Genomic DNA, 144,179 nt, shown 5'->3' on the forward strand with positions numbered 1-144,179 from the left:
TAAAACCTGAAAAGTATATAAAATATGTATAAATAAAAAAGTTCACCGATATGATAAAAAAGGTCATTTGTTGTAATTCATCCATATACTAAATTTCATGAAAGCCGATTCCGAGATTCCAATTATATATTTATATAAGTATATACAAGAATTGCTCGTTTAAAGATATAAGATTACTATCATGAAGCACATACGGTTCGAATTGATAATCTCCTTTTTTGAAGTCGGTTAAAAAATCATACAAAACGGTGAATCCCGAGAAGAATTGTACTTAGTTAAAATATTTGAACGAGAGACAATGCTGAGTTTTGCATAATTTAGTAGAAATTCTACTAAATTATTCTACTGTTACTGAGGAAGTATGAATCATGTAGTAGAAATCGCATTCGCCGCCCCGCATCCTGAACATTATTATCCTTTTATTTGAATTCATGGCCTCAATCCACGTTAATATTAAATGCATATTTCACAGCGTCATGTTATCCCGCACCCTGCATAATATCTTATATGTGTTTTGTTGTATCCGTAGTCCATACTAATACTAGCTATAACAAAAAAAAAATACATAAGTTATGAAGCTGAAATTTTGGAAATACTTATATTTTATCGCTGTCTTCATTTTATTTAAAAAGTCAGCTAATCTTTGACCTTGTCGTCATCCCTATTGCACGTGATCACGCGGCTTAGCCCTCAAACTGCACTTTATAAATGCAGCCTACGAAGTACGGTGTGGATATGCTTATAAGCCACAAAGGACGACAGTTGTATGGAACGTTAAATGTCGCGTCATGTCGTGTCGCGTAGTGCGGTCTCACCTTTATGATAAACTAGATGACGCCCGCATCTCCGTGGCGCCAAAATTCGTTTATCGCGCGGGAACCGTACATTTTTCCGGGATAAAAAGCATCCGGGACCCAAAGTATCTCCATACCAAATTTCCGCAAAATTGGTTCAGTGATTTGGGCGTGAAGAGGTAACAGACAGACAGACAGACTTTCACATTTATAATCTTAGTATGGATAACTTTGTTACAAGTAAATTATAAGATACTTACTCTAAGTGGAATAGTTTATATCCCAAAAAGCCTTATAGTACGGAAGCCCTAGAACCTTTTTTTTTATTAATATCAAGCAATTTTTAGTGAGTAGCTTTATTAATAATATTTTGATAAGACGAACAACATTTTTATTTGCGAAAAATCTCGAAAGTGTTAGCTAACAGAGATAGAAAGGATTTAATACTTCGAATTGATGGTCCTAAGATATGGACTGTTTTATGTGTAGGACAATGTTACTCTTAAATTATAGGGTTTCCGTTTTAGGGTTCAGTAGTCAACCAAGTTTTGTTGATTACAGAACCCTATAACGGAACCCTAACGAGCTGATTTTTTGTATATTGATAGGTTCATAGTCATATAATTTAAGAGTAACATTGTCCTACAAATAGAACAATCCATATTTTAGGACCATCAAGTCAAAGTATGAAATCCTTTCTATTTCTGTTAGCTACCACTTTCAAGATTTTGCGCAAATAAAAATGTTGTGCGTCAAATCAAAATGTAGCTACTCACAAAAATTTAGCTTGATAGTAATAAAAAAAATTGTTCTAGGGCTCCCGTACTATTAGTTTCTTCGCTTTCTCACTAAATTGTTTTTTCTTATACTTTTTAGCTATATTTGAAACTACAATAGCACTACGGAATTTAATATACCATACAGTTTTTCCAAGATATCGCCTCGCTAAAAGCCTCGCCTTTATTTTTCCCGAACAAATATTATGTACCTTTGAAAATACAAAACATTTGTCTAGAATTTCTTATACGCCTTTCGATTTTTTGTTTTCGCAGAAAATGATCAAGTTGACAAAAGAGAAAACTCTTGAAGGTAGGTATGTGGATTGTGGACTGCTTTTCACTTTATAGTGGATTAACATAATAGGCTACCTGACCTACTTTTTTTCTTGATGCTAAACGCTTGTTAATCTTTGATTTTCACCAAAAAAACTATTTTAATATTATAGAAAGTAAAAATAAAAATGATGATTGAAAAATACGCTCTTTAAATGGCGCCGAAAACACTGTCCGCCATTATAGTGTGACGTCATATTTCTTGTATTTTTAACCGACTTCCAAAAAGGAGGAGGTTATATGTTCGGCTGTGGATATATATATTTTTTTATTTGTGTATGTTCAACGATTACTCCGCCGTTTGTGAGCCGATTTTCGAAATTTTTGTTTTGTTGTATGAGGTTTCACTCCAATTTGGTCCCATTTTCACAAAAGTGGTGACCTGATGATGGGTATCATGAGTAATCGAGGGACCTCCTCGAAATTTATATGGTACAATATGGTGATTTTTGGTTTTATGAGAAGCATCCTAATCATATGCTACCGAAACGCAAGATTTTACACCGAGGTATACTATGGTTCCGAAGATACTAAGAGAACTCTGGATTCCTTATAGATACAAGTTTGGGGGTTTAGGCACTGTTTTAAGAACTGAAAGCTACTATGCAAATTACATTCATCATCATCATCATCATTACCACGACAGGGTCACCAATGTCACCAAAATTGAACATAACAAATTCAACCTTAACTCCAGAGCGTAAGGCACACATTTGACATTACTTCTGAGAAGTAAGTTGCTTCGATAATATTTTTAAATGTAAGTATTGTTTAAAATTATCTGCAGCTGATATTATAATATTTTGTATGTGTGACTGTTAACAAATTGTAATAACTAATAAGATACGTAGAATAATATGCAGGTGTGTTATTCTACGTGAGTATAGTACGCGATGGTTTACTAGGTGAGTAACTAAAAAGAGTGAAATTATTATTTTTAACAAAAAATTAAAACCGACTTCCAAGGTAAAAACAATAATAAGATCCATATTATATGAACTAAAAAGTATTAAATAATTTTTCCTATCTAATAGTGCCTTTTTCCGAATTCGGCTAAAATCAACTACTTATTTCTATACTTACTCAATCTTCATAATTTTGAAGTCGGTGCCAGTTCAAAAAGTTTCAAATATTCTGGCAGACTGAAGATTCAGCTATATCTGGTACCGACTTCAAAATGATGAAGATTGAGTACAGAAATATTTCGGGTTTAGCCGAATTCGGAAAAAGGCACTATTTTAAAGGAAAAATTATTTAATACTTTTTAGTTCATATAATATGGATCTTATTATTGTTTTTACCTTGGAAGTCGGTTTTAATTTTTTGTTAAAAATAATAATATACTCTGTGCTAAAAGTGATGTCAAATGTCGCTGTCAATTGTCAAGTTTATATTCAAAGAGTATGTATTCGACAAGATATGGATATAGGGTACATCCCGGAAAAGGTATGGTTCCCGTGCGATAAACAATTTTAGTGTAACGGAGATGCGGGCGTCATCTAGCATAAAATAAAAGTAATCGGGACAAAACATACATTTTGTAGCTCATTTTCTGAAGAGCAAGAAAAATAGAAACGCGAGACCTAGGTCTTTATTAAAACAATATTTCTGGATAAACTGCAGCCGGGCTTTAGTTTTTCCTGTTTGTTATAATAAATTGTAGGATTTGTATTGTTTTGCGACTGATAATAATTTATTATTAAGACTCAATTCAGACCGCAAAGCGACGCGTAGAATATGCATTTCTAAAATTGTATTGAATTGACTTGCATGACATCTAACGCAAATAAAGTCTGTCAATTAAATTCAATAAATTTAGAACTAATTCGATCTCAACGGCTTTTCCCACTCCTGACAGCTATGCTAGCGCACGATCGTGCTGCGGCTCAATTTGGAACTAATTCGATCTCAACGGCTTTTCCCACTTCTGACAGCTATACTAGCGCACGATCGTGCTGCGGCTCAATTTGGAACTAATTCGATCTCAACGGCTTTTCCCACTCCTGCCAGCTATGCTAGCGCACGATCGTGCTGCGGCTCAATTTGGAACGAATCAGACTCCTAAATTCAAATCGTATCAGTTTCGGGGGCAAGACTGCTGTTTGGAATTTGGCATTTGCATGCATTTTTGACGTGGGAGAGCCTTGCATCGGCACGAATGGGCCGGCTCGACCGGAGAAATACCACGTCCTCACAGAAAACCAGCGTGAAACAGCGCTTCCGCTGTGTTTCGCCGAGTAAGTGAGTTTACCGGAGGCCCAATCCCCTACCCTTTTCCTTTCCCTACCCTCCCCTATTTCCTTCCGTACCCTCCCCTATTCCCTTCCCTACCCTCCCCTATTACCCTTTAGAAGGCCGGCAACGCACCTGCAGCTCTTCTGATGCTGCGAGTGTCCATGGGCGACGGAAGTTGCTTTCCATCAGGTGACCCGTTTGCTCGTTTGCCCCCTTATTTCATAAAAAAAAAACAGCAGTGACGTCATCATTTATTCAACGCTTCAACACTTCAATGTATGAATGGAAGCTGAATACTTTGTAAATGTCTTGGGTCTGAAAGACATTAAAAGGTCAAGTGTCTAGGTCATATTAAGGCGAGATCGCACCAAGGGTCAATTCAGACCGCAACGCGACGCGTAGATGCATTTCTACATTTGTACTGAATTGACAGATTTCCATTGCGTGTGAGGTCTTGCAAATCTGTCAAATCTATAAAAATTTAGAAATGCTTCTACGCGTCGCGTTGCGGTCCGAATTAACCCTTAGTGCGACGCAACACTTTACTTCCATAGAACTGACGTTAGTAAAACATCAGATTCACGTTTGTAAAATGTCAGTTGTACGAAACATGAAGTGTCGCGTCGTGTCGTTAAGAGGACGACTAACCCCAAAAATCAAACATCATCCTTCTCTCTTCACACTCACGCCCGTCTTTCATAATATGCCAGGTGAAAAAGAACGACGCGGATTCATCGCCAAATTAGTTTTTTCTCAATAACTCGATAAATATACAACATCTTCAAAATCCGCTAGGTCGATCTCTCAAAGATAGAATTTTATACAATGTGTTAAAATATTAACTTAGTTCAATGCACGGTTATGGCAATAATTGAAAAATTCGTGAAAATTAGATGCATCTTTGTGATTTTTTTCTATCGAGAAAATTTTAAGTTATCGTGTTTTTGCTCAGATCGAATTCTCGGTAATATAATGTAGTATCTAATTTTAGAAAATGAAACAATTCGGGACTTTTTTTCAAGAATAAAAATGAATTATAAAATCGACACTTTAGGGTTAGTAGCCCCCTTAAGAGCCAGTCCAGACGGCGAGTTGCGTCATCGTTGCGTTGACGCAGCGCTGCCGTTGCGTTGTTTTACATACAAATAAACAAGGTGCTCATACAGAGCTAGAGCTCTGTATGCTGTCACGACGTAGACGTCGTGACAGCAGCGCGCAACGCACACATGACGGACAGCAGCCCCCGAGACGAAGCGGGAGGGGGTGGTGACGTTAAGACTGCTTCGTAATAACGTTGCGATGACGCAGCGCCCGTGTGGCCGGCGATGCGTCAAACGGTAGCGCTTCGTCAACACAACGCTGATGCAACGCTGATGCAACGCCCGTGTGGACAGGCTCTTAGGGTCAATTGAGACCGCAATGCGACTCGTAGATGCATTTCAAAATTTGTAGGGATTTGACAAATTTGCAACACGTCTCCAATAGGCTCCAAAACTACTACTGTGATTTTGATGAAATTTGGCATAGGTGTACGACCACGGCGAATGAAACCTTTTATCACTTAAAATTGTACCATCGAGAAAATTGATTCCTAGGCAATTGACAGACCAACGTCATTTTGTCGGATCGTGTCAATTCAATGTTAATGCTGGGTTTGACGTAATGCGACCAAATTACGTAGGTCGCCCATCTGCCTAGGAATCAACTTCTCTGATAGTAAAACTGTCACGGGATACTGTTTACACTCGGGCGAAGCCACGCATATTATACTTTTTACCTGCTACGTTAAGAGGGCGACTGGCCCAAAAAATCAAACATCGTCCTTCTCTCTTCACACTCACGCCCGTCTTTCATATGCCAGGTGAAATAGGACGACGTGGATTAATCGCCAAATTAGTTTTTTCTTAATAACTCGATAAATATACAATATTTTAAAAATCCGCTAGGTTGGTTTCTCAATGATAGAATTTTATACAATGTGTTAAAATATTAACTTAGTTCAATGCACGGTTATGGCAATAAATGAAAAATTATTGAAAATTAGATGCATCTTTGTGTTTTTTTTCTATCGAGAATATTTTAAGATATCGTGTTTTTGTTCAGATCCGATTCTTGGAAACATAATGTAGTATCTAATTTCAGAAAATGAAATTCGGGGCTTATTTTCAAGTATAAAAATTAATTATAAAATCGTAAATTTTGGGTTAGCGCCCCCTTAAGAAAAGTCCGAAATAAAGCAATACTTGTAACTTGAGTCATATACTTTTATTTTTACAAGGTATCTGTATACATAAAATAGTATTAGACCATAGTAAATAGATTGATCATAATATTACCGTGACCCCTCAACAATGTTTTTACAAAAATATTTTTGAAAAATTTCATTCAAAATAATTATTTATTAAATCTACATTGCTTTGGTTGCTTACTTACAATCATATTTATTATCGTAATATATCATATTAATAGCTAATAGGTATTTTAAGTATTTAAATGAAAACATAATTAAAATAATAATTTAAACTTTTAAAGGGGTATGAAGATTTTTATTTGGAGCCTGGCCGACCTACTGTCCGCCATTGTGTTTTTGCAGCTCCTATCTTCGAAATGTGTCACTTTACGCGGTTTTGTCCAAGATTATTGTTTGTTTGTATTGATGTTAGCTATCCATTTTTGAAAAAAATATTTGTAAACGCGAAAAAACACAATAGCGGACAGTAGGTGGGCCAAAATCTTCATACCCCTTTAATAGTTACGGTCACTCGCCGCGAGGATCGGAAAGTCACCTTTAGTTATTATAAAATTCCAGATAGAATTTGATAATTCTGAGTTCTGAATGTTACGGTGTTGGGATCACACTACATAATGTTTGAAAACTGCGAATAAAAGCATTAGCCAATATTTCAATAAATTTGAGTATAATCTTAAATTATAATACTTTTCATAATAGTATCTTCTTAATAATTAAGTTTGTCTTATAAGTAAATAATATTACTATTCTAACTGGCGTATTATATTATACATCAATTATTATCATTATGTTGATAAAAGCTATCGTGACGTACTGGCATAATTTGCAGGTTGAAACGTCAACTTAATTTCTTTTGAATAGAAATTTATTTTTAAAAATTGTCTCCGCGCACGGCATGAGGCTTCGGCCACATTGTGATGAGTCGCAGCGGGCTGCATTTTTCATAAAGCCTATGGCACAGTCATAAATTTTATTTAAAACAAGCAGCCCGCGACCAGTCACAATGTGTATAAATCTTTTCTTGATAGAATTCATAATACTACCTAAATTAAAATTAATTTACAACTAAACAGCAGGTCATAATCTTAAACTTAAATATTCATACATTCATAAATAACAATAAATTTTAATCTAAATTCATAATAAATTCGTTTCTATCACAAGCATTCACTCTGTTTCTTAATCTATGATCTTAGGCCTAATACACACTGCACCGCGCAAGCGATAGATTAATGTATGTAAAAACGCATTTCTGTACAGATTCAGTGCTGGTATACATTGTTATAGAAAAAGTCACGAATAACACTGGAAGTTTTGGCTGGCATTGTATAAAAATAAGAATTTTGGAAGATACAGCCTTCAGAGCAAAATAACCACTCTTTAAATTTTAATGTAACATATTTTAAAATAAAAATCTGATTACAATATAAAAATATGTGCGTTTCGGTTTATTTTAACAGTCGCCTGCTACAGTATTTAAGGTCAGTATTTACGGAAAAATAAATAAAAGCAAGTTTTACCCCTACTACATTCTGCTACCTAATTTCAAAATCTGCGCTTCAAAGTTTGCGGTGCAGTATGAATATTGTCTTACTAGTTTGTATATTTTTCTAAATTGGTATTCGTCTTTCCCAATAGCCATAATGACTATTTTAAAACAAATTAGGAACTTTATGTTCATAACTGAATTTTTTTTATTTCCATATTAAAAAATAGTAATTACCAACTACAATAATGCGACTTATGGATAATTTTCCAACATTATGTAACTTGGACGTTGAAAGTCCGCAGTGCGTTGTAAAAACGCAGCAACACAATTGCATAGTATGACAACACCTTTATGCTAAATTCTATTTTATAATCTAGTTCGACTAGGCGACGGAGATATATTGGGTTCGTAGGCATCAAATAGTCTACTACCTCTACTAGATAGGGTAGGTTTCACTTCATCCACTACTGTTGTAGTAGTATTATCAGTTTTCTCCGAAGAAGACTCCTTCTCTTCTGGAATCTTCTTTTCTTCCACGATATAAGTTCTCTTCTTACCTGGACATCGTCTAGATAGATCTGCGATGAGTGGATGCAGAAGTTTCTCGTCGAAAGCGTCTTTTTCGCTTCCAGTCAAATATCCTATGACTATGCCGACTAAAATACAAGTCAACGTACCTATAACTGCATACCACATGTACGATAGCGAATACATCTTCATGAGAGCGTCGAATCTGGAAATGAGAAATTAGAATAAAATATAAGTTCACCGCCAAGAGTATTGGTAATTTCAACTCGGAAGAGATTTAACCAATTAGCCAATTGCTATTTCCATATTTGCTTTAAGTTTTAACATATTATTATGAAGACAGTATTTATGAGGGGAATAATGGCAAAGAAATACAACGAAAATCGCGTAAACGAAAGGATGATGTCCGCAAATCCATTCAACCAAATTTCGTTAAAAAGCCAAAGGGAGCTGTACATTTACAACAAAAAATATATATGTCTACTCTATGTTATCAAAGTACTTCCGTAGCCAATTTATACGTATTGGATTCAGCATTCATAGAAGAGGCAAAAATTGATCAGACTGACAGACACACTTTCGCATTCATAATAGGTATAAGTAAGGATTCTAGAGTCACTGTAATATTATTAACAAATAAAGAACTTACAGCGTATACTCCTTCTGTCGTGGCGTATGCCCCTCATCATGTTTCTGCAGCAGCGACGCCAGGGCCGCCAGCGTCTGGTTCACCGTCGTCGTCAACACCGGCACTGGTCGCGTTGATAGCGTTGGGGTGGAATTGCGACAACCCTGAAAATGATGAGTGCAACGTGTAGAGATTTTAAATAAAGAAGATAAAGATTTTGAAAACTAGATGGTGTAGAAATGGTTTTATTGTGTACTAGAGGTAGATGACACTAATTGCAACTCTGAACCGTATATTTTCCGGGATAAAAAGTATCCTATGTGCTTTCCCGGGACTCCAAGTATTCCTATACCAAATTTCAGCAAAATCGGTTCAGGGGTGTCGGCGTGAAGAGGTAACAGACAGACAGATAGACACAGTTTCGCATCTATAATATTAGTTATATGGATTTTACTAACCGATAAATTGTAGAAACAAATAATGAAGAATCGAATTATTTTAACACTGGGGTTGTTGATGATGATGATAATTATAATTCGTACATGTACTTACAAATATTTTACAAATAATCATATATTGTGTAATCAGGTAAAACCATGAAGCAATTGGCCTGTATCATGTACGGGGGAACTATTAAAAAAAAAGTGATACAAATAATACAGCAAGTCCCACCAACCTCAACGGACAAATCCAACATAGCGACGGTGTCATTGACGTACAGGATCCTGCCAGTGGCCATCCAAATCGTGATCACGTGAGACATGATCATACCCCACAATGCTCCTTTACCGTTGGCCATAGGGAAGAGGGCTGCTAATAGAAACACTCCTAATAACGCCCCAGAAGTTGCTGATGTCACTAACATGGATCCCTCTACCACACCTCCTACTAAGCCAACGCAGAGCGATAGGCACATGATGGTAACAGCTGGAAAAAAAGGAAGCAAAACTTATACTAATTTTTAAAAATGAGGGGTCAAACGAGCAAACGGGTCACCTGATGGAAAACAACTGCCGTCATCCATGTACAATATTAATTGCATATTATCAATAAATTCAAATGAATCAGTGTCAGAAATCACAATGCAAAATATTTAACTGATAAAATCCCTGGAAGCTGCTTACAATCTTTTATAAAGTAGATGAACTCTTTACCAGCACTGAGCGGTCAGATGATAATAATTTACTATAACTAAGAATATTCTCGATCACGTCACCTTTAACAAAACTAGACTAAAATTGGTCCATCCGTTTGGATTGCCATAGCCATAGCATCCAAACGGAGTGAGTGAGTACCATAGTACGACGGATAAACACACACTCATACACACAGACAAACAGACAGACAGATAGACATCCGTCAGAAACCGTCTTTATTATAAAAATTAAAAAAATAGAAATATCTCAAGATAAGAAAAAAGTATAAACAATTAATGGTAACTAAAAATAAACAAAATATAATGGTCTTATCGCTAGTTGGAATTTCCTCTAATCAATCTCATGAATGGAGGAAATTATGCGTAAGTACATTCTTATCGTACTGTATAGTTTAAATACGTTAGTCACAGTACAACATTGAGTCATTACTCATTATGCACTAGATTTATGTTTCAAAATAATGTAATAAATGGATTGAGAAATTTTAAGAGAACCTTATCAAACCTTTTTGAAGAATGAAGAAAAGATTTAATAATTTGTATTAATGTGGATTTGATACTAGATAATTATGTAACTCATGGCTTGATTTAATTGAAACTTTGCTGTCGAAAAATTATCAAATGCAACTTTGATGACTTACACATAAATATATATACGTGGGAGAGCCATGCTTCCGCACGAATGGGCCGGCTCGACCGGAGAAATACCACGTTCTCACAGAAAACCGGCGTGAAACAGTGCTTGCGCTGTGTTTCGCCGAGTGAGTGAGTTTACCGGAGGCCCAATCCCCTACCCTAATCCCTTCCCTACCCTCCCTTATTCTTTTCCCTTCCCTACCCTCCCCTATTACCCTATTCCCTCTCAAAAGGCCGGCAACGCACCTGCAGCTCTTATGATGCTGCGAGTGTCCATGGGTGACGGAAGTTGCTTTCCATCGGGTGACCCGTTTACTCGTTTGCCCACTTATTTCATAAAAAAAAAGACCAATAAAATCATGCCATCGGTTTCACCCGCTGGATTAATTTCGGCGAACCAGCTTCTATATTGCAGATCCAAGGGACAGGTAGCAAGCAATATATTTGAAGACTAGAGAAATACAGTGGTTGAAAGGTCTTACCAAATATAATTCCAATGATCTTGATAATGGTCAACTGCTGCTTGTCGCTAATGCCTTTGAACGCCGGCGCAGCTGACACGAAGTCCTCCCACGTCACAGTGGACAGAGAGTTGACGTTAGATACCAGGAAACTGAAAATTATAGTCATAGGAGTTAGTGGCGTCGCATTCCAGGAATCTGAGAATATCATTAGGATATGCGATTCAAGGAATCCTGCTGATAATGCCTATTTAATAGACTAACAGTGAGATGTTATAAACACTAAAAATAAAGTTTATTACTGTAACAAAACTGCCATTGTCATTATTGTTGTTGACATTATTTTATGAACGTGAGAAAATACAATTTAGACGTGGGAGAGTCATGCTTTGGCACGAATGGGCCGGCTCGACCGGAGAAATACCACGTTTCACACAGAAAACCGGCGTGAAACAGCGCTTGCGCTTGTTTCGTCGAGTGAGTGAGTTTACCGGAGGCCCAATCCCCTACCCTACCCTTCCCTACCGTCCCCTATTCCCTTCCCTTCCCATCCCTACCCTCCCCTATTACCCTATTCCCTTTTAAAAGGCTGCAGCTCTTCTGATGCTGCGAGTGTCCATGGGCGACAGAAGTTGCTTTCCATCAGGTGACCCGTTCGCTCGTTTGCCCCCTTATTTCATAAAAAAACCACTTGAATTGAAAACTACGGTAGTATTGTTGCAGGCATATCTTGTTAATTATTATCAGCCATGACGTGTATACACGCATTCTTTAGACCTTTTACCTTTTAAGGTATTGATGAAAAGTAGCTCACCTTAACGCACCATTGAAAAGACTGCCCAGAAACAGTCCAAGCATTCCAGGCAGAAATCCAAACTGGTCCCGAACATAAAACGGCAAGACTTCATCTGGGGCACTGATTTTATCGGACATCAACGGATCGCAGTACTTGTACAACGCGTATAGCGCCATTCCGACGACCCAGGAGAGTGAGAAAAGGATGGAAACAGCGGGGATATTGGCAAGGAGGGTTCTCTTCACTTTGCCCTCGCTTGACATGGAGCAGTATCTTTGGACGAAGGTCTGTTGGCAGCCGTAGATGGAGACAGACATGAAGAGCTGGCCGATGAGAGCGGACAGCGTATCGACTCGCACGGTTGGATCCCATGTGAAACTGGAATGACAATATGATATCATTAGGATTGCTGTTATTAGGTAAACAGTTAATTATAGCTGTTACTTCGAAAGCTAGTTAAAATTCTGTTAAAAATTGTTCAAGCATTTTTTCCTATGTCTCAAGTACCACAACCGCTAGTCAAGAATTTTTTTTGGGAGAAAGACAATAGCCCGGTTCCAAAAAGGCTATAAAGAACTTACTGGAAGAAATCCAGTCTACCACCAGCGAGGTTCTCTTCAAAGACCTTCTGTGGCCCTCCAGCCACCACTGTTGCTTGGATGATGAAGGCCACGCTCACTATCACCATCGTCAGCGTCTGGATCACGTCTGCTCTGAAATGTTAGTTCAGTTCTTTTAGTGTCGTTTCTTACAAACCAATAACTAATTTGCTTCAATAAGAGTATAAACCTGGACTGGGATTCTTTTCTAATAGGCAATGTGCACTTTATTTGTTTTATTTAATAAGCCTACTCAATTTCTTTTTATCCGAAAGTAGGTCTTTAAAGCCTTTACGTCACTGAAACTCAAATAGATCTGTTGTCACCACCAACTGATGTAACAGCAACGTCTACCTATCAGTCACTTGTTCCTGGTTAGCCTATTATGTTACCTGATAGCAGCAGCCAATCCCCCAAGGAGGTTGAACACTATCGCCACCAGAGTCAGCACCGCTGCAGACGCCCAATGCGGCAGCCCTAATACGGCATGTAGTGCCACTGTAGGAGTGTACACTGTGACAGCCAGGTTGAGGGTCTGACGGAGGAGAAAGGTGGCTGCAGCAACCCGCCTGACTGAAGTAGATCCGAAACGCATCTGGAATGTGTTAATAAAAATGGTTATATAGATAAATAACAATTATTATTTTGCCGGTTATATTTTAAAGAATGGAAATTGATGGCTACTTTAAATGATGAAAATCAAATCATCAAAATCTTCATTATTATCAGGTAAAGCATAATTGAAATTGTGAGATTTGATATGATATAATATGATTTCAGTCTTCAAAAATTACGAGACAAGATTATATTTCGAGTTGTACAAAGCTTTGGGCCCAAAGACTTCTATTTAAAATAGAATTCTTTGTTTGGGCCACCTTTAATAACTCTTCTGCACTTATTTTAAATGCTTTTGAGAATTTCTTTTCTAATAAAAAGCATAGAATTTAAGTTTGAGTGTGATTGTAATTTCTTTTGTTCTTGATGAATACCCTTTTGGTCATTTGAAGAAGGTTACACGTTCAATTTTAATTGATGACTGATTGATGGCTAAAAAGTACATAATGGAGAAATGATCAGTCAACTGGTTATGTAATCCATACACGATACGGTCTACCGGAGTCGTCACCTGTGCAGTTATGAAAGAAAATTTGTTTTTCGATTTTGCGCCGGTCGCCTGCACGGGTCTAAAAAACTGCACAGGTAGCTAATACCACACATATTCCGGTCTACATGCGCAGGCATACCTACACAAGTGGACCTCTCCGATCAACCATAGCGTGTATGGCAGCTATTAAACGTTCAGTTTCGCATCAATCTTATCAGATTTATGGACTGAACTGATGAGAAACAGAGCGTGTAACCTACTTCTTTCAACTAACCTGTAAATACTCATACACAGAGTTAGTCTGGAGCCTGTAGTAGACAGGTATGAAGATCCAGCAGACAAGGGGGAAGGCCAGCGCCATGCCGTACAGCGTCTCCCACATCGCCGAACCGTAGTAGACCAGCTCTGATGGGAAACCTGGAAACAGAGGACTAACTAGAGATCGCCCAATGGTCGAAATTTGACCTTAGTTCCAACGACATTAGGACTACCTACTACCTATATTTTGTAAAAAATATTGACTATCATATTTTTTCAATTATTATTCTTGTCTCTGGGGCTCAGCTGATCTCAGACTGGCCGTGTAAGCATTGTCTAATCTAATAGTATCTCAGACTCAATAAAAAAAACTATAATCCATTTTCAATTTGTCACCTTCATGTCATCAAACTTCAACCATAAATAAAAAAGTATAATTCGTATGTATAGGCTTGTCACTGAAAAATCTGTCATTTTTCCTAGTGTGTGTGTTGTAGTGTGTGTAATGTTTTATTTGTTAAAAAAATGTATGTTAAAAGCATAATTTCAAAATAATATTAGCTCGATGCACTTCCTCAATATATAAACTATAACTGTGCAAAATGTCATTCACCTACGTTTTCCCATTTTTCGTCGAAAGGGTTACAAAGTTTTTGGCTCACGTATCTCATAATATATAGATTTTATAAAAGCGATAGTTTGTGAGTGTGTGGGTATGTTTGTTACTTCTTCAGGCTTAAAAGGCTGCAAAATCATCGCGGACAAACAACGTGACACCGTATTCTTAAATTCTATACATGATGGTAGCTTGATAGTCTATCATAGAACTCAATACCACTATGCTTAGTACCTACTATATTGTGCTATTATCATATTATTATCATCTTCCCACGTTGCTCATTTGATAAACATTTGGTTTTGACAAAATAAAATATGAATAACTATTAACTTGTAAGGAATTTAAGTGTCACGTTACACCGAAACGAGAAGCGACGATGAATTATCTTTACAAAATTAAAACGCCAAGCGGACTTGTTTTTAAGCCATATTTATATACGAGCTTTTTCCCGCAGCTTCGCTCGCGTTAAGAAGTATTATTTTATACAAACTTTCATCCCCTATTTGAACCGCTTGGGGTTGGAATTTATCAAAATCCTTTCTTAGCGGATGCCTACGTCATAACATCTACCTGCATGCCAAATTTCAGCCCGATCCGTCCAGTGGTTTGGGCTGTGCGTTGATAGATCACTATGTCAATCAGTCAGTCACCCTTGAGTTTTATATATATAGATTAAAATTTTGTAACTTTGTGTATAGTCAAATCACTCCTCTTCGTTTCGATTTGTGGGACCCGACCCTTATGAATAAATGAATGAGTGAATGAGTGAATGAATGAATGAATGATGAGGCCTTTATATTAGGTATTTACGGATTCAGTCGAAATTTGAAAAATGTTTTCAAATATTAAAGTAAGGAGTTCTTCTCAAAATTCAATTTAAAACATCCCAGAAAATTGCAGCTAATCAAAATCAGCAAAGGGCTCTAGCCTAGAGCCCTTTGCTGCCTCTGGGGTAAAAAAGTTTTGCATAATAAATTCCCTTCCCTACCCTCCCATATTCCCTTCCCTTTCCATCCCTACCCTCCCCTATTACCCTATTAGCTCTTAAAAGGACGGTAACGCACCTGCAGCTCTTCTGATGCTGCGGGTGTCCATGGGCGACGGAAGTTGCCCCCTTATTTCATTAAAAAAAATGTTTTTGTTTAATTTTGGGCTGCGACGTGGAGTTCCACTTCTTTGGCTTCATCACGCTCCCGTGTGTTATTTTAACTAATGGGATTATCAAAACGTGCTTAGCGACGTTATTTCCGTTGGAGACATTAATCTTTTTAAGTTAAGGCCCAGTAGTCCCTAAAATAAGCAGGTCGATGTCTGTCAGTACGAATATCGACGTTAAGTACATTAAAATAACATTCATATCAGCGCACCTTATACAGTGGCTGTTATGCGCTCGCCGCGTGCCTTGATAATAGAAAATCGGTGTAAAAACCTTTTGTTTTTAGCATTACACAAATCAAATATATCAAATCGTTTACGTTAGGTTACGACACATATACTACATTTTTTGTTTTTTCTAGAAAGTGTGTAATTTAGCCATAAAATGATTTAATTATGAAAAACAGCGTTATAAGAGTCATCTTTGAGATTTTTTTCTATCGAGCAGAATTTTTCAAATTGTGTACTGATATACCTTTGCGTATAGGAAATTTTCTCAATTTTAAAACGGTACTTATTTTATACTTAAATAATGACATTTCCTTTACTAAAAACGTGTTTTAAAAAACCCATTTTACGTAGTTGCAAACAACCACAGCGCCTTAATACTTGGGCTCCTTATAGGAGAGTCATATTAATATAGTAATCTTGAACATTATAAAAGTGTAAATAACCTTCAAACTGCTTAAATAATTCAGCTATTATGTTTAAACATCTTTTATGAAGTATTAATTGATTAAAGGCCGACAAAAATACAGATGATAGTATTTGCGTAATGCAAAAAGTTAAATAATCATTTAAATATGTCTTTAAATGCGTTAGTTTTTGTTTACCTATCGGCTTTTTCATTTATCTGATGTTTTATAAAGTCCCGTTTCTAAGATCTTGTTGATTGCTGGGACCAGCGTCAATTGGTATTAATGGGACATGCAACTGAGTAAATTAATGTAAGCCGCTTTTTGCCGTTTTTATTTTTCAGTGTGAATCTTTAAAATAGTTATTTATGTCTCTGAAACTACAGTTAATGTTCCCTGTAATCCGCAAGGGATGAAGGGAGGGAGAGCAGAGGCCATGGGCGTACCCAGGTTCTGGGCCAGGGGGGGGGCAAATTACACAGGTTCTGGGCTATGGGGCAAATTACGCAGATTCTCGGCCAGGGGGGGCAAATCAGATTTTTTATAAGCTAGGTGTTTATAAAGAATAAAAAAATTATAATTTTTAGTTGTAAAAATATTGTATTGCAAACAAATGACAAAAATTCGTTTTATTATTTTTCGATTAAAACGCTTAAAATGCCTCCTATTTTTTTTTTTGTAAAATAATATTCTCGAGTGAAAATTTTTGGACAACCCGTTATCAATATTATGGCTGGTTTACATGGCTGCAGCAGCTACCATAATATGTGCAATGTGTGCAGTGCACACGGGCGCCATCCTGTAGGGGCGCCAAATTGGCAGCTTTAGGGGCGCCAAAACCAACGTCCCAAAATATTTGCCTAAAGGGGCGACAAAATCCTTTTTTTACACACAGGCGCCAGTAGCCCTTACGGGGGCCCTGGCTGCAGGTTTGGTTGGTTCATTGGTTGGCGGCTGGTTTAAATGCACTGGAATGCAGTTCAGCATATTCCAGTCCATTCCAGTGCCCGTTTATATTATTACAGTAGCAATCCAGTGCTAGATTGGATTACTCACTTTACTGGATGTAAACCCGCTCTTCTGGTCCAAGAGCCAGCGGCAGCCGGACCTTCGTATTTTTTAGCAATTCGCCAATGACTTGCTCTCTGACCGGACTTACGGTAGAGTTAGCAGTGTCCTTGAAGTCATAGTCACTCAACACTCAACAGTCACCATACAGACAATTTTTACGCGTGACTTAACAGTTGACACCGCTGAAGATGGTTTACCGTATATTGTGCAGATTGTAGGATGTATAATAAAATAATAGCTCCCACACCGGTTTCGGTGACGGTGGCCGGTTTCATTGAAACCAGGCCAGCTACGCAGGAGTAATTTCTGTAGTGCCCAAGTGTGTGCGCAGTACACAAGAACACTCTCTATTCCTTTACTCTCATAACCCAGTGGGACGGAAGACCGACACGACCGGTGAGAGATCAGGCGCAGGACCGACTTTTTACATGCCCATCCGACGCATGGATCATCTTAGTTGTCATACAATCAGGTGATGAGCCTGCATTGTCCTAACCAAACTTGGAAATAACATGTTTCCAACGCGGGAATCGAACCCACGACCTCCGAGTCAAGAGCCGCGCTCTATACCACTAGACCACGGAGGCATTATAAGGAAGTAACATAAAAAAATTATAATAGTGTACTATAGTATCTGTATCTATCCCTAGTAGGTGTAGAGTATAGAGTTCTCTGTGGAAGTTGCAGCGCTGTAAAGGTGCTCCCTCACCGCGAGCATTCAAGTGTAATGTAACATTATAGCTGATTAGTTTTTGAGCATTACATTACAAAAACACCTCCCTGACTGACGAGCATTCACGTGTGTAAGTAACATTAAAGATTCGACTTTGAGCATTACATTACAATACTACCTCCCTGACTGACGAGCATTCGCGTGAAATGTGACATTCTACTTTGAGTATTCCATAGCTAGTTGATGTTACAAGTTGTATCAAGATATTACATTTACACACTGTGTAATTACAAGGTGTGCATTATAATGCTCGGTTTTGTATAATTTTGTATAATGCATTGTTACTAAATGTTCGGCTCTCCTCCCTCACTGATGTAATGCTGGACTCTGTAACGTTACATTACAAGCGAATGCTCCCGGTAAGGGAGCAACATAAGATGATTTTTACAATTCTTGTAGATATGGGTAAAATGACGATGGGACTTGGGAATGTTGGGACATTTTTCTAGTAACTCTTTGAACACTGCTGCATGCTGCATTCATAGAACTCTAATCATGGTCTACTATGAATTACAACTTTACCCACTTACCCAAAAAGGACCTCACTCCCAGCGTCCCTCTCGCCACCGACAGTATCATGGTGAGGGTACCCACCCCTCCCCCCGCGAATATGTACGCCCTCTTCGCGCTCCCCCCCGCCTTGGCGTCCCTCTTCCTCTGCCATAGAGGGAGGACGGACGAGGCACACACGAACGCGGCGAAGACTATGCACTCCCAGGCTAAGACGCCGGTGTTCATTTTGAAGCTGAAAAGAGAAAATTAGGTTAGGTTATTTTACTTACGATTCTGTGACATCTCTCTCCGTAGGGCTGCTGTAAGAAATTTCTTTAGAAATAAGCAGTCCTTTGTGTCGTCTTTCTATGTTAATTTCTATGTAAATAGTGTCTTGTGTGCAATAAATGTTTATATAAACATTTATTGCACACAAATAGAAATTTCTTACAGCAGCCCTACGGAGAGAGATGTCACAGAATCGCCGATCATAATGTATGGAATTGACATAAGGGTTAATTTAGGGCTGATTCAGACCGCAACGTGATGCGTAGATGCATTAATAAATTTATATGGATTTGACAGATTCGCAAGACGTCTCACGCAATTGAAATCTGTCAAATCCATACAAATTTATGTCTGGCCGCGCCTCGCCTCACCTCATCGCGTTGCGATCTGATTTGACCCTAAGAACGCAACGCGACGCGTAGATGCATTTCTAAATCTGTATGGATTTGACAGATTCGCAAGACGTCTCACGCAATTGAAATCTGTCAAATCGATACAAATGTATGCGGCATAACGGTTAATTCAGACCGCAACACGACGAGACGAGTCGGGGCGCGGCGCGGCAATTTGTATGGATTTGACAGATTTCAATTGCGCGAGACTACATGCCAATCTGTCAATTCAGTACAAATTAGAAATGCATCTACGCGTCGCGTTGCAGTCTGAATCAACCCTAAGAACGCATTGAGGCGCGTAGATGCATTTCTAAATTTGTATGGATTTGACAGATTTGCAAGACGTCTGACGCAATTGAAATCTGTCAAATCCATACAAATTTAGAAATGTAGAGTAGAGTAGTGAGACAGTGCTCTCGGCCGAGCACATACATACCGAGTGCTTGGCCAAGAGCACTCTATTCGTTAGGTTTAATCAGAGCATAAGAATTGACTGCAGTGTGACTATCCGTGGCATCGTAGCATCAAGCGATTTACACTATATTATGCTGTTATAGAAACATCTGGTAATTATTTCTTCTAACATTTTATTAAGACAGTACTTAATTAAAAACAAGAGAATTTTTACATGGCACGCACATAATATTTCGAAACTCAGATGATAATATTTATCAAGATCACTCCTTATCAAATTAACTAATATTGTTATACATTAACCCAAATAATTACGTGACTAGGTCATTGCTAATTTGTTATTGTTACTAAATACTAAAACACCATCTAGAATTTTTCCCATATTCGAGCATATAACTACAGGCTGTAACAAAACTAACCGATAATATTTTAGGGTGTGTATGTGCTTATATTAGTAATATGTTGCTTATATTGTGTTCACTGTAAAAGTAGCAGCGCTGAAAGAGCAAAATTTTTTGTGATCAGCCCGAGCGTCAGAAAATTTTCCATACAAAAGTTACAAAAGTTACTCCTTCAGCGCCGCTTCTTTCACAGCGTCCTCTACATAGGGGACACATACACACCCTTAAGTATTATTACTTACTTTAGTCACACCTGTATACGCAATGGAAAAATTTATGACGCTCGGGCGCATACCGATACAAATCATAAAAAAATGCTCTTTCAGCGCTGCTACTTTCACAGTAAACATACAGGGGACTCATACATAATATACTTTTATAAGCGATAAGCGAATTTTGGTCCAACAGAATTTCAGGGGTCATCTATATACGTATTATAAAACAAAGTCGCTAGGCTTTATTTTATCTCGCTAAGATTAATAGGAGCGAAGAAATAGAGGAAAATGTGGAAAAACGGAGAATAGTATTTGAAAGGGCTAACTTGAACACGCTAATCTCAGGAACTACTGGTCCGATTTAAAAAAATATTTCAGTGTTAGATAGCCCATTTACGGAGGAAGGCTATAGGCTATATTTTATCACGCTAAGACTAATAGGAGAATGTGGAAAAACGGGGGAAATTATTTGAAAGGGCTTATCTCGCGAACTACTGAAGCAATTTTTATGTAATTTGGCACAGATAAGTAGACCACGTGAAGGATCATAGGCTATCGATTTTAATCATTTTATCAGTGGATACTTACTTTATACCCGTGCGCGGTGCGACGCCGGGGCGGGTCGCTAGTTTAGTAAGAAATAATTGTATAATAACAGTTACAAAGCCATGAAAAAAGTTTTTACACCCCTTTGGGTTTTCAAAAAGGGAAGGCTGAACATAGAAAAAACACACATATATACAGCCTAATTAGGGTTGATTCAGACCGCAACGCGACGCGTGGATGCATTTCTGTATGGATTTGACAGATTCGCAAGACGTCTCACGCAATTGAAATCTGTCAAATCCATACAAATTCCGCGCCGCGCCTCGCCTCGCCTCGTCGCGATGCGGTCTTAATTGGCCCTCATACGTTCAGCTGTATGTGTGTATTTTGTTCCTCCTACTTTTTGGAAGTCGGTTAAAAAACATGGCTTTTACTGATCCATATTATGTGACAAATCATACAAGTTATAATTACATTATTGTATCCATGTTCGCACAAATGGTGTCGAGTCGTGTAGCGGAAAATCGCCGATTGTATATGTATATAATATGTTTGTATGTAATTATATGTCACGGGGCTTGTGCAGATCATAATAATGCAATCATATAAATAGCATTTACCACAATATAATACAACGTACAGTAGTTCAACTAGTGCAGTTTAACTACTCCCTCTCTCCCCAGAACACAATATTATAATAGTGTGGGATATTCTAGAATCTAGGGAGATCATAAATGTGTAGCTTGTCAAAAAAGAATAGGTACGTCGAACGTAATAATTTGTGATCACGAAAATTTTTTGTACATTTTAAAATATATGAGCACCCTAATACATTTATTTTAATACGTCGTCTGCGAAAATACGGAGCCAAAGCACCAAAATTAAGTTGAGACAGACTCTAACATAACCCACAGACAGACTGTCTAGATACTTAGCTAAAAAATTATCTCGATTCTCGTAACTTACATCATAATAATATGAGTGCCTACAGGTGCCTACCCACTGAACGCAAACTAGACCATAATATTATTATAATATGTAATGAAAATACGATTAGGCAAAAAATCTTCTTATAATATTATTATTTTCAGAAGATTTTTTAGAAGATTATTATAAGAAGATTATTTGCCCTAAGTCTTTTCAGGGCCAGTGAAAAGTTACATTACTGTATAATGTGATTAATGTGTATTTACTTTACTGCACTTTATACCTATGTTAAATTATAATATTAAAGACGAGGTTACATACTATTATAGTGCTAGCATTTGTTATGGTTATGACAGTAGAGAGAAACATATTAAATCATTTCATTTCATAATATTTGACAGAGAAATAATACGTTCGCTTTGTTTCTTTTTTATCCCCTTTTTTTCGTTATTTACAAAATATTATACAAAAATCTGATTTAGGATCTCTGTAGACAAAATTTTATCGATATTTCTTTATTATTTTACATAACAGGCTGAATAGTATATCTAAATAGTAAATACTTTATACAGTGTGTAACAAAACATAGCAATAACACTTAAGGGTGTGTATGTGTCCCTTATATGTATAGAATTCACTGTAAAAGTAGCAGCGCAGATAGAGCATTTTTTTGTGCTTTTGTATGGGCGAGCGCCCGAACGTCGTTTGCCCAAACAAACGTTTTAAACAAGTTACTCTTTAAGCGCTGATACTTTTACAGTAAACTCTATACAAGGGTCTGTTACACGCTATAAAGTTTACAGTAAACTCTATACAAGGGTCTCTTACACTCTATAAAGTGTTATCATGGTTTTATCGCTACGTTAGACGTGGGAGAGTCATGCTTCGGCACGAATGGGCAGGCTCGACCGAAGAAATACTACGTTCTCACAGAAAACCGGCGTGAAACAGCGCTTGCGCTGTGTTTCGCCGAGTGAGTGAGTTTACCGGAGGCCCAATCCCCTGCCCTATTCCCTTCCCTACCCTCTCCTATTCCCTTCCCTTCCCATCCCTACCCTCCCCTATAACTCTATCTATATATTATTATTATTATTATTCTCAAGAGATGCCGTTTCGGAGAAGTTCAGTTACGCACACCGTAACACGAGAATTTTATAATTATAATAGATATTGCTAATATAAAAATAAAAGAAGTCATTATGTATGTCGTCCTAGAATTACAATTAACACATAAAACGCTAAGTACTTATGTCATGTATGTTTGTCCCATTGTTAAATGTTGACTATTATTTCAATATAACTATGTTGTTTAACTATTGTAGTAAAACTAGTAATTGTTAAGGAGAAAATACGATCATGATTTTCTGTTATTGTCTCCTTAGCTCATTTGCACTAGTACAGTAGCTCGCTCCAGCTTGTACAATACTCAAAAATTAATAATGGAAATCTTCGCTAACTGTCGTAATCACGAAAACACCCGAATCTATAAAACGTAAGAGCCCCAAACTATGTGTATTTTGCACCTTGTTCAAAGGAAATAGAAGTAAATATCCTAAAGCCGGTGGCTGGTCCGTCATAAGTGCTCTCAGCTCACCTGCGTAGTGCGTAGCTAGCACGGGGTTTCCCAGTCGATTCTTCGGAAGAAAGTAATGGCAGTTTCTTTCCCATGTCTACATATCTTATTCCCGAGCATGGCACCACCCATCGACTTGAGTTTCAGTGGACAAAGACAAGAAACTCTTTCCATAGCAACCATTAAAGCAACGGCAATTTTTTTTTTTTGACATTTAGTTTCTTGGTTCTTTTTTTTTAATTATGGCACCTCGGCTATAAAACCATGGCCAGTGTCGAGTAAATGGCGGCAAATTAAAAAAATCGACGTGTAGCAACCTTGTCTATAGCCGGAATTATAGTTTTGATCTACGAAATACGAATAATAAAAACTAAGGAACTTTATTATTCGTAGTTTGTAGATCAAAACTATAATTCCGGCTATAGACAGGGTTGCTATACATCGATTTTTTGAATTTGCCGCCATTTACTCGACACTGGCCACGGTTTTATAGCCAAGTGCCATAATAAAAATAAAAACAGAATCAAGAAACTAAATGTCAAAAGCGGATCGTCATGCTTGACATATAGATTTTCAAAAGCCAAAGATATCGAGATACGAAAGAAACTTTTACTCCAATGTTTTTTCGGTAAAACTGTCAAAATTTAGTTTCTTTCGTTTGTCTACGTGCTTGTGCTAGCTATGCTGGAAGCCATCGCAGCATTACCATGGTAACGTATATAAGCAACGTCAGACGGGTCTAATTTATTTTCACAAAAATATCACAACACGCACGCATAACGCGACATAGAACCACGTGTCATTTCAAATCTGACATAAGGAGATAGCCTTATATAAAGTACTGTGGAGCGAGAGAGAGCAGTACACTTAAATTATTCAGCATTCGCTCTATCATATTTGGCTGGGTGTAAAAATAATGAATGAACATGACATAAGCCCGGGCTAGTTGACTCTGGGATAAATTCTTCTGGTGCAATATGTAGTATGAGTTAAAAATTAAAAACGTTAACACTGAGTTATTAAGCCCCGGGTTATTTATTTAACTCAAAGTTTTGGCGCAAGTGGGCCTACGTATATTTACAACTACACCTCACAGATTTCATTGCACAGTCTTTTGGCATCGTTTCCTCATATCTTTAGGTACTGCAGACTGATGTAAACATGTGATGACTCATTGTTTTTCCTAATATTATAACAAATAAGAACAGGCAAGTGTGACGGGACGTAAGTAACCACTGATAAAAAAAAATCTTTTGAGACTCAAACAATCGAACTAGAATGCTGCGTCCTGCTCTAACAACGTCATTTCACGTTTGTTAGAGTAGGTTATGTTAGGGGCCGTAGCCCCTGACTCTACCTCCCGAATATTCCCTTCCTTAAGATACGTGCACATTGTGACGGGACGCAGGGTGTAGGTCGCATTTTTCATACAAGTTTGACATATCGCGCACTTGGTAATAATTCATAAAACCTTTACACTTAGGCTCTATTTCTTTAACGACAGTTAAAGTTAATGCTCGAATTAGTTTTTCATTTAGATGAATGAGACATGACATTTTAATAACCCATACCTAACACTAAAAGACGTTGGTAAAATTTGGCACTAGTGCGGTAAATACTTTAGAAAAGTTGTCACAGCTTTTTAGGTGCAGTTATCAAGCATTTACGACAATGTGATGAGGGGAACTGCTGCAGTCATATTATGGCTAATATTCCCACTATTGATCTATCTGTAATACTGGATGAGCGCCAAACCAGGCGCCTGTGACTCTAGACACGTCTACATTTAGATGTTACGTAGTTATTTATGTGTATTATTATACTATGTTTTACTCAACTGCCAAAAAGAGCTAAAATTTTCAAACTATTATTATTATTATAAGAACAGTTCATTTTGACGCAAGCTACGTAACGTTATTCCCTAAAATTTTCGAGCAGTAACAAAGGAGAACGGTCAAAAATGTATGGGAAGTGTACCCATTATCAATAACTGTCAGGTTAGCCTTCGGGGTTAGGTTAGGTCAGCCTGCCGCTTAGGTTAGGGTTAGGCTGCATTTCCAACAGAAATGTGTTTTTAAGATCCAATAGCATCGCCGCGCTGAGCGATGTTATGGCAAGGTCACGTCAATAAAGCGATTCTATTGGTTCTCAAAAAGACAATCCTCGAAACACATCTCTGGTGCAAATGCAGCATTAGGTTAGGTTAGGTTTGCCTCCTAACCTAACCTAACTCAGGAGTGGTCTGTGCGCCGTGCCGCTGCTGAGTACGGAACGGCAACAGTGCGCGTACCTACGCATTTACATCATGGTTTTAGCAATTTTAAATGACAATGAAATAGATATTGCTCTTTTTTATATCTGGAATAAACGATTTTTCATTGATTTATTTTTGCTATAACTTTTTTCCCACAGCGTTAAGAGGCTGGCCGCCATAATAACAAAAGCAAGTCACAAAAAGAGCTTTCTAGTTTATATTTCTCTACCTTATTGGTCATGGGTACATTTTGACCGTCCTCCTTTAGAAACCGTACATTTTGGTGCTACTTTTAAATAATTTTAAGTTTTAAATATTTTGGGATTTCTATTATTTTCAGTAGGATTCCGTAGTCAACGAGGACTTTTTAATGACAGAACCTTAAAACGGAACCCTAAAACCCTAACCAGCAGATTTTTTGCATATCGATAGGTTAATAGTTATATAATTTAAGAGAAACATTGTCCTACAAATAGAACAATCCATATTTTTAGAACCGTCAAATCGAAATATTAAATCCTTTATATCTCTGTTAGCTACCACTTTCGAGAATTTTCGTAGAGGAAATTGTGGTTCGTCTTATGAAAATGAAGCTTAAATTAGCTATTGATAGTAATAAAAAAAATGTTCTAGGGAACCTGGAACCTGTACTATACAATGGACGCTGTTAAGCATTCGTGTACTAACCCACACAAAAATTACGTATTAATTTATGAATGCAGTTATGTTCTGTAGATGATTAAGAACAAGACTGCATTCAAAATTTAACAACAAAAAAATCACGGGTTAGGACACTAATGCTTAACAGCGACCACATATTATAATACGTCAATTTCGATATATATTATTTTTGAAGAGATTGGCAAGCATAATAGCCGGTTTAATGAATAAAGGTCGGCAACGCACCTGCAACTCTTTTTAATGTTGCGAGTGTCCATGGGCGACGGTAGTTTCTTTCCATCAGGTGACCCGTGTGCTCATTTGCCCTCTAATTTTATAAAAAAAGAAAATATCTTAACTCGAATCGGCAGTATTCCGTAATCCACATGACAAAAACATAATTTAATTCTTTAAAATACGAGATGCAGTTTTTGTAACTTATCTTTCAGATGCTCTTTCGCGCAAAAAATCAACCCATAGTGTCTAAACACACTAGGCTGAATTACGCCGGCCTAAATTCCGCCGCGTTTACGCCGCGTTTTAAACTCATACAAAATACGGGCGGAACGCGAGAGACGACACCATAGTAAAAGGAGGGGAAGTAGGATAACTCCGGCCCAATCCGCGATATAATTACCTACTGTCTTAGGGTTGTCAATTTTAGGCGGCACGGAGGCGCGGCGCGGCGGGTTGGTGTGGGAGCGGCTGTCCGCGCTTCGTTCGCGTAACCGCATGAACAGCGGCAACGTCGCGGTCTCCCGACTTTTAATAAAAAGTTAATCTTTATTGTGCATATTTTGGGCATATTTCGGCCATTTTTCGTGCATATTTGCATGCATATTTCGGTACTTTGATCGTGCATATAATCCGATAACTAAATAAAATTATAAAAATACCCTGTTAAACAACATTAAAAACTAACGCCTGTCTCTTATACTATGAACAAATCTGTTGTTATGATTCGAACTTTGCTTTATGTGTATTGTGATTTACAATTAGTCAATTACTTATTTTTAATAACGATTTAAAATAAGTAATTGACTGTAAGTAGTTAGTTAATTTAATATACGGTCTACAACACAGAGAAATCGGCAAATTACTATTACGTAAACAAAGCAATAGCGGCAAATTAGTTGACGGATCAAAAGTACATAAAACATTATCTTATTTATACTATGTTCTAGTGGGAAAGTAGATCTACCTACCTACCTACTTCCTTTGTGTGATAGAAAACTAATACAATAAAAAAGAAGTAAGTAGGTATCTGATCATCAAGTAAAAATTATTATTTTATGCTAGAATAAGTGAGTAGTACTGACTTTTCCTGTTCAACAGGTAATTTAAACAAAGACAATTCTGGAATTGTTGCATTACTCTCAAAATACCCAAACACACAGCAATATCTATTACTCCTGCGATTATCAACGGACATTTTTGATTTGTTTAGTCGTGGCGCGGCGCGGCGCGAGCGTGCAGCGTAAAGTGTTAGCCCCGACTGGTAATGCCGAAATATTGTCCGAGATTTTGTTGTGTGCCGTGTGGCGACGCATTGATACTATGGCGCACACATACAAGCCGCGAGCGGTGCCTTTGTGTGAAGATAACTTACTTCCCCTCCTTTTACTATGACGACACACTATGCCGTCCGTATTTTGTATGCGTTTGACGTTTGCGGCGGAATTTACGCCGGCGTAATTCAGCCTAGTGTGTTTAGAGCCAAACATCGGACTCCGCTAATATTTTACCGTTGAAAAACGTACGGCACCCTTTTACGTACAGTTGCACTATACTAACTTTATATTTAGTTACAAATTAAATATAATGTAAAAATTAATTGCGTTTATAATTTTAATTTAACGCTATTCGCTACATATTAATCCCATGCACTATATTTAACCATATAATATAATAAATAGCTCCCACAGCGGTTTCGGTGACGGTGGCCGGTTTTATTGAAACCAGGCCAGCTACGCAGGAGTAATTGTTTAGTGCCCAAGTGTGTGAACAGTACACAAGAGCACTCTCTATTCCTTTACTCTTATAACCCAGGAAGACCGACACGACTGGGGAGAGATCAGGCGCAGGACCGACTTTTTACATGCGCATCCGACGCACGGATCATCTTACTTGTCAGACAATCAGGTGATCGGCCTGCATTGTCCTAACCAAACTTGGAAATGTTTCCAACGTGGGAATCGAACCCACGACCTCCGAGTCAAGAGCCGCGCTCTATACCACTAGACTACGGAGGCGTTAAAACCTTATAATATTATGTATTTATGTAGGTATATATCATAAAAACATGAAACATTAAGATCAGATGCCTTTTTAGTTTTTATGTACTAACACACTTCCTCATTCGTTAAATAAACGAAGTACCAAATTGTTTATGTTATGTTTAATTTGTTCTCATTTACCTTAATTATAATTAAAAATAAAAATCTATTTCAATACATAAACAAAAATTTTGTTGGGTCTTAGGGTTGGTATTTTAATTCTTGTTTTCTTTTTTGTGAGTACTCTGAAATCTTCATTCAATTATACTAGTAATGTTTATCATTTCATCTTGTTTAAAATTTGTGTACCTGAAACCTTTAAAATATTCAACTAAGGGCCAATCTTTTGTTGCTTAGGAATTTATTTTTAATTAATTTTGTCACTCATTATTATCTATCACTTTTTTTTTCATGAAATTTACATGCACGTTAACTTTTCAAACGCTCATCCCTAACTACAAACCTTTATGCATAAAAAAATAAAATTCAAAATTCGAACACCGAAAAAACATGGCCGCCAGGTGCGTTGCACTTGCACTTACTTTTCCGGAGTCCGCAAATAGATTTTTGGCTCTTTTCCAACACACGCGACCGTCCCTTACGAAGCGTAGCGGAAAACTAGACACGCGTCCGCACTCCGCGCCTTAATTGTGTTTTGTTCCATTTTCGAACGTAAACAATGCCAAGATTTTCGCGGCTCCTTCTTCCTCTTTTATAATTGTTGCGCTAGGAGTTTTTTGCCGGGAAGTTCTTGGGGTGTTTTGAGTTTTAATTTATTTGCTACGGACGCTTGAATGATTTTGTCAGAGTACCTAATTATTGTTTGTAAAAAGAGATCAGTGAGAAAAAAATATAGTAGCCGTATACCATCAGTGGAGGAAAACCTTTACAAGAATATATTTTCAATCCTCGGCCCTTGATACGCGGTACAAAGTAAAAACTAATCGTCAAATTAAAATAATCGGCCAAGTGCGAGTCGGACTCTTAATATTATTATTAAGTATTTATTAAAGCACAAATATAATTAAGGATTTTACGACAAGTGCCTAACTGTTACCATTATTGATTACGAGAAAAAAAGGCAAGAAAAAACACGTTTATTGTATGGGAGCCTCCCTATATTAACTTTATTTTATTTTTAGTATTTGTTGTTCTAGCGGAAACAGATATACACAATCTATGAAAATTTCAGAAGCCTAGCTATAGCGATTCTTGAGTTACAGCCTGGAGACAGACAGACAGACGGACGGACAGACAACGAAGTCTTAGTAATAGGGTCCCGTTTTTACCCTTTGGGTACGGAACCCTAAAAAACATTGTTTTAAAGAAATTTTAACTCGCGAGGCAATTTCACGTTGCCTTGCGAGTTAAAAAGTTGCATTAAAAATAAAAATTCGAGAGATACCTAACTTCAATTTAAAAGCCTTTTTAAAAATGTTATTACAATATCAAAAATCATAATAAAAAAATCTTTTATTTAACGGAAATCCAGTCTAAAATTATATTGTATGACCTAGATTAGATAAAGTAGTTATTTACTAATTAAATCACTAAGCTCCACATGTTTGTAGATGCACTAGACTGCTTGTCAGTTATATTGTCATAAACAGTTAACTACATAGTAGAAAATACGGGTATCTGATGCACGTGAAATATCTCTGGTATAATAATAACTCCCACGCCGGTTTCGGTGACGGTTACGCAGGATTCAGGAGTAATTTTATAGTGCCAAAGTGTGTGCGCAGTACATAAGAGTACTCTCTATTCCTTCACTCTCATAACGCAGTGGGACGGAAGACCGTCACGACCGGCGAGAGATCAGGCGCAGGATCGACTTTTTACATACTCATCCGACGCATGGATCATCTTACTTGTCAGACAATCAGGTGATCAGCCTGCATTGTCCTAACCAAAAACAAAATAAGTCATCCACAACGGATGCAAAGGCCTAGTTTATAGAACACGTTTTCACGACATGTTTCTCTAAGCCCATAATCTTGTAACTATGTATGTATGTTTGTCAAACACAAACAGTCTACTAGGTAATATTATCTGAAACATCTGCAGTCACATGTCCGTGAATCATTCTATCATTCATATGAAGTCATATAAACGACCTCTGTGGCTCAGTAGTTAAGCGCGTAGCTCCAGTGACGTAAATAGTGCCACCGGTGCCCAGGCACAGGGCGTAGACTCTGGGGGGGGCGCAAAAATGGCCCCTAGTGCTGCACAGTGTGGGTGGTATAATCATAACAGGCGAAAGGCCTACTTGATATCAGGCGGCTCGCTTGCTTGTTTTCCTATAACAGTTCATTAAAAAAAAGTTTGTTTTCCAAAATTTTAGTACCTATTACCAACAGTTAACACCATGTTTTATTTTATCACCCCGAATAAAATAAAATAGGCATATGCATAGAATTACCCCTATAACTTCTAAAAAAAAACAAGGGCGCACTCGCACAGGGCGCAAAAAAAGCTATTTACGGCACTGCGTAGCTCAAGCCGGGGGTTGCTGGTTCTAATTACTAGTCCACACTAGGCCGAAAATACGCGGCCGAAATTCTTCATGATTACGTCAGCAATGCGCTACGCATACAATATAACGCGACGTAATTTCGGCATGGTGTGTCATTGGTAATTTAAAATACATTGCAGGCGTAATCATGCCGAACTTCGGCCGCGTATTTTCGGCCTGTGTTTAGACACATAAGACCGTGGACGATGGAATAAAAAGTGTTCAATATTCCTGGGTCATGGATTTGTTTTAAAATACCTACATGTGTATTATTTAGGGTGCACGGCAGGGTGTAAAAAAAGAGTTCGCTGTGAAAGTAGCAGCTCTGAAAGAGTAACTTTTTTTTAAACTTTTGTATAGACAAACGCATTACGTAAGGACTTAGGGCGCTTGGCCATACAAATCACAAAAAATGCTCTTTTAGCGTTGCTACTTTCACAGTACACTCTATGCAGGGGACTCATACACTTCCTAAAGTATTATCACTTAGTTCTGTTACACGTGTTGTATATTATTAAAAACAAAATAACATACATACAGGGCCCGACTAAAGGGGGGGGGGGAGCCGGGCATTTGCCCAGAGCGGCAAAAATCAGGGGCGGCGAAATTGACTTATTCCTATCTTCCAACCTAGCCATCCACCACTTAAGTTTGAGAATTTTACCAGCTAACCTACCTTAAGTTGGCTAGTGGAAATATTTGAGTATGTTACTTAAATATTCCTCCCATTTTCCCCCAACAAATATGTTTCCTGTATATGTAAAGGGCGGCGAAAATGATCTTTGCCTGGAGCGGCTAAATGGCTAGATCGGGTCCTGCATACATAATATTACTAAATCTTATAAAGTTATTATAATCTTTATTAAATTTGCAAGTATTTGAAGAATCGAGTTGCTAGTAGGAGGGGGCGATGTAAAATATAATAATATATGTATAAGTATAATATATATACAGCCTCCATATTATAACCTCCATAATATAACCTCCTCGTTTTTGGAAGTCAGTTAAAACTTTTTTTTTAATGAAATAAGGGGGCAAACGAGCAAACGGGTCACCTGATGAAAAGAAACTTCCGTCGCCCATGGACACTCGCAGCATCAGAAGAGCTGCAGGTGCGTTGCCGGCCTTTTAAGGGGTAATAGGGGAGGGTAGGGAAGGGAACAGTGGAGGATACGGAAGGGAATAGGGGAGGGTACGGAAGGAAATAGGGGAAGGTAGGGAAGGGAAAAGAGTAGAGGATTGGGCCTCCGGTAAACTCACTCACTCGGCGAAACAGGGCGGAAGCGCTGTTTCACGCCGGTTTTCTGTGAGGACGTGGTATTTCTCCGGTCGAGACGGTCCATTTGTGCGGAAGCAAGGCTCTCCCACGTCAGAAACTGGATTACGCGCGTAACTCCGTTGAGTAAAAATTAGTGGAACCGTACTTTTTTGCGATAAGTGCTCTATGTCCTTTCTCGGGAGTCCTGGGAAAGGTCGGAGACTCAAATTATCTTCATATCTTTATGCAAAATCTGTTCTACTTGGGCGTGAAGAGGTAACGGACAGACACACTTTCGCATTCATAATATTATGGATCTTATTAGTTTTATGATACTAGATGAGACCCGCAACTCCGTTGCGCCAAAACTTGTTTATCACGCGGTAACCGTACATTTTCCCGGGATAAAAATTATCCTATGTCCTTTCCCGGGACTCAAAGTATCTCCATGCCAAATTTCAGCAAAATCGGTTCAGCAGTTTGGGCGTGAAGAGGCAACAGACAGACAGACTTTCGCATTTATAATATTAATAGTATGGATTTAGTAATATTTATCCCGAAAAAATGTACGGTTGCCGCGCAATAAACGAAAGGCGCAATGGTGTTGCAACTTGCAAACCTCATCTTTTTTTAAATTAAATAAGGGGGCAAACGAGCAAACGGGTCACCTGATAGTAAGCAACTACCGTCGCCCATGGACACTCGCAACATCAGAAGAGCTGAGAAGAGAGAGGGAATACGCTCTTTTCTTGAAGGTTTGCAGGTCGTATAGGTCCGGAAATACTGCTGGTGACAGTTCGTTTCAGAGTTTTACAGTGCGCGGCAGAAAGTTACGCGAAAAACGCACTGTGGAAGACCGCCACTCATCAAGGTGATGAGGATGGTATGTTTTTCGCGTGGGACGATGGCGAAAAGTTGCAGGTGGTATGATTCCGAACAATTCCTCAGAACAGTTCCCCGTGATACAACCGATAGAGGATGCAGAGTGAAGCTGTATCTCGGCGTAATTCCAAGGGGTCCAAGCTGTTAGAAACACAGTCAACAATTCGAGCGGCCCATCTAGTTAATATTATAAAATACCTAATAATAATAATAGCTCCCACACCGGTTTCGGTGACGGTGGCCGGTTTCATTGAAACCAGACCAGGTACGCAAGAATAATTTTATGGTGCTCAAGTGTGTGCGCAGTACACAAGAGCACTCTCTATTCATTCACTCTCATAACCCAGTGGGACGGAAGACCGACATGACTGGCGAAACATCAGCTGCGCAGGACCAACATTTTACATGCTCATCCGACGCATGGATCATCTTGTCAGACAATCAGGTGATCAGCCTGCATTGTCCTAACCAAACATGAAAATAACATGTTTCCAACGTGGGAATCGAACCCACGACCTCCGAGTCAAGAGCCACGCTCTTAACCACTGGACCACGGAGGCGTAACATTAACTATAACATATTTTGCGGAATAAAATTGTTACCTTTTGGTCATGTGACTATCATTAAAGTTATCAAGCAAATGCAGTGCGACTCATTTAAAATTAGTAACGGCTAATCTCACTTTGATGCATTCAACAAATGCCACTTATTAGTGCATCCATCATGGGAATAAAAAAAGAGACGAACCGTCAGCGTCCATCCCTACTAATCACATTATAAATACGAAAGTGTGTCTGTCTGTCTGTCTGTAACCCCTCCACGCCCAAACCGCTGAACCGATTTTGCTGGGTATGTAGATTATTGATACTTTGAGTCCCGGGAAAAGACAATAGGATACATTTATCCCGGAAAAATGGTTTCCATGTGATAAATGAATTTTGGCGCCACGGTTTGGGGGGGGGGGGGGGGGGGTCAACGGGTAATTAAAGACGTGAGTGGAAGAACCAGATAAGTAACATTTTATAAAACAAGGACAATAATTACTCATTTGTAGGGTTCCGTACCCAAAGGGTAAAAACGGGACACTATTACTAAGACTTCGTTGTCTGTCCGTCTGTCTGTCTGTCTGTCTGTCTCCAACGGCTATAGCTAGATTTCTGAAATTTTCACAGATTATGTATATCTGTTGCCGCTATAGTAACAAATACTAAAAATAAAATAAAGTTAATATTTAAGGGGGCTTCCATACAAGACGTGATTTTTTTGGCCTTTTTATCTCGTAATAAATAACGATAACAGCTAGGCACTTGGAATTTTCACAAAAAACTTATTTATAGTTACTTTAATAATTAATAATAAAATTAAATAAAAGTAAATATTTAAGGGGGGTTCTCATACAAAAAAACACAATTTTTTATCTACTTTCGCTCTATACCGGTACTGAACCCTTCGTGCGCGTGTCCGACTCGCACTTGGCCGATTATTCCCCTTATAATTTGAACAAACCTTGCAACTACTTCATCATCTAGATAATATATCTGGCTACACATAAAATCCACAGTTTCCATCTTCCGGCCTAGAGCCTCCATGCAAAAAAGGGCAAATTTTCAACTGTTACTCAACTGGTTCTTCCAATCACGTCTTTTCTTAGCAAGGGTAAGTCCCCACCTAATTTAGGATTGTACAAAATCTAGATAAGCCTAATACCTAGAAATCTAGTTTAGAGGGATTACCTTATATGTAGGACTGACGTAAGCATACGTATCTTTATGTATGTTATGATCTATATAAACATACTAATATCTATACATATAAATAAAATTGGAGTGTCTGTTTGTAATACTGAAAGAACCGTTTTTTACTACATGCATATGAATGTATGTAGGTACATACACCAAAACAACATTTTTTACAATTTTTGTCTGTATGTCTGTTTGTTCCGGCTAATCTCTGAAACGGCTGGAGCTATTTTGCCAGGACTTTTTTTGGTAGATAGCTGATGTAGTAAGGTGTAACTTAGGCTACTTTTTAACCGACTTCCAAAAAGGAGGAGGTTATATTTTACTTTTTTCATATTTGTTAGCGGACTATCCATCTTTGTTATTATACTATGTTGACGCGGACGAAGTCGCGGGCAACAGCTAGTATTATAATATAACCTATGACGTCTTGTTATGACATAATATTATAGTGTAGGAATTTCATATAGCATGTATGTTCGTAATACGAATATATATGACGTGCGCAACTCCGTCGCGCTAAAATTCATTTATTACACTGAAACTGTACATTCTCCGGAATAAAAAGTATCCTATGTCCTTTCCCAGGACTAAAAGTATCTTCATACCAAATTTCAGCCAAATCAGTTCAGCGGTTTGGGCGTGGAGAGGTAGCATAAGGACATAGGATACTTTTACTCCGGAAAATCGTACATTTTCCGGAGTAAAAGTATCCTATGTCCTTTCCCGGGACTCAGAGTAGCTCCATACCAAATTTCAGCAAAATCGATTCAGCGGTTTGGGCGTGAAGAGGTAACAAACAGATACACTTTAGATTTTATGATTTTAAGGGCCTGTTTCACCACTGCCTGATAAGTGCTGGATAGGCTGTCTACCACTTAACTTGACGGAGTATGGAGAATCTGTCAAAAAAGTTGCGGATAGCATATCCGGCACTTTATCAGGAAGCGGTGAAACAGGCCCTTAGTATAGGTATGAATCAATAAGAATTATTACTCGTATTATGATAATAATAATTCCTATGCGAACTCGCCGGTTTTCTTAGTATTTATTCTTAGCTCTCCTAGATAAGTAGATTCGCGGAAGAGCTAGCTACTCCCACTCGATCCTCGATTCGAACCCATTATTCATCATGATTTGTGACGTAAATAGTAGAACCGTGGTGTACTTCATGCCAAGTGCGAGTCGGGAACGAACAAAGGCTCAAAAATGTTCGCCTGCTACTGCAGTTTCGTTTTCATTCAGTCACGAGTCAAGACGTTGAACGTAACAGTCAACTTGGCGAGTTGTCCTGTAGTCATTTAATTAAATAGCTTAATTTAATGAACGCGCTAGTCATTCAATAAAATATCGGATTGATCATTGAACCAGCGGGGCTAAAATGGTCGCTTTGAAGAATCATGATATGAATCATAATATGATTCATTTTTCTAAAATCGCAAAATGCAACTCTGCTTGCAATTAATTTCTGTATTTGTGTACTGATTTGACATTTGTCAGTTTGACAGTTTTGACAATTCATTTGCTGAATTGATTGAGAGGAATTGCTAAATGTGACCATTTTAGCCCCGCTGATGATTGTGGCATAATGTACATTAGATTGACACATGCATAATATTATCTTATACGATAATATATCTAGCGGATCGGCATCGGCTCCAATCGACTTCGAAACGATTTTCATGAAATTTTGTATATAGGGAGTTTCGGGGGCGATAAATCGATCTAGCTAGGAATCATTTTTAGAAAATGACATTTTATTCGTGTTTTATCGAATACCGAGCTAAGCTCGGTCAAATAGCTAGTTATTATTAAGTATACAGGGTGTAACAAAAATAAGTGATAATACTTTAGGGTGTGTACATGTTCCTTGTAGAGAGTTCACTGTGAAAGTAGCAGCGCTGAAAGACCAAATTTTTTTTCACGTTTGTATGGGGAAACTCGTGACGCTCGGGCCCTTGCCCATACAAAAGTGAAAAAAATGTTTCGTCTTACAGAGCTGCTACTTTCACAGTGAACTCTCTACAAGGAACATGTACACACCCTAAAGTATTATCACTTATTTTTGTTACACTCTGTATAATATATTTTTATACAAAAATTACGTGTCGCGTTGTTCGTCCGCGATGGACTCCTGTTTGAATATTAGTTTGAGTGTGAAATAATTAGTTTCAACTTGAATTATAGAGTACCTTATTAGTCAAGCTATAAGTATCTTATTAGCAATATTATTATGAAGTTATTTACCAGATATATTTGATAGTAACGCCTCCGTGGTCTCGCGGTATAGAGCGCAGCTCTTGACTCGGAGGTCGTGGGTTCGATTCCCGCGTCGGAAACATGTTATTTCCAAGTTTGGTTAGGACAATGCAGGCTGATCACCTGATTGTCTGACAAGTAAGATGATCCATGCGTCGGATGGGCATGTAAAAAGTCGGTCCTGCGCCTGATCTCTCGCCGTGTCGGTGTCGGTGTGACGTGTCGGTCTTCCGTCCCACTGGGTTATGGAGTAAAGGAATAGAGAGATCTATAGAAAAAAATCAGAAAAAAGAGAAAAGCAGGAAAACGGGGAAAATCATTTTATGGCAAAACAACATTTGCCGGGATAGCTAGTGTATAATAATATTGTATTGTGTACACAGTACAACAACTTACTTATTTATTCTCTGTGCGCATTACTGCAGTCGAGACGGTATGTAATCACAAGATAATATTAATCTTGTTCTAGTAACCTGCTACTAAATCTCATTACCTTGATAGTATTAATTAGAATTCTGACCGATAGATACTGTGCGACCCGACATATTCATCTACACAAATTACATACAGGATGTGAACAGAATAAAATCGGATTAAAAAATATATTAAATTATAAATTACCCCATAATACGAGTATAACCTCCTTTTGTTTGGAAGTCTGTTAAAAATATAATATGCGGAACCATACATTGGAAGTTTTAAAATAAATAGCGTGGTAATTCATAATTACAGTTACATTACATTACCGTTACAGACGGACGGAAGGACGGACGGACGGACAGACGGACAGACGGACAGACGGACAGACGGACAGACGGACAGACGGACAGACGGACAGACGGACAGACGGACAGGCGGACAGACGGACAGACGGACAGACGGACAGACGGACAGACGGACGGACGGACGGACGGACGGACGGACGGACGGACGGACGGACGGACGGACGGACGGACGGACGAACGGACGGACGGACGGACGGACGGACGGACGGACGGACGGACAGACAACGAAGTCTTAGTAATAGGGTTCCGTTTCTATTCCCTTTTATCGAAAATCAAAATGGTACATAATACTTTGTACAACTAATATAATATTATATTCTGTGATAATACATTCAAACAAAAACACACCATGTGTATTGTATAATAAGCCATGTCTGCAGTCTGCACTAAATTTTAAAATGCGGTTAGAGATATTATTTCATTAGCCGTTCTATTTTTAGTTTAAATCTTCGATAAACATCACATTGTTATTTCATGATTACCACTTTTAACTGGTTTATAAACAGAAATTGTTTCACAAAGCAACACCTGTAATAAGCAAACAGTGTCACATGAAGATAAGTAATAATAATAATAATAATAGCTCCCACACCGGTTTCGGTGACGGTGGCCAGTTTCATTGAAACCAAGCCAGCTACGCAGGAGTAATTTTATAGTGCCCAAGTATGTGCGCAATACACAAGAGCACTCTCTATTCCTTTACTCTCATAACCCAGTGGGACGGAAGACCGACACGACCGGCGAGAGATCAGGCGCAGGACCCACTTTTTACATGCACATCCGACGCATGGATCATCTTACTTGTCAGACAATCAGGTGATCAGCCTGCATTGTCCTAACCAAACTTGGAAATAACATGCTTCCAACGCGGGAATCGAACCCACGACCTCCGAGTCAAGAGCCGCTCTCTATACCACTAGACCACGGAGACGTTAAGCGGGGAAGATAAGTAATATTATGTTGGCTGTTCACTGCGCGGGCCCAATTCACACCGGAATGGCAGAGGCGAGGCGAGCAGTTTCAGTGTCATATTATGATTTTAAACTTTATCTTCATTATTATAATACGTAGTATCGCTTGAGAAATCTACGGCCGCCGCCCGTAGATGCTCGTGGCCGCTCGTGGCGTCTGCCGGCCGCTGGCGGCGGCGATTTCTCAAGCGAAGTATGTATTACAATAATGAAGATAAAGTTTTAAATCATATGACACTGAAAATGCTCGCCTCGCCTCTGCCATTCCGGTGTGAATTGAACCATATCACGAGCCGCGCCGCGCCATCTCGAGGCACGCGCCGTCTGAAAGGGGGTGGCTCGAGCAGTGAGCACGCGCATCCAATTCGATTGACTTCTGATGACTGAGTCAGGGATGGCCATAGAGATATGATGGCGGATCCGTATTTTCGTCGTGATCGACAGCAGGAAGATCAGGATTCATTTTTGAAAATAAACTCCAACACTTGTTTCAACACTGATTTATTATTTAGTGCACAAATCACTTTAATTTAATTTAAACTATGCGAACAGATAGTTTCGGAGCAAAGTAGTGTTCACTTCTCGACGGTTACGATCTCCTTGTGAGTATAGTATTCGTTGGTTACGATCACAGAATATAAATTACTCAGGTTACGATAAGGCTGCGTTTCCACTGAAGCGGAGCGGAGCTTAGCGGTGCCCGAATTGACCAATCACCATGCTTGAAATCTCCGCTCCGCTTCAATGGAAACAGCAAGAGCGGGGTGGAGCGGAGCTGAGCGAATATTCATAGAAACGCAGCCGAGCGAGGCGAAGCGGTGCGGAGGACAACGGGGTGCAGAGCGGAGGACAGCGGAGCGGGGCGGTGCGAAGCTGGGCGGTGCGGAGCGGTACGGTGCGTACTCGTGCTCAGGCGGTCACTGGCGACCGCGACATCGTTACGTCACAATAGACATAACTCCGCTCCGCTCCTCTCCACTCCGCTCCGCTTCAGTGGAAACGCAGACTAATTCTGCTCAACCAAACGAGAAGTCCCACCACTCCCACTTCGACTCTGTCCACATGCCGCCACCACCACAAGATGTGACGTCACGGTGCTCGCTTAAACTAACTTCCTTCCGGTGAATATTAAAAATTTAAAATTGATTTAATTAACATCCGGAACTCAAATCAAATAAGAATTAACATCCGCTAAAATTAATTTAAAATTACTTCCGATTCTTAAATTAAGTAAATCTAAGGACTACATAAAACAAATTATCTACGACATAATATTAAGTATATTTTAATTTTAGTATTAAACATACCTGATAAAAATATGGGGCCAAGTTCCTATCGACTAATTTTTGGCCTAAAAAAAGAGTTGAAACCCAATCCAATGCCAAATTCAATGAACTCATCAACCGTAATCATCTTCATCATCAGCCTGATCCATAAAACTTCTAAATTTTAGCTTGGCAGGTTTTCGGGCTATACGTTACACTTATTAATTGTATAATAATTAATAAGCTTTTATTTATATAATTAAATTAACCTGCTAAGTTCAAATTAGAAGTAGGGGAGAGGGGGGCTAGTTCTAACAGATTTTAAATATTGTCATTTATCTTCTGAATTTGAAAACTTTATGTTTTTTATTTTTATACCCGAGTAACGGAAATTTATATGACTTGCTAACTAAGTTAAAAATTCATCTAAATTACTTGGATTCGAAGGGAGACGCATCTTTTTAAAAAAAGTCAGCGGTTAAAACTTGCCCCGTTTCGGGGGCAAATATTAACAGTGATGGGGTAAGTATTAAGACTAGTAAACTTGTTAGAATTTCATTAAACCATGGATGTAAAAAACAAAACAATATTAAAATGGTAATTTATTTATTTTTTGACATACAAATGTTAAAGAACAATAAAAGTTTCTCTCAAATAACATAAATTTATTTTTCTGTTATCCACCCTGAGCTGTTTTCAGCCCCAATGGATTCTGGTGAACCGCTTGCAACAAAAAGGTAATTTAATCAGATCCTCGGAGATATAAACATCGGTGGTATGGTGTTGCCGATAGCGTTTACCGCTGCCGATGCCGCCAGAATGATCGACGTACCTACCTCTTTCGGCAGATGTGGCAGCTCCAACTTGCTTAAGATATTTTTGTACAACCTTCTAATACCGATAAGTATATTAAACCAAATATTAACATTTAACGTGTTAATACTTACCCCGTTCCTTTTGTTAAAACTAGCCCCCGAGGACCTTTTTGCATATAACAACTTATTAAAAAAAACTATATGTATATTTAATAAAATAACACGGAACTGTAATAAACAACTATATAACTAGTCATTATATAAAAATCTGCACTCACAAAACCAAATAATTAAAGCATGAATCAAAAAATTCGAGACGTAAAAAAGTCCGTTTACCTGTATTTTTGCACCGACATACGATAACTTCAAAACGCGTCGGCCGGCGGACAACTCACTTGTCGCAAATCGTTCGCTGACGTCGCCCGAACTGATAGCTACTAGAGAGGAATAGCTCACATTAGATATTAGAGATATATATTTTATGTCAATTGTGAGCTATTTCTATCTCTAGTAGGGCAAAACCAGAGATAGATCAAATATTGGGAACGGCCGTTACCGAATCGCCATTTAATTTAGTAGTTATAGACTTGTTAATACTTACCCCTGTTAAATCTAGCCCCCCTCTCCCCTATTATGGATCAGGCTGTTGATGAAGATGATTACGGTCGATGAAATGCATCTGAATTTAGTATTGGATTGGATTTGAACTCTTTTTGTAGGCCAAAAATTAGTGGGAACCCCATAATATTACTTATAATATTATAAATTACAATACTATGGAATATGGAATAATAATATTAATAATTAATATTAGGCTTGTCGAATAAATATCGATACATCGATATATCGATATTTTCAATTATAATATATCGATATCAAATATCCAATATCGAAATTGTATCAAAAACGATATTTTCTGCTGCAATTTTGGCCAGACGTCTTCTTAATGGGTCCAGTTCTGTCAAAGCAGCCAAAAATTGGTCTTCTCATAGGCTTAGCTGTTGGCTCAATGAAAATAAAAATAAATAAAAGGCGAAAAAGATGGTTGAAAGAATTTTTGCTCCACGAAAAATTATGAATTATAAACGAATGGATTCCAGATCGTATAACATATTTATATATTGACTTTAATACAGATTTAGCAGTTCCCACTACAGATAAAAGGTTGAAACCATCTGGCAACACTGATTTAGTCAGTCAGAACTGTCAGAAGCCACACTTTTTCCGATTTAGTATATTAATAATAATTAGGATCCTAGCTTTCTAAATGTTATTCCACTTGACTAAATTTAGTTAACAAATCATTTATCTAAGTAGACGTCTAAATTTAGTCAAATGGAATAACAACTTTAGAAAAAAGGGATGGCAGTTGACACTACGATGTTGCCACTTTTAAATTTCTTCACTTTTTTTGACGAAATATAAATGAATTAAAAAAAAGCAAATTGGTCGAAAAATTTGACCGATATATTTTTTTCGCGATATATCGAGACCGATATTGATATTTTTTTAAATATCGATGTATCGATATATCGATATTTTCTTTCATTTTCGATATCCCTAATTAATAATAATAATTTTAATATATTAATACTACGATATTTTAATTATTTTAATATTTTAATTATTAATTTTAATAATAATCATATACTTACTTAATTTATGTTACAAGTGGGGCGAATGCCTAGAACAGACATTCGCTTTAAAAATTTTTGTTTAGTCAGTTGAAAATCTTCGTGATTGACCTCTCTAGTCATTACAACTACCTACTTATGATTGAGGTCCGTGCCAATGATAGCGCGAGGCAGCAAGCGCTCAGCGACATCTATGTTCCTCAAAGACTAACTAGGTGATAAATTTAGCAGCTTCATCCTTTTTATATAACGCGCTTTTTTAGTTTGGGCTATATCATGTATGGATGTAACGAAATCTTTGAGCGCGATGTTTACCTATCTCTAGAAGTCAAATTAATTCAAAACTTTGGAAACGTAGCACAATCAGGAGCCAATGACAAGTAAAGTAATCATCAAAATATATTGTTAAAGTAAAAAAAAAATTAATTCGATTTAATATTGTTAAAGTAAAAAAATAATTCGATTTACGTGTTTTTAAACTGTTATTTATTTCGTATTTAAAATAACGACAAAACAGTTTATGTACCATCGAGGAAGTTGATTCCTATGCAATTGAGAGACCAACGTTATTTGGTCGAATAATATGTCAATTCAATGTTAATTGTGATCAGACAACTTCTCTGATAGTACCTATTTTATGTTTACCTAGTCTGCTTAGCTTAGCTCTCGTCCATGCTTAATCCAAGCAGCGCCACCTAGTTTCACCTAAAGAGAGCACAGAGATCATAGTTTTACATCGTAGCTTTTGTGACTTGCGGTAGATGGCGCATATTAATTGCTCATTGTAAAAAATAATAATAATTATTATAATCTATATTATGTTACTCTCAAAGACCGAAATCCAGTGTTGCCAACTATGGGGATTTCCCACTAAATTTAGTGGGAAAAAATAAATTTAGTGTGTTTTTTATTTTGGGGTTAAAATATTTTGGGGATATTTTTGGGGATAAAAATTTTGAAGAATGGAATATTTTTTTAATAACAGCCTTAAAGTGGCTCGGAACTTTGCCGCGAGCGACCGCGACGGACGAAAATTTAAACGAAATACCACTTTATGACATAGGCTATAGGTTTCATTTTACTCAACCACTAGGTTTTACGCCGCCGCCGCGCCGGCGGCAGCATGGGTCGCCACGTAAATGTCAGTAGATAATGATACCTACATTCTATGTCATAAAGTAGCATTTTATTTGATTTTTTACCGGTCGCGGTCGCTCGTGGCATAAATCCGAAAGCCACCTTAAGATGGAACTGCCGCACAAAGCACATGTCGCTATAGTCTTTTGAGTCGTACCAGCTGACAGTAGGCTGACAGATTATTATATTTGTTGTCATTGTATGTAATGAAAAAAAGAAAGATTGAAGTATTTAAAAACTGCCGGCCTGTTTGTTTGTTTGGCCTGTTGAAGGTGTATTTCAGCGTTTTGAGCGCTTAGTAGAACATACCGCAAGAAATTTTAAATATTCTGATTTTTTGGGGAGTTTTTGTTGAAATTTAGTGGGTTTCGAAGTTGCTTTAGGGGGAAAACGTTTTGAATAGTTTGCAACACTGCCGAAATCGCACAATGAGCGGAAAAATAGCTCATGACCAAAAAATCACCGTCAGCCGTATTGCAGTGGAGGGATTCAACGTTAGTCGCCTTACTGAATATGTAAAAATCTTATGGCGGCTCTCGACATAGGCGAACGCGTTGGCCAACGCGTCTGCGGACGCGTTGGCCCAATGTGTAGAACGGGCGTTCGCGCGTTGGCCGTAGGTTATTTAGACGTTGGCCGACGCATCTGCGAGCTTGCCGCGCGGGTCGGAAATGTCGGCAAAAGATCAAAGGACATTTGTCGCAAGCTTCGCGCTCCATCCACACATAGGCCGCGCGATCAGTTTGCCCGGAGTTATAATTATGATAATTATTATAATATGTAATAATTTTTGTATGTAATAATTTAATAAATAATAAGTAGGTAATAAAATAATTACTTATATTATTTTAATATTATAAAATATTATGTAAAAGTGAGTTTATTTCTTTGTTTGTTACGTTTTCTCGCCTTTTATTTATTTATTTCGAGAATACTCTTTAAAAACTTTTTCTTCTCCACATTTACAAAGTAATTATAAGCTGTGAATAAATAAACAGCTGCAGCTGTTAGCGACTAAACATCCATTTTGAATCCGTCCGCACATTGGCGCGATCCAAAGCTTATGCCGGCTCTTGATATAGGCGAACGCGTTGGCCAACGCGTCTGCAGACGCGTTGGCCCAATGTGTAGAACGGGCGTTCGCGCGTTGGCCGTAGGTATTTAGACGTTGGCCGACGCGTCTGCGAGCTTGCCGCGCGGGTCGGAAATGTCGGCAAAAGATCAAAGGACATTTGTCGCAAGCTTCGCGCTCCATCCACACATAGGCCGCGCGATCAGTTTGCCCGGAGTTATAATTATGATGATTATTATAATATGTAATAATTTTTGTATGTAATAATTTAATAAATAATAAGTAGGTAATAAAATAATTACTTATATTATTTTAATATTATAAAATATTATGTAAAAGTGAGTTTATTTCTTTGTTTGTTACGTTTTCTCGCCTTTTATTTATTTATTTCGAGAAATTCTTTAAAAACTTTTTCTTGTCCACATTTACAAAGTAATTATAAGCTGTGAATAAATAAACAGCTGCAGCTGTTAGCGACTAAACATCCATTTTGAATCCGTCCGCACATTGGCGCGATCCAAAGCATACTGAACGACCTTCCTATGTGTGGATTACTCACAAACGCCGTTGCAAGCGCACTGCCAACGCGTCTGCAGACGCGTTGGCCAACGCGTTCGCCTATGTCGAGAGCCGCCACGACCTTCCTATGTGTGGATTATCACAAACGCCGTTGCAAGCGCACTGCCAACGCGTCTGCAGACGCGTTGGCCAACGCGTTCGCCTATGTCGAGAGCCGCCATATGATGAATGATTGGTCTCGCGCTCGCGCTACGACTAGATACCGTCGGAGTACTTGAAAAATGCGGCAGCAAATAATACGCCTCATCGGGCGTAACCGCGCCAGTCGCTCCGCAAGCTTCGGGTGAGGTAGATGTGTCGATAATTTTCGAAATTTTAAGCTACGTCCGTAGCAAAATACCAATTTGCGTAGTAAGCGAGATGTTAAATCTTTGGTCATCATTTTACATTAAAATAGTGGTCTGTATTTTGGTGATCGTTTACTATTTTTGTATGTGAAATGTTAATATTTCTGGTGATAAGCCATTTTTAGGGTTCCGTAGCCAAATGGCAAAAAACGGAACCTTTATAGATTCGTCATGTCTGTCTGTCTGTCTGTCCGTCCGTATGTCACAGCCACTTTTCTCCGAAACTACAAGAGCTATACTATTGAAAATTGGTAAGTAGATGTAGTCTGTGGACTGTGAACCGCATTAAGATTTTGATACAAAAATGGAAAAATTATTAAAAATTTTAGGGGTCCCCATAGGTACAACTGAAACAATTTGTTAAAAATCACATTGAAGTTTCTAATAATCATGATAATTAAATATATATCATGATAATTAAATAAATGAAAAAAAATATTTTTTTTTCATCTAACCTATACATGTGGGGTATCTATGGATAGGTATTCAAAAATCATATTGAGGTTTCTAATATCATTTTTCTAACCTGAATAGTTTGCGAGAGAGACTCTTTCAAAGTGGTAAAATGTCGCCCCCCCCCCCTCTAACTTCTAAAGTAGTTCAAAAGGGCATGATAAGTCAAAAAAAATATATGATGTACATTACTATAAAAAGTACCAACGAAAATTGGTTTCAACGAAATCCATCAAGAATTTTTTAAATACGTCATATATGGTTACAAACCTTAAATAAACTTCCATTAAATCAACTGAAACGTACTGAAACATAAAAATAAATCAAAACCCTTTTAATTTCATAAAAAAGACTTATTGCTGCTGCGGAACCCTTCATGGGCGTGTCCAACTAGCACTTGGCCGGTTTTATTATCTTTAGTTATCAAACGGTCACATAGATGTCGTTAAGCGTCGCCTAGATCGCGCTATCGCTTGCACGTACCTTACAAATAAGAGAAAATTCCGCGTTTTCGCATGTAACACACACTAAAACCACACATATATCACAAGTGACAAGGTGATATGAAAGGATTTTTGTAGCGCTCGCTTATTAAAGCAGCCGCCATTGTGTAACTCTTTTACTATTGAATTATGTAAGTATTTGCTGCGGTTAAACTTGCGAATAATATCAAAACTAAGTGAAGAGAGGCTGCATAGTATTACCACAATAGACATAACTACCAGTAGTTCGACTGCAAAGAAACGGACAGGTTTTAATATCTGTCGAATTCGTGGGGTTTCACTAGGATTATGAACGGATTGTGCCTCGCGCTGGCTGATATAATTTATTTTTAAATAGGTATTTAAAATAAAGATTTCAAAATTGGATTCTGACAATTTTAATCGCATGTACCAAAACACAAACAACAATACGACCAAAGAGGAACACGTCCATCGAATAAGCCATATTTTTAAATTCGTAGGTTCGTCATAATACGTCAAATTTAAAAATTTCAACATCAGTTCTAAGTCGGCATACTCTATCATTCTGTCTACTCTGGTATTACTATGGAGACTGTGTCTAAAAATTTGTCCGCGGGGCGCGACTACATATTATACCGTGTGACAAGACATAATATTATATTGTAATAAGGTAAATGACTAGTAGATTGGACAGTGCCAGTCATTGGAAAAAGCACAAAAACACAATATTTATTAATGTTGCTTTAAAAATTTCCTGTTTTTAATGTAAAAGAACGCCTGTTCTTAAATAAAAACTGTCAGTTTTTAAAGCAACATTAATAAATATGGTGTTTATGTGCTTTTTTCCAATGACTAGTACTGTCCAATCTACTAGTCATTTACCCTACATGAATTTCAATTATACCATTATAATATTATGTTTTAATCTACACAGTACACATAATATCATGACTCACAGATCAGAGTCTTTAGATTTATATACAAATTCAATTTAATTCCGATGTGTACCTAATTAATCATGTACACATTATTCGTAAATCGTATTTCTAGCCCTCTAATTGCAAATGTAAGAATAACATAATACTATAATACATGGCAAGAAATACTCATGCCAACAACTATCGCGGAAATGAATACACATTACACAATAATACATAAGGTTGAAGGTGTCCCATATTATAACAAACGATAGCATAATATACACTTTATTTATTTGTAGTTTACACAATATAATATTCAGAAACACATACTTAATCAAAATAAATAAATCTATCGTATTACGGAGGGTTGCCATCACCTTTATTGCACGACAAAAATCCCGGACATTTGGCCGAAATATGGCTATTTCCCCGTACACCCATTAAAAACTATTTACTATTACGTTCTAATTTTTTTAACAAAAATTTGAAAAAATTTATGAACCTTGAAATCGTACTTGATTTTGATCAAAGAAGAAAAAAGTGTGTATGCTTAGCGACGTTTTATCTTTCGTTTATGGCTGCCTGGGCTGGCTAAAAAGTTGGATTTCTCTCAACAAAAGTCTCCGAATTTCATCCGGACACTTTTCAAAAACCCGTCCGGACGGTCCCCGGTCGCCCTTCAAACTAGGACAAATCCGGGGAAATCCGGACGGATGGCAACCCTATTTATATACCAAGCATGAGAAGCATCTAATCATCATCAAGCAGAAGGTTGATTTTTCATGAGTTCCTACTTCCTCTCAAACTCTTGATTGCTTTTGAGTCTTGATTGAACTTGCTTGCATGATGATGCAACCTTCCGCATTTCACCACATTTCAATGCTGGATTACAAAATGTTTTGACGTCATAAGGACCAGCTTAAGAGGGCGACTAACCCAAAAAATCAAACATTGTACTTCTCTCTTCACACTCACGCCCGTCTTTCATATGCCAGGTGAAAAAGGACGACGCGGATTCATCGCCAAATTAGTTTTTTCTCAATAACTCGATAAATATACAACATTTTAAAAATCCGCTAGGTCGATCTCTCAATGATAGAATTTTATACAATGTGTTAAAATATTAACTTAGTTCAATGCACGGTTATGGCAATAAATTAATGAAAAATTCGTGAAAATTAGATGCATCTTTGTGATTTTTTTCTATCGAGAAAATTTTAAGATATCGTGTTTTTGCTCAGATCGAATTCTCGGAAATATAATGTTGTATCTAATTTTAGAAAATGAAACAATTCGGGACTTATTTTCAAGTATAAAAATGAATTATAAAATCGACACTTTAGAGACTGGTTGCTCTCTTGAGCCTTTTTACTAGTTGCATTGACTTAATATTGGGTTGATTTGATTATTCTGGTTTTGGTCTCGTCTCTAGGGTTTTCTGACATAAAATCTATCTGATGTGACTAGAATATGAAATGTATTATTCAATGTTATGCTGGCTTCTCACGACGCGTAATATCACGAGCCGCGCCGTGCCAGCACGAGCCACAGCCACGCGTCGTAAGAAGAAGGTGGCTCGAGGTGGTGCGGGCTGGCTCGAGCACGCGCGTCCGATCCGATTGAAGTCGCAGCCGCGGCTCGGGCGGCTCGTGATATTACGCTACGCGCCATGAGAACGGTTAGCGCGGCCTGGCCTGTAGGGCTAAAATGGTCGCTTTGGAGAATCATATTATGAATAATAATATTAAACATATAAAAAAAATCGCAAAATTGACACTCTGTTTGCAATTCAGATGTCTAAATTCATACTAATTTGACATTCACGAGTTTGTCAGTTTTGACAATTCATTGCTAAATGTGACCATTTTAGCCCCGCAGCTGTTGGCTCGTGCTCGCTCGTATGAGTCGTACTGTACAAAGCGGCTCGGCGCGGCGCGGCTCATGATATTACGCGCCGTGAGAAGCGAGCATAAGAATCACCAAAGGTGATCGCACATTCATCAGCAAGCACGCGAAAGCGTCGGATTTCAAAATTCGTTGTATGAAATGATGTGAAACCTCGCACAGTCGTCCGCACCGTACGCGCCGCATTTCGTGTAGGTACTATGCGGTGCGTTTGACGCGTACGGCGCGTACGGTGCTGACTGCAAAATATTATAATATTGTACGATCAGATTTAGGCCGTTTGTTCTTTGATACAAAAATGAAATGCCAAATAGTGTAACTTTAAATTTAGAATCTCTGTGATATATGTAATTTCACCGCATCGCGTTTCGTCGCGTTTCGATGTGACCTGACGAATTGGTTAAACTATAAAGTAGTTTAACCAATTCGTAATTACATAAGTAAAGAAAAATATTTGAAAAATTCTTTTACTTTTTAAGGATACTTAAATAGTAATATCTAATATGTAATAACGATAAAAAGTAAGTACTTACTCCATGCTTTTGTTTCTTCAAGGTTCAGGGCTCAGGCACACACATTATTACAAAAATACTATTAACTTTTTTACTAGGTATTCAATAAAAAATTACTTTATTTGAATGATTGTAGTAAGTATTCCGGGAGAAGTGTAATTAAAGGCAATTTTTTGTCAATACAAATCTATCCTTCTACTTATAATAATTAATAACAGAAATGATTTCTACAGTAACTTTAATACGAAAGAAATGAGTATAACTTTACTAATACTTTATATCGTCTTTGAAATAAGAAAATCTAGATATTTTCGTTCTAATTAGGTAGGTACTAATAAATTACTAATTAGTGTAGCTTATTGTTAATTACAGCCAGAACTATCTTCAAGGCTAAATATAATTAAACATAATAGTTTGTAGTTAATCTATACATAATATTATAAAACAAAGTCGCTTTTTTTCCTCATGTCCCTTTGTTCCCTTTAATCTTTAAAACTACGCAACGGATTTCGATGATTCTTTTACTGTTAGATAGCCCATTTATCGAGGAAGGCTTTAGGCTATATTTTATCACGCTAAGACTAATAGGAGAATGTGGTAAAAACGGGGGAAATTATTTGAAAGGGCTTATCTCGCGAACTACTGGAGCAATTTTTATGTTATTTGGCACAGATAAGAAGTAGACCACGTGAAGGATCATAGGCTATCGATTCTAATAATTTTTTCAGCGGCTATATTATAATACTTTATACCCGTGCGACGCCGGATCGGATCGCTAGTCTAGAATATATTTTAATCTTTATGTAAACAAAGATACAATAAATAAAAAAAAAAATCAAAAATAAATGCTAGTATGCATTCTACGGTTGTGATGCGGCAACACAACGCATCCGCATCAGCCAACATGTCGACTATTTCCGATATGGCTAAAATTGAAGGGAAAATGAAAAAAATATAATTTAACTATTATTTATTTTCAGGGTGGTAAGTATGTTGAAAATTACAGATCGGTTAAAAATGAAAAAAATATAATAATTAGAATGGAACTTAAAATTTTCCATAAAAAATTGTTGCCATGCTAAATGCTTAATGAGTATTTTGTGTCAAACTTGTGTCATACTAAGAAAGTAGCATCCTCATTTTTCGTTTACTCTTTTTGGCCTACATATTACATAATATTATGTCTTGTGGCTGCAGCGACGACACATCGCATCCGCAGCAGCAACATAATAATTTATTATCATATTATATTGTATTAAGAGGTAAGTACTATAATTCTTCTTCCTTCTATTCTAAGGGTAGATACTAGATTCAGACCGCAATGCGACCGGCGACGCGTAGAATCATTTCTTTTTTTTTTTTAATGAAATAAGGGGGCAAACGAGCAAACGGGTCACCTGATGGAAAGCAACTTCCGTCGCCCATGGACACTCGCAGCATCAGAAGGGCTGCAAGTGCGTAGCCGGCCTTTTAAGAGGGAATAGGGTAATAGGGGAGGGTAGGGAAGGGAAGGGAAGGGAATAGTTGAGGGTAGGGAAGGGAATAGGGTAGGGGTTAGGGGATTGGGCCTCCGGTAAACTCACTCACTCGGCGAAACACAGCGCAAGCGCTGTTTCACGTCGGTTTTCTGTGAGAACGTGGTATTTATCCGGTCGAGCCGGCCCATTCGTGCCGAAGCATGGCTCTCCCACGTAAAAAAATTCGAAATTTGTATGGATTTGACAGGTTTGCAAGACGCCTCACACAATTGAAATCCGTCAAATCCATACTTCGCCGCGCCTCTCCTCGTCGCGTTGCGGTCTGAATTGACTGCGGCTTCAGCGGCGACACAACGCATCCGCAGCGGTAACATATTATCATATTCTATTCAATTGTATTCAGGGGTATTCTTATACAAAAAAAAATCAATATGATATAAGTACTATTCTTCTTCCTTCTATTCCTAAACGTCATCTAGTAGACATTCCGATGATAAGTTTCTCTCTCTCGAGTGCCGGCGCGCGGTCCGCAGCGCTGCGGTTTTGAGGCTGCAGCGGCGACACATCAACGCGTCCGCATCAGCCAACATGTCGTCTATATCTGACATGGCCGCTGGAATTTGAGAATCAGATTAATCCTTCGATCGTGGATTCTTGGAAATCTATTGTGTCTCGCTCACCGGTGAGCAGGGGCTTGATGGGTTAATTTCATGAAGCTATTATAGAGAGGAGATGGCCTAAGCAACTGTGCACTGTGATTTTCAACTAGGTCTTTCAGCGTTTGTCAGGTGCACACGTAACGAGACTCCCAATAAATTAGTGTTTTTTGCATTTTTAACAAGGAAAGGATGAAGTATTGTGTTTTATAATGTCGAAAACACTCAGACAGACGTTCTTATAATATAAATACCATCATATATCATTTGTAAATAATTTTAAATGTAATTTACATATAAAAGTTCTAGAACATTTTAGCTTTCAGCGTTAATTATACTACTTGACACTAGATGGCCAGACCTTTGAAAGATAATACAGACGTAAATGCTTATAATTTTGCATAAGTTTATTGCCATAATCATACTTGAATACTTAAAACCGTGATACACTTTGTCTTAAACACATTTCATAGCTAAAACCGTACTAATATAGCTTTTATTATCATATTACTTATAAAGCGCCATCTGTCGTCATCTTGGATAACTACTATGAACGTAACAAATATCCAGGGCCGTATTTAGAATTAAATTACTAACCGACTTCCAACAAACGAGGAGGTTGTATTTTTATTAAGTATCGCAATGACACTTTGTTTGCTAATATTGATTGTTGACGCGCGCGGCTGATATTTGTTTTTTTTTTGTGATAATAATAGGAAATATGTGATATTGATACTGATATTGATTAATAAAATAATAGCTGAATCACATTCATTGATAAAATATTACCACAAATCTTTTTCATGAAAATTTTGGATTTGCTCAAAAATAAAAAAAATAAAGTACTTAACTGAAAGAGTTGAAGCTGCCACGGGGTTGAACAAAAACAAGGTAATACCTTAAGGTTGGGTTGCACCAGAGGCGTGGTTAAAGTTAAAGTTATGGTTATAGTTAAGGTAAATTTAACTTTAACTTTAACCTTAACTTTGATCGGAGAAAGTGACAGATGAGAGCTGGTCCAACAAGGTTATAAATGAACGTGGGCGAGGGCGCTGCTGGTAAAGGAGAACTGTCAAAAATGGCGTTTTTTGTATGATGACAACTTTTTTCGTCACGCGCATTTAAAACCTTGTCGAGCTCTATGGTTATGGTTAAATATGGCGTCTTGATGGCGTCAATTTTTAACTTTAACCAAAGATTTGACATTTTGCATTGTAGTTAAAGTTACTTAAAGTGAAAGTTAGTTGGTGCAACTCAGTCTTACGGCCGTTCTCAATATTTTATCTATCTCTGGTTTTGCCCTACTAGAGATAGGAATAGCTCACAATTGACATAAAGTATATGTCCCTTATGTCTAATGTGAGCTATTCCTATCTCTAATAGGGCAAAACCAGAGATAGATCAAATATTGGGAATGGCCGTTAATGTACAGAATTGGTCGATTACTTAGGTACCTATAAAATTTTGCTAACGCTACTTTTTTAGAAAACTATCATTGCGATCCCATTCTGATCGAGCGTGGATTTTCATCTTTCATGTACTTACCATCGAAGAAATTGATTCATAGTCCATAGGCTGCCTCTCCCCCCCTATTACCTCTTAAAAGGCCGGCAATGCACCGGTAGCTCTGCTGATGTTGCGAGTGTCCATGGGCGACGGAAATTGCTTTCACCGGTGGTAGGCATCATGTAGACGTTCAGAGAATATTTGCAAAAATTTATTCTGAATAAAAAAGTTTGAGTTTATCAGGTGACTCGTTTACTCGTATGTCCCCTTATTTTACATTAAAAAATCGGTCAAAATACTAACCCTTACTTTATTAATTGCACTTATTATAATAATTAATAATATACATTTTTTAAAGTTCTGAGTACGTCCCATAATATTCAAGAATTTTGACATCTAGTGTTAGATAGCTGAACTACGTAGTAACATCAACATGAAAGATTGAAAAGTGGGCGGAGCTTGACACCCCCTCACCCCGCAAATTGTCACGCGTCGTTTCTTAAGGAAATTCGATTACGACACCTCCTCTCTATATTAGCTTCATGGTTAATTTGCTCATTCATTCATTCAATATGAGTACCAGGTTGCAACTGCAAAATTTTAAAATACTTAGGGCCTGGTTCACCACTTCCTGATAAGTGCCGGATAGGCTATCCACCACTTAACTTGACAGATAAAGTATGGAGAAACTGTCAAATAAGTTGTGGATGGCTATCCAGCACTTTATTAGGAAGTGGTGAAACAGGCCCTTATTTGCTTTCTGACACATTTCTTACAAGTTGCCAACTAACCTGCCTAAGTGGTAATAAAAAAATATATTGCTTATTACATTAGCTTTGTCCACACTGTGCCTTTTTCTGTTCGTCAAGAGCATGTGTTATAGCGCAGTCAACAGCGAACGTGAGGCATGCCCGCGGGTCCCGCGACGCATGCCCTCTGACCGTATCCAAAACTTCAAAAATGACAATATTGGCGTTGCGTTCCTTGACGCATTAAATTATTGAATGCGCCAATATGAAAGTTGATGACGAAAATTGAAGATGAAAGTGTGGACATAGCTGGCTGTGGCAATAAGCAATATTTATTTTTACAAAACTGGTGATATATATTTTATTTTGTAGGGTTTTATGTTTTAATTAAAAATTGATACAGGAATCATACTGACACATAGAATCCCTTTCGTATTGTATGCTGAGACGCGATTGGCGCTTGCTATCCTTTGACTGAAATAAAATAAAATAATTATTACATTGATGATTTTTTATTTAAAATTGGATCTTTTGAAAATTATTTTAATTAATACGTGAGCCAAAAACTTTGTAACCCTTTTGACGAAAAATGGGGAAACGTAGGTGAATGAAATTTTGCACAGTTATAGTTTATATGGTGAAGGAGTGCATCGAGCTAATATTATTTTGAAATTATGTTTTTATCATACATTTTTTTAACAAATAAAACATTACACACACTGCAACACACACACTAGGAAAAATGACAGATTTTTGAGTGACAAGCCTATACATACGAATTATACTCTATTATTTACGGTTGAAGTTTGTTGACAAGAAGGTGACAAATTGAAAATGGATTATAGTTTTTTTTTATTGAATTTTTAGATACTATTAGACAATGCTTACACGGCCAGTCTGAGATCAGCTGAGTCCCAGAGAAAAGAGTTGAAAAAAAGTATGATAAAGTCAATATTTTTTCACAAAATATAGGTAGTAGTCTTAATGTCGTTAAAAGTAAGGTCGAATTTCGACCATTGAGAGATCTCTAGTTGTTTTAATTACACTATTTAAGACATGTTACAGTTTGAGACAATTAAAAAAAAAATTCATGAATGACAAAAAATTTGCACCCCTTTCATGCAAAAAGTACAGTTTTATAGTTTGTGCGTTCTAAGATTATATGGGTGACACTTTTCATGTTCCTTGCTACGGGTTTTTTTACAAGAAAACAAAAAAAAATCAAAATGTAATAAATAATATTCCATCTACAAAAACAAATGTTTCCTATAATTGTAAATGAATAAAAATGAAAAGGTGCTAAATGCTAACTTATTAATAAAAATTATAAATATTAACTGTGAAATAGAAGTATAAAATGATTGTTACGAAAACATTTGAAAAATGTTATATTCATGAAACGGAACTTATGTTAATAGAGATTGACTCTGTTGAATCGAAATCAAATCGATAAAAAAGGGCAGCCATCTTAAATCGCCGGCACCACTGAAATGTCAGTACGAAATCGATAATTTCGATTGCAATTCCTTTACGATGTGATTCGATATTTTTATACGTGGGAGAGCCATGCTTCGGCACGAATGGGCCGGCTCGACCGGATAAATACCACGTTCTCATAGAAAACCGGCGTGAAACAGCGCTTGCGCTGTGTTTCGCCGAGTGAGTGAGTTTACCGGAGGCCCAATCCCCTACCCTATTCCCTTTCCTACCCTCCCCTATTCCCTTCCCTTCCCTCCCCTACCCTATTCCCTCTTAAAAGGCCGGCAACGCACATGCAGCTCTTCTGATGCTGCGAGTGTCCATGGGCGACGGAAGTTGCTTTCCATCAGGTGAACCGTTTGCTCGTTTGCCCCCTTATTTCATAAAAAAAAAAAAAAAAACTTTCGATTAATTTTTGTTAGGTAACTTCCCTACCATTGTCAATTATAATGTGTCACGCATATCATCATAAAACGCACAAACTATACTTAATTAAACTTTCAACGATAGTTAGTACATTGTTTAAGCACGAATAACACGATAGAAGAAAAGCTTACTTTATTTCGTCTTCGCTGAGAGCTCGTCTGAGTCGAAGTATTCCTGAAAGACAATAGTCTATAGACCAACTACGAAACCGTTTTGAGACACAAACAATCAAACGAGAATGCCGCGTCCTGCTCAAACAACGTCATTTCACGTTTGTTAGAGCAGGACGCGGCAATTTCGTACGATTGTTTGAGTCTCAAAACGGTTTCGTGGTACGGCCCCTGTTTACATCATCACTATTATACTCGTTAAACATCTGCATCAATAATAATAATTGAAATAATTGACTTAAATTCTCTTTCGAATGCGTAAAGCATAACAGTTCACACATATTATACTAGATTCAGCAAAAAATAATTAAATGTATGCAGCCGAATTTAGAAACCTCCTTCTTATTGAGCATGATTCATAACTTATAGCGAGCTAAAATTGAAACGTCAAGCTATAGTCTGGCATAAAAGTGAAGAAATTAAAAAGTGGCAACATCATAGTGACATCCCTTTTTTTCTTAGATTGATTTGAAAGGGATGACACTACAATGTTGCCACTTTTTAATTTCTTCACTTTTATGCCAGACTATACTTACTTTTGTTAATTACGGTTACGTTTCATTTCCGTGTGAGCTGACCCTTACTTTATTCCAAAACATTAATTATAGTAACGTGCAGACGGTTCACGGATGGCCTGCAGCTGGTAAGCAATTTTAAGATCACCGGACATTCGCAACCATATCGCATAGTGAACTAAAGATAAAATAATACCTTAACCAAGACATTTTATTAAAATTTCGCTTTGTCACTGTAGTCATCTTTGACACTATGGACCTGAAAAAATTAAATGAATGAAATTAAAAATCATAGAGTAATAAATGTCTGGTCTCTGTTAAAAATAAAACAATAACGTGAAACTGTATACGCGCGGTTAAGCAACGGTTGTCGGAAATAACGCATCATGCAAAATATCACATCGGCGTTGTGGCGACGCACGTTAAGGGTCTATTCAGACCGCAACGCGACGCGTGGACGCTTTTCTAAATTTGTATGGATTTGACAGATTCGCAAGGTGTCTCACGCAATTGAAATCTGTCAATTCAGAACAGAAATGCACCTACGCGTCGCGTTGCGGTCAGCCTGTCCCACTCGCATCTTAGGCATTGAACTGTAAGTACCACCCGCGGGTGGCCAATCAGTAGGGACTCACAAGCGAGCGGTGACACACGCGCAAGATTTTTCGTCGCGTATCTAGTTATCTACTATGTTTACTGATCATAAATGAATTTAATTTATAATGCTGATTTAACCGCTGTGACAAAATCGTTATAAATCCTTTAAAAATGAACAATTAAAAAAGGCCAATGATATATATGTATTTGAATAAGGTATTTAAATACAAAAAGTAGATAAAAACTATACAAACATAGCAAATAAACCAATTTCATACAAAGAAACACACAAACTACACAGAAGTAAACACAAGTTACTATGTTTAAATTGTAAAAGTTTCCTGCAGTACCTATAATCGAATATACTTATATAAATCTACTATAAAATATAGGTTGGGTTACAAAAACATTATAAGTATAACTATTTTGCTATATAAAAAGGTTTGCTATTCGTACTAATAGTAATTAAAAAATATTATTTTGTTTTCTAAAAGGCGAAAACCTTGATTTCGTCAGAAAAGGTACGAGTTATGCGATAGACAGAGAGCGGACATGTAGGTGAATATAATTGTAGGCACCTAGCACTGCGCGGTCGGAATTTGAACTGTATAGTGTCGTAGCATGAGTCGTCATTTCTTTAAACGGGTTTCGCAAGTGGGAACTCTGTTGGTACAACTAATATATATTCTGTGGTTGCGGTCTGAATTGACGCGGTCTTGCATATTCACACACTTCAATTGCGTGAGACGTCATGCAAGTTACATAGAAAATAGAAATCTGTCAATTCCATATATCTTATATCTTTAAACGAGCAAATCTTGTATATATATATATATATATATATATATATATATATATATATATATATATATATATATATATATAATTGGAATCTCGGAATCGGCTCCAACGATTTTCATGAAATTTAGTATATAGGGGGTTTCGGGGGCGATAAATTGATCTAGCTAGGAATCATTTTCAGAAAATGTCTTTTTATTCGTGTTTTATCGATAATCGATAAACCGAAAATATGACTCTTCCTGACATCTATTGGCGAATAATAATACTATTTTGATAGCAACTAATTGTTTTAACGACCAGCAGATGGCGTTATTAAGTAACACGAAGTCAATAAGTGTTTGCTATACCGAGCGAAGCTCGGTCATCCAGGTACTTATATTTTAATTTAGAAATGCATCTCACGGCAAGTACGCTCGCTTCGCGGTCTGAACTAGCCCTAAAGCCATAATAAAACCTCTTACTCGTTTCCTGAAGACACATCTGAAAGGCGGTTGTTGCTTCTTGAATCCGACTTCGACGACCTCTGGCGGACGACAACCATCTGATTGCTACTCAGCTGCGTTTTCTGAAAGGTTGTTTCACAATTTTAAGCATGGTGTAACTAAACTAAGTGATAATAAAAGTATTATCACTTAGTTAGGGCAGGTGTCACCAAATGCCGGACCGCGGTCCGCATACGGACCGCCCGCGCCGACGCGACCCATTGTGTGCGGACTGCGGACCAAGCATGTTCGAAGATGATCTTCGTTCATCTTAGGACTTTAACATCTCCAGGATTTAATGTCAATATCTATAGCCTGCACCAATATTTCACTCAACACTTCAGAGAGATAATTAGCTACAAAAAATGGTTACTTTTCTCATTGATATCTAAAAAATACCTTTGTATTTTTCGTAATTAGCTTTGTTTAATATTTTTTTTTATATAAAATGTGTGGACCGCGAAGGTCATTTCATGTCCTAAAACGGACCCCGAGCGAAATTTATTGGTGACCCCTGCTTTAGGGTGTGTATGCGTTCCTTATGTAGAGTTCACTGTGAAAGTAGCAGCGCTGAAAGAGTTAATTGTTTGTGATTTGTATGGGCAAGCGCCCGAGAGTCAGTAATTTTCCCATACAAAAGTTTAAAAAAGTTACACTCTAATTGAACTCTCTATAGGGGGCTCATAGACACTCTTAGAGAGAGAGCACATTAGAGACACGACAGTTTTCTCCGGTCGAGCCGGCCCATTCGTGCCGAAGCATGGCTCTCCCACGTACATCAATAGTGTAGAAGTATGGATAAGATAATATTCACCTCGTCGAAATACGTAGCACCGTATGGACTGTACACGGTGAGATATCGTTGCACGAGATGGGCGTGAAGATCTGCGTTTCTACTGTCGTGAACTTCGAATATTTGCAAACCTGTGGGATAGCATAAGAACCATTCTTTCTACTCTCATTCTATCTTAAATAATTTGGACAAAATAGTTCAAAAAATATAACAGCCGGGTAAAAATGGAAAAACTGAAGAGATCTTTCTTTCGATTTTCATTCTAACAATATAGTTCGTAACAAAATAGTTCTTGGTTAAAAGTGACAAGACGTGACAAGTGTTTGGCGTTATGCTAAGTACTCACATACGGTTTTGCTCGATCGAGCAATAACGTCGAGCAAAACCCGCGGCTCGGGATTTCGTCCACACATTCAGCATTGCTCGATAGTTTTACTCTAAATCGATATATTCAATTCCATCAAGCCGGCTCGACCGGCTGCGACCCTTCGAGTGGCTCGATGCGAGCCTTCGAGTTGTGAGTTTTGCGGTCCACAGTAGGCCTCTTGGATATCTCTAGTGGCGCGGCGAGTGGCAGATTCAGGCAACACGTGGGTGTCATGCCGGCTCTTGATATAGGCGAACGCGTTGGCCAACGCGTCTGCAGACGCGTTGGCCCAATGTGTAGAACGGGCGTTCGCGCGTTGGCCGTAGGTATTTAGACGTTGGCCGACGCATCTGCGAGCTTGCCGCGCGGGTCGGAAATGTCGGCAAAAGATCAAAGGACATTTGTCGCAAGCTTCGCGCTCCATCCACACATAGGCCGCGCGATCAGTTTGCCCGGAGTTATAATTATGATAATTATAATATGTAATAATTTTTGTATGTAATAATTTAATAAATAATAAGTAGGTAATAAAATAATTACTTATATTATTTTAATATTATAAAATATTATGTAAAAGTGAGTTTATTTCTTTGTTTGTTACGTTTTCTCGCCTTTTATTTATTTATTTCCAGAATACTCTTTAAAAACTTTTTCTTGTCCACATTTACAAAGTAATTATAAGCTGTGAATAAATAAACAGCTGCAGCTGTTAGCGACTAAACATCCATTTTGAATCCGTCCGCACATTGGCGCGATCCAAAGCATACTGAACGACCTTCCTATGTGTGGATTACTCACAAACGCCGTTGCAAGCGCACTGCCAACGCGTCTGCAGACGCGTTGGCCAACGCGTTCGCCTATATCAAGAGCCGGCATCAGAGTGCGATCAGCTGTTGCCGGCACTCGACTGGCGGCTCTCGACATAGGCGAACGCGTTGGCCAACGCGTCTGCAGACGCGTTGGCCCAATGTGTAGAACGGGCGTTCGCGCGTTGGCCGTATGTATTTAGACGTTGGCCGACGCGTCTGCGAGCTTGCCGCGCGGGTCGGAAATGTCGGCAAAGATCAATGGACATTTGTCGCAAGCTTCGTGCTCCATCCACACAAAGGCCGCGCGATCAGTTCGCCCGGAGTTATAGTTATGATAATTATAATAATATGTAATAATTTTTATATGTAATAATTAAATAAATAATAAGTAGGTAATAAAATAATTACTTATATTATTTTAATATTATAAAATATTATTTAAAAGTGTGTTTATTTTTTTGTTTGTTACGTTTTCTCGCCTTTTATTCATTTATTTCGAGAATACCCTTTAAAACTTTTGCTTGTCCACATTTACAAAGTAATTATAAGCTGTGAATAAATATACAGCTGCAGCTGTTAGCGACTTAACATCCATTTTGAATCCGTCCGCACATTGGCGCGATCCAAAGCATACTGAACGACCTTCCTATGTGTGGATTACTCACAAACGCCGCTGCAAGCGCACCGCCAACGCGTCTGCCAACGCGTTGGCCGACGCGTTCGTCTATATGGGGAGGCGGCCTGTGAAATACGGTTTACTAGTTAAAAATGAAAACACGTTGAAAACGTTAAAAAGTGCTCTGAATAAGGAAAATATGGGCGGTACGAGGTACTGTTGTGTTGTAGGGTGCAAAAATTCCCAATCTCGGATTCGTGAATTAACGTTGTATTCGTTTCTGAGACGGAATTGGGAAACGTATCGAAATCAACATGCCGATCATGCTTAAATCTAAATCTCGCATGAATATTTCTAAAATATCACGTGCAAGTTATTTTTAATATCATTGTTTTATGTATAATAATATATTGTAATTGAAAAAACGATATAAGTAAATAAAATTATTGTCGGTTCAATATTTATTACTAATTCCTTTAATATTATAATTAATATACTAATTAATATACTAATGACTGACATTACTAATTTACTAATAATATTATAAGTGCGAAAGTGTGTCTGTCTTACCTCTTAACGCCTAAACTGCTGAAATTTGGCATGGATAACTCCATAATATATTCTTAAGAGTCCCGAAAAAGGACATAGACAATGGCGTAACTATAAGATCCGGGGCCCGTGGCAAATTGATGGGGCTCTATCAGTAAAAATCGTCACGTTTATAATAAACAATATTATGTACTTACTTAAAAAATTTTGCCCATTTGGGTCGGGGGCCCGTGGCATTTTGCCAGCCCTATATTTACACCACTGGACAAACGAATCCCGCGCGGTTACTCCGTTGTGCAAGAGTTATGGCACAACGGAGTTACGGGCGTCATCTATTTAGTAAATTTATTATATTACATATTAATCATAAAAATCCTTTTTTTTATAATAGAATATCATAGTAAAAATCTAAGAAAAATTTCTTTGATATTGAAATATATCTCTGCATTTTCCATTTTTATTTTGCATGTATGGTTGAAAAGTTGCTGAAAATATATTTGTTTAGATTATTCAATACATAGCTCCACTTTCACGTCGTACAGTCGATTACCTACTCTGGTCTGTGGTATTACTTTTACACGGATGATTCGTTCTCCATCATCATGGATTTCGAAGACTTCATGAACATGATTGCTTTGGAATTAGTTCGTGCTCTATAATTTTTAATTAGGTAAACGACCTGTTTTTAGTAATAAGTAATAACTAAGAAGATGATCTTACAAATAAATAAGTACAAAGTAAAAATCATATTCAATGAATTTGAAAGAATATTTCATGATCGTGTATATTTAAGTAAATATAGCTTTCGATAAGTACTGATTTTCCGCGGAAAAAGTCTGCGGAAATATAATGAAGTCCACAATCAATAATAATTTGGCTCATTACTTTTTATTGTGCTAAAAATATAAACAATTACGAAAAAAGTGCAGTGACTTGTATGAGAATCATATGAGAAAAGCGCCCGTGAGCTTCCGCCGTCAACCGACCCGCGGCGTTGCCGTAGCTTAGCAACGATATCCAAGAGGCCTATAATTAGGCTTAATGTGAAGGCAACCCTACTCGATTTGGAGTAAAACTTTCGAGCCAAACCATAAATTTAATATACCTAGCGGAATAGAGAAACAAGCCTGAGCAAGAGAGATGTCACTATCAGTAACACTGCGTGGTAAAAATAGACGTGTGATACATGACAGCAGCACTCTTTTTTGACGTCCAGTCGGCACGTGCCGCACGTTGACAATTTAATCTCATAGAAATCATTTTCAATCATGCTTGTATAAGTGTATACGTACACATATTTTTACACACAGATGAAACCAATTTCGGTTTCGTTTGACAGCTCAAGATTGTTGCTCTATTCCGCTAGGTATATTAACTTTCTGGTAGAGTTACGGTAGGTTCTATCGTACCCGCAACTCTGCCTTAAGCGACGAGTGGAACACCATGGGGTTTTAGTGGGTAGACAGAAGTCCCACATACCTCGGCTGAAATCCCCAATTTGCCGGGGATGCGTAAAGCGTTTCCCCATGTTAAAAAAAAGTATATTAACTTTATGAGGCAAACCGTATGTGAGTACTTTAAGCATTAGACAACGTTTCTGTCAATATTCTGATATGACGTGTGCACTGTGTAACATGTCGGATTTTAGTCGGATTACTTGCTGTATGTGCTGGTAGAGCTCTCTGCTCTAACCTTTGCGGAATATTTCCTATTACCTTGCTCCAAAAGCGGCACTTGCTCTGCAATCCGGTCTCTGAGACGCTGGAGCAGCGGCGCGTGATCGGGATGGCATGCCAGATACTTGTCCGTGAAGAAAGTGCGTTCGTAGTTCTCCAAACCGCCCTGCACTCTCGCGTCGAGGATGCCTTGTGGAGAAAAAATTGGTCACAAACATACGTAATGAGAATAATTATTCATTTCCTAATTTATAATATTCATCAGCATCCTAAAAGTGCTCAGCGTCAAGCTGGACAGCCCCTGGGGCACTGGATCCATACACATGTGCATTTGCCCGGAGCGCCAGAAGGTGGTAACTATTACTAACATAGTCTTTTTAGGTTTATTGTCTACTTACAAAATATGGGTTAAAAAGCCTGAAATAAACGTATTTTTTTTATTAAGTTCGGCAACGCGTCTGAAACTCTTCGATGTTGCAAGTGTCCATGAACGACGGTAGTTACTGTCCATCAGGTAATGGTGGCCATACAACATCCACCACCATCCAATCGGCATGCCCATTGGATCAGTTAGAACTGACCGTGGGTGGGAGTGGATTCGCATGAGTTCCAATCGGTAGCGTCATGTCGATTGGACGATAGGAAGGATGTATGGCCACCATAAGTCGTTTCCTCGTTTGCCACCTGATTTTATAAAAATACTGACAATATTATTCTTCAATATTCCTTCCTGTTATTCCTTTTTAGGGACTTGTAGCAGACTATTTTTCTAACAATCTTTTTAAAGGTGTGCCTTAGCTAAGCGGAAGCATTTTCTTACTTGCTATCTACAGTGGCACCATCATTATTAATTTATGCTTTTTAACGGATTATATCCAAGATACCGTTTGCTTTACCTACTTTATAACTTTGGGTGGGTCTATAGCTCCTTCTATCTTACCATTTAGCCTCAACGTGAGATGCTTGACCATAGTTTCTTTGTCTTTATCGTCTGTTATAGCCCGCTTTAGCTCCTTGTTGCTGGTCTCCATGGCTTCAACAGCATGCTCTAGCGGGGACACGAAGAAGGTTTCCGAAGACTCAACGGGGAAGCATCGAAGAATGCCTGGAGGATTGAGAGACTGGTTTGTAATATTTTAACACCCTTAAGGTCAGTTCTTTCAATGTGACGCTCCGATGTATAGGACCATTTAAAACTGAATATTTTTATTTATTTTTTTATTTGCTACAAACCAAGATACCCATTGAATTGGCAGACTCTGACAGACTTGCAGTACTGCCTGTTCTAAATTTGAGTAGCTCAATTAAAAGTGCATTGCAAATTTTACAACGCCTCGTGTCAACCCTAATGACCGGTTTATGTTATTCCAATAAAGTGATCCAATCCAAGGTTTTTTTCATTCATTCCAGTGCATTCACATTATTTCGATAGTAATCCAGCACTGGATTGGTTTTCTCGACAAGAATGATGTAAACCAAACCAACCATAACACTAAAATAAACGAAGAATGTCGTCATTTTAACCGCTTATTGCTACAAATAATATAATGGTATTACCTGGAAATCTTCCAGAAATAGTGATACGAGTTCTCTCCAACCACCTTGTTGCGAATTCACAGGGCAATTTGTTCTCGTCAACGTTACAGACGAGCGAGTCATCTGCAAAGAAAAGCATGTTACAAATGGTTTTTTTTCTAGATCCTTCATCTCATCAATGCAGGAATGGATTTCTAACACTGACCTCCATTATACAAGTACGCTGGACTTATGATACCCGCCTGCTTTTTGTGCCTATTTAAAGCGGAAACAGCGCCCCCAGTGCGGGGGAAGAGAACTAAATCTAACGTAAATTGCAAATGGCCGCTTAATCAATCGTCATCACTAGTATTAGTTCTAAGTACTCTCACTACTGCTATCAGCGCCAATATGGCGACTTTCAAACGTCATTTTTACGTCAGATTTAGTTCTCTTCCCCCGCATTGGGGGCGCTGATTCCGCTTCAAATAGGCACAAAAAATAGTTGTCATTTCAAATGGTATCATAAGACCAGCGTAATTGTATAATGGAGGTTCTACGAATAATAATAGTTTTTATTATTCGTAGTGGAGGTTAGTGATTTCTAAGCATGAAAAATTGTAAAAAAAATTGAAGAAATTAAAATTTTTATTGGCTTAGAAGTTGGAATAAGTAAAGGAAATGTGATTGATTTTGGCGTTCGATTTTTGGATTTGTCTTGGGATTGCCATGTATTGAGTGGTCTAAGCTATGCGTGCCTTAAAATTAAATTAGCTAGCTATTTGCCCTGTATTATTTCCACCAATTTTACTCACCACCACGATAGAACGGTCTATCAAACTGGAAAGTGTTAACATCATTATGCTCGTAGTAACGAATAACGTCTTCATCGGCCTTGCAGTCTAATAGATGATTCCACTTCTCAGACATCACCGCTGTCACAGCGTTTATTTGCAGATCTGGTTCATTTGTAAGGTTAACTTTCAAAAAATCATCTAAAGGATCTAAAGATCCTATAGCAGCTACAGAATGACAGTGAGTGTAGCTGATAGAAGAGAGGGAGTAATCTTTGGAGCTTCCCCTTTAGGCGGCAGAATTCTACTACATGACTCCGAGCAAATGTTAAAAATTTGCTAGGAATCATGTAGTAATATTTATATATTTGTGACTAGATGACGCCCGCAACTCCGCTGCGACAAAACTTGACTCGAAATATCTCCATACCAAATTTCAGCAAAATCGGTTCAGTGGTTTGAACGTGAAGAGGTTACAGACAGACACACTTTCGCATTTATAATATTAGTAGGGAAGCATGAATTATTTCTCAAAAGGATACACTGTCCGTCCGATTCTGTGACGTCCTGTCCCGGCTCGTCCAGCTTCAGCATCACCTCAGCGTCAGGCCACTCCTCCAACATGCGCTCCTTGAACCCCTGGAGTTGCTCGAACTCGTTCCCGCGGTATACGAAGCCCTGGATTATTCATTACCTACTTTTCTTTAAAGACGCAATTGACAGACCTACATCAGTTGGTCGGGTTATGTCAATTGAATATTAGGCGTGATCTGATGGCTGGGTTTGACGTAACGCGACCAAATTACTTAGGTCCGCCATCTGCCTATGGGTCAAATCAGACTGCACCGTTTCCACATCTGGTTAGGAGTCAACTTCTGATAGTACTATCAGTAATCAGACGCGACCAAATTACTTAAGTTCTCCAACTGCCTATGGGTCAAATCAGACCGCAACGGTTCCCCCATCTGGTTTGGAGTCAACTTCTCTGATAGTATACTATCATTAATAAGACGCGACCAAATTACTTAGGTTCTCCAACTGCCTATGGGTCAAATCAGACTGCACCGTTTCCACATCTGGTTAGGAGTCAACTTCTCTGATAGTACCTTAGATTAATGACACAGACAAACCGTTTACAAGCAAATTCAAACTTACAGAAGTATTTCGACAAATATTCTCACCAGCGGGTTCCTCAAGTAATCCGGGAAGCCGAGACCCACGTATCGCACCCTGAAATATGGTGAAGTGATCATCGGATGCTCGGCTGACTTTCGGTACACCGTGCTTAGCCTCTCGTGAAGGATAGCCAGCTGACTGTGATGACCTCTACGCTCGTGTACCGGCACCAGCTCCTGGAGAAGAGAACCAGCTAGCTTCGCCTGGTGACCTTGAGCCAGCAATTCCACGGCATCTTCGTATAAGCTCATCTGGAAATCAATCAATGGGTAATTTGCCGTTGCAAGGTACCATCGAGGAAATTGATTCCTAGGCAGTTGACAGACCTACGTCATTTCGTCGGCTTATATCAATTCATTGTTGGTTGTGATTGGTCGGATCGGTTTGACTTAACGCGACCAAATTACTCAGGTCCGCCATCTGCCTATGAATCAACTTTTCTGATAGTATTTATATCATACATTTTAATAGCACTATTAAGTCACTTCCATCACATAGTCTAATGGCAGCTTTATGATCAGTAAATAAGCTAACTCCCGTACCTTTAGTTGTAAATGGTTATTCGTAAACTCCCGTGACGGATGTCTCAGGCTTGGTGGCAGTGGTATTTCACTCCACTCCAGAAGTTTGGCGTGCAAATGCTGGGTCAACCCAGCCTCAGTCCAATTACCGGCTTGACGGTGCAAATCTCCAAGATGGTGAACGTACCTGTCATAAGATACTGAGTGTGGCAAAATGCGCCAACCCCGCAAATGCACCATATAGATAGCTATATGGTGCGCTTGCCGTGTGGAAATACACACATGGAAAAATAGCTACACATATGGCGCACTTGCCCAATTGGCGCAATTGCCCGATTGGCGCACTTTGCTAAACTCACTATGATAATATTTTGGTTGGTCGTCCAACAACTAACTGCTACTATTGACATTTGCAGTAAAACAATCAGAAAAAATGTAGGAGGCTTATTTATCGCCAGTTTATCACGCGGAGCTGAACATTTCTCGGATAAAAAGTATTCTATGTCCTTTCACGGGACTCAAATTATTTACAACCAAATTTCAGCAATATACAGCAGCATTAGTTTAGCGGCCAAATCGGTTCAGGTTTGACCGCGAAGAAGTAACAGATAGACACACTTTCTCATCTATATTATTATAGTATGGATAATATTAGGCTTATTTCTAAACGTACCTCAGATACATATCAGGACGACCGATCTCTTCATAGAAGTTCAATAAATTAGAAATTAGATGGACTCTTTGGTGACATGGCACACTTCGGTACTTTATAAGGAAATTCAATTGACGTCCCACCGCTGCCACCAAAATACCGCCTTCCTGCATAAAATCGCGAGAAACTTGTACGCACATTCCTCCGCAGATTTTGATGAAACTTTTACCCCAATCTTCATCGCCATATCCAGAAATCACTAGCTTTTCCACTTCGTTTATCAGAACCTCTTTTATCAATTCGAGATTTGGTTTTCCTATAAAAGACGTTACTTATTTTAAGCCAACTCGTATTATGTCGGTTAAAGCTCTCGTTTGAAAATTTTAAGAAAATATTTTGTATTATATTAAATCAATATAGGGAAATAATTAACAGTATTTACTGTCAATAACAATAAAATCAGTAGTTACTTACCAGATTTGGAAGTCTCTTCAAATAAGATCACCATCATATCGAATATTATTGGTATAATTATATTTCTAACGTCATCATTATGTAAAAAGCTGACGCGTAGCAGTGGTGAAACCAAGTCTTCTATAAAACCACATTTGTATGTACCTGAAACAGAATTAGATTTTTAATAATTTCTAAATGACATCAAAATATCAACATGAAAACAAAAATGTGTGAATTTAAACTATTTAATAGAGCTAATCTGAATATTTTAGAAAATAACAACATTAATAAATAGCTAAATGCCAAAAAAATACCTAGATTATTCCATGTTTCAGACATCATAGTAGCGGCTTTGATGCGTAAATCTCCAAATAATTCTAGGACTCGTTTTCGTCGAGACGATCTTAGATTTTCAAGCTGTAACGTCGTTGAAATGGTCATACTGCTGACCGTTTGAAACCATTTCTTAAGAAGCACCTGAATGTCATCTACTGAATCTTTCAATTTGTTCAGCTTTTGGATAAGTTTTAATATTATCAAACTGAAAATATAAATCTTCGTAACATGCTAAGAAACTTTGAATCTGGGTGTTTTAATTATTTAAATTTCTCTTAAAGCTTTTATATTATCAACAAAACCTTAAAGTCTCACAAAAAGGCTTAAAATTGTAATTATTATAATTTATAATATTATTACTAAGAAAAATAAGTTTTTGCTAATATTGTGTCGGCAAATATTTTTTTCAACTGCATCTGCATTTGTATTGGAGAAGGGTACAACAGGGTTCAACACTAGGCTCAGTGATTTGTTGTGTTATAGCACTGGATTTTCTTTACTGATGTCAACTGTCAATACAATACGTCTTGATGATAAAAACATAAATAAAATATAACCTTAATGTATGCAAGATAACGTATTGTAGGGTATGTAGCATGTCAGCCCAATGGGGAGGAAATAGATGCTGTTCCACCAGCTCCATTATAAGATGAAAGCAATTCGACAAGTGATCAGCTTCGGTGGTCCCGGAGAATTGAGACGGCAAAACCAAAGTATCTTTATAATATTCTTCATTCATATTCTTCAATAGGTCCATAATGGTGCATACTAGTTGTCTCTGAAATAATAAATAAAATAAATTAACATTTATCCGACCCAATAGGACATTAGTGTACCATCGAGGAAATTTATATCATTAATGGCCTGTTTCACCACTCCCTGTTAAGTGCCGGATAGCCTATCCACCACTTAATTTGACAGATGAAGTATGGAGAATCTGTTGGAATAGTTGTAGATAGCTTATCTGGCACTTTATTAGGAACGAGCTGTTGCCCGCGGCTTCGCTCGCGATATGAAGTATTATTATATACAAACTTTCATCCCCTATTTGAACCCCTTGGGGTTGGAATTTATCAAAATCCTTTCTTAGCGGATGCCTACGTCATAACATCTACCTGCATGCCAAATTTCACCCCGATCTATCCAGCGGTTTGGGCTGTGCGTTGATAGATCACTATGTCAATCAGTCAGTCACCTTTGAGTTTTATATATATAGATAATATAGATATCGACGGGTGCAAAGTAAAAAAAGTCATCTGCAATTTTGAGTTTTTCGTTTTTTTGTAGAAACTAGCTTAAAATATCATGTTCTACTACATAACAAAAACAAAAATTCAAATATCACCTTATTTCTGGTACTTTTGTCACGTAAAAGAAGACATCTACTCCTGTTTTGTGAAATTGCACGACGTAGATGCGGATAACTACCGCTGATCGTCTATACGCGGGACGCGCGGGGTTAATGTTATGCGGCATAAGCGGCTATCTGCCATATAGCTTTTTCTACGTTGCGATTGTGATTTAGATGTCTCAATTTACTTTTGTAAATTAGTATTGTTTGTTATGTTTATGAGTACCTTTCTATGTTAATTCTTATTGTTATTATATTAATTGACTTCTAATTTCTTTCTGTTATTTTTTACTGTTGTTTCATGTTCAGAAAGTCCAAAACAACTTTTTAAAGAAGTTGAAAGTTTCCAGAACATAAACGATAGATTTATCGAGCAAAATACTGTGTTGCCCGATGAAGAATTATTGAACTTCTATAGAAAACCTTGATGTATCAGCGATGAATACAAATGAATATAAGTTAACTTCGTAAGATAAGTCCCCATGATCTGAATACTCTGGGCCAGTCACACCAGTTCACTCTCAGTCTAAAATATAAAATGATTTTGAAAATTTGGATGTCGATCTAAGCAAATTATTAAATACGCCAACGCCCTCAGAATATAATTCATCACTTCAAGTCCGCCGCGTCCATTATCAGTATTAGATCAAAATATTATGTCTTTTTTATTAAACAGATAGTTTGATCTCATATAATCTATGACCTGCTTGAGTTTATTAACTCATATATCGAGCCATCGAGTATATTATCCCTCTCAAACTGTGAATCTTCTAAAGACAACACCATTGATACTATTGATACTTCTTCGGCAGTGGAGGCATCAAGTGAATATTCTACGCCTTCCTCGTTAAACGGTAGAAAAAGACGTCATCAGTTCAGTATTGATCTAAAGAAAAGGCGATTGAGAAATAAAGACACGTGTATTGACACATGACGTAAATTACGACAAAATTTAGGTAAACAAAATATGCAAAACATCATATTCCGGCATTTGCAAGTTTAACTGTAGCGCAAAAATATCTCGCGAAGTTTTCCTTTTAACTTATCTTTGACCGGTTTTAGGATCTCTGTGATCATGAAAAGCAATTGAGAAATCGTTGAAATAAAATTTCATTTTGTGTTCTGAAGAATCGTATACATCCCTTCGATGGTGTAAAACGTCCGGCGACGCTTATGATGTTATAATGAACCCATCATGATCACAATTCACAAGTTCCAAGTACAAAGACTTACTCGTAATAAGCCTCTGCCTAAATTATAATAATTTACAACATAGTTCCTGTACTGATAATGATACTGAATACTATTTATTAATTACTTTAAATTAGTTTTAAAGTAATTAAAGTATTGACACAGAATTTCATTTTTGTTGTGAGAAATTACGATTTGTACGAAAGTAAATGAATGATTCCTAAGTATATCCAAACTAATATTAAAATTAGAAAGTATGTTTGTTTATTTATTTATTTGTTTGTTTGTCCTTCCTTCACGCTCTAACTAAGAAACTAATCGTATTGTTTTTTTGGCATAAACTTATTTGAAAAGATAAAACCGCTTATGTTACTAGACTACTTTTGGTCTTGGAATAACATCATGTTTCTAAGGGAGCTTACAGGAATATTAGCATTTTACGCGATTTTCAAATTCCACGCAAGCGAAGCCGCGAGCAAAAGATAGTATTTCATATTTTAACTTCCTTCTAAATCGTGCACCTTGCACCGAATCGACAACGTAGAAAAAGATATCTACGCAATTATGTTCTGAACTTGGTGTTTTTAAGGTGTAAAACGGGCATTAACTACATATTTTAATAATATAAAGTGTTACACTTTACGTAGTTACTGATAATCGCACTAGTAATCGGTAAAAATACTTTAATAAATATAATTTTTAATTCCCACGTAGAAACGACCAAGTGGCAGTTAACTCAGTTGTCATATTTTCAAGCGCAATGTAGATGCAGACAACTACAATATCTCGTAAATTAAACAGAAATAGAAGAAATTAAATATACATGTGGATTAATTTATAAATAATGAAACAACGATGAAAATTTCAATAAATTTGATTGGAAATTGACAAAATGGGAGCATTTTTTCCTATTATGCGCTCTCCTGAAAAGTAGCTGTTTTGTAGATGACTCTTTTTACTTTGCACCCGTCGATATAGATTGGTGATACAGGCCCTTACTCTTTTACTTTTTGGTCTCTCTATAAATTAATAAAAATAGAGAATAATTGATAATTGCAATTGCAATTTTGCAACTAACCAATATAGTGTCCTCTTCTTTTGGATAATCATTATCACGACGACGTTCCAACATCTTCGTTGCAACTGGTGGTAGAACTTTTATGGTCACTCTAACGAAATCGCACATGTCTTCCTCGACTGGTCCTATGTCTTTTCGAGCGAACAAGTTAATCATTTCTCCCAATAGTTCGATGCAAAGCTTCATCTGAAATGTCGCTTCGGTTTAATTAGGTACGAGTTCTAAAGTAGTTCTTATTTACTTCAGCGATATTTTCTTTTTAATCATACTAAAGTTCAGGTTAATGTTCTATGTAAAAATGCGAAGTGTGTCTGTCTGTCTGACTGTTACCTCAAAACGCCCAAACCGCTTAACCGATTTTGATGTTTGGTATAGCGTTACTTTAAGTCTTGGAAAAGAGCATTCTTTTAATTCCGGTACGGTTCCTGCGAGATAAATGAAGTTTTGCTGTTTATCTGTCTGTTATCTCATTACACTGAAACCATCAACAAACAATCAGACCAATAAAGATTCATAACTATGGAGGTATGTAAAGTTTTTGCTATGTACTAATTACCGCCGAGGAAATTGATTCCCAGACAGTTGACAGAGCTACGTCATTTGGTCGGCTCATGTCAATTCAATGTTAGCTGTGATCTATCGGCTGGGTTTAACATAACCCGTTACGCGACCAAGTCTTTCGAGCCACTCTGACATTGGCAACTCACCGAGTCGGCCATTTTTAAAAGAAGAAGAAGAAGAACTACGTAGGTCCCCCATTTGCCTAGGAATCAACTTCTCTGACAGTACGTACTTTTCTTCAAAGTATTATCTTTTCTCTGATAGTACTTTTTGATACGTTCAAATCTCACCTCAGTTTCTTTTTCTAGGAGTCCCAAAGTTGCTCGGGTTATATGAGGGATCAAGGTTGTTCTAGCCGCGGCAGAATGGCCTAGGGGACCATTTACAAGGTACATGTAAGCCTTCAGACGATAGCATGGTATTTTATTGAGAGGCAGTCGGTCGAATATACATACAATGTAGCAACTGAAAACAAAACATCTAATTATTGTTATAGGAAACGTGCAGGAACTATGGGTGGCAGAGGCTCCCAACCCTCCCGGATTGCCCGGGAGACTCCGGTAATAATGCTTAACCTCCCGTCCTCCCGGAGAACGATGATTTCTCCGGTTTTTTAAAAACTAATAATATTATTGCATAATAATTGACTTAGTGAAAAATTGTAAGATGAAGTTGGATTTGACAATCATAATATTATTATCTGTTCGAAGAAAATCGCTTGGATTAACTCTTGGCTTACTAATGACTTCTTGACGAAATTGGAAGAGAGAAATGGTCCTGAGACTATGTTATTTTTCACCCCTACAATTCTCCCGGGTTGGTCCTTTCGACAGTTGGCAACCCTAGTGGCAGGGCAGAGCATCCATACTAATATTATAAACGCGAAAGTGTGTCTGTCTGTCTGTTACCTCTCCACGCCCTAAACGCTGTATCAATTTTGCTGAAATTTGGTATGGAGATAATTTGAGTCCCTGGAGAGCAACAAAAACCTGCAAACCTTCAAGAAGATATTCGCTCTTAAAAGGTCGGCAACGCACCTGCAGCAATTTTAATGTTGCGAGTATCCATGGGCGACGGTGGTTGCTTTCCATCAGGTGACCCGTTTGCTCGTTTGCGCCCTTATTTCATAAAAAAAAAGATTTAATTAATACCTCAGTTTTTCCGGTCTCACAAGTTTCACCAAATGGCTAAGTGCGGTAGGAAGCGATTTGACTGCTTCCCCTTGGTACACCAAGTTCACAGCTTTGGTCCTCTCCATCAGTGAAATGACAGCCTCTAGGAAATTCTATGACAAAAAATAAGGTCAAATAGGAATGAAGCATTTTTTATGAAATGAACCAGGATAGGATCGAATCTGTAGGGCTACTACGAAACTGTTTTGAGACTCAAACAATCGAACGAGAATGCCCCGTCCTGCTCTAACAACGTCATTTCACGTTTGTTAGAGCAGGACCCGGCATTTTCGTCCGATTGTTTGAGTCTCAAAACGGTTTCATAGTACAAGGCCAAATTTTATCTTCAAGCTCTAACTTTTAGGGACAATTCACATAACAACGTGACGCCTGATTCCTGAATGCAACATTATGGTGAAAAATTTTAAATGAACCATGAGCTCAACTAGTCGTTATTTATTGCACATTGAATTGAAAGTTTTGGGCAGCCTATTCAAATTTTTAAATAAAAATCGGCCAAGTGCGAGTCGGACTCGCGCACGAAGGGTTCCGTACTGTTATAGAGCAAACATAGACCAAAGATTGTGTTTTTGTATGGGAGCCTCCCTTATTTTTTTAGTTTATTTTAATATTATTCTTAAATATTGAAGTAGACATATAATTAGGGCCTTTGTGAAAATATCAAGTGCCTACCCGTCGCCATTATTGATATCAAGCAAAAAAGGGCAAAAAAAATCACGTTTGTTGTATGGGAGCCCCCTTTAAATATTAATTTTATTTAGTTTTTAGTATTTGTTGTTATAGCGGCAACAGATATACACAATTTGTGATAATTTCAGAACTCTAGCTATAGCGGTTCTTGAGATACAGCCTAGAGACAGACAGACGGACAGACAGACATCGAAGTCTCATGAATAGGGTCCCGTTTTCACCCTTTGAGTACGGAACCCCAAAAATGCATGCATGCAAAAGCCAGTCAGTTCATATTGCAACACTTGCGTTGTTGTCAGGTGAGTCAAATGGCAACACACGTTGCCAGGTGACTCACGAAAATATACCGGACAACCCCAAATGGAGGGGGGGGGGGAATGGTATGTTGCAAAAATACAGTTTTTTATATTATTATTGCGGGCATAAAATTGTGCTCGCCAAGACTATGCTGATTTTGAGAAAGCCTTTTACTTGATTACTACAACTTAATTAATGAAATAAAGGTAGCATCTTCTAAAAATTAAAATCACATTGTTCCGTCCGGTATGAGCTTCTATTTTTTACCGGACTGGCCTCGAAAATACCGGACTGTACGCTTATATACCGGACATCTGGCTTAAACCCTGCTCGTGAATCGTGACTCGTGACGTTGCAATGTAAACTAACTGCTGCACTCAGAGATGAATCATAATTACTTAACTGTAATTAAATTAAGATTTTGCCATAAGCTCCATACAATACTGTTAAACTCTTCATAAAATTGAAGTTATTCATCATTAAACGTCTCTGAGTGCAGCCGTAAGCCTTAAGAGGATATAACAGCGGCTAGAGAAATGAAAAAAAAGTACGTGTGATATCTATAGCTGTCTCCCTTACCTCAAGCCTATACCGCAGAACGCGATAGAGACAACTGCAGAAAATCCAGAAAATCAACGATTCGTTGTCCCCTGATTCCTTCTCCAAAACTTAACCGATTTAAGTAATTTTTTCATTAAAGATTAAAAAAAGGCTTGAGCTGTGTTCCTATGTTTTGCTTTTTTTGTATAATCTAGCCAAATCTGTTTTCTGGACGTTTGAACACAGTGGAAAATCTGGCCATTTTTTTGGGTTAATGAACGTTCATATCTTATTTAATAATTAAATTATGAAAAAAAAAGAAAACATAGGGACATTGTATTAGTGGCCGTAGATATTCAGGAAAAAAATTATAACTCTACTAGCATTATCCAGGGAGGAAACAGGGGACAACGTTTGTATGGAAAAAAGGGCGGTGTGGAATCCTCTTAAGGGGGCGACCTATGACAGAAAAAAATCGGTTTTCACCCGCGCACTTCATACCCCCCGCACTCATCCAACGCATTTAAAATGTCGCGATATCGATTTAAAGCCGATTTATTTTTTCAATCTCTATTGCCGCGGCCGCTGATTCGTCTATCGTCACGAAGCTTCGTGCTCTGAGACGATACCATTGGACGATACACGCAGATCGTCTAATGGTATCATCTCAAGCACGAAGCACTACGCATGTGCGGCGGCAACAATTGGGTTTGACAAATTATTTGTCATGAATTATATATCATTATCATATTCGTAAACAAATAAACATATTTTATATTAAATTAAAAAGCCTTCTACAATTGTTCATCTGCTCCCGTTTTCTCCTGTAATGGTTGCTTTTAGTGTGTTTAATATTTATTTTTGTTTGTTTCCCATGGTTTCGATTAAATATTTCTCAATCCGGAGTAAAGGAAAAAGAAGTACATCCTCTCCTCAGGCGCGCGCGAACGCGACTGTTGGCGACTGAGAGGTGAGACAAATTTAACGATGAAGCTCCAATGTGGTTTTTCTTAAATATCTTTAAAAATATAAAGAATATTAAAAATCCGCTAGGTCGAACCCTCGGTGATAGAATTTTATTAGAAAAATATTAACTCAGTTTAATGCATGGTTTTGGCAATAAGTATATGAAAAAAATCGTCAAAGTTAGATGCATTTTTGTGATTTTTTTTATCGAGAAAATTTTACGATATCGTGTTTTCGCTCAGATCGAATTCTCGGAAATGTAATGTAGTATCTGTGTTTAGAAAATTAAACAATTCGGGGCTTATTATCAAGTACAAAAATGATTTATAAAATCGTCAATTTTGGATTAGTCGCCTTCTTAAGGGGGCGAGTGGGCGACTAACCCTAAAGTGTCGATTTTATAATTCATTGTGGACAAAGCTATTTAGCTATGTCCAGTGTCCATACTATGCAATTTCATCTTAAACGACAGTATATATTATGTCTATGCGTTTGGCATATTCAATAATTCAATGCGTCAAAATCCACCCGCGTTGGGAAGAAAAGTATCATAGCGTCGCGGGCATGCCTCACGTGCGATGTTGACTGCGCTATAACTCATGCCATTATCTATGTCCACACTATGCGCTTTCGTCTTCAATTTTCGCCATTTTCTTTCATTCAACTTTCGTTTTGGCGCATTAAATAATTGCCAACGCAACGCCAACATTATCATTTTTGTTTTTTTGGATACGGTCAGATGGCATGTGTGGCGGGCATGTCTCACCGCCCTCACGTGCGATGTTGACTGCGCTATAACGCATGCCATTGATGAACAAAAAAGGCACAGTGTGGACAAAGCTAAAATAAGATTGTTGACCTTGAGTGGTGGAATTATTTCTGGTTCTTTGTTTACAGGTTCCAGCTTTATGTGTAGTAGACGTGATCGCACAACGATATGCATTAGACTTTCAAAATGCTTCAAACATTTCCGTAAGCGCTGCCTAGCCTCACAAAATTTTTCTGAGAACCCAATCTCCCACTCCATAACTGGTAGAAGTACTCTGAAATAAATAAAATAAATGAAATAAAGGATAAATAAAGTAAGCAAAATTACGGACTAAATATAAAGATGATAAATTGAACAAATGAAATAAAATTAATTTTGAAATATAAACAAAAGAAATCAAAGTTCATATTAATTGAAGACATGAGTAGATAAAAGTATCTTACGATTTGAAAACTGTGGTTTTTTACATAAATTGAGACTTCGGAACGGGAAAAAATTCTGAAGAAAGCATTACCGTACACGATATTTTAAGCTTTAACAATAAGAATAAGAACATTTTTATTTTGCTTTTTAATTTAAGAACATTTTTATTTAAGCTTTAGGGTCAATTCAGAACGCAACGTGACGTGTAAATGTATTTCTGCCCTGTGTATTATTTTCCTCTATGTGTATTTCTGTATGGATTTGACAGATTTGCAGGACGTCTCACGCAACTGAAATTTATCAATTCAGTATGAATTTAGAAATGCATCTACGCGTTCCGGTCTGAAATCTGAATCATAAAGTTAATATACCTAGCGGAATAGAGAAACAAAGGCCTGAGCAAGCGAGATGTCACTATCAGTAACACTGCGTGGTAAAAAGAGACGTGTGATACATGACAAACCGATTTTTTTCATCTTTTTGATGTCCAGTCGGCACTTATCGGCACGTTGACAATTTAATCTATTAGAAAGATGCTTGTGTAAGTGTAGACGTAAACAAATTTTTACACACAGACGTAAATCAATTTCGGTTTCGTTTGACAGCTCGAGATTGTTGCTCTATTCCGCTAGGTATATTAACTTTATGGTCTGAATTGACCCTTAGTAGATATATTTAAGCGTCTCCCAGACAGACGCGGCCTGCGGTGGCGGTGGCGGTCAGTTGGATGACTTGAGAGTTCTAGGAACGACACAGACACACGCGGCCACGCGGCGAAGCGAACTGACCGCCACCGCCACCGCCACCGCCACCGCAGGCCGCGTCTGTCTGGGAGACGCTTTAACAATCTTCCCAAACTCACTCATATGCTGACGGAAAGCGAAACTCGTTTTCGATGTACGTTTGCAGTACCGGCTTGAAATGAGAAAACTTCTGCTCCCCCAAAAGCGAAAATACATTCAGTAGGCAGTCTAAAACCAGCACAGAGTAGCTATTATCTGAGAAACCATTTCTCTCCCCTAACTGTGAAAGAAGAGTAAAATATAAGCGTGTCTCTTGCTCCGGAATCAATCCGTACGGAAAGTCAGCATATTTAACATGACATGGAGTGTGTACATCTTAAAAAATATATTTGCATGTTCCAATGTGGTGGACGCACGGTTTTAAAGCCAAGTTTTTGTTTTGTTAATTTTACATTAAAAAGTTTGCTACAGTAGTGAAGTTAATATGACCAAGGAAACGTCCTCAAGCAATAAAAATGTTAAAGTAAAAATAAAATACAAGATGATGTACATTTTTTCGGAAGAATTAAAGTATCCAATGTAAAGGACACGGACCCGGGACTCAAAGTATCTCCATGCGAAATTTCAACAAAACCAACTCGCTGGGCGTGAAGAGGTAACAGATGGACCCACTTTCGCATATACAATACGAGTATTAGTATGGATACCTGAGATAAAATTGAGAAGAGCGCGTCGAGTATATCGTGAAGGAATTTCACGAGTTCTGAGCCCGGGACATCTTGCAGCCTGCGCAGGGCCTGCTGTAGTTGACCGTGTTCATGTAAAGGCTTCCATTCGAACACATTAAGGATTTCCTCTGAAAGAAAGTCAGAAACAATTGTTGGCTAATGCTTTGTTATAATCTGTTCTTTAAGAAGGGTTTCCTTCTCTCTTAGTTCATGTCAGGTCCTTTTGCACTGGGTTGCAAATGGTATGAACAGGCCCCTAAGGGTCAATTGAGACCGCAACGTGACGCGTGCATTTCTAAATTTGTATGGATTTGACAGATTTGCAAGACATCTGACGCAATTGAAATCTGTCAATTCAGTACAGAAATGCATCTACGCGACGCGACGTGGTCTGAATTGACCCTATGAGTTATGACAGAGTAATCCAGACTCCAGTATTTTTGAATATATTTTCTTATGAAATAAGGGGGCAAACGAGCAAACGGGTCACCTGATGGAAAGCAACTTCCGTCGCCCATGGACACTCGCAGCACCAGGAGAGATGCAGGTGTGTTGCCGGCCTTTTAAGAGGGAATAGGGTAATAGGGGAGGGTAGGAAAGGGAATAGGGTAGCAGATTGGGCCTCCGGTAAACTCACTCACTCGGCGAAACACAGCGCAAACGCTGTTTCACGCCGGTTTTCTGTGAGAACGATACTAACGATATTTCTCCGGTCGAGCCGGCCCATTCGTGCCGGAGCATGGCTCTCCCACGTATATTTCTAAATTTGTATGGATTTGACAGATTTGCAAGACGTCTCACGCAATTGAAATCTGTCAATTCAGTACAAATTTAGAAATGAATCTACGCGACGCGACGTGGTCTGAATTGACCCTATGACAGAGTAATCCAGACTCCAGTATTCATGAATTCTACCTCTTTGCGTCAGCTGCGTGGAAGTGAATTTTGTAGAAACTATTAGCTCGTTCCGCGGTAGAGACGACAATACGGTGGACACCCATCTATTGCCGCGCTCTGCTTCGGGACGCAGATCCCGTCTGTCCGAAGCCAATTGCTGGCAGACCTTGCTCAGATGTTCCTCCATGGTGAAATTGCTGCGTTTGTTGTAGTCTATCTGTAATGGAGAACAACAAAACTAGGTAAGTAAGTGCAATTAAATGGTAGTTGTTGAAATTCTCTTTGCCATCAAATGCCGCGATGTAGCCGTCGGCTCTATCGTGTTAAATAGACTTATTAGGGTCAAATAAAGGGTAGATGCATTTCTAAATTTGTATGTATTTGACAGATTTCAATTGCGTGAGACGACATGCAAATCTGTGAATTCAGTATAAATTTAGAAATGCATCTGCGCGTCACGTTGCGGTCTGAATTGGCCCTTATCATGACATATGACAGATATTATATTGTGACACATGACGGCTATATCGCGACATATGACAACAGTTTCGCGGCACCTGATGGCAAATAGAATTTCACCTCATTCAAAAATGTATTCTTTTAATCAGTCGTCATACAAGAGTGAATCATCTATATCCAACAATAAAACCAACCAACCAACTAGTCACAACATTTTGATTAAGTATACTATAATTATTGTTAATATTGTTTTTGTCTCGCCTTGTTATTCGGATCATACTTCATGAATTAATTTTCAAATGACCTTAAATGTTTCATGACATTAATTAATGCTTTTCTACAATAGCAATACGCTTTCTAGACTTAAATTTATTTTGTTTTCACAAGCTAGGACAGCGTTTGCCTTTGATTACCTTATAAACCACCAAACTACGAGTAATATCAGCCAGGACAGGTCTTTTCTTACGAAATTCCCTTTTCTCTTTCTTCTTTTCTTCTGTAAGTCGTATAAATGACACGGCGAAGAAGCGTTCGCGATCTTTGAACATATTATTTTGGTTGGAGAAGCTTCGATGGCGATAAAAGAACACTATACAGGCGTCTTCAAACATTTCAGCGTTGACGGATATCTGAAAGATTATTATCAGAAAATACACATCAAACCACTTTGGATCTGACAGTGTGAGTCAATTGACACTGCAACCAAGTTAATATACCTAGCGGAATAGAGCAACAATCTCGAGCTGTCAAACGAAACCGAAATTGGTTTTCATCTGTGTGAAAAATATGTGTACGTATACACTTACACAAGCATGATTGAACATGAATTCTATGAGATTAAATTGTCAACGTGCGGCACGTGCCGACTGGACGTCAAAAACAGAGTGCTGCTGTCAATTGTCATGTATCACACATCTCTTTTTACCACGCAGTGTTACTGATAGTGACATCTCTCTTGCGCAGGCCTTTGTTTCTCTATTCCGCTAGGTATATTATCTTTATGGTCAAAACACACTAGGCCGAAAATACGCGGCCGAAGTTCGACATGGTTACGCCTGTAATGTATTAAAGCATACAATATGACGCAGCGGAATTTCGGCGTAGTGTGTCATCGGTAATTTAAAATACATTGCAGGCGGAATCATGCGGAAATTCCGCCGCGAAACTTCGGCATGGTGTGTTTAGACCATAAAGTTAATATACCTAGCGGAATAGAGAAACAAAGGCCTGAGCAAGAGAGATGTCACTATCAGTAACACTGCGTGGTAAAAAGAGATGTGTGATAATATCATTAAAAAAAAATCGGTGGAGCCGGCTGCAGGCACGAAAAACATGGCTCATAAGCTTTGTCCACACTGTGCCTTTTTCTGTTCATCAAGGGACAAGGGCATGCGTTATAGCGCAGTCAACAGCGAACGTCAGGCATGCCCGCGACGCATGCCCTCTGACCGTATCCAAAACTTCAAAAATGACAATTTTGGCGTTGCCTTCCTTGACGCATTCGATTACTGAATGCGCCAATATGAAAGTTGATGACGAAAATTGAAGATGAAAGTGCACAGTATTGTCATAGCTATACGGCGTTACCTCGCTCTGAGGCGTTCCCACAGACATAATATATCAAGATTAAGGCTCGAAGTGCAAGCGAGAGCGCAGGACGAGCGACAAAGAGGTACGTTGTCACGTTCAACCATCGTCAGTAAACCGACATTACAGACAAACGGTTTTTTAATATTTACCTTAAAATCTTCTTGCCATTTAGGTCTGTCTTCGTGGTAGTAAACAACAGACGTATACTCATCCAAGAGCGGTGCATTTGCTCCATGGGATATGGCGTTCTGAAAATTTCAAGGTAACTGTAGGATAACAAAAAAAAACAAAGGTAGGTACTTAACTAACATTTTACAGCATAAGGGCCGCGATACACCGGAATGGCAGCGGCAAGGCGAGCGCTTTCAGTGTCATATGATTTTAAACTTTATCTTCATTATTGTAATACATAGTATATTTTTTTCAGATTATAAGCGCCTCCGTGGTCCAGTGATTCAGAGCTTGGCTCTTGACTCGGAGGTCGTGGGTTCGATTCCCGCGTTGGAAACATGTTATTTCCAAGTTTGGTTAGGATAATGCAGGCTGATCACCTGATTGTCTGACAAGTAAGATGATCCATGCGTCGGATGGGCATGTAAAAAGTTCGTCCTGCGCCTGATCTCTCGCCAATCGTGTCGGTCGTCCGTCCCACTGGGTGATGAGAGTAAAGGAATAGAGAGTGCTCTTGTGTACTGCGCACACACTTGGGCACTATAAAATTACTCCTGCGTAGCTGGCCTGGTTTCAATGAAACCGGCCACCGTCACCGAAACCGGTGTGGGAGCTATTATTAACATAGTATCGCTTGAGAAGTTTACGGTCGCCCGTGGCCGCTCGTGGGTGTCGTGGGGCGGCCCCTCGTGGCCGGCACTTTATCAGGAAGTGGTGAAACAGGCCCTTAAGCTTTTCTATCTTAGTTATACAAACTTATAAGTTTAGCAGATCGTGTTATGTAGTTTGAGATAATATTCATATAATTGTAACCTCCACTCCATTAAATTATGTATTATCTAGCGGCGGTACCCACAATTCGCCTAACATTTCTGCATCGCGTTATCGAAGTTTTCTGAGCGCGTCGGTATATATACGACAGCTGAAATGTATCTCGTGGGCTTCGGCCTGACCGAGTATACCACCTCGCTCGGTCGAAAGATCTTCCTTTGTGGCCACCATGCACATGTCACACATAGAATACATATATTTTTCATTTCAAATCATTTTCCTGGTTCTAAAGCATATATTTATGCAAAAAACGTCAGTTTTCAAATTGTTAGTCACCTACTTTCCTCTACTCGTCTCTTCTATTGTTATTTAGCGATTAAAATTCGTGTATAATAACTCCCACACCGGTTTCGGTGACGGCGGCCGGTTTCATTGAAACCAGGCCAGTTACGCAGGAGTAATTTTATAGTGCCCAAGTGTGTGCGCAGTACACAAGAGCACTCTCTATTCCTTTACTCCCATAGCTCAGTGGGACGGACGACCGACACGACTGGCGAGAGATCAGGCGCAGGACCGACTTTTTACATACCCATCCGACGCATGGATCATCTTACTTGTCAGACAATCAGGTGATCAGCCTGCATTGTCCTTACCAAACTTGGAAATACGAGTTTCCAACGCGGGAATCGAACCCACGACCTCCGAGTCAAGAGCCGCGCTCTAAACCACTGTACCACGGAGACGTTAAAATAACTTACGGGTATTATCCTTCCTGCTTTGTCGATGACTTTAACGACTATCTCTACGCTCTTGTCAGAGAATTTATCTCTCGGAAATACCCCCTCGTGTAGCGTCACGTATAGATCATTTCGTACGTCGTCTGCCATAATTACTTCTGGTAATTTTATCGTGCGGGCTATTTTAGATTTTCTTATCAAATCTGGAGCCTCCTTGACGATCTGTAAGAACATCGTTATTCAAGCATGCTTTTCTCAAACGCAAAGGTTGGAGCAGAGAGCGCTACTAGTACATACAGTAAACGTCACATTAGAATATTATGGCACTGACCTTCATTATACAAGTACGGTACGCTGGACTTATGATTCCCTTTGAAGTGACAGCTATTTTTTGTGCCTATTTGAAGCGGAATCAGCGCCCCCAATGCGGGGGAAGAGAACTAAATCTGACGTAACCATGACACTTTCCAGTTTGATAGACCGTTCTATCGTGGAGGTGAGTAGAATTGGAGATAATACAGAGCAAATAGCTAGCTAATTTAATTTTAAGGCACGCATAGTTTAGAACACTCAATACATGGCAATCCCAAGACAATTTCCTTTAATTATTCCTAACTCCTAGGCCAATAAAAATAGTTTTCTCCAAATTGTTTTTACAGTTTTTCATGTTTAGAAATCACTAACCTCCATTATACAAGTACGCTGGACTTAATATGATACCCTTTGAAATGACAGCTATTTGAAGCGGAATCAGTGCCCCCAATGCGGGGGAAGAAAACTAAATCTGACTTAAAAATGACGTTTGAAAGTTGCCATATTGGCGCTGATAGCAGTAGTGGGAGTACTTGGAACTAATACTAGTGATGACAATTACTGTTGTTATTGGTTGTGGTTACGTCAAATTTAGTTCTCTTCCCCCGCATTGGGGGCGCTGATTCCGCTTCAAATAGGCACAAAAAGCAGGTGGGTAGAAGTCCAGCGTACTTGTATAATGGAGGTCAGTGGAATGGACAGAAAGGTGGTCAAACGTCGAACAAAACTTTTTGTTTACTGTCTGTGCTAGTGCTGACTTTATCGTTAAAATATTGCACTAATTTATTATAATTATCATTATCGTCATCTCATTGATCACATTTTGTATCGTAAAGAGCTTCCCAATATTAATTTCCAACAAGTAGGTATAGCATGTTTTTGTGATATTTAGGTTGGGTTGCACCAACTAACTTTAACTATAACTACAGTGCAAAATGTCAAATCTTTAGTTAAAGTTAAATATGGCGTGCAAGGACGCCATATTTAATCTCCGCTCATACGTATATCTAAATTTTTCGTGAAAATTTACTATTTACAGTGTTATATTTTTCCTGTCGAGTTTTATGGATAATTCAATTTTTATACCCTCAATCCCGTTACCTGTAGCTTCAAAAAAAAAAAAAAACGCAACAAACATCTGTGAATTTCTCCGGTTAAAGTTAAAGCTAAAGGACGCCATATTTAACTATAACCATAACTTTAACTTTAACCATGCCTCTGGTGCAACCCAACCTTAATTAGCTTTGGTTAATGACACATTTTCAAGTTTGTGGTTTTCCAGTGTAATGAATGCCATCCTCACCTCCTGTAAACTACCTACTGCCAGCTGTAATTTTACGAGAAGCGTTTGTGTAGATTTCCGATCTTCGGGATGAGCAAGAACGTTCTTCAATAATGTGTTCATGGCTTCTTTTTGCCACCTGGGAAAAGATGCTAAAAGTCAGTTCACACAACAAGATGAAAAAAGGCGCGACGCGAAAGTCATATACAAATTGCAATTAAAAAAATGTGGGTTTACACAATATGACTATGACTTAATCCTACTTCCTACTAATATCCTACTTCCTACTAATATTATAAAGGCAAAAGTTTGTTTGGATGCATAGATGTATGGATGTATAGATGTATGGACGTATGGATGTAAGTATGGATGTTTGTTACTCTTTCACGCAAAAACTACTGAACGGATTTTAATGAAATTTTACAATAATATAGCTTATTCATCAGAATAACACATAGGCTACAATTTTAATCGACTTTCAAAATGGGGGAGGTGTTATGTTCGTTTTCTTATGTTCAACGATTACTCCGCCGTATGTTAACCGATTTTCAAATTTTTTCTTTTGGTATACAGGGTATCATCCCAATTTGGTATTATATTCATAAAAGTGGTGATCTGATAACGGATCCATAAGTAATCGAGGGAACTCCTCAAAATTTATAGGGAAAAATGTGGTGACTTCGGTTTCGTGAGAAGTATTCTAAGCATATTATGCAACCAACAAGTAAGATCTTGCACCGAGGTATACCTGGTATACCGTGGTTCGGAAGGTGCTGAGAGAACTCCTGATTCTTTATAGATACAAGCATGGGCGTACCGAGGGGGTGGGCAGGGGGGGGAGGGGCAGCTGCCCCCCCCTGGATCATGTTGACGTCCCTACTAAGTATATTATCTAGTACTTTTATCTATAAAAATTAAAAATTAAGAACGAATTTTTGCCATTTGTTTGCAATACAATATTTTTACAACTAAAAATTATTACTTTTTTATTCTTTACAAACACCTAGCTTATGAAAAATCTGATTTGCCCCCCCCCTGGCCCAGAACCTGGGTGATTTGCCCCCAACTGGTACCAGAACCTGGGTAATTTGCCCCCCCCCCTGGCCCAGAACATGGGTACGCCCATGGATACAAGTTTGGGAGTTTCGGCGTTGTTTTAAGAACGGAAAGCATATGCTACTATGCAAATTACATTCATCATCATCATCATCATCATCACTACCATATTATACCATACATCGTCCCATGGTTATGACTTATGAACCTATAATGACCTTGTTATTGGTACTTTTCATAGTCTTTTAGATCGAGACTCGAGTTTGTCAAGCGATAATTTAAAAAAATCTATAAGTACCTACCTAATATTATAAACCTGAAGAGTATGTTTGCTGAGATTTTGCGCCGAGGTATGTCTGGTATACCGTGGTTCGGAAGGTGCTGAGAGAACTCCTGATTCTTTATAGATACAAGTTTGGGAGTTTCGGCGTTGTTTTAAGAACGGAAAGCATATGCTACTATGCAAATTAAATTCATCATCATCATCATCACTACCATATTATACCATACATCGTCCCATGGTTATGACTTATGACTTATGAGCCTATAATGACCCTGTTATTGGTACTTTTCATAGTCTTTTAGATCGAGACTCGAGTTTGTCAAGCGATAATTAAAAAAAATCTATACCTACCTAAGTACCTAATATTATAAACCTGAAGAGTATGTTTGCTTGAGCGCGTTAATCTCAGGAACTACAGGTCCGATTTAAAAACTTATTTCAGTGTTAGATAGCTCATTTATCGAGTACTAATACGACCGAAGAAACTTAGGAAAATGTGGGAAAAACGTGGGAAATATTAGAAATTACGAACTACTGGAGCAATTTTTATGGCAATATTTGGCACAGATATAGAGTAGACCAAGTGAAGGGAGTAGGGACATAAGAGTTTTTTTTTTATGGGAAAATGTACGGTTTCCGTAAAATTCCTAATTTACGCGGACGAAACCGCGCGGGACATCTAGTATGTTATAAAAATATGTTACTCATTTCATTCACTTACGTCTTCAGTATTACAAAGCACATTCTTAAATCTAAGATTATCAGACTTACATGAAAAAATCGAGAGTTATAAATTTATCTTGATCGGTGGGGAGAGAATCTATTTTGACGTAAGCCACGCCGAGCGGACGACGAATTTTGACTCTCTCTGATGCCCGTGCAGCCATCGTGTGCCTGCAAAATATATGATTGAAAAGTTTGTGTTTGAAGCATAAAGTTAATATACCTAGCGGAATGGAGAAACAAAGGCCTGAGCAAGAGAGATGTCACTATCAGTAACACTGCGTGGTAAAAAGAGACGTGTGAATCACGGTGTGATACATGACAGCTAGGGCTGTTGAGTAGTTGTTGAGTTGAAGAGGAATTGTCACGCGCAGAGGATGCGGATGAGGAAGAGCATATTTTTTGAGGAAGAGGATGCGGATGAGGAATGGGATGATAGGAAATTATATGTATATTAGTATATATAATTTCCTAGTGCGGACCCAAACCAAAAGCCTTTGTCCAGTCTGTACATAACTAGGTACATACATTACACAAAAAAAAATAATTAAAAGGGCATTTTCCAGTGGACCAAACTATGAATCTAAACGGCCATTCTCAGGAGAGCAAAATTTAAGTGTCCCGGGCTTATATACTCTGTAATATTATCATAATCAAGTATGCAATATTTTTAAACGGTAGATATTGACAGCAGCACTCTTTTCTTGGACGTCCAGTCGGCACGTGCCGCACGTTGACAATTTAATCTTATAGAATTCCTGTTCAATCATGCTTGTGTAACTGTATACGTACACATATTTTTACACACAGATGAAACCGATTTTGGTTTCGTTTGTTGCTCTATTCCGCTAGGTATATTAACTAATTTATGGTTTGAAGAGACAGGAAGAAGGAAAAAAAAAATTTGAAGTGGGAGAGCCATGCTTTGGCACGAATGGGCCAGCTCGACCGGAGAAATACCACGTTCTCACAGAAAACCGGCGTTAAACAGCGCTTGCGCTGTGTTTCGCCAAGTGAGTGAGTTCGCCGGAGGCCCAATCCCCTACACTATTCCCTTCCCTACTCTCCCTTATTCCCTTCCCTTCTCATCCCTACCCTCCCCTATTACCCTATTCCCTCTTAAAACGCCGGCAACGCACCTGCAGCTCTTCTGATGCTGCGAGTGTCCATGGGCGACGGTAGTTGCTTTCCATCAGGTGACCCGTTTTCTCGTTCGCCACCTTATATTTCATTAAAAAAATGACATTACAATTTACAACCAAAGATGTTTAAAAAACTTACCTTCTATCGGAAGGCACACAATCCACCCAAGTGATTTTGGTCACATTACAGACTAGATATACCTTTTTTTGAATCTCCCCGAGTGGTAAATCCTGAAAGTAAAGTGAAGTGTTTAGGTCACAAAGAACGTTCTTTGGAGCCCAAAATAAGATAAGTATACAAGTTCCGGATTTCTGGTGTTGTCATGTCCGTGTACTATCAGAGAAGTTGATTCCTAGGCAGATGGCGGACCTAAGTAATTTGGTCGCGTTAAGTCAAACCCATAAAGTTAATATACCTAGCGGAATAGAGAAACAAAGAGAGATGTCACTATCAGTAACGCGGCGTGGTAAAAAGGGACGTGTGATACATGACAGAAGCACTCTTTTTTTACGTCCAGTCGGCACGTGCCGCACGTTGACAATTTAATCTCATAGAAATCATGTTCAATCATGCTTGTGTAACTGTATACGTACACATATTTTTACACACAGATGAAACCGATTTCGGTTTCGTTTGACAGCTCGAGATTGTTGCTCTGTTTTTCGCTAGGTATAATATTAACTTTATGGTCAAACCCATCTGACTGATCACAATTCACTACTTCACAGCTAACATTGAATTAACATAAGCCGATCTAGGTCCGTCAACTGCCTAGGAATCAATTTCCTCGATGGTACTTCATTTACACGCTTTACGCGCTGACCCAATTTTGCCGAATTTTGGTATTCAGATACTAATTTGAATTCCTGCCCCCCTAGACAAGTGGCATTCGATTTAAAGCGTTTCGCAATTGATGAACGATAACGAGCTAGGGCCGTGCACAGTGCTTCGCGGAGCGTCCGCGTGCGGAGAGCGAGGCAGCTGCGCGACGCGGCCCGAGCTCATTATCGTTTATCGCAAGCGAAACGCTTGAAATCGAATGCCACTTGTCTAGGGGGGCAGAAAAGATCCCTCACGATTTGGTCGTAAGGACGTTGTGCAATTTAAAATTTTGGCATTCAGATACTTTGACCAAACAAGATCCCTGACGATTTTGTAGTAAGGACGTTGCTCACTTTTAAATTTTGGTATTCAGATATTTTGAATACGAGACAAAATTTATTTCAAGGTAGTCTTATACTCACTGCAAACACAAACGAGGCGCAAATCGCCCTCTCCTTGAACACTTGGTTCGGCGGGAGCCACTGCATCATCACGTTCTCTGTCAGCTTCAAGTATTGGTCGTTGTATAGGGCGAAGCTCAGCTCTAGATCCGCATGGACACTTATAAATTTTATCACTTTGCCCACTATCGTGTAGGTCTCGGGTTTCATGTTCTTCACTTGGGGCGATTCTACTGTTATATTCTGGAAAGGATTAATATCATCATCATTAATCATCATAATCATCAACACGCGAAAAAAGGCATCCATAATAATAATTACGTAGTAACTGTTTTGTAATAAAAGCGGATTTGTCTAGGACCCGTTAGGTGATTTCCAAAAAGCCGACATTCCGTTGACCAATTAATGATCGTCATTTTGCTTAAAAAATAATCTCAATTCTATATATTTTTCCGCCAAACACTACCAGAGTTTTCATTGGTACAAACAGCATTTGACAGCGCTTGCTAGTGGCTAAACAGTTCTTTAGCGCAGACACAATCTGTCGTTCTGATATGAAGTTGGTGTACAGCTTGCCATTTTGCTTAGGGCGCTTTTCCAAGGCCATCCAATAAAATTTACAACCGCTTTGATAGGAGGTACAGCTAGGCATTTTGCTCACAAGCGCTAGGACGCTTCTTTTCAAAGCTAATGGAACTACACAAACCTCATCAGACAGCATCGCGTCGACCTCCATGTGGAGTCTGTTCAGTTCGATCGCAGTCATGGCCAGAGGATTCACGAGTTGGCCGTGCTCGTTCCGTATCACAATCTCGAAGCCAAGAGTCCTGAAAAAAATATATATTTCAACGAGCTTTTGCCCGCGGCTTCGCTCGCGTTAAGAAGTATTATTATATACAAACTTTAACCCCCTATTTGAACCCCTTGGGTTTGGGATTTATCAAAATCCTATCTTAGCGGATGCCTACGTCATAACAACTACCTGCATGCTAAATTTCAGCCCGATCCGTCCAGTGGTTTGGGCTGTGCGTTGATAGATCACGATGTCAATCAGTCAGTCACCTTTGAGTTTTATATATATAGAAGAAGAAGAAGGAGTTCTGTAACAAAATAAGTCTGCACTAGATGACGCCCGCCAACTAGTGCAGACTTATTTTGAGTTCCGTTGCGCCTTTCATTTTTTCGAGATAAAAAGTATCCTATGTCTTTTTGTCCTTTTCCGTGATTGAAAGTATCTCCATACCAAATTTCAGTTAAATCGGTTCGCGGTTTGTGCGTGAGGAGGGTTACCTCTTCGCGAAAGTCTAAGTCTTTCGAATTTATAATACTTCCTAAAGTATGGATAAGTACTCGCTAAGAAAATCTATGTTCCACTCTGGTAACATCAGAGATGAATGCGACGAAACCTTTCCCCCTAGGCCGCGGCTCTGAATCATAAAGTTAATGTACCTAGTGGAATAGAGAAACAAAGGCCTGAGCAAGAGAGATGTCACTATCAGTAACGCTGCGTGGTAAAAAGAGACGTGTGATACATAACAGCAGCACTCTTTTTTTGACGTCCAGTCGGCACGTGCCGCACGTTGACAATTTAATCTTATAGAATTCATGTTCAATCATGCTTGTGTAAGTGTATACGTCCACATATTTTTCACACAGATGAAAACCAATTTCGGTTTCGTTTGACAGCTCGAAATTGTTGCTCTATTCCGCTAGGTATATTAACTTTATGCTCTGAATGCGGCGTATTTATAAATCTGGGACTGGGCACGTTTAATTGCAGTGTGTGAACTCACTTGTTCCCATTGTCTATCTGGAAGCGTGCTATTTTGCAGATCTTCTTCAGCTTCTCCTGAGGCAGCTTGCCCCAAGTTATCTGAGTGTACAGGTTCATTAGGCTACGCATGTGTGTCAGAACCGCTCCGTACCGTGGATCGTTTGCCTGAAAGACCAAGAACTGCTTTAATAAAGAACTGCATAGGTACACGCGTCATCCAGACGCCAAATGCGTTTATCGCGCGAGTACCGTACATGTTTCCGGGATAAAAAGTAGCCTATGTCCTTCAGAGGTATGTTATGTCTGTCTGTCTGTTACCTCGTAAAGAGGTAACAGACAGACAGACATAAAAGTATGAAATGACGTTATTTGGTTGGCTGTGTCACATCCAGAAGATAGATCACGACTTTTTAGTTTGGCGGGAAACTATTTTAAGGCACTTTTGTATTTTGATTTGGAATAAACGTTAAAAAAAATCTAACATTGAGGCTATTCCAATATGACACAGAAGCAGTATGACAAAAATATGCCATGGAGCTGATCTGATAATGCAGCCGGAAGGTGGCTATAGGAATCCATACTAATATTATAAATGCGAAATCGTGTCTGGTCTGTCTTTATCTCTTCACGCCCAAACCGACCGACTTTGCTGTTTGGTATAATAATAATAACAACTCCCACACCGGTTTCGGTGACAGTAGCCGGTTTCATAGAAACCAGGCCAGGTACGCAAGAGTAATTTTATAGCGCACAGGTGTGTGCGCAGTACACAAGAGCACTGTCTATTCCTGCACTCTCATCACCCAGTGGGACGGACGACCGACACGACTGGCGAGAGATCAGGCGCAGGACCGACATTTTATACGCCCATCCGACGCATGGATGATCTTACTTGTCAGGCAATCAGGTAAAGATATACTTTGAGTGCCGGGAAAGGACAAAGGATAGTTGACCACGGAAAAATGTATCCTCGCACTTGAGGCCGACCTAGAAAGATGGCGTAGAGCTGGAGGGACACCAGCCAGGCTGGCCAGCGGTGGCGCAGGGGTGAGAAAAATCCTACAAGCCTTTGGGGGAGGCCTTTGCCTAGCTATACAATTTAGGTCCCTAAAAACTAATTGTTATTAGGGACCATCCATAAAGTGTGTCACACGTTTTTCATGATTTTTAGACACCTCCCCCATTTTCATAGGTGGTCACGTTGTGAGTGAATTTTACATCTAAAAATTAATATAAAAATAATTTAAGTTTCGCTAAGTATTCAATTTATTTAAAAAATGTGATGTCACAAACTTTAGACACCTCCCCCCTCCCTGTTACTCCATGTCCCTCGACCATCCCTCGACCATCCATCCATCGACCCTCTCCCCACCTTTAGGCTGCGTTTCCACCACTAGATGTGTTGCCGGTTACGAGGAATGTGTTTTTGAGAACCAATAGAATCACTTCATTGACGTGAGCTTGCCATGACATCGCTCAGCACGGCGAAGCTATTGTTAATGAAATAAGGGGGCAAACGAGCAAACGGGTCACCTGATGGAAAGCAACTACCGTCGCCCATGGACACTCCCAACATCAGAAGAGCTGCAGGTGCATTGCCGGCCTGTTAAGAGGGAATACGGTCTCTTCTTGGATTTAAGATCTTCCTCGCAAAACATCTCTGGTGGAAACGCAGCCTTAGGCGTGACATACTCTGGATGATCCCTTATAAGTAAAATTACCAACCACAAAGAGTTTCTTCAGGTATACCATCCATTCGTCGAGTGTTTGCTTGATGAAGTGAAGATCGGCGGTGCTGGGACAAACATTCTCGTTGGACCTGGAATTATTAATTTATTTTCTGTACCTACAACACGTACTATCAGGGGAAAGGATTCTTAGGCAGTTGGGGGACCTACGTAGTTTGGTCGCGTTACGTCAAACCCAACCGACAGATCACAATTATTAACATGAATTGACATGATCCGACCAAAAGATATTGGTCCGTCAACTGCCTAGGAATAAATTTCCTCGATGATACAATCATTAATAATATTACTAGATGACGCTCGCAATTCCGTTGCGCCAAAATTCGTCTATCGCTTGGAAACCGTTACATTTTTCGGGATATTCTATGTCCTTTCCCGGGACTCAAATTATCTTCAAACCAAATTTCAGCAAAATCAGTTCAATAGTTATTGGGGGCGAAGAGGTAGTAGACAGACAGACAGAGTGACTGACAGACTGACTAACGGACTGACGGACAGACTGACTTTTTTTTAAATGAAAAGCATACGGTTCACCTGATGGAAAGCAACTTCCGTCGCCCATGGACACTCGCAGAATCAGAAGAGCTACAGGTGCGTTGCCGGCCTTTTAAGAAGGAATAGGGTAATAGGGGAGAAGGGAAGGAAATAGGGAAGAGAAGGGAATAAGGGAGGGTAGGGAAGGGAATAGGGTAGGGGACTGGGCCTCCGGTAAACTCACTCACTCGGCGAAACACAGCGCAAGCGCTGTTTCACGCCGGTTTTCTGTCACTGATAGACAGACTGACAAACAGACAAACTTTTGAATCCATACAGCCTGTCTGTTACCTCTTCACGCCCAAACCACTGAACCGATTTTGCTGGAACTTGGTATGGATATACTTTGAGCGCCGGAAAAGGACATAAGAGTTAAGACACTTTTTATCCCGGAAAAATGTGCAGTTCCCGCACAATAAACGAATTTTGGCGTAACGGAGTTGCGTGAGTTATGTAGACTTAATTTAATATTATAATAATTTATTATTATTATGATTCCGAATATGCGAATGTCAATTATTGTGTGCTTATCATAATGTAACATAATGAATATATTTTAGTGATTTTTCCTTCCTTTATAATTTACAGTAACCGCTGACATGACGTATTTAATGATTCTTTTGGAATAGTTATGAACGTTTGTCATTTTAATTACATTTTTTGCTTTTATATAGCGTTTGCAACAGATGCTGAGTAGACGCCAATTTGGTAAAACTTCATCTTATATATAAAATTCTCGTGACACAATGTTAGGCCGCGTACTCCTCCGAAACGGCTTTACTGATTTTAACCAAATTTTATATGCATATTCAGTGGGTCTGAGAATCGGCTACTGGTTACTTTTTATATTTATAAGTGCATTTGTTGAATAAATAATGGTAAATTATTACAACTCGAGACTGACGGCGACCATTGTTTGTGCGACGGGATAGCGATGAACGTTGCCATGGTGACATACTTATTTAGTCACTTCAATAAAATAATACTGGCGCAATACTTTATTGTAGCATAGTTGTAATAATAGTTGTTGTAGTTTCACGGCTGCACTCCAAGAGAAATGATGCTAATATCTTATATTATAAGATATTATCATCATTTCTCTTGGAGTGCAGCCGTGAGGCTGGTTTTCAGAATCATAATAATTCATTTCGGGACTTACGTGTCAACGACGCGTTGTAACTTCACATAGTTTTTGGGGAAGGCACCCATGGTTTCCTTATGGACGCTCCTCCCCCAATACCAGTTCTGGGCTTCTCCTTCCACCAGGAGGATCTCCCCAACTTCCAGGCCAAGGTGGTGAGAGCATCGTGGGCTGAAGTTGTATGTAGCTGAAATAAAAAAAAGGTTCGTCTTATTCATATTATTACGGTACTTAATGACGCGGACGTAAGTCCGTTGCGCTAAAATACGTTTATTGCGCGGGAACCGTACATATTTCCTGGATAAAAAACACGAAGGGGCGGGCTCGACCGGAGAAATACCAGGGGTTAACAGAAAACCGGCGTAAAACAGCGCTTGCGCTGTGTTTCGCCGAGTGTGTGAGTTTACCGGAGGCCCGATCCCCTACCCTATTCCCTTTCCTACCCTCCCCTATTCCCTTCCCTTACCATCCTTACCCTCCCCTATTCCCTCTTAAAAGGCCGGCAACGCACCTGCAGCTCTTCTGATGCTGCGAGTGTCCATGGGCGACGGAAGTTGCTTTCCTGGTGATTGTTTTGGTTGGTTGGTGAAATGGTTTTTGTCGCGTAATTTAAAACCATAAATACATTTCATATAAGCTATGGGCAAATTAAAGTGTATGTTTGAACCAATTTATGTACAAATTTTGGAAGCTTAAATCACACTCCTCTGTTGGCAAAATAGGAATCCCTTTTTTTACAGTGGTCTTTTTGATTGATTATTCTGTGTTATAAAAGTTGACCAATCGTGTTATGATTCAAAGACAAAGACATGATAAATACTGACAATGAACTTTAATTTCTTAGCTTTAGTCATTGCTGAGAAAAATCGACATCGCTGCAGCTAAATTATCAAGGCGTCGCCTTAAGGCACCACGCAGAAAAACGGCGCGAGCCCTCACAAAGCTCGGCTTTTAGCTACTTTTAACCCGTCAATCCCCAAGTGGCAGACGGCTGCCACATAACAATTGAAAATATATTGTGTCTGCGATACCAATGGGCGTACCGAGGAGGGGGGGATCATGTTCATCATGATCTTCTGGATCATGTTGACGTCCCTACTAATTATGTTATCTAGTACTTTTGTAGAAAACTTATAAAAGTTATGACCGATTCTTTCTGATTTGCCCTGCCATGCAAATTGCCCCCTGGCCCAGAACCTGGGTACGTCCATGGCTATACTATGGAGGTTTTAAACTTACCTACGACATAGATCTCCTTATTTCTTACCACTTTCGTCCACACAGTCATATTTATACTTCACTCAGCACAGTATTAACATACAATGTTTGCGATAAAGGGGATTTATACTTCCATTTACCTCATAGCCCACAGAGTAGTTTTTACCTTGTAGCTAGGGTTGCCAGATGTCCGGTATTTAAGCGTACAGTCCGGTATTTTCGAGCCCTGTCCGGTAAAAAATAAACGGTCATACCGGACAGAACAATGTCCGGTACTTTGAGGAAAGTTAGTGTTACTGGCACCTAGTTGTAGGTGGTTTTAATTTTTTTAGAAGCTCCTACCTTACCTTCAGGGGCGTCTTTCCCTTAGTTGCAGGGTGTGCGTTGCACACGGGCGCCGCGGTCCTAGGGGCGCCGAGCGCCGCTCGGAACCCGGCGCGCGCCCTCGTTGGTCGGCCGCCGCGCTTTAATGAACAACGTAAAAAGAACTCCAGTTTGCATAAATTTTGTGAAGAATCTGGAGCTCTTCTTATATTTGTCGAATGCAAAGTAACTATCAAGGCGCGAGCCGAGCGCTTTTGCAATATAAATATAAACTTCATTTTTCAACGTGAAATTAATCTTAAAACACATAAATGAAGATTATATTAGTCGTCAAGATGGGCGCCAAAATGAGAGCCGCGTGACTCACGTCAAACTGGACTTATATGCGTCCAAGCGTACGAGCGGTTTCGCCGCTCAACCACAAAATTACAAGCAAATGTACTCTTGACGGCGCCCTTGCGGTCGCACCGGGCACCGTGCAGCCTACGCCCTCCATACCTCTTTCTCATAGGATCTGCGTATTAATTTGCTTCCCGCTCTCTTTATGCAGCCTCCGTTTGCAACAAAATAGTTGCGCAGAGGGTATAAGCAACCGCCTTCCAATAAGTAATAAGGTCCAAACTCCAATCAAATGACAGCGCAAAACTCAGCCCGTTGCTCAGACCAAGCAGAGCGTTCAATAAGCATATGCTGCGTTGAATCGTCTTTCTCAGGCTGTGGTGGCACCTAGGCGACGGTTTCCTCCTGTCCGTATGGTCCAGGTAATGGCCGAAGGTAAGGGCGCCCCTTGAATGTGCCATCCACTGTTGTAGTATCGCTTTCATTGTTCGGCGGCCGGCTGTTGGGGACCCCATCTGGTCTTGCCTGGTGCGTATTTTAATGACATGCGCCTGGTGGCACCATCGGGTTGCCAGGTCTGCACCCGCTCTCCTCGCTTTTTAAACTCGGCTGTGTGTTGATACACCCTCCGACAACACGCGAGCCTCCAGATCCCACGAAGGGGACCCTGTCGGCGCCAACACCGCTTCACCAGCTAACGGTTCGATATGAGCGTGAGTATACGCAGCGCTAAGCATGCTGCGGGCTTCTGAGCAGCTATCTATTCCGGGCGCCTATGTGTTCCGCCCAAACAGGACTGCAGGACCCTGGATAAAGCACTGCATTTCAGCGCCGATCGGCACACTCTCCTCCACTTCTCTGCGATGCGCAGTGATGCTTCCGCGGGGGTCCGACTCGCAAATGGCCGATTGCCGATTGGCTGAACCAAAAGTGATACCCTTCTATTTTTCATTTAGAAGGGCGCCACTTTTGGTTTTTGCACCACCTGAAAATTTGACTAGGATCGGCACTGGTCACCCTTAAGCGGCCGGACAAACTGTACTTATACTCTGTACCCATTTGATTTTGACCGCGCGCTTGCTAGGGGTCGCTAGAGTAATATTTGCACACGGGCGCCACATGGGCTAGAGACGGCCCTGCTTACCTTTATCTCGTTAAGTAAGTTAAAGACTCACCTGGCAACCCTACTTGTAGCTCTTTCCAAAGACTTTAAACACAATCCCCCTTACTAATACTAGCTGTTGTCCGCGACTTCGTCCGCGTCCACGTCAACATTTTTTTTCGTAATTTTTTTTTTTTGTAAAAAGTATCCTTTGTTACTTCTGATACCTCCAAGAGTATGTCATATGTGTACAAAGTTTCATGATGATTCGTCAAGTAGTTTTAGCGTGAAAGCGTAATGGCGGCTCTCGACATAGGCGAACGCGTTGGCCAACGCGTCTGCAGACGCGTTGGCCCAATGTGTAGAACGGGCGTTCGCGCGTTGGCCGTAGGTATTTAGACGTTGGCCAACGCGCGAACGCCCGTTCTACACATTGGGCCAACGCGTCTGCAGACGCGTTGGCCAACGCGTTCGCCTATGTCGAGAGCCGCCATGACAAACATCCACGCTTTCACATCTAATAATAATAAGGGGTTTTTTAATAAGGGCTTTACAACCTTTTTTCAAAATAAAATTAAAACCATTTGAGATATTCACAAAAATATCGGATTGAAGCACAATGAAAACATTTTTAATGGATCTCGATTTAGCTGATATGGCCACCGCAGGCGCCAGTCAGTTTGCAGCGGTGATTCGTTGAACCCAATTTTCTATAACAGGGGTCACCAAATGGGGGACCGCGGTCCGCATCCGAACCGCGGACCCATTTATTTTCTCAAAAATAAATTTCGGTTTCGTCTCACTGCTGAACATCTCAATTTGATTTAATATCAATAGCTTGCAGAGAGATAATTACTTAGCTATAAAAATTTGCATTGCATTTGCATACCTTTGTAATTTCCGTAATTACTTTTGTTTAATCTTTTTTTAGTAAAATGTGCGGACCGCGAAAGTCATTTCATCTCTCAAAATGGACTCCGAGCGAAACTAATTGGTGACCCATGTTCTATAACATCGGCAACACATTTCGGCTATTTCGCGTTTAATTTTGGCTCTGAGCTGCTCCAACGTCGTTGGCTTAAGAGGATACACCAGGGGCTAGAGAAATGAAAAAAAAGTACGTGTAATATCTATAGCTTACCTCAAGCCTATACCGCAGAACGCGATAGAGACAACTGCAGAAAATCAACGATTCGTTGTCCCCTGATTCCTTCTCCAAAACTTAACCGATTTAAGTACTTTTTTCACTAAAGATTAAAGAAAGGCTTGAGCTGTGTTACTATGTTTTGCTTTTTTTGTACAATCTAGCCAAATCTGTTTTCTGGACGTTTGAATACAGCGGAAAATCTGGCCATTTTTTTGGGTTTTTGAACGTTCATATCTTATTTAATAATTAGATTATGAAAAAAAGGAAAACATAGGGACATTGTATTAGTGGCCGTAGATATTCAGGAAAAAAATTATAACTTTACTAGCATTATCCAGGGAGGAAACAGGGGACAGCGTTTGTATGGAAAAAAGGGCGGTGTGGACTCCTCTTAACCAACGACTTGAAAGACTTGACGCAGTTCCAAAGAAAAATCTAGAGGCGTTAAATCGCACGAACGAGGCGGTCAATCGACTGGTCCATTTTTAGGGTTCCGTACCTTATTACTAAGACTTCGTTGTCTGTCTGCCCGTCTGTCCGTCTGTCTGTCAGCAGGCTGTATCTCAAAAACCGCTATAGCTAGACTCCTGAAATTTTCACAGATTGTGTATTTCTGTTGCCGATATAAAAAGCTTAATAATGAAGGGTGATTATTTTGGCCTTTTTTGCTCGATTTCAATAATAGTAACAATTAGACACTTGATTTTTTTATAAAATCCTTTATTATATGTGTATTTTAATAATTAATAATATTAAAATAAAATAAAAAAATGAGGGGGCTCCCATACAATAAACACAATTTGAGGCTTACTTTTGCTCTATAACGGTACGGAACCCTTCGTGCGCGAGTCCGACTCGCACTTGGCCGATTTTTCATCAAACTTGCTCTTCAATACAATATCGATTGTAATTTGTAACGTGTGCTGTGTGTCTTGTGGCACCGTCCTTTTGAAACCTCATGCTGTCCAAGTCCATATCTTGTAATTCGGGCCAAAAATAATTCATAATCATTAATCATGATTCATGGCCAATCTGCTTGTCTACAAGGGCGAGAATTACGATCGAAAATCGGAGTTTTTTTTTTAATGTTACGAGTGTTCATCATTGTGTTAATCCTTTTTCATAGATTAGATTCAGGTGGGGTGAACGCGAAAAAAAAATATCATCCCCGCTTGATGTGTAGGGGAGGTACCATGAAAAAATATTTTTTTAAGATTTTATATAAGTACCATTTTGTCGGCATCATTAATATCTGCATTCATGCCGAATTACAGCTTTGTAGGTCCTATAGTCTTTGAGCAAAACCGCGGACAGACAGACTGACAGACAGACAGACCTGAGACGGACGGACAGATCGAAACAATAAGGGTTCCTTGATGGCTACGGAACCCTAAAAATTAAGTTTGTTGTATGAGAGACCCCCTTAAATATTTAATTTGTTTCTATCGGCATAGTCATACAGATCGACTCCAGTTAGTCCTTAGTTTCGCTATCCGAATTCCTATTTAGTAAATATCTATGATGGTGTTCATTAGGGATTATATAAAAATAAAATAAGCATTTGGTTGATTATAATATGCTACAAGCTGTAAAAAATCGCAAAATATAACATGTTACGGACGAAAATAAATTACGGTTAATACTAATGATCGCCTCCCAGGCGATCGAGTAGGTTATATTTTGAAAACGGGGAGTCTGGGCCGGATCCTGTTTGGTCTTAGGTCTGCAGCAAGATGTATGCGGAGTTGGCGTGTTTTTGAAATAATTGAAAAAAACTGACCGTACGCGGCCTCTCAGGCGATGATTAGTACTCTAGGGTTTATAACTTTCGTATTAAAAACGCATAAAAACCAAGGACGCCATATTTAATTTTAACCAAAGATTTACTTTTTGCACTGTACTCGTATTTATAGTTAAAGTTAAAGTTACAGTTAAAGTTAGTTGGTGAAACCCAATCTTAATGTTGATAAAGTTTTAATACTCACATAATATTTTTTACAATATACAAAGTAGGGATTGCAATCCGGCGTCATTTTCAATCCGGACCGGATTTCACCGGATTCCCATCAATCCGGCCGGATCCGACCGGATCCGGACCGGATTGATGAATCTGAAGTAAAAAGCGAGAAAAATTCCTATTTTTGCGCTTTAATTAAAAAAAAGGCCTATGCATCCCTTGTAGCTGATTTATACACTATTTCTAAGGAGCAATAATCATTCTTTAAATACTTTAGTGCCTGGAATAAGATTTTAAATGTCGGTTGCTCAAGCAGTTACGGATTTTTTTTATAAAATAAGGGGGCAAACGAGCAAACGGGTCACTTGATGGATAGCAACTACCGTCGCCCATGGACACTCGCAACATCAGAAGAGCTGCAGGTGCGTTGCCGGCCTTTTAAGAGGGAATACGCTCTCTTCTTGATGGTTTGTAACTTTGTAGGTCGTATAGGTCCAAAAATACTACTGGTGACGGTTCGTGCCAGAGTCTTACAGTGCGAGGCAGAAAGTTACGCGAAAAACGCACGGTGGAAGCCTGCCAGTTATCAAGTTGATGAGGAAGGTAAATTTTTCGCGTGGAGCGATGGCGAACAGTTGCCGGAGGTATGATTCCGAACAATTTCTCAGAGCACTCCCCGTGATTCAATCGATAGAGGATGCAGAATGAAGCCACACCTCCGTGTAATTCCAAAGGGTCCAGCCTGTTTGAAACACTATGGCAGTCAACAATTCGAGCAGCCCTTCGTTGGATACAATTCAGAGGGAGTAGTTGGTATTTTGGCGCCCCTGCCCAGAGATGAGAACAGTACAGTAACAGTGGTGTTGTAGGCGTTAGTCTGGAGTCTGGACTAAAATACTGTCTCTATGTGGCATTATCGCACAATAGTCGGCCTAGTCTAGAGGAATGATCAGATCAATTTTTGGAACTAACCATGTGCGAGTTTCCTTACGAGTTACGATGTTTCCTTCACCATACGAGCGCCCGTATTATAATCTAAAATGTCTCATTGGTTCACGCCTTCCCCAGGATTGAACCTGCACCCTCCCTAGTCCCTACCACCATACTTAGCTGTAGTTAATGGCGAATTAATATTTAACGATAAATATCAATTTGTTGCTCATCATTTAAAAGTCACTTATGTGTCACCACCAAAGCGTCACATGGCAAACGACTTCTAATAGAGCTGCTTATGGCCGAAAGGCCCTTTCAGCTTCTATTTAAATACTAGTGTACTAATCGGCCTTATTTTTAGCAAAATATAAATCATAGAAAATCGAGAAAAAGCTTATTCACCAGGTTAAGTTATTCATGCAAAAACCATATCAATTTGCCACAAATTGCTAACACCGGATCCGGTCTCCGGATCCGGTATATTGCCACCGGATCCGGTACCCGTAATATGATGCCGGATCCGGCGGATTACCGGATCCGGTTTTCCGGATTGCAATCCCTGATACAAAGTGTCCCTTTTTAATAAAATATTACTCTGTAAAACCTGCATTTAATAACATTCATGAACGTGAGCAAAATGCTTTACGCGCGTGTACTCGTGTAATTTTTAGGGGCGCGGGTGCTGGCGGGCTAAGTATTATAATATTTTATTTCGAGCTCGAGTCGTGCGTAGCTTAGACTAGCAGCGCCACCTAGTTTCACCTGAAGATAACACAGAGATCATAGTTGCACATCGTAGTTTTAGTGACATACGGTAGATGGCGCATATTAATTACTCGTTAAAATGATTTATTATTTAATTATCCTACTTCCTACTATCCTACTTCCTACTAGTCCTACTAATATTATAAAGGCGAAAGTTTGTTTGGATGTATGGATGTATAGATGTATAGATGTATGGATGTGTGGATGTGTGGATGTATGGATGTTTGTTACTCTTTCACGCAAAAACTACTGAACGGATTTTAATGAAACTTTACAATAATATAGCTTATACATCAGAATGACACATAGGCTACAATTTTAACCGACTTTCAAAATGGGGGAGGTGTTATGTTCGTTTTCTTATGTTCAACGATTACTCCGCCGTTTGTTAACCGATTTTAAAATTTTTTCTTTTGGTATATAGGGTATCATCCCAATTTAGTATAACATTCACAAAAGTGGTGATCTGATGAAGGATCCATAAGTAATCGAGGGAACTCCTCAAAATGTATAGGGAAACATGTGGTGACTTCGGTTTCGTGAAAAGTATTCTAAGCATATGCTATCAACAAGTAAGATTTTGCACCGAGGTATACCTGGTATACCGTGGTTCGGAAGGTGCTGAGAGAACTCCTGATTCTTTATAGATACAAGTTTGGGAGTTTCGGCGTTGTTTTAAGAACGGAAAGCATATGCTACTATGCAAATTACATTCATCATCATCACTACCATAATATTATACCATGCATCGTCCTATGATCATGAGCCTTTTCATAGTCTTTTAGATCGAGGCTCGAGTTTGTCAAGCGATAATTTAAAAAACTCTATACTTATTTAACCTGAAGAGTATGTTTGCTTGAATGCGCTAATCTCAGGAACTACAGGTTCGATTTTAAAACTTATTTCAGTGTTAGATATCTCATTTATCGAGTAAGGCTATAGGCTATAATATATTATCACGCTAAGACTAATACGACCGAAGAAACTCAGGAAAATGTGGTAAAAACGGGGAAAATATTAGAAAGGGTTTATCGCACGAACTACTGGAGCAATATTTGGCACAGATATAGAGTAGACCACGTGAAAAGAGTATTTATAGCTATGTATTTTTATTCGAAAATGTACGGTTTCTGTGAAATTCCTAATTTACGCGGGCGAAGCCGCGCGGGACATCTAGTAATTTATAAGTTTCAATGCTATTATAGGTCTACCAGAATCTGATGGCTGAGACAATAAATTGACTCTAGCAATACCGGGGTAATTGGAATTTTGATCCTTTTTTTTCCCATATTATATTAAGAGGATACACCAGGGGCGAGAGAAATTGAAAATAGGTATTTGAAAATGTATTGCTGTCTCACCAATCTCAAGTCTCCCACCGCGGAGCGCGATAGAGACAACACGACAAAAGTTCTAATAAAAGAACCGAAAATCTTCGATTCGTTGTCCGCTGATTCCTTCTCCAAAACTTAACCGATTTAAGTACTTTTTTCATTAAGAATTAAAGGAAGGCTTGAGCTGTGTTCCTATGTTTTATTTTTTTTGTATATTTCAGCCAGTTTTGTTTTCTGGGTGTTTGAACATAGAGGAAAATCTGGCCATTTTTTTGGGTTTTTGGACGTTCTTATCTTTTTTAATAATAAAATTATGAAAAAAAGGAAAACATAGGGACATGCTAATAGTGGCCATAAATATTCAGGAAAAAAATCATAACTCTACCGGCACTATCCAGGGAGGAAACAGGGGACAGCGTTTGTATGGAAAAACGGCGGTGTGAAATCCTCTTAATAGCGGCTGTGTGTGAAACATGCAAATATAAAAATGTTTTTTTTTTAAATGAAATAAGGGGGCAAACGAGCAAACGGGTCACCTGATGGAAAGCAACTTCCGTCGCCCATGGACACTCGCAGCATCAGAAGAGCTGCAGGTGCGTTGCCGGCCTTTGAAGAGGGAATAGGGTAATAGGGGAGGGTAGGGATGGGAAGGGAAGGGAATAGGGGAGGGTAGGAAAGGGAATAGGGTAGGGGATTGGGCCTCCGGTAAACTCACTCACTCGGCGAAACACAGCGCAAGCGCTGTTTCACGCCGGTTTTCTGTGAGAACGTGGTATTTCTCCGGTCGAGCCGGCCCACTCGTGCCGAAGCATGGCTCTCCCACGTATATATGTATCCAATGTTTAAGGATATTTTTTGAAAATCTGCCAGATCCTGGTAGACCCATAACATAATATTCTAATAATTTCGCTATTCCCAAAATATTTACTTTCTTCTTCTTCTTTTGGGGAGTTTAAAGTATATTGACTATTGCAGATTTGAAAAAAAAAACAACAATTCAATAAAAAAAGACAACAGACTTTAACCATAAAATAAAAAAGAATAAATATAAAGGCTTGTGAAAAAATGGGGGAGTTAAAGTTGAGGACTATAGTCACTAGACTAGGTAACAGCGGGGCTAAAATGGTCGCTTTGGTCGAATTTGGTCGAATCATAAATCATAATATGTACAGTCTGCCAAAAACTATTAGTAAACCTCCGGCCCCGACACAAAAAAACTTAACTTCCCTATTATACAAAGTAAAAAATATATATAATTATAATAGTAAAGTAAAATTAAACCTCAAGTACCTACCTACCTAAATGTTATTTTAATATTGTTTTTCTTTTTTAAATGTTAGATTTGGAGCATTTACCTAGTACTGACTACAGCTGGTACCTACTTATTTACTATATTTTAGAATTTCTTTAAGTTATGCCTGGGTTACACAGTGCGAGCTCATAGCTGACCATAAAGTTAATATACCTAGCGGAATAGAGCAACAATCTCGAGCTGTCAAACGTAACCGAAATTGGTTTTCATCTGTGTGAAAAATATGTGTACGTATACACTTACACAAGCATGATTGAACCTGAATTCTATGAGATTAAATTGTCAACGTGCGGCACGTGCCACGTATGTATGGTAATTCGCAAAAATACAGTTTTTTATGTTATTATTGCGGTCATACAATTGTGGTCGCCATATACTATAACTTCCATAACGAAATAAAGGTAGGAGCTTCTAAAAAAATTAAAATCACCTAAAACTAGGTACCAGTAACACCGACTTTTCTCAAAATACCGGACATGTTCTGTCCGGTATGACCGTTTATTTTTTACCGGACAGGCCTCGAAAATACCGGACTGTACGCTTAAATACCGGACATCTGGCAACCCTATACGAGGCCCTCAGAATACAGAACGTCAACATTTTTTTTCTTAAAAGAAATATTTTTTAAATAAAATGCGCTTTCGCATATTTTATAATTTCAAAAACGATAACAAAACTTTACAATAATAAGGAACTTCGTTCCAATAATTATTATTAAGATCTAGACATTATTAATTGGATGCTGTTATGCATTCGTGTACTAAGTACTACTACTAACCCACAAAAAATTACCTATTGATTTATGAATGCAGTTATGTTCTACAAATGATTTCGAAGTTAGAACAAGACTGTATTCAAACAACAAAGCAAGGACACTAATGCATGCTAATGATCGGCAGTCAGCGACCATTTAAAAAAAATTGGTTTATTTCAGATTACTAAGATTCATAAAATTGTTAGTAAAGAAACTTATCGCTATGTTAGTATTCTATTCCAAAAAGAGATTTAGTCCTATTTATCATAAAGTCGATCAGAGGACAATTCCCGCTGTCGACTATCTCTCTCAGCCCTCAGGACACTGTGGCCGCTGCCGCGGACCCTGGCCAACAGCGATGCAGTCCTTTTGCGGAGTATAGCTTCAAAACTATCTAGGTACATCCGCAAAAGCAAACATCGCTGAGGCACTACAGAAACGCAGCAGCCGCAACAGTGCTCTAAAAGCATTATTATATTGAATGCGTAAGGTTTTGTATGTTTTATTGGTGTAGTTGGTCCATAAGCTGCAGGTGTAAAAAGAGGTGCAGTAGGTTTTAAAAAGAGTAATTTTTACGGCGTCCGTGCAACGACCAAATCTATGCACCAACATATTTGCCATAACAGACAATGCCCTACGCTCTCTTTCGAGGTCCACATCGTCTCGAAGGCCGTCAGTCACGAAATGTCCCAGATATTTAAAAGTGTACACTCTCTCTAGAGGTTCATTATTAAGGTGTATAGGGGGAACAATATTGGGACATTTATCCCAATATCTCCACGTAATTTATAGGACGCTCCATGACAATTTTTATTGTCTTTAGTTATCAGACGCTTACATAGATGTCGCTAAGCGTCGCCTAGATCGCGCTATTGCTTGCACGCACCGTCAAACAAAAGTCCGTGTGTTATTTTATACTTTATACTTGACAGTTGACATTGACATTTGCATTTTGACAAATGTAATAATTTTTGAGGCGTTTGCTTGTTCGGAGCGGACGTCATGCAAAAAATAATCATAATTTATGGTGTTATTAGTTACTATAATAGATCCTGATGAACAGTTGATTAAAGAAAAATGCAGCACAAAATGGTCTCAAAACAACTGCTCTTTTTTTTTATGAAATACGGGGGCAAACGAGCAAACGGGTCACCTGATGGAAAGCAACTTCCGTCGCCCATTGACACTCGCAGCATCAGAGTTCAATTACAGATGTTTAGTTTTTTGTGCTAAGACCGTATAAGTTTGAAGTAGTAAAAATAAGATAGCTCATACTTCATAGCATAAAAATATAATAATTTAAAAACTACTAGACTAGTTAGTTTACATCACCTGTCCGCTGTCACCATCACCACTTGGCACTTTCTGATAAAGTGGCGAATAGGCTATTCACAACTTTTTTGACAGGTTCTCCAATCTCCATACTTTAACTGTCAAGTGTCCCCTTCCCTTCCCTTCCCTACCCTCCCCTATTACCCTATTCCCTCTTAAAAGGCCGGCAAAGCACCTGCAGCTCTTCTGATGCTGCGAATGTCCATGGGCGACGGAAGTTGCTTTCCATCAGGTGACCCGTTTGCTCGTTTGCCCCGTTATTTCATTAAAAAAAACTTTATAATAATAATTAATTATAAAATCTAGATACATAATATTATTTTCCCCCATTTCCCCACGATGAAAATTTTTATTTTTTATTATCTTTAGTTATCAGATGGTCACATAGATGTCGCTAGGCGTCGCCTAGATCGCGCTATCGCTTGCACGTACCTTACAAATAAAGTTCTCCAAACACAAAGCCATAGCACAATGTAATTGTCAAAGAACAAAGGAGAAGGTATTTGTTACATAACAAATAAATAATTTTTAGCGGGTACTTGTTCTGAGCAACCCTCCAAATTAATAATCATATTCGGGTACTTCTGTACTCTGTAGCTCTACCATGAGTTTAAAGCTATAGTATTTTTCGATAATCGATAAGTCGATACCGACTACCGTAAATTTTTAGTATGGCAAATTTTACAGCGCCTCGAGCGGTTACTTGCAGAACTAAAATCGCCATACTAAATATTTACGTAGTCGGTATCGAGTATCGATAAATACTATGGCTTTAAACTCATGGTAGAGCTACAGCTGTAGAGTGTAGAGCGAGCTGTACTGCCGTGGTATAACAAAAATGCCGTTAAGTGACATTTGGTCGATTTTCAGGTTTTGACTGTACATGAATAAGAAAAAAATTCTCTATCGACCTATATAAGCGGTTTTCTGATAAGTTGAATAGTTTCGGAAATAATAATAATGAAAATGCCGTTATATTACCCTTTTTTGTGCATGTAATACGCTTAAATGACGTTAAGTCATATTGGGAGTCAATATAGCCGCTAATGTTCATTAACTTGTATTTTTATTATACTTTTTTCTTGTGATTGTTTCACTAGATTGCCGTTATACGGTATTTTGTACACTGTAAAGTGATTAAAGTACTTTAACTATTTTATTGTAACTCTTTTTTAATGCAGGACTTTATGTTTGCTAAACAATAATGCCGTAAAGTGAAAAAATTAGACTTAAATGTGACTAACGAGTCTTAACGGCATTATAGCTTAGCATTTAGTACATTTATATTTTTACTCAATGAACGCTACGAGCCAGTAACGGCATTTATAAAGTGAAATAAAACATATTTTAAATTAAATATTAGATTTAAATGTCGCTATCTCACAATAATACGCTATAATGCCGTTAAATAATCTCACCCGGTGACATCCTAGTTTCGCGGTCAGAGGTCAGGAGTATTCAGTGCGTCGCAGGCGCTTACCGAATGCGCTTACGTAATTAAGAATTAAAATTCCCTATCTCAAAAAACAAACTTGCAGTATTCCTAATAATAATAATAAACTAAGTTGAACAATACCTACTACAATAAAAAATAATCACTAAAATCGGACTTGTGGTTCCGGAGATATGCGTGCACAAAACATACATACATATACATACATACACTTTTGAAATTTGCCACATTTGTTCAGAAGCTGTCATATATTGATATAATATTATACAACAGTTCTGGCAATATTACATACATGTACACGTCGAATTGATAATTTTGACTTGATTTGTATTTTGTAGTTTCAGTAAGTTTTATTTTATTTAGTTGTGTTGTTTTTATTTGAGACAGAAAGACTTAAAAACGGCCGTCTTAAGAGCATGCTATAATTATAATATTATTATGTAGAAATGTTATCGTGCCTCTTAGCCACCCAATTAATGTGATATTTGTATTAAGTAAAGAGCTAAGCGTCCATACAAATTAGTTGTAAGTATAATCCCACCAAAACATTAAATGTAAAAAGGAGCCAAGCAAAATATTGCATAGCCATGCAATATATCTATCGTAAAAAGTTTTCAGATCACATTCAAGCCAAGCCTTCATCTTATTTTGTAATTTAAATCAACATTAAGTGAATTTATCAATAGTTTTCTTTATTTTATATATTATTATAGTGGCTCGGCAACGAGCACAAGAAAAACAAATATAAAACTTCATATTTAGGGTAGTTCATACTTACACAAACGGCAAGCGTAAAGTGTTTTTTAGTACCGTATGTAATGACGCATGTCGACGATTGTACCCAATAAATACCCAATCAGTCGCTGATTATTTCTCTAGTGCTCATTGCCAAGCCACTATAATAATTATAAAATAAAGAAAACTATATATATAAATTCACTGAATGTTGATTTAAATTACAAAATAATAATTATAATAAAACTCTTTATTGCACACCAAAATACATACACAATATGAATTATAAATTAATTAAGCACATTCAAGCCAAGCCTTCAGGCTTGGCTTGAATGTGATCTGAAAACTTTTTACGATAGATATATTGCATGGCTATGCAATATTATGCAATATTTTGCTTGGCTCCTTTTAACATTTAATGTTTTGGTGGGATTTTATTTCTTTTTTTAAGGTTTCCTTTCTTTTCAGGTCACGTTAAAACGTTTCTGTACTTAGCTTAGCACACATTCTCTATCTCTAGGTATATATTCTATGTCGTAAAATTAATTGATAATAACAGGTAGGTACTTCTACAAAGTACAAATTCTATGACGATAGCCTAGAATTTCAGGATAACTTTTGAACTATCAAGAGGTTATTCGTGCATCGATGTTACTTTCGATTGAGTATTACGACCTATTCCGGATTTTTTTCAAACCATAATAATTATACTCCGCAAACAAGCGATACCGCGATATAAAGGGAGTGCTACACCATCTATCGAGCGAGTATGGAGTGTACATCGTAATTCGCAGTTCTGATTTGAGATTTAATCTAATTTAATTATCATAGTTTCATTGTTAACTTTGTTCACTATTTTTCCTTTTGTACGTAAAATAATTATTATGAAGTCAAAACTCATTTTTAATGTTCTTGCAAAGCCACAAACAATAAAATTCTTTTCTTTTATTTAATAAAGTTGTATTATACTTTTCAGTTTTTAGGCTTCCTTGCCCAAAGGATGAAAACGGGAGCCTATTCCTAATGAGTCTAGATTTCGCTGTCTGTCTGTCGTCCGTCAGTGTGTCACGAGGCTAGATCTCGAGAACCGCAATAGCTAGATATTTTATTTTTTTTACAAATTATGTACTTTTATTGTCGCTATAAAAGCTAATAGTCCAACTAAAATAAAATGAATGATTAATGGGGGGTCTCATACAACAAACACGTTTTTTTGCCCTTTTTTGCCCTATATCCATAATGGTAAAAGTGAGGTTTTTGAAAATTTCAGAAAATACTTAATTGTATTTCCACTTTAATAATAAGTAATAAAAAGTACATAAACTTGTGATTTAAGGGGGGCTCCCATACAAATTTACGGTACGGAACCCTATGTACGCCAGTTCGACTCGCACTTGGCCAGTTTCATAATATTTCCTTTCATTGTGGATAACGACCTACCTTGTTGGCAAATTTCAAGGTTCTAAGTCTGCTAGAAGTACCTTAGAATTTTGATGATCTGTCAGTCAGTGAGTGACAAAATGTAGTTACTTTGATCATCCGTAACTATTAAACTATTTATCGAAATGTTATGTAATTTGGAGGTTAAGCTAGTTTTAATACTTACTCCTAGTCACCGAAATTCTAAATCCTAGCTTTGTAAACATCGAAGATAAATGGGATGTGAAAAAGCCGCGAACCGCTTCGAGAAAAGTATGGTACGGCCGTGCCTTTGCTAAAAAACTTGGCTGGAGCACTGCCGTGCTCCCAGATATACTATAGAGCTATCTAAGATGCTCAATAAAGTACATAATAAATATTGTGATTTACTAACTTGGGTTTTAATTTATTACAAAATAAGATCCCTATTTAATACTTTAACTCCGTATAGTTAAATATCACAATGCAATATTTTTCGCTTTGTATCGCTATAACGCCGTTAACGTAAAAAGTAAATAGTGTAACGGCGTTTTAGCGGAACAATGAGTGGAGTTATTCATATACATTTTGTAGTTTACTAGACTTAAATGCGGTAAAATACCAATAACAGCACTAAAGACTAACATAAGTTAGTTCTGTGTTACTTGATATTAAGCTAAATCAGGGTTATGTACTATAACGACGTTTTAACTAAACATATGAGAAAATGTTTGTAGTGTTTTAATAGACAACGTTTTTATTAGGAATAGAAACACTAAAATGCCGTTAAGGTATACGTAACGGCATTTAAGTCAAATTATAGATGAAAGAAAGAAACATTAATGATGAACTAAAACGAAAAACGGGTTTTTTTATTATTCATAAAGAAATTCTAGAAGATCACATATTAATAGATAATAAGTATCTCTTTTATGTATGTTCTGGTGCTTTTCGATCTCAAATCGGTTTTGTCATTGAGGAGTTACATAGGTTTAAATTTTTACCGCGTTTTTTGCTCATAACTCAAAAGTAGGTTTTGGTAGTTAACGGCATTATAGTCATACCACGGCAGTGTAGTAGTAAAGAAAAAAAGCGTACCCATAAAATATGTATTCGTTACTTTATTCTGTTAGTACTCGTTAGTTGTTTCATTAGAAGTTAAGATACCTATCGTCCTCATACTGCACATACATAACACAGCAGTTTTTTTTTTAATGAAATAAGGAGGCAAACGAGCAAACGGGTCACCTGATGGAAAGCAACTTCCGCCACCCATGGACACTCGCAGCATCAGAAGAGCTACTGGTGCGTTGCCGGCCTTTTAAGAGGGAAAAGGGGAGGGTAGGGATGGGAAGGGAATAGGGGAGGGTAGGGAAGGGAAGGGTAGGGAAGGGAATTAGGTAGGGGATTGGGCCTCCGGTAAACTCACTCACTCGGCGTGAAACAGCGCAAGCGCTGTTTCACGCCGGTTTTCTGTGAGAACGTGGTATTTCTCCGGTCGAGCCGGCCCATTCGTGCCGAATTTTATCTCCCACGTAAAAACGTACAACGCATCGAGCCGCGCGCGGCGTTTTAATATTAAAACCGTGAGAATATATTATTATTATTATAACACAACTAGATGACGCCCGCAATTCCGTTGCGCCAAAATTCATTTTTTCCATGTGACAACTATCCTATGTCCTTTCTCGGGACTAAAAATATTTCCATGCCTTACAGCAAAATCGGTTCAGCGGTTTGAGCGTGAAAAGGTAACAGACAGACAAACGGACGGACAGACACACTTTCACACAAAAATGGGCTGTAACAGCTTGATAAGAAGTTTAGTTATATATCCAATAAAGAAGATAAGAGAAATTACTATATTTAAGAGCTCACCTGACTCTAAATATCAAACATCGTCCTTCTCTCTTCACACTCACGCCCGTCTTTCATATGCCAGGTGAAAAAGGACGGCGCGGAATCATCGCCGAGTTAGTTTTACTTGAATAAAAGACGAACTATAATGATTATGAAAAAAGTGTTTTGAGCAAATTTAGGTTTTATCAATGCCTTTTTAGATATTAAAAAATATTAAAGAAAAGACAGCAAACTTCGAAGATCCAAGCAAAAATGTGTCTAAAATAAGGTTTTTTGTAAAAAAGAAACTATCGAGCATTTTTTGAGTAATCGTGTTTTCGTCTTGAGTATTTAATCTTTATGAACTGAAGTTACTTGTGTCAAAAATCAGTTTTCTAGACCTTACAGATTTTGAGATCTAGGTTAAAGTATGTAGTCAAGTTAGGGTCATATGGGCTCTTAAGCAAAAATCAATAGGCGTGATACTTTTTTCGTAAAGTGTTCAGGTTGTGGTATATACTAGGGCTCGCTTCGCTCGCCCTGATAAATATTGTAAATTCCTACGAGAAATATAACATTAGTAATTTCACTGTGTACCATTGAAGAAATTTATTCATAGGCAAATGACAGACCTACGTCATTTAGTCGGGTAATATGTCAATTCAAGCCTCGGTCTGTCGATTAGGTTGGACATAATGTAACGAAAAAATTTTTTGGTAAAAAATGGCCCTGTGCGAGTTTCTTACGCCGGTTCTTCTTGCCGGGTTAGCTCCCGAACTGGTGGTCCGTGGTAGGCACAGTACCGTACCAATAATTACTTACTATAAGTACTGTTATGAAGTTCAGAAAATATTATTTAAAAAAAATCCGCCATAAAAATATTACAGTTTGAGTTTTTATCAATAATTATTCTGCAATGTTATGCTGGCTTCTCACGGCGCGTAATATTACGAGCCGCACCGTGGCAGCTCGAGCCACGCGCCGTGTGAAGGGGGTGGCTCAAGGTGGCGCGCGCTGGCTCGAGCAGGCGTATCTGATCCGATTGAAGTCGGTAACTTCAAAGGCGCGGTTTGGCGCGGCTCGAGCGGCTCGTGATATTAAGTGTCTGATAGACGTACGAACTTTTTACTTTTTATTAAATAAGGGGGCAAACGAGCAAACGGGTCACCTGATGGAAAGCAACTTCCGTCGCCCATGGACACTCACAGCATCAGAAGAGCTGCAGGTGCGTTGCCGGCCTTTCAAGAGGGAATAGGGAAGGGTAGGGATGGGAAGGGAATAGGGGAGGGTAGGGAAGGGAATAGGGGATCGGGCCTCCGGTAAACTCACTCACTCGGCGAAACACAGCGCAAGCGCTGTTTCACGCCGGTTTTCTGTGAGGACGTGGTATTTCTCCGGTCAAGCCGGCCCATTCGTGCCGAAGCATGGCTCTCCCACGTATAAAACTTATAGTACGCGGGTTTTTAGTTCGCGACCTTACTCGGCTCGCGTCGGTACACCCGAGAATCGCTCACACCGGATTACCAGGCCCCAGGCTCGCGGCTCGCGGCTCTTTGCTGACACACAGGCGATTAGGATCGTCGTGCCATAAGTCTGTGTACTTACTCGCACGTCTGTCACCCTCTTTACGCGCCGTGAGAACGGGTAGCATGGACTCGCCTCTTGGCTCGTGCTCGCTCGTACAAATCGAATCGGCGCGGCGCGGCGCGGCATGATATTACGCGCCGTGAGAAGCCAGCATTAGACGTAATCTGTCGGCTGGGTATTTGATGAAAGCAATAACACAACCAAATTATGTAATTCCGCCATCCGAATATGAATCAACTTCTCTGATTGTACATACGCGCATTTCCTCTCTGAAGACAAAATGAGCATGTCATAAGTTTGTTTAACTAGCTTGATCTCCGAGGCTTCTTGTAACTTTCTACCCTTGTGCACAGCCTTGTGTCAATTTAGCCAGAAGCCCAATGTACTTCACGTAAATCACGTTTCAAATCTCATTGATTTCTAAGGCATCGGCCAAACCAACGCGTCAGTAACGCGGGACCCGGGACGGGAGCACTTGCAACGCGAAACTGGTGTGTACACACCGCACCTGCGCGACTACGCTGCGAAACCGTTTCCCGCTCTGCAAACGCGAACGTCTCGCGCTGCAGACGGTCCCGCTTCGCAGTCGCGTAGGTTTCGCCGAAGCTTAACTCCGCTGTCATTACGGAATGCAACTTGTCTCGGTACCCTTTACGTTGTCGATTTTTCCATTTTCTTTGTGGAGCATGTGAAAATATAACAAGTTCCAAGTGAGAGAACTGTGAAACAATGCCCAGGGGGTACTGGTGTGGGACCCTAGCACACTAACGACGAGAAAGTGTCAAAACCATAAAGTTAATATACCTAGTGGAATAGAGCAACAATCTCGAGGTATCAAACGAAACCGAAATTGATTTACGTCTGTGTGTAAAAATTTATTTACGTATACACAATACACATAACGGTCGATTTACACGGGTGACTAACGGGTCGATTTTAGTCACCCGGCAAGTCACCAGTCAACAGTAGTATTCGCAGCAAGCGATCGCTTGCGACTGAGCGTTTGCACGGTCGATGTTAGTCACCAGCCGCATGCGGCCATCGGCCGCACGACGTTGGGGCTTGCGACTTTAGCCGCATGCGGCGTAGTCGAATTGCCATTTACACGGTCGATTTTCGCCGTGCGGCATAAATCGTATATATATATATATATCTCGACCGTGTAAATGACATATATATATATATATATATATATATATATATATATATATATATATATATATATATATATATATATATATATATATATATATATATATATATATATATATATATATATATATATATATATATATATATATATATATATACCTCGGAATTGGCTCCAACGATTTTCATGTTTTACAATTTAGTATATAGGGGGTTTGGGGGGCGATAAATCGATCTAACTACTCGTAGGAATCATTTTCAGAAAATGTCTTTTTATTCGTGTTTTATCGATAATCGATAAACTGAAATATATGACTCTTCCTGACATCTATTGGCGAATAATAATACTATTTTGTTGGCAACTTATTGTTTTAATGATGACGCAGATGGCGTTATTAAGTAACACGAAGTCAATGAGTGTTTGCTATACCGAGCAAAGCTCGGTCATCCAGGTACTTTTATCTTTATGATCTAAACACACTAGGCCGAAAATACGCGGCCGTAGTTCGGCATTATTACGCCTGTATGTATTAAAGCATACAATACGCAACGGAATTTCGGCAAAGTGTGTCATCGGTAATTTGAAATACATTGCAGGCGGAATCATGCGGAAATTCCGCCGCGGAATTTCGGCATGGTGTGTTTAGACACTAAAAGTCTGTCTGTCTGTTTGTCTGTTACCTCTTCACGCCCAAATCGCTGAACCGAGTTGCTGGGAAAGTCTCGGGAAAGGATAAGGATACCTTTTATCCCGGAAAAATGTACGATTCCCGCGTGATACTCCACTCTTGGCGCAAAGGAGTTGAGAAATGAGGGCGTTGTCTAGATACAGATAAGTTTTTTATTTATGAAATTAAGGGGCAAATGAGCAAACGGGTCACCTGATGGAAAGCAACTACCGTAGCCCATGGACACTAGCAACATCAGAAGAGCTGCAGGTGCGTTGCCGGCCTTTTTAGAGGGAATACGCTCTCTTCTTGAAGGCTTGCAGGTCGTATAGGTCCGGAAATACTGCTGGTAACAGTTCGTCCCAGAGTTTTACAATGCGCGTCGCTCGTCTCGTTCCAAACCTCACAAAAGTTACATAATATTTTATTTATTTATTTTTATTTAACAACTAGCTGTCCCGGTGAACTTCGTGTCACTTTAAAACCTTCCCTGGACTTCTACGAATATTTTAAGACTAAAATTAGCCCAATCCGTTCAGCCGTTTTTGAGTTTCAGCGTTACTAACACAATTGAAAATCCATTTTTATTTATATAGGCTTATCGTTGACAAGACATAATATTTATAACACTACTATTTAAATGGAAAAACGACACAATGGTCTACATACTAAAAAAAATGTCTAGTGACTAGTCCATAGTGTTCGTCGTACCTTAAATCTTTTACTTATTAAACCCAGCGATAACGATGTACGTACACATGTACGACAATATCCATAGAAGAAGGATAGAAGTAATACTTATGCCTGGTTTTTGAGCAAAGGTTCCCAAACTTATTTTGTCTACCGCCCACTTTGAAAACAAATTTTGTTAGTCAATTTAAAATGCATCCAGATGAAATGAAATTACCAATCCCCAAAACCTCTACATAACGCCCCCATTTTTTTCTGAGTCTCACAACGTCCTCCTGTAGACCTTCAGCGCCCACATGGCGGCGTTTTCGTCCACTTTGGGAAAGGCTGTTTTAGAGGTTTGACTACTGACCAACTATACTGTTTGTATTGTTATCAGCAGTGACACAAAAAGTATACTCAACAGGCCTCTCATCAAGATTCCAGCAGTTCTATGGAGAGAAATTTAAGGCGACGCCTTGATAATTTGGCTGTAGCGATATCGATATTTCTCAGCAATGACTAAAGCTAAGAAATTATAATTCATTGTCAGTATTCATCATCTCTTTGTCTTTGAATTACCCATAGCATAACACGATTGGTCAACTTTTATAACACAGAATAATCAATCAAAAATACTTCTGGTTGTACACTTAATTTTGTTATAATTTAATATAATATATTTCCTTAATTTCCTTAATAATTAAATAATAAGTTCTCAAATTACAGTCTGGATTTGTGTTGTGTTTGTTAAAATGTAGCTCAGTTTGGGAGTTTCTGTTCATCAACCGTTGGATGAACCTTTAACATAATATGGCAATTCACCACTGTCGGAAGAAGACGAAGAATACATATCTTTGACACTTGACAGATGACAAGTGTTTGCTGGCGCTTTTTTGCCGCGGACCGGGCTTGATGGCATACGAGAAAATTTTGTTCTGATAATTTTTCCTTGAAAAGGCTTAATCCAGCTGGAATTTCAAGTTTCTTTCCCTTTTGGTTTTTCAATATAATCGCTGTGAACTTTTTGTGTGGTTGGCCGACCAAAGTGCATCAAAATTCAAGAGTACTTCAGCTACGCTCCGGAGCGGACCACGTGCTTGAGAAGACGAGCATTCTGCCCCTACAAGATCCAAAGGGCTTGCTGCTACTGCAATTGCCTGAGGAGCACCCCTGCTGACTATGGAACGGGTGAGTCGGGCATGATACGGGTTCGGAGTGTTTTTTTTTCTTTTTGAGAACTTTTACTATCCCGCAGGCAATCTATCTATTACACGCATTTTGCCTGTCCAACCTCTGTAAATAAAGGGATTCTAGTTTTCCCAACAGAGGAGAGTGATTTAAGCTACCAAAATTTGTACATAGATTGGTTCAAGCATACACTTTAATTTGCCCATAGCTTATATGAAATGTATTTATGGTTTGTAAATTACGCGACAAAAACCATTTTGTCGCTTACGCCCTTTCAGAGACCGGGCCGGCCTCTCATAAAAAACAAGCAATCTAAAACATATCCAACACAGTTTTTTACTTTAACGCGGCGTCACCTTAAATAGGGTGTGTCACATTCCATCTAGTACTTAATAACGTTACACAAAAGTCGGAGCAGAGGGCGCTACTAGCTCGTACAGTAGACTGCGACATGATGCACACTTCATATTAGAATACTGAGGGAAACGTTGTCAAACGCCGAACAAAACTTTTGGAACGAAGTTCCTTATGGCGCGTTCGGCGACGATGCCACGCACGACAGGAAAAGGGCCGTAATACCGGTCAATGTGTAGCCTGGGAATAAGGAAATGATATTTCTGAACGTGGAAAGCATGCGTGACATTTTGTACGTGTCAATTTGAAACGGTGACACGTTGTGACACTTGTGACGTATGCGTGACGCGGGACGTGATGTTTTAGGGCTGTAGCATACTAATTTTTGTAGCGATGCAGTAGCGATACTATTGTGTATTGCGATATGGTGCGAAGCGGTCGCTAGCTGTGTGCCCTAGGCTAGCTAGCAGATAGAGCGCTCATGTCGCGATGCGAGCGCAATTCTATGGCTGTACAACGAAACCGTTTCGGGATTCAATCGAACGAATGGAATGCCGCGTCATACTCTAACAAACATGACGAAACAAATGACATTGTTAGTGTAGGACGCGGCATTATAGTTCGATTTTTTGAGTCTCAACGGTTTCGTTATTTGGCACAAAATACATAAGATTCCTCTCCCTCCGTTTTCTTCCCACAATCGCCCGACACGGTCGCGCGTTTCTATGTTACAATAGTTGTTACGCAAACGCGCGTTGGTAGTGCCATGTAGTGCCTTTAAGCGCATTGCAAATGCGATTAAAGGTTTCAATCCTTGCCCCAAGCGCCCGCGACGGATAAAAAATAAAATGGAACATTATGAAATAATTTTTATTTTACTCTACGTCACTACAAAGCAGCGGCGGCACGCAAGAATAATTTCGGTAGAAAATGAAATATAGCCTAGTTCTAGTGACATTTCATTTGAATTTTTCTCGATAGCGGTCCCTTGCGACACGGATCGGAAAGCCTTCAACTAGCGTTAGTAGCTGTGCTATCGCGCGTTCGCTAAACGCGCTATTACATTGCTATATAAAGTTGCCATGTGCTAGAGCCCTTACGGAAAGGGATAGAGTCCGGGTCTTAGGAAACTTTCCTTTTGTATTGAATAATTTTCGTAGAATCATCTTGACATAATGTTTTGATCATAAAATATTTTCCTTAGTCTATGTCATAAATCATATTATTGGAACGAAGTTCCTTATCGCACGTTTGGTGTAAGTCTGAAGGCTAGACAGAACGATATTTGACCTTGATTTGACCTCGACACTTTTTTATTAGTACCTGCATGTTAGGGGCACAGGGCGTTGATAGTAAGTTTTCCTGTGCGTCAACTAGATGGCGTTTTTCAAAAGAAACAGCGACGCGTTGTTAGTATCCCTATTATGTATACATATTTTTTGTACGTAAGAAATAAGTTCGTTCCATCCGGGTGTCCCTGGACACCTCTCAAGTTTTTATATGCCCATATTTTAAATAGCAAAACAACGCCTGCCGATCACTAATCTTCTAAAATATGGATTTGACAGAATCGCAAGATGGCTCACGCAATTGAAATCTGTCAAATCCATACAAATTTATGCCGCGCCGCGCCTCGCCTCGCCTCGTCGCGTTGCGGTCTGAATTGACCCAAAGAGAGACACAGATGTTTTTACAAAATTGTCCCCTGCAACTTTTCAGATTCATAAATAATGACTAACCATTATGCGCTCTAAAAGCACCGGTATTAATCATTAGGTGCTTTTAAGCTTTTTGTCACACACAAAATGGTGGCAGGTTAACATTTTGAACAAATAAATGAGAAATGAGGGGTAGCAAATGACGAAAAAGGTTAATTATGTCAAAAGGAAAAAAAATTGAATGTTTTGTTTTCTTATTTTTCACATTTTTGTTTTGTATTTTTAGGGTTCATTCCATCCCATCAATGATCGCAGTTGAAGCAAAATTGAGATCGGATCAGGGGCCTTATTCACGAAAGTTCGTTTTCGATTCTGATTCGATTACGATTTCGATTATGCTTCAATCGTGATTCGTACATCCGAACAAATTCGAATCAAGTAGGATGATAGCATTGACTAAATGTCAAATTTTTTATCCTAGAACTTATAGGTCTACCAGAATCTGATGGCAATTTTTGACAGCAGATTTTCAGAAAATATCCATGACCATTGGATACATTTTTATATTTGCATGTTTCACACACAGAATCAGGAGCTACAAGAAAAGAAAAGTTTATTCCAATTACCCCGGTATTGCGAGAGTCAATTTATTTTCTCACTTTTTGACATCAGATTCTGGTAGACCTATACAAATTGAGCAACGGCACGTGTGCGTCAGTGTAGGTGGGACTACCAAATCCTATTGAGAATCGAATTAATTCGATTCTCAGTAGGGAATATTACGCGAAGGTCAGAGCAAAGGGCGCTACTAGCATAAATAATCCGACCAAAATCCAACATCTTGCACACGCCAAATAAGAATATTGACAGAAAACGTGGACGTGTGGGAGCCATGCTTCGGCACGAATGGGCCGGCTCGACCGGAGAAATACCACGGGCTCACAGAAAAGCGGCGTGAAACAGCGCTTGCGCTGTGTTTCGCCGAGTGAGTGAGTTTACCGGAGGCCCAAATATCCCCTACCCTATTCCCTTCCCTTCCCATCCCTACCCTCCCCTATTACCCTATTCCCTCTTAAAAGGCCGGCAACGCACCTACAGCTCTTCTGATGCTGCGAGTGTCCATGGGCGACGGAAGTTGCTTTCCATCAAGTGACCCGTTTGCTCGTTTGCCCCCTTATTTAAAAAAAAAAGTTGTTAAACGTCCAACAAAACTATATTTTGCTTACTGTATATGCTGGTGCTATCCGAAGCGTAAAAGTATTGCAGTAATTTAATATCCTATTGTGTATACTGTATAAGGGACAGACTTATAATCGAATCAGTTTAGAGAATAAGGTCTCCGATTTAACCATAAAGTTAATATACCTAGCGGAATAGAGAAACAAAGGCCTGAGCAAGAGAGATGTCACTATCAGTAACACTGCGTGGTAAAAAGAGACGTGTGATACATGACAGCAGCACTCTTTTTTTGACGTCCAGTCGGCACGTGCCGCACGTCGACAATTTAATCAATCATGCTTGTGTAAGTGTATACGTACACATATTTTTCACACAGATGAAAACCAATTTTGGTTACGTTTGACAGCTCGAGATTGTTGCTCTATTCCGCTAGGTATATAAACTTTATGATTTTAACATTGGTACGAGTTGTCATAGTCTGCATTGGATACGGAACCCCTACGTACGGCCTCCAACGCACTTGGCCGGTATTTCTCTCCTTTTATCTGTTACAGAATATCATTAATATTCTTTCTGTTATCATTCCTTTAATGGTATTATAATTTCAAGGAAATATTATATCAAAAGGGCTCTCAGATATCAAAAGAATATTGCTTAGAAAAAAGTGAAAAAATAAACACAAAGAATTTTATGTTTAGGTTGTAAAAGTGTATCTTGTATGGAAATAGAGTATTTACTATTCAGGCTTAGTATATAATATTTGTTCTTTGAAGATGTTTTATTACCGACCACAAAAAAAGAAGATTAAGTATTATTTAAAGTTACAACATCATTAAGGTAGCTGAATTACTTTTAATTAAAAAATCATATAATAACTAGCTGTCCCGGCAAAAGTTTCTTTGCCATATAAACTATGATATTATATTATAAAAAAAAACATCATTTCATATAAAGTATTTCGCGCGTATCATTTTATTGAAGCGACTAAATAAGTATGTCACCATGGCGACGTTCATCGCTATCCCGTCGCACAAACAATGGTTGCCGTAAGTCTCGAGTTGTAATAATTAACTATTATTTATTCAACAAATGCACTTATCAATATAATAAGTACCCAGTAGCCGATTCTCAGACCCACTGAATATGCATATAAAATTTGGTTAAAATCAGTAAAGCCGTTTCGGAGGAGTACGCGGCCTAACATTGTGACACGAGAATTTTATATATAAGATGTACCGACGAACTTTGTGAAACTTTCATCCAAATATAAGCCTATATTTCAAGACTGAAATTTGTCAAATTGGTTTAGCCGTTTTCGAATTTAAGCAAGACTCACAAAAGGACAATGTGCAATTTTAAATAGATGTCTTTATGTGCAATTTGGGCTATCAGCGGCCATTGTTGAAATTAGTGTCAAATGAAAGTACTGATATTTAGGAACAACTTTTGCTTTTTATTGGGATTCCGTACCCAAAGGGTGAAAACGGGACCCTATTCATGAGACTTCGATGTCTGTCTGTCCGTCTGTCTGTCTCCAGGCTGTATCTCAAGAACCGCTATAGCTAGAGTTCTGATTTTTTTACAGATTGTGTATTTCCGTTGCCGCTATGACAACAAATCCTAAAATCAAAATAAAATTAATATTTAAGGGGGGCTCCCATACAACAAACGTGATTTTTTTGTCTTTTTTTGTTCGTAATCAATAACAGCTGGACGCTTTAAATTTTCACAAAATCCTCACTTATATTTATAATTTTATTATTAATAATAAACTTTAAATAAAATAAATATTTAAGGGGGGCTTCCGTACAAAAAACACATATTTTTTGCATACTTTCTCTCTATAACGGTACGGAACCTTTCGTGAGCGAGCCCGAATCGCGTTTGGCCGATTTTATTGTACTAATATAACTATTTAGAAAAAATATTTAAATGCGAAATAATGTTACCAACGTTTTTGTTGATATTCTGATATGACGTGAGCAACATGTTGGATTTTGGTCGGATTGTTTAGATTGGGTTGCACCAGAGGCGTGGTTAAAGTTAAAGTTATGGTCAAAGTTATGGTTATAGTTAAGGCTAATTTAACTTTAACCTTAACTTTGACCACAGAATTTGACAGAAGACGTTACTGGTCCGACAAGGCTTTATAAGAACATGGGCGGGGGCGCTGCTGGTAAAGGAGAACTGTCAAAAATGGCGTTTTTGTATGATGACATTTAAATTAAATGTAAACGTATTTGTGCATTTAAAGCCTTGTCGAGCTCTATGGTTATGGTTAAATATGGCGTCTTGATGGCGTCCATATTTAACTATAACCAAAGATTTGATATTTTGCATTGTAGTTAAAGTTACAGTTATACTTAGCACCCTTACTGTACGTGCCAGTAGCGACATCTGCTCCGGCCTTCGCGTAATGTTCCCTATTGGAACGAAGTCTTTAATATTTAATAAGAATATTTTAGTATTTTTATGCCGGGTATAGTATTTTTTTTTATGAAATAAGGGGGCAAACGAGCAAACTGGTCACCTGATGGAAAGCAACTTCTGTCGCCCATGGACACTCGCAGCATCAGAAGAGCTGCAGGTGCGTTGCCGGCCTTTTAAGAGGGAATAGGGTAATAACGGGAGGGTAGGGATGGGAGGGGAAGGGAATAGGGAAGGGTAGGGAAGGGAATAGGGTAGGGGATTGGGCCTCCGGTAAACTCACTCATTTGGCGAAATACAGCGCAAGCGCTGTTTCACGCCGGATTTCTGTGAGAACGTGGTATTTCTCCGGTCGAGCCGGCCCATTTGTGCCGAAGCATGGCTCTCCCACGTAGTATAGTAGTATATTCGTAGTATAATTACAATAATATCTATGGACGCTTCACATCACGTCAGTCTCGCCCCCTGCTAAGTACCTGAAGGACTTTGTTACGGGTACCAGACAACGGAAATATATTTAATAATTTTATACTATACATACATTTAAGATTTTTATTATATTATACATAATATATTTACACATCCAAGACCCAAGAACATTGAAAACTTTTGTTCCGTCGGCGGGATTCGAACCCGCGAGCCCCGGCTTGAGCTACCAACTCGCTCACCAACTGAGCCACAGAGGTCGTCAGTATAATATGAATGTACTATGAGACATGAAGCCGTACACCGGAAATTGGACGTTTCGGTGACGGACATACGGACATATTAAACGGACAACTTATATCATACTAGATGATAGTCCCCAGTACACGGAACTAACTTTTTTCTGATACATACAAATTTACCACTTTGTGAGTGCCTTGTTTACGATGAGTCCGACAAACTTTTCTGTGCGAAAAATTTCGACGCTGCTGCGTTTTCGAATGCTTGACTCCTGGAATTGTCGATATGACGTCACAATGGCTCCTCGTACATACAACCTTAATTTTTTGGAATTTGTTTAATAAAGTTAATTTAAAAACTGTGGTCAACTTGTCCGACAAGAATCACGCTGCGTCTGGAGTGTCCGACACTCCAAAGATGTCGCTATGACGTCACTATGACTCTTCGTACATACAACTTTAATTTTTTCAAATTTGTTCAATAAAGTTAATTTAAAAACGATGGTCAACTTGTCCGACAAGAATCACGCTGCGTATGGAGAGTCCGACAGCCCAAAGATGTTGATATTACGTCACTATGGCTCTTCGTACATACATGTCGGACAAAAATAGCAATGATAGATAATGTTATTCTAAATGCTTATATCAACTTGTCCGACAAATATATTGAGTTAAATAGTCAGTCCGACAAGAAAATGAAAAAAAAACACGAACGAGATAATATCTAGTTAGTAGTTTTTTTTTATACTTACATCATAAATTGAAATAGTGAAAGTTAAATGAAGGTTTCATTTAACTTTCACTAAATCAACTGAAATATAAAAATAAATCAAAAACCTTTTATGTAGTTTCATAGAAATAAACCTTATTGCTGCTGCGGAACCCTTCATAGGTGAGTCCAACTCGCACTTGGCCGGTTTTTTAGAGTTCCGTACTTAAAGGGTAAAATCTGGACCCTATTACTAAGACTTCGTTGTATGTCCGTCAGTGTGTCTTCAGGCTGTAACTCTAGATTCAAAGATTATGTAATATATCTGTTGCGCCCATAACCACAAATAAGAAAAATTTATACGTGGGAGAGCCATGCTTCGGCACGAATGGTCCGGCTCGACCGGAGAAATACCACGTTCTCACAGAAAACCGGCGTGAAACTGCGCTTGCGCTGTGTTTCGCCGAGTGAGTGAGTTTACCGGGGGCCCAATCCCCTACCCTATTCCCTTCCCTACCCTCCCCTATTCCCTTCCCTTCCCTACCCTCCCCTATTACCCTATTCCCCCTTAAAAGGCCGGCAACGCACCTGCAGCTCTTCTGATGCTGCGTGTGTCCATGGGCGACGGAAGTTGCTTTCCATCAGGTGACCCGTTTGCTTGTTTTCCCCCTTATTTCATAAAAAAAAACAAATAAAAATTAATATTTAATTTCCCATATCACAAATGTGATTTTTTGCCTTATTTGCTCTATATTAATAATGACAACAGGTAGGTACTTGAATTTTTCACAAAGTCCTTAATTATATGTTTACTTTAATAATTAATAATAAAATTTATATAAAATAAAAAATTAAGGGGGGCTCCCATACAAAAAACACAATTTATAGCCTAATTTTGCTCTATAATGGTACGTATAACGGAACCCTTCGTGCGCGAGTCCGACTCGCACTTGGCCGATTATTTAAATATTAAAGAGTTTTCTCTTCCTCTTCCCCTCTATAATATTTACTAAGGTTGTTTAAAAAAACTGCCTGTTCTTCTTTAAAATCAGGCGTTCTATTACTTTAAAAAAGGCAGTTTTTAATTACAACCTTAATATATATTGTGTTTTTGTGTTTTTTCCAATGACTGGCACTGTCCAATCGCTAGTCATTTACCCTACTTTATTTTAAATCGAAAACTACTAAATTTAAAGTTGTATGTACGGGGAGACATAATGACGTCACATCAACATTTTTGGGCTGGTCGAAACTCCAATATGCAGCGTGATTCTTGTCGGACAAGTTGACCACAGTTTTTAAATTAAAGTTGTATGTACGAAGAGCCATAGTGACGTAATATCAACATCTTTGGGCTGTCGGACACTCCATACGCAGCGTGATTCTTGTCGGACAAGTTGACCATCGTTTTAAAATTAACTTTATTAAACAAATTTGAAAAAAATAAAGTTGTAAGTACGAAGAGTCATAGTGACGTCATAGCGACATCTTCGGAGTGTCGGACACTCCAGACGCAGCGTGATTCTTGTCGGACAAGTTGACCACAGTTTTTAAATTAACTTTATTAAACAAATTCCAAAAAATGAAAGTTGTATGTACGAGGAGCCATGGTGACGTCATATCGACAATTCCAGGAGTCAAGCATTCGAAAACGCAGCAGCGCCGACATTTTTCGCATAGCAAGTTTGTCGGACTCATCGTAAACAAGGCACTCACAAAGTGGTAAATTTGTATGTATCAGAAAAAAGTTAGTTCCGTGTACTGGGGACTATGACGCCTGCAACTCTGTTGCATTGTTCGTTTATCGCGCGGCAACCGTACATATTTACATCTAGGATAAAAAGTATCCTATGTCCTTTCCTGAGACTCAAAGTATAGCTCCATATCAAATTTCGGCTTGTACCATAAAGTAAAATACCTAGCGGAATAGAGAAACAAAGGCCTGAGCAAGAGAGATATATGTCACTATCAGTAACACTGCGTGGTAAAAAGCGACCAAAAATACATGACAGCAGCACTCTTTTTTTGACGTCCAGACGGCACGTGCCGCACGTTGACAATTTAATCTCATAGAATTCATGTTCAATCATGCTTGTGTAAGTGTATACGTACACTTATTTTTACACACAGATGAAACCAATTTCGGTTTCGTTTAACAGCTCGAGATTGTTGCTCTATTCCGCTAGGTATATTAACTTTATGGCTTGTACTGTCAACACTGAAAAAGGTTTCGATTTGACAGCAAAATCCCCATTAACAAAATGATCCGCCATTTATTGTATTCATTTGTTACAAAAAATGTGATAAAATGAATGGCCGCCCGATCGATTTTGTGCAAAATTCACATAAACCATCTACTAAACAGTCCAAACAAAGTCTAAAAATTTGGTTTGAATAGGTGAACCCGTTCTTGGGTTATAAAAGCACACACGAAAAGTGGCATTGAATTTTTTTATAGAGTATGTCTCGTTTATTGGTTAAAGGCAATAAATATCAGTTATAAACAGTGATAAATAAATAAAAAACTTGAGAGGTGTCAAGGGGCACCCGAATGGAACGAAGTTATTTCTTATGTTCAAAAAACCTGTATACATAATACATATACACTCAAAAAAATCTATTAAAAGTATGCCATCTACTGACGCCCAGGAATACTAGCAACGCGTCACTATTTATTCTCAAAAAAACGCCATCTAGTTGACACACAGGAATACTATCAACGCCCTCTGCCCCTACCATGCAGGTACTAACAAAAAAGTGTCGAGGTCAAATATCGTTCTGTCTATTCCCTTTTTACGCCGACCGCGCGATAAGGAACTTCGTTCCAATAAAATATATATTAAATACTCGTAAAATGTGCAGCTACAATAATATTCTCCATCCTTTCCGTCCCTGTGTATAGCGCGCTAAAATAAAATCCCCTAAGAAAATCCACTTGAATTAAGTTAGGTCATTTTTGAGAAGGGTCTCGTCCTGTTATATGGAATGAAGGACCGCTGATTACTGTGATCTTACACGTTTGTATTGCATAATAAATCTCAAACGACCGAGAAGTTAGAATGAAATTGATGAAAACTCTACGAAAAAATAAATCCTAGCTAATATTATAACCTAGATGACGCCCGTAACTCCGTTGCGCCAAAACTCGTTTATCGCGCGGGAACCGTACATTTTTCCAGGATAAAAGTATTCTATGTCCTTTCCTGGGACTCAAAGTATCTTCATGCCAAATTTCAGCAAAATCGCTTCGGCGGTTTGGGCGAGGTAACAGACAGACAGACAGATGGACAGACAGACAGACACACTTTCGCATTTATAATATTAGTATGGAGTATGGACTAGTATGGATGCGAAAGTGTGTCTGTGTGTCCGTCCGTCTGTCTGTCTGTCTGTTACCTCTTCACTCTCAAACCGCTGAACCGATTTTGCTGATAGGCATGAAGATACTTTGAGTCCCGGGAAAGGACATAGGATAGTTTTTATCCCCGAAAAATGTACGGTTCCCATGCGATAACTGAATTTTGGTACAACGGAGTTGCAGGCGTCCGGCCCTCCTGCATTTTTACGCCACTGTTCCACGCGAAAAATTTACCATTCTCATCACCTTGACTTGTAGCTGTCTTCCACCGTGCGTTTTTCGAACTGTCGCCAGAACTCAGAATTATTTCCATTACGATCTGCTAACCTTCAAGAAAAGAGCGTATTCCCTGTTAAAAGGCCGGCAACTCACCTACAGCTCTTCTGATGTTGCGATTGTCCATAGGCGACGGTAATTGCTTTCCATCATGTGCCCGTTTGCTCGTTTGCCCCCTAATTTTATTTAAAAAAACGAACAAAATTAAATACTACAAACGTTTTTGGTCCCTTTGTAAAGCCATTGGTATAAATATACACCTGTTTGTTCCCATGGGGGTAGAAAGTGGGGGCTAAGCGACACTAAATACACCCCAAGGACCCGTGTTTTCTATTACAAGATTTATGGAACCTTTAGCAAGAAAATGAGTTTAGCTTTTTTACGAATAGCGATCTATTCATCCCATGGGAAACGTATTTACTATTTGGAAAATAAAAATAAACTGTCATAATAATGTACCAAAAGAAATTGAAGTGTATAGTGCCCAAGTGTGTGCGCTATAGACAAGAGCACTCTCTCCGCCTTTACCAACTCATGTGTTTAGAATGACTGACAAGACTGGCAAGAAATCAGGCGTAACCGACTTTTTACATGCCCATCCGACGCATGGGTCATCTTTTTTGTCAGACAACAACCATCTTCTCTGTCCTAACTAAACTTGAATATTTTTTTCATCGCGGGATACGAATTCAAGACCGAGTCAAGAGCCACGTTGACCAATCACATACGGCATTTTCGTAACAGGAAGGAATGAACAGGTCTGGGACCAACCATGTGTGGTCCTGTCAACCACGATGTTTGCATTCACCGTACGAGCGTCCGTATTAATATGTACTTCCGATCTGAAACTGCCTCTACCCGGGATCGAACCTGCATCCTCTCAAGTGCGAAGTAAAGTTTAACCCACTAGGCCACGGACAATCCTATACAATAGAGAGAAAAGTGCATTTTATCATGTCAGAGTGTAGCACTAAAATAAGACAGTGCATTTACGGAAACAACAGTTATTCAATCTTTTAAACTGCTCAATGTCTGAGTTCTAGTTTCATGTTTAGTTCGTGTTTTATTATACTAAACGGCTGCAGATGTTGTTAAGGATATCTTTGGTTTTATTACGGAGAAGGCAATATTAAAGGTTTAAATTTTGGCAGTGTATGCGGCTATGGGCGCTTTTCCTGTCATTCGTGTTGTCTGTCTATCCGTCTGTTCGTCTGTGACCTCTTCAAGCACAAGTCATTGAACCGATATTGCTGAAATTTGGTATAGATATACTTTAAGTCCCAGGCCCCAGCAAAAGACATAGGATACTTTTTATCTCGGAAAAGTGTACGTTTCCCGGACGATAAACTTATTTCTGCGCGACGGAGTTGCGAGCGTCTTCTATAAAATGATTTATATTGTATTGGAACGAATTTCCTTATGGCGCGTTCGGCGTAAAGGAGGCTTGACAGAACGATTGGAGACACTTTTTTATTAGTACCTGCATAGTAGGGGCAGAGGGCGTTGATAGTATTCCTGTGCGTCAACTAGATGGCGTTTTTGAGAACAAACAGGGACGCGTTGTTAGTATTCCTGGGCGTCAATAGATGGCGTTTTTTATAATTTTTTTGAGTGTATAGTTATGTATACAAGTTTTTTGAACATAACAAATAACTTCGTTCTATTCGGGTGTCCCTTGACATCTCTCAAGTTTTTTTTTCACCTTATAAGCGATATTACTTTTGTACTGATAAATAAAAATATCTTTTAAAAGGTCTAACGTGATTTATGGACGTTCCCTTACGCTTAAAATTCCAGATATGGGACCTTGAGGACGCAGGCTAATTTATTTCACAAAAATAAATCTCCCACTCGAAGTTGGTATCGGAAAACAATAATTTAGAACTGGAGTATACAAATACATCACTCGTAAGCCTATTTCCTTGGCACACTATAATAGTCCTCGCGTTTATAATGCAACAGAATGAGGTGATTCCGATAGGTACTACGACGTAGATCAGCGATTCTGAAACTTTTTTGGTGGCGGAAACCTCCCAAGATCTAATAAAAATATTAGGGACCCTCAAAATAAAAGAATGTTTTGTCTATGAAAGAATTGTCTCCATGCTGTTGTCTGGTGATACTTCTAAAACAATTTATGAGCACACTTAGGGAATCGCTGGCGTAGATTGTATGCTACATCGTATCTTTATGCTACGGCGTAGCTTGTATGCTACATCGTATCTTTATGCTACGGCGTAGCTTGTATGCTACGGCGTAGCTTGTATGCTACGGCGTAGCTTGTATGCTATGGCATAGCTTGTATGCTACGGCGTAGCTTGTATACTACGGCATAGCTTGTATGCTACGGCGTAGCTTGTATGCTACGGCGTAGCTTGTATGCTACGGCGTAGCTTGTATGATACAGCGTAGCTTGTATGATACAGCGTAGCTTGTATGATACAGCGTAGCTTGTATGATACAGCGTAGCTTGTATGCTACAGCGTAGCTTGTATGCTACAGCGTAGCTTGTATGCTACAGCGTAGCTTGTATGATACAGCGTAGCTTGTATGATACAGCGTAGCTTGTATGATACAGCGTAGCTTGTATGATACAGCGTAGCTTGTATGATACAGCGTAGCTTGTATGATACAGCGTAGCTTGTATGATACAGCGTAGCTTGTGTGATACAGCGTAGCTTGTATGCTACAGCGTAGCTTGTATGATACAGCGTAGCTTGTATGATACAGCGTAGCTTGTATGATACAGCGTAGCTTGTATGATACAGCGTAGCTTGTATGATACAGCGTAGCTTGTATGATACAGCGTAGCTTGTATGCTACAGCGTAGCTTGTATGATACAGCGTAGCTTGTATGCTACAGCGTAGCTTGTATGATACAGCGTAGCTTGTATGCTACAGCGTAACTTGTATGCTACAGCGTAACTTGTATGCTACAGCGTAGCTTGTATGATACAGCGTAGCTTGTATGCTATAGCGTAACTTGTATGCTACAGCGTAACTTGTATGCTACAGCGTAACTTGTATGCTACAGCGTAACTTGTATGCTACAGCGTAACTTGTATGCTACAGCGTAGCTTGTATGATACAGCGTAGCTTGTATGATACAGCGTAGCTTGTATGATACAGCGTAGCTTGTATGCTACAGCGTAGCTTGTATGATACAGCGTAGCTTGTATGCTACAGCGTAACTTGTATGCTACAGCGTAGCTTGTATGATACAGCGTAGCTTGTATGCTACAGCGTAACTTGTATGATACAGCGTAGCTTGTATGCTACAGCGTAACTTGTATGCTACAGCGTAACTTGTATGCTACAGCGTAACTTGTATGCTACAGCGTAACTTGTATGCTACAGCGTAGCTTGTATGATACAGCGTAGCTTGTATGATACAGCGTAGCTTGTATGATACAGCGTAGCTTGTATGCTACAGCGTAACTTGTATGCTACAGCGTAACTTGTATGCTACAGCGTAACTTGTATGCTACAGCGTAACTTGTATGCTACAGCGTAGCTTGTATGATACAGCGTAGCTTGTATGATACAGCGTAGCTTGTATGCTACAGCGTAGCTTGTATGATACAGCGTAGCTTGTATGCTACAGCGTAACTTGTATGCTACAGCGTAACTTGTATGCTACAGCGTAGCTTGTATGATACAGCGTAGCTTGTATGCTATAGCGTAACTTGTATGCTACAGCGTAGCTTGTATGCTACAGCGTAACTTGTATGCTACAGCGTAACTTGTATGCTACAGCGTAGCTTGTATGATACAGCGTAGCTTGTATGATACAGCGTAGCTTGTATGCTACAGCGTAGCTTGTATGATACAGCGTAGCTTGTATGCTACAGCGTAACTTGTATGCTGCAGCGTAACTTGTATGCTACAGCGTAGCTTGTATGCTACAGCGTAACTTGTATGCTACAGCGTAGCTTGTATGCTACAGCGTAGCTTGTATGATACAGCGTAGCTTGTATGATACAGCGTAGCTTGTATGATACAGCGTAGCTTGTATGCTACAGCGTAGCTTGTATGCTACAGCGTAGCTTGTATGCTACAGCGTAACTTGTATGCTACAGCGTAGCTTGTATGATACAGCGTAGCTTGTATGCTACAGCGTAGCTTGTATGATACAGCGTAGCTTGTATGATACAGCGTAGCTTGTATGATACAGCGTAGCTTGTATGCTACAGCGTAACTTGTATGCTACAGCGTAACTTGTATGCTACAGCGTAACTTGTATGCTACAGCGTAACTTGTATGCTACAGCGTAGCTTGTATGATACAGCGTAGCTTGTATGATACAGCGTAGCTTGTATGCTACAGCGTAGCTTGTATGATACAGCGTAGCTTGTATGCTACAGCGTAACTTGTATGCTACAGCGTAACTTGTATGCTACAGCGTAGCTTGTATGATACAGCGTAGCTTGTATGCTATAGCGTAACTTGTATGCTACAGCGTAGCTTGTATGCTACAGCGTAACTTGTATGCTACAGCGTAACTTGTATGCTACAGCGTAGCTTGTATGATACAGCGTAGCTTGTATGATACAGCGTAGCTTGTATGCTACAGCGTAGCTTGTATGATACAGCGTAGCTTGTATGCTACAGCGTAACTTGTATGCTGCAGCGTAACTTGTATGCTACAGCGTAGCTTGTATGCTACAGCGTAACTTGTATGCTACAGCGTAGCTTGTATGCTACAGCGTAGCTTGTATGATACAGCGTAGCTTGTATGATACAGCGTAGCTTGTATGATACAGCGTAGCTTGTATGCTACAGCGTAGCTTGTATGATACAGCGTAGCTTGTATGCTACAGCGTAACTTGTATGCTACAGCGTAGCTTGTATGATACAGCGTAGCTTGTATGCTACATCGTAACTTGTATGATACAGCGTAGCTTGTATGCTACAGCGTAACTTGTATGCTACAGCGTAACTTGTATGCTACAGCGTAACTTGTATGCTACAGCGTAACTTGTATGCTACAGCGTAGCTTGTATGATACAGCGTAGCTTGTATGATACAGCGTAGCTTGTATGATACAGCGTAGCTTGTATGCTACAGCGTAGCTTGTATGATACAGCGTAGCTTGTATGCTACAGCGTAACTTGTATGATACAGCGTAGCTTGTATGCTACAGCGTAACTTGTATGCTACAGCGTAACTTGTATGCTACAGCGTAACTTGTATGCTACAGCGTAACTTGTATGCTACAGCGTAGCTTGTATGATACAGCGTAGCTTGTATGATACAGCGTAGCTTGTATGCTACAGCGTAGCTTGTATGATACAGCGTAGCTTGTATGCTACAGCGTAACTTGTATGCTACTTTTTATTTTTTTTTATTTTTTTATTTTTGGGAAAACTTACAGCTATTTACAACTCCAATAAGATACATATTACACAGCGATATGCCAATTAAAAGTTTCCACTAGTGTATAATAGGTTAGAACTTAAATATATACTCAACATCAAATCATGACAAACACAATGATCTAAATTATTATGCAACATAATAAATTAAAAATTTTAACTAACAATAAGCAACAAAGCTAAACTAAACCTTATTAAAGCACAAGAAAAGGAATATAATATTATCATGAATTCGCAAGCGCTTACTCGTTATGCGTCTATATAGTCTATGGATATTATTGTTATACTCGCTGTGCATAAAACTACTTATATAGAAAGGCGTTTACTGAATAGAATTAAAATAGGCATCAGTCAAAAGTTTTCTGATTTTATTTGGTGTAAGGGAGGATATGTCTTCAAGCGGATTTGTATTCAATAATTTGTTAAATCGTGCACTCGACCTTAACACAAACGAATTCCTACGGTAATAGGTGTTGTAGGGTGGGACATATAGAGGCGTAAAATGACGAGCGTTTCTAAAGGGGATATTAATATTAAATCTACTGAGTAATTCGGGTGCATCTATTTTACTATTCAGTACTTTACTTAGGTAAGCAAGGTCACTAATGTTCCTTCGTAGGCACAGTGGAAGAAAATGGAATTTTTTACATCTGGCATCGTAGTTAGAAAGAAATTGATTACATTTAAACTGGAGATATCTAAGAAAGCGTTTTTGGATAGACTCTAATCTATCTATGTATATATTGTAAGCAGGGTTCCATAGCTCCGAACAATACTCCATGATACTGCGCACATAGGCACAATACAGGATCTTGACCACTTTGATAGATTTGAAATTTCTGCACGATCTAATTACAAATCCTAAGGCTTTCGAGGCCTTGTTAATAACGTAATCTATATGCTCATCAAAAATTAGTTTTGAATCTACAATAACTCCCAGATCCTTTGTAGATTTTTTGAATATAAGAGCCTTATTCTTAAGCTTGTAATTATACTTGATTAAATTTACTTTACGACTAAAGTTGATAGCAAAGCATTTAGATACGTTAAGGTCTAGCCTATTACGCACACAATATTCTTCAAATCTATTCAAGTCCTCTTGCAAAAGGCGGCAGTCATCAAAAGAGGTTATGTTTTTTAATATTTTGGTGTCGTCTGCATATAAAAAGAAATAAACATGGTGGAAGCAGGAAGAAATATCATTTATAAAAATAGCGAATAGCAAGGGCCCCAGTAAGGAACCTTGTGGGACACCAGAAGGTACAAACATCCACCTAGAAATGAAACCATTTATAGTAACGGCTTGAGACCTATTGCAAATATAAGATGTAAACCAGCGAAGGAGATTTCCATGTATACCTGCATTGGATAACTTCTGGAGCAATATACAATGATCTATACGATCAAAAGCCTTGCTAAAGTCGGTAAATATTAAGTCCACTTGTGCGCCTGAATCCATCCCCGAACTTACATGGTCATAAGTTAAGAGGAGATTTGAAGTTGTTGAGCGACCCTTCAGAAAACCATGCTGCTCTGGTATAAACCAGCCTTTGAGAGCAGTATAAACTTGTTGATGCACAATTCTCTCAAATAGTTTAGCAAATATACAGAGTTTTGATATTGGTCTGTAATTTTGAATATTGCCCTTGTCCCCTCCCTTGTGAATAGGTGTAATAAATGCTGACTTCCACATACTGGGCACATATCCTTCCATTAAGGATCTTGAATAAAGAATGGTAAGTGGGAGAACTAGGCTAGTGGCACACTCAACAATAAACAGGGGAGAAATATCATCGGGCCCCGCTCCTTTATGCAAATCTACTAACTTTAGCAATTTCAGTACCTCATCAGGATCAATCGTTATATCTCCCACGGAGTTCTGATGAACGGTATGTTCTTCAGTACATGTTTCATCAGGCGAACTAGTGGAATCAAGAAAATTTGCCTGGAAGTAAGTTGCAAACAAATTGCAAACTTCCTCACCTTCTTTTGTAACCTTACCTTCAAAGCGCATCGAAGAAGGAAACGTAGTAGAAGTTTTGCGAGTACTTTTTATAAAATTCCAAAAGAGTGCAGGGTCATTAACTATCGAGTTCTCTGTATTACGAATATAAGACTCATAACACTTGTGCTCCATTGATTTGGCTCTACTCCTAAGCAGTGAGAAAGTAATGTAATCGCTATGATTTCCGTACATTTTAAATTTACGATGAAATTTGTGTTTCTCCCTGATGACTTTCTTTAGGGCAGAGTCATACCATGGCGGGTAACTGTTTGGGGAAATGACCTTATGTGGTATATGAGTGTTCCGAAGGTCGTATATTATATCATAAAAATACTTAAGCGCCTCATCCAAATTAATGCCATTAAGACATTCAAGCCAATTCACTGAGTTTAGTGATGAACGAATAAGGTGATATTTACCACGACCGTAAAAATATTTTACACGTGTTTTGGATTCCAGATTACTTTCCGCACCTTGTGTAAGTTCAATACATAAAGACCGGTGGTGCGGTAAGTCTTCTGGGACCAAGGGGTCGTCACAAGCAGTAACAGTCAGCTCACAATTGGAGAAAACTAAATCCAGTAACCTGTCGTTGTTATTACGCACTTGACTGCGCTGCGTGAGATTACACTGCGCCAGGGTATCGAGGAAGTTTACGTGACTTCTAAAGAGAGATATACTTGACATGGGTTGCGTTTCTTCAGTATTCCAATCAATAAAAGGGAGGTTAAAATCACCAGAAATTATAAATTTATCATTTGGGTACGTGTTAACAATATTGAAAAGATTATTTGAAAATGCTTCAAGCTGAACAGTAGAACTATTTCCCTCATTTTGTTTACAAAGATAAAGAACGCCAAAGTGGATTGTATCATAGGACTTATCCTTCGGAGCTATGGACACCCATAGGTCCTCAGCAGTGGTGTGCCATTCGGGACGGCCCATAGCTTCAAACTCCCGGCGTATCGCTATTAGGACACCGCCCCCTAGAGATTGCTTAGTTAGAGAGTAATTCCTGTCTCGCCGCCAAACAACATACCTATTATCAAATAATTCCTCGTCCATAATACCTTCTAATAACCAAGTCTCAGCAATAGATATGATATCATACGAATTGAGGCAAACATTTCTTTTGAAAGTGTCTGTTTTCGAACGCAAGCCTCTAGCATTCTGATAAAATATACTAAGTTTAGATTCCATGATATAAATTACAGTAGCAACTATTGCATAATATGTTATCCAAGTAAAATTTACTCATATAATTTAAGACTAAAATTAACATAACTAAATTCACATATAAATAATGAATTATAAAACACCTAGTTAAATCCCTTCCAACATTATAATATATTATGTGAATATATAAGTAGCGAAAATTTGCAATATTAATAAAGTGCACACTAAGAGGCAAAAATAGTATTAACATAATAATTATTTTACAACATACACTTACATCCTGAATAAACCATAAAATAAACATATAACAGAAGATTGCTATTCTGAAATAAACAGGCGAAATTATAAAATTGATCGCGTAAATCTTCGAAACATCATATAACGAATAAAATAAGTCCAAAAGTACATTTATAGCAATCATTATTACAGAACCCATTAAATTAATATACAGGATATAAAGTAAATAATATATCATTTTAAACGTCTTATTTAACGCAAGGAGGACATTTATATAATCAAAGTAAGTAGATAAATACCAATAAATCGAGTAGTAGCAGCAGAGTTTTTGGAATTCATATACATCAAGGCAAATAATTGTCTTTTTGTATAACATAATAAAATAGAATTCTTTATATAAATTCAATTTAAAAACTGCTGATGTACCCACAAAGTTACTAAACAGGAATTTCACAAAATATAAATCCTTAAACCTTTTACTTAAGCGTAACTTGTATGCTACAGCGTAGCTTGTATGATACAGCGTAGCTTGTATGCTACAGCGTAACTTGTATGCTACAGCGTAACTTGTATGCTACAGCGTAACTTGTATGCTACAGCGTAGCTTGTATGATACAGCGTAGCTTGTATGATACAGCGTAGCTTGTATGATACAGCGTAGCTTGTATGCTACAGCGTAGCTTGTATGATACAGCGTAGCTTGTATGCTACAGCGTAACTTGTATGCTACAGCGTAACTTGTATGCTACAGCGTAGCTTGTATGATACAGCGTAACTTGTATGCTACAGTGTAGCTTGTATGCTTCAATGAAGCTACAACAACGCAGATGTAGCTACTACAGCGCGGCTTGTCTTTTACGGCGTAGCTATTACAGCACAGATATATTGTATGCTACTGCGTTGCTATTATAGCGTATATACAGCAAGCCATTTTATGTTAGATTCAGATGCGATACGATGTATTTGAAAATTAGTTATTCAAAACTTAACCTCATTTACTACACAAGAAGTAAATTATGTTATACATTGAATTGACAGACTTGCCACCAGCGGTGTCGATCTGCCTATTCTAATTTTGAACGACACAATAAAATCATCGCATTGACTCGTCTAAATGAGAGCTGACCTTTTCAGCTTAGTAAAATATCAAGTTCTAACCTACCTTAATGTGTCAAGTTGTAACCGACCTTAATGTTTATCGCGAACACGACCTGAGGCCTGAGGCCTGAATATATAAACTAAACTTACGAAATAAGCGCACAGATGTACGTTATTGGTTCCCAAAATTTCGGATTAGTGTAAAATTGTTTAAGTTTCGTACATTAATAATTCATCATCACTATTAATTAATATTTCAAATACCGGAAACAAACTAAATAATGTTATTATAGTCTACTCAAACTAAATAATTATGTTATTATAGTACTTCTAAATATCGGTCCCGATAAACTATATGTCCTACATTTCTGTAGGTACTTGGTACACATTTCCTAAATGTCCAATCCGAAATTGTATGCCGAAAAAATCACGTTTGTTGTATGGGAGCCCCCCTAAAATATTAATTTTATTTTGTTTTCAGTATTTGTTATTATAGCGGCAACAGATATACACAATCTGTGAAAATTTCAGAAGTCTAGCTATAGTGGTTCTTGAGATACAGCCTAGGACAGACAGATAGACAGACAAGGAAGGATTAGTAATAGGGCCCCGTTTTTACCCTTTGGGTACGGAACCTTAAAAACAATACCTTATTGATCGAATTGTGAATTTTAACCATTCTAGAACCTACTAAAACACACACGAAAAATTTTATCCAAGTCGGTAACCGCTTGGAAGAAGACAGGAGTTTAATTACTAACAGTGAACATGAGAAAAGAAGAATTATTTAATAAATAACAAGTAACAAGTAAAAATGTTAAAATAATTAACAAGTAGCTGAGCCGACACATGTTTTGTCGCACGCCCAATTTTTCACTTTAAAAAAATTAAAACCTATCCTGAATTTTAAGAAGAACAGGATTCAGATTGTTACTTATTATAAACAAATGTAATACACTGCGTACAAAGTAGAATAAATCATACTTAAGTGTTTAAAAAACGAGAAAAATAGGAAAAATTAAGAATCGACCCGACTGCGACCGTCATGTTATTAAATAATTATTTATGATCACGTGCTTGTATCCCTTTTTGACCATTCAAACTTCATAGTTAAGACAGGACAAGGTCTGCCGGGCTTGCTAGTTAATATTAATAATAATTACTTACCTAGCGATGGGAATTCGGCAAAAGTTTTCCGATGTCGCCGCATGCAGCGTCAGTAAAACTCGCGCGCTCATACACGACGGACCGCTGCAGAGCTGTCAGAGGTATGTCACTTTTGAATATGGAACGTAGTTTTTTTATTTATAAGTGGACGCGGCACGGGCTTGCGGTGTACTAGTTTCGTGTAAACTTTAAATTTAGAAAAAAAGTTTTTAAACTTTTTTTTATACGATGCAAGTTTTTTGGTTGCACGCGAAGGATATTTAGGATGATAATTATTATTGTAAAGTGATTACTTATTGTGTCAATATTTTTGCGTATTAAGTAAATCATTTTCGGGAGACTTTAAATTTTGTTAGTAAGCAAAACAATTTATAACTCTGTTAATGTACATGAACTTTTCCTATTTTATTACATGAAATAATATGACACTTATTTACTCAGATTATTAAAATTATATATTTTTTTCATATTTTTAGAATTAAAAATAATTACTTATTATTTAAATTAATATGTTAAAACAATAACGTGAAAAGTGAGTACAATAATTAATAAGTGCTAACATATATTGTGTTTACTTAATTGATATTTTGAAATTTTAAAAATGAACTGAAATGAGCAAAAGATTAAAATGTAATGTTATTAATCACTATTAATATTGTTTCAATATTTAATAGTGACAAAAAGTGTGATTAGAACTTTAAATTAAAGTGCTTTACCTCTAGTAGACCTATTAAAAATACAAGGAAGTTCATAAAATATGATTGAAGTTCGAAATTTAAAACTACTTAAAAAATATAACTATTTCTATTTCATATTATATTTAATTTTTAATTTTTTACAGCTATTTATGTTAAAAAATCCTGAGCTGTCCAATGACTGGTAGTTTACGGTATATAAAAATACCATAACATAATAATCATACGTTGTAGCATGTAGCCAGCAGGTATAACTTACATTTAAAAAAATCCTTCTAATCAAAGTGCATATAAACTGCGTAACACTTCTAATCTACTTCTAATTTCATTTCATTTCATTACAAATCTACTGTCGTTCTCGGCATTGACACATAATGTATGGGCCAGTTAAAATCTTCTTTTAATTACAACAATCGTCTCTGAGTGCAGTAAGAGTTAAATTATTTACCATAATTACCTCTACTTATATTCCATCGAAAAAAGTAGATTACAAAAACTATTAAACAAAGTCTAACAAAACTAAGTCATAATACTTTAGAGCAGGGGTCACCAAATGGCGGATCGCGGTCCGCATTCGGATTTTCGAAGATGAACTTCGTTAAAAATAAATTTCGGTCTCGACTTACTGATGAACATCTCCAGGATTTAATATGAATAGCTTGCAACAATTTCACTCCGAAGTCCGACCATTGTCACTTTTCTCATTGATAATACAGTAAATAAATACCCTTGTAAATTCCGTAATTACCTTCGTTTTTTCTTTTTAATGTGTGGACCGCGAAGGTCATTTCATTTCTTAATATGGACCCCGAGTGAAACTAATAGGTGACCTGAGAGTGTGCTTTAGAGAGTGTGTGTCCCTTAAATTGTAGAGTTCACCGTGAAAGTAGCAGCGCTAAAAGATTTTTTTTTGTGATTTGTATGGAAAAGCTCCCCCGCGCCTTGTTTTACATACAAAGTGAAAAAAATTTACATCCTGAAAAAGTATACTTTACAAAAACAAGAGCAAAACCTGTATAGAACATAAATACCTTTAAAAACCCTTATTAGGTAAGTTTACCTGAATTTTAAATGTCCCTTAAAGGGAAACCTTTTCGTAACTCGCAACTCTTTGTAAAGCTCCTAATTGAAAGTTATTAGAAAAAGTTCAGTCGATGGTGTTTTTTTTTTTCGAAAAAGCGACCCCCGTAACTTCGTCGCGCCAAAAAAAGTATTCTATGTCCTATCCCAGTACTCAAAGTATCTCCATTCTCCATACCAAATTTTAGCTAAATCGGTTTAGCGGTTTGGGCGTGAAAAGGTAAAAGACAGACTTTCGCATTTATCATTATTATTAGTATGGATCTCAGAAGGAATCAGTGTTTTAAGCACTAAAATGTAACGGTCATCAATAAGTTTTTTTTGGACATCAAATAAAAACGAGAAAGTATTATTTCATTTTAATGACGACCTCTGTGGCTCAGTGGTGAGCGCGTTGGTAACTCAAGCCGGGGGTCGCGGGTTCGAATCCCGCCGACGGAACAAAAAGTTTTCAATGTTCCCGGGTCTGGATGTGTATTAAATATGTGTATGATATAATAAAAATCTTAAATATATGTATAGTATAAAAGTATTAAATATATTTCCGTTGTCTGGTACCTGTAACACAAGTCCTTTAGGTACTTAGCACGGGGCCAGACTGACGTGGTGTGAAGCGTCCATAGATATTATTATATTATATTATATTTTAATTTATTAAAATCAGAATACTTATAAGAGTGACATAGAAAGATGAATTTTTGCTTTTTTCTAAAATCTATTATTAATGATAACTTAACATTCATTTTATAAGCAGTCAGACAGAAAATGAGTGTTAGCTAATTGCAAACGCTTCATTAAATTAGAGTTAAGTAATTGTTAAGACTTTAAGTTTGGCCGTAAATCCTGCGAAAAAATATCCTAATTAACGCTTAACTTTTCCAATATTTGAGAAATCTTTTTCCTTTGACAAAGAAAACTTCGGAAGGAAAATAGATCATTAAATCTATTATGTCACGAAGTTTACTTCGGGAATGGGGCGGCTCAGATTATAATATGCATAGATCATGGCATGTATAGATAGGGCAGTCAACAAACAAAATGTACTCAGGGCCTGGCCATTTAGCCGAAACTTTTTAGTTTTCGCTTCGTTATAGAATCGCCGATCAAAATGTATGGAATTGACATAAAACGAGTCGAACGTCAACATCATATTAACGAACGCTTATGTCAATTCCATACATTTTCATTGGCGATTCTATAACGAAACGAAACCGAAAAGATTTTGGCTCACCCCCCTGGTTACACCTACCGAGCGGCGAGACAGTGCTCTCAGCCAAGTCACGCCACTCTACTCTGCAGATGTAAATGCCCTAAGGCCTTTTCATCAGGCAACATCGGTGACCAAAGCCTGCAGTTTCTTATTTTTGTCCCAAGTTCTGAAGTTTTAAACTCGAGTTTATCTTTTCATTATCGTTATAGTCATTGGCGTTTAACGTGTTTGCATGAGTTTATTAAATAGTTCAGTAAAAAAAATGAAATGCTTAAACTATAGAAAAAAATTGGTCAAGTGCGAGTCGGACTCGCGCATGAAGGGTTCCGTACCGTTATAGAACGAAAATAGGGAAAAAATTCTGTTTTTTGGATGGAAGCCCCTTAATTATTTATTTTAATGTAATTTTATTATTTTATATTAATGTACACATATAATTGAGGATTTTGTAAAAATTTTAAGTGTCTACATGTTGCCATTATGGATTACCAAAAAGACCAAAAAATTACGTTTCGTAATGATAACTAACTAAAAATGATACAGCATCATGGGAGTCCCCCTTAAATATTAATTTTGTTTTTTTAATGCCATCAAAAT

The 144,179-nt window shown here is 38.5% G+C and overlaps 2 protein-coding genes across 2 annotated transcripts; both read right to left on the reverse strand.

The window, feature by feature from the left end:
- Nucleotides 1-7,150: 7,150 nt before the first annotated feature.
- Nucleotides 7,151-29,341, reverse strand: LOC121737731 (sodium-coupled monocarboxylate transporter 1). The gene is made up of 10 exons (XM_042129420.1): nt 29,243-29,341; nt 18,792-19,004; nt 14,065-14,207; nt 13,078-13,280; nt 12,668-12,799; nt 12,105-12,464; nt 11,312-11,442; nt 9,714-9,964; nt 9,059-9,201; nt 7,151-8,614 (listed from the first exon to the last, which is right to left on the reverse strand). The coding sequence occupies exons 2-10, from the start codon at nt 18,997-18,999 to the stop codon at nt 8,248-8,250; spliced, it is 1,938 nt and encodes a 645-aa protein (XP_041985354.1). The 5' UTR covers nt 19,000-19,004; nt 29,243-29,341; the 3' UTR covers nt 7,151-8,247.
- A 22,761-nt stretch (nt 29,342-52,102) lies between these two features.
- LOC121737880 (dedicator of cytokinesis protein 1-like) lies at nt 52,103-82,266 on the reverse strand. The gene is made up of 26 exons (XM_042129613.1): nt 82,249-82,266; nt 81,633-81,848; nt 80,779-80,977; nt 79,843-79,991; nt 79,255-79,415; nt 78,060-78,243; nt 74,666-74,799; nt 73,805-73,979; nt 72,954-73,139; nt 69,891-70,111; nt 69,312-69,538; nt 69,016-69,159; nt 68,563-68,857; nt 67,911-68,076; nt 67,374-67,619; nt 66,735-66,870; nt 66,214-66,357; nt 65,441-65,542; nt 64,824-64,988; nt 63,923-64,072; nt 59,888-59,997; nt 59,053-59,156; nt 57,390-57,452; nt 56,640-56,682; nt 55,020-55,077; nt 52,103-52,305 (listed from the first exon to the last, which is right to left on the reverse strand). Exons 1-26 carry the CDS (start codon nt 82,264-82,266, stop codon nt 52,157-52,159), a joined length of 3,945 nt encoding a protein of 1,314 aa, XP_041985547.1. The 3' UTR covers nt 52,103-52,156.
- Nucleotides 82,267-144,179: the final 61,913 nt, after the last annotated feature.

The sequence above is a fragment of the Aricia agestis genome, chromosome 21 (genome assembly GCF_905147365.1).
Source record: "Aricia agestis chromosome 21, ilAriAges1.1, whole genome shotgun sequence".
In the NCBI taxonomy this organism is placed as follows: domain Eukaryota; kingdom Metazoa; phylum Arthropoda; class Insecta; order Lepidoptera; family Lycaenidae; genus Aricia; species Aricia agestis.

Coding starts and splice junctions, on each gene's coding strand:
- LOC121737731 (XM_042129420.1), bottom strand. CDS start 18,999: ATGAACACCGGCGTCTTAGCCTGGGAGTGCATAGTCTTCGCCGCGTTC. Junction 13,281..14,064: donor CTGTGTATGAGTATTTACAG/GTTAGTTGAAAG, acceptor AACACATTCCAG/ATGCGTTTCGGATCTACTTC. Junction 12,465..12,667: donor GGTAGACTGGATTTCTTCCA/GTAAGTTCTTTA, acceptor TTGTCATTCCAG/TTTCACATGGGATCCAACCG.
- LOC121737880 (XM_042129613.1), bottom strand. Junction 74,800..78,059: donor AAATAATTCCACCACTCAAG/GTCAACAATCTT, acceptor TTTTTGTCATAG/AATTTCCTAGAGGCTGTCAT. Junction 56,683..57,389: donor AATAAAATGTCTTGGTTAAG/GTATTATTTTAT, acceptor ATTGTCTTTCAG/GAATACTTCGACTCAGACGA.